This window comes from Oncorhynchus clarkii, chromosome 30, assembly GCF_045791955.1.
Source record: "Oncorhynchus clarkii lewisi isolate Uvic-CL-2024 chromosome 30, UVic_Ocla_1.0, whole genome shotgun sequence".
In the NCBI taxonomy this organism is placed as follows: domain Eukaryota; kingdom Metazoa; phylum Chordata; class Actinopteri; order Salmoniformes; family Salmonidae; genus Oncorhynchus; species Oncorhynchus clarkii.
Genome location: NC_092176.1, coordinates 17,601,655 through 17,745,833, shown reverse-complemented (window position 1 = coordinate 17,745,833; position 144,179 = coordinate 17,601,655). Strand labels below are relative to the sequence as shown.

The 144,179-nt window shown below is 42.6% G+C and overlaps 3 protein-coding genes across 20 annotated transcripts in view; 2 read left to right on the top strand and 1 right to left on the bottom strand.

Annotated features, from left to right (window-relative positions):
* LOC139389731 (anthrax toxin receptor 1-like) overlaps positions 1 to 46,196 on the bottom strand; it is a 50,765-nt gene extending 4,569 nt beyond the window's left edge. Inside the window, exons 1-18 of one of the 3 annotated variants that reach the window (XM_071136647.1) lie at positions 46,153 to 46,196; positions 45,596 to 45,775; positions 32,692 to 32,763; positions 30,316 to 30,387; positions 29,269 to 29,350; positions 29,059 to 29,092; positions 28,825 to 28,904; positions 27,970 to 28,038; positions 27,755 to 27,835; positions 25,124 to 25,184; positions 24,383 to 24,481; positions 18,404 to 18,473; positions 18,207 to 18,285; positions 17,916 to 18,011; positions 16,543 to 16,584; positions 14,755 to 14,850; positions 13,555 to 13,722; positions 12,231 to 12,311 (exon numbers count right to left, since the gene is read on the bottom strand). In XM_071136647.1, the coding sequence (XP_070992748.1) occupies positions 12,231 to 12,311; positions 13,555 to 13,722; positions 14,755 to 14,850; positions 16,543 to 16,584; positions 17,916 to 18,011; positions 18,207 to 18,285; positions 18,404 to 18,473; positions 24,383 to 24,481; positions 25,124 to 25,184; positions 27,755 to 27,835; positions 27,970 to 28,038; positions 28,825 to 28,904; positions 29,059 to 29,092; positions 29,269 to 29,350; positions 30,316 to 30,387; positions 32,692 to 32,763; positions 45,596 to 45,756 (1,443 nt within the window). In that variant the 5' untranslated portion in view covers positions 45,757 to 45,775; positions 46,153 to 46,196. Of the gene's footprint in view, positions 1 to 12,230; positions 12,312 to 13,554; positions 13,723 to 14,754; positions 14,851 to 16,542; positions 16,585 to 17,915; positions 18,012 to 18,206; positions 18,286 to 18,403; positions 18,474 to 24,382; positions 24,482 to 25,123; positions 25,185 to 27,754; positions 27,836 to 27,969; positions 28,039 to 28,824; positions 28,905 to 29,058; positions 29,093 to 29,268; positions 29,351 to 30,315; positions 30,388 to 32,691; positions 32,764 to 45,595 lie in introns of all 3 variants that reach the window. The other 2 variants (XM_071136648.1, XM_071136646.1) reach the window with 2 other exon arrangements.
* A 16,052-nt stretch (positions 46,197 to 62,248) lies between these two features.
* LOC139390082 (KAT8 regulatory NSL complex subunit 3) lies at positions 62,249 to 81,122 on the top strand. 16 transcript variants are annotated; one of them, XM_071137213.1, is made up of 23 exons: positions 62,250 to 62,497; positions 63,042 to 63,314; positions 63,494 to 63,664; positions 63,852 to 63,942; positions 64,054 to 64,239; positions 66,585 to 66,716; positions 68,047 to 68,163; positions 68,251 to 68,349; positions 68,770 to 68,841; positions 70,335 to 70,409; positions 70,556 to 70,713; positions 71,031 to 71,094; positions 71,277 to 71,465; positions 71,559 to 71,715; positions 72,025 to 72,102; positions 73,592 to 73,768; positions 74,011 to 74,098; positions 74,275 to 74,402; positions 74,833 to 74,939; positions 75,050 to 75,248; positions 76,643 to 76,755; positions 76,847 to 79,985; positions 80,113 to 80,974. In XM_071137213.1, the coding sequence occupies exons 2-22, from the start codon at positions 63,103 to 63,105 to the stop codon at positions 76,847 to 76,849; spliced, it is 2,616 nt and encodes an 871-aa protein (XP_070993314.1). In that variant the 5' UTR covers positions 62,250 to 62,497; positions 63,042 to 63,102; the 3' UTR covers positions 76,850 to 79,985; positions 80,113 to 80,974. The 16 variants fall into 16 exon arrangements, with proteins under 16 accessions (XP_070993318.1, XP_070993314.1, XP_070993312.1 ...); XM_071137211.1 differs by having other exon boundaries at positions 76,640 to 76,755; XM_071137212.1 differs by having other exon boundaries at positions 76,847 to 81,122.
* A 7,429-nt stretch (positions 81,123 to 88,551) lies between these two features.
* LOC139389587 (bone morphogenetic protein 1a) lies at positions 88,552 to 140,470 on the top strand. Its single transcript, XM_071136419.1, has 20 exons — positions 88,552 to 88,926; positions 99,818 to 99,931; positions 100,944 to 101,087; positions 101,398 to 101,515; positions 103,176 to 103,354; positions 103,578 to 103,683; positions 113,745 to 113,869; positions 128,848 to 128,963; positions 130,255 to 130,357; positions 130,505 to 130,621; positions 130,985 to 131,130; positions 131,984 to 132,179; positions 132,458 to 132,583; positions 133,456 to 133,616; positions 133,822 to 134,002; positions 135,731 to 135,856; positions 136,107 to 136,234; positions 136,659 to 136,872; positions 137,015 to 137,265; positions 138,139 to 140,470. The coding sequence occupies exons 1-20, from the start codon at positions 88,782 to 88,784 to the stop codon at positions 138,271 to 138,273; spliced, it is 2,931 nt and encodes a 976-aa protein (XP_070992520.1). The 5' UTR covers positions 88,552 to 88,781; the 3' UTR covers positions 138,274 to 140,470.
* The last annotated feature ends 3,709 nt before the right edge of the window (positions 140,471 to 144,179 follow it).

Here is a 144,179-nt window from a genome sequence, read left to right as displayed (position 1 = left end):
GATTATAAAACAAAGCAGAAGAACATATCTTATCATTGCAATTACATCGTATGGTACATTCTAAATGGGCACAGAAGGCATCAAACAGTTTTTTTACTTTATTTTTAAAGCTGCCCACACTGGACAGTTTTTATGGGCAGAGGCAATTCCTCTCCGAGGCTCCAGTATACAAGAAAATATCTTTCCCAGCATTACTCCTGAACCTGTATAAGCACACATTTGCAACACCTGTGCTGTGAGTGAGTGTGCATCCCTAATATGGAGGAAGTAATCAGTTAGACATCTGGGCGCAGAACCATAAATACTCCTGTAAACCAAACCCAGTCCATGGACTCACTTTCAGTACTACCCTGATCAGCTTGTTCTGGGCAATCTGAAGCTTCCCCTTCAGAAGCTTAGATAAGCCCCCAAACCAGGAAGTACTAGCGTAGTCAAAATGGCATTGAATGAGGGCAGTGGCTAACATTCATGGAGTCCTTGTCAAACCACTTGGACTTTTTAGCCAAAAACGCAGTCCTGGCCACCTTAACCTTCCCTAGCACTTTAGTGCCCATGCTCACACCTCCCAGGCTTACATCAAGGATGCGTCCCAGGTAGCCAACAGAGATTTTAGTAGTCAGCACCTCACCCCCTAACTCCACTCTGATTTCAGAGGACCTACACAATTTAGGACTGGACCCAAAAATAACTGCGTCAGTTTTACGTAAGTGCAGTGTATCATCTCTAAGCCATTTGCTAATGTTAGTAAGCTCTGTGCTAAGTATGCTCTCCAACATATTTTTACTTTTATGAGACAACATAAATGTATAGTCATCCGCATAAAGGAAAAGACGGCAAGAACAAGCATCGTTCATATCGTTTATAACAGTAGAGGCCCAAGCACGCTCCCTTGCGGAATGCCAAAACTCATTGGTTTTGTCAGAGACAGTGAACCACTAACCTCTTCCACTTGCTCCCTACCTGACAAATAGGACTTTACCTAGCCTATAGGGATACTGCTTAACCCTAGTGCCTCTAGTTTGGAGATTAGGAGACAGTGGTTAACTGTATCAAAGGCCTTCTGTTGGTCAAGCAGTACCATTCCACACAGATTTCCCTCATCAATCTCTTTCCTGATGAAGTCAGTCAAGTAAAGTAGATGTGAATAAGTGGAGTATGTTTCTCTGAAGGTGGTGGCAGGGAGCCTCGTCCTGGTGGAGGGGGTAGCTTGTTTCGTTCCAACTCGAGCCCTTCCTCCAACCACTCTGTATATATCCCCTCCTCCTATGTGCCCCTCCCCTCCACCACCTGCATCCCCAACCGGCGCTCTACCCCCTCCTCCTGAAAATCATACATTAGACTTGGTTGACATATTCATAAATTTGCTTATGTACAAATCTCTCCAGGATCTTTGATGGTATACCGAGGATAGATACAGGCCTATAATTCCCAGGGTCAGACCTTATACAGAGGTATAGCTTTAGCTTGTTTCGTCCCTGGGAAAGATGCCTTGTTCAACAGAAAGATTAACAATATAGGTAATAATCTCAGCAGAATCTCTAAGAAACCTCACAGGAATATTATCCAGGCATGTGGTTTTTGAGCATTTAAGCTTCGCTAGTGTACTGGCTATTTTAGCTGTTGCTACCTTTACAAAAGAGAACGTTTGGCTCTGCATAATACTTATTGACTTGATTGTTTCCATACAAACCAGAACTGGTGGGCAGCTTGCTTACCAGCTTACTGGCAACAGAAGTTAAAATAAATAAAATACAATTTTCCCCCTGATGTTCAGTTCAATACTGTTTAGTTTGTTTTTGGTAGAACTACTACACCATAGTTCCTTAAAATGATTTCCAAAGCTTTTTAGGGTAATTTTTGCTCTCAATGATTTTAAAAATCAGCAAAGTAACCCCACTTAGTTTCATCCATCCTTCTCTGTGCTTCATTTGTGACGTTTATATAGGAGAAAAATCAGGCTGCTCTTGAGTCTAGAATGTCATGATTAAACCAAGGGCTCGCTCTGCTTTACCCTGACCCGTCTTAGGGGAGCCATCACATTCACCACATCAAGGAATCTTCATTTCGCTTCCCAGGCACTGTCTACCCCTACACTATCCAACACAGGTGACCAGTCAAGTTTACCCACTTGCTCCCTAAACATTTCAACACTGTTGTCTAACAGTTTAGTGACACCTAAATATATATTTAAAAACTCTCCTTGTGCAAAATGTAATAAAAATATATATTACTATTACTCTGAAAAATGTTGCACTGTTTCACATACCGTGGTGGAATCTTTTATCATTTGGGTCAGAGCAAATGATATACGGAAGTGCATAAATATAGTCATCCGGTTGGGCTATCCAGGTTGGGCTATCCATTTTGCAGACATCAGTATTGAAATCACCTAACAAAATGATTTCCTTCACCAGGGAATCACTACAGTTTGACAATTTAGAGACCTTAATAGAATGCATTCTGATTGGCAGGCCGTAACACACCCAACAAAAATCGGCTTGTTATTGGGAAACCAGACATCCAGCCAGACAATGTCCACATCATCGATTAAATCCAAACTGACTTTATAAGCAATATTCGAGCTTACAAAGGCAAATAAACCCCCACCGTTCTGATTCCGATCCTTCCTGACAGAGTAATTGCCCATCTCAATTTCTGAGTCACGAACAGATGAATCCCACCGTCTCTGTAAAACATAAGTCACACCACCTCTGATTTGCGAACCAACAGGCATATCTCATCAATCTTCGGTAGTAGGCTTCTGACGTTTAAATGTAAACCTCGCTGAATTCCCGATCCACTTGTAACCGCCTCCCGCTGCACTGCCTCTGCTGCTATGGAGCACCCCTCCCCAGGTGCACGCATTGCCAGCTCACCTACCGCTGCTCTGTCGTCCTCACCACCACGTCCCCCGCCTCTGGTGGCCTGTGCGCTGCTGTGGAGCCCCCCTCCTCTGGTGCGCTCTCCATCCTAGGTGAGTCCTCTGGTCCCACTCCACCTTCGATGCTCACACACCCCGCGGTACAGCACACCGACAGCGAAGGTAAGTTTCATTGACCCCATGCCCAAAACTAGGACAGCTGCATTTTAGATTAATCAACTGCACGCATTCCAAACATACCAAAGCTTTGCAGTTAGTCTTAACCCAACGTTTGCAGGAGGTGCATAGGCCGTTTGATGGTGTTTGTGATAAACTGAGGTGGAGGGCATTGATGGATATCACTCAATAGGAGAAGGCATAGTTATTATAAGATCTCCACAATTAATTTGTGATTTCTTACTGGCCTTGGATGATCGTTTTGGTTTGCGCCATGGTCTAATGAAAGTTTGGTATATAACATTCCTTCCAAATCCGAAGTGTTGGATGCAATCAAAAGTTGTGGCAGTTCTGAGAAGTTGCTGAGAATTTACCATTCTTTCATCTAGATGCAGATGCAATTATTTCCAGTGATGTTTAAAACAAACAAATTAAAAGTGCTGCCACCATGCTAAATTTGCCGATTGCCATCTTGCACACACTTTTAGTGGCCCTTGAGTACAGCAGATTGTCACAGGTGTCTATAATTATCTCTGGCCGTCTGTGCGGCCTTATCACATGGAAGATTAAATAAGATGATTTTAAAATAATAGGTAAGACAAAGACGTAAAACATTATCCTAAATATAAACCAGCAACTTAGTGAATACCATTGGTGTTTGATATGAGGGTTTAAGCATGAAATATACTTTAAAAATGCACATGCACCATGTCAATATGCGTCACACTGGTGGCATTTGTGGAAAAAGTCAATGGTTGAAAGAGTTCATTGAAAATATTGCCATTGATTATTTAATTAGGCAATTTTCTCTTGAACATATGGTCTATCTGCTAGAAACTCATGAACAACATTGACACAGATATAAAAATGAATACTATATATGGATACATTTTTTTATTTTTTTTTAAGATTGGTAATTAACAAGAAATCAATGGCAAAATTACTGAAGATTCTGGTAAGTTTGATAAATGACCAGTAGCTTTGCAACCCTAATGTCAACACATCAATGTTTTCCTTGTCTCTAATTGGGCTCAGCTCTCTCCCGACTAGCCCTGTCAGGGCACTGGAAAATTGGATAAAGGGCATTGGACTGAGTAGGTCATGTCCCGAGGCAGTATTGCTTGTGTCCTGACCAGATTCTGTCCCTCGCAGATGCATTGATTTGAGGGGAACTAAAAACAAATGCCTTGACTTGAGATCTTAATTGCAACCAGAGCAGCCTTGTTCACTGAGAGTCAACAAAAAAACTAGAGCTCTCCGCCTAGCTTCCTGTGTACTAATTAACAGCTTTCTGAAGGTTGAACTCCTACTGTTAATTATGAAAGGCTTAGTGGTGATTAAAGCCAGCAGTCATCTATAGTGTGATAGGCAATAGAGTGTCATTTTTATTTTGTAGCTTTTTTCTCTTGTGTGCTATCCTTTGCTGAAGGCAATGTCATGAGTCATGACAACATTCCACATTTTCTGATGTCTCTGTGTCATTTCCACTGTCTCTCGTCACCATCTTACGGTGGAGAGTTCAGGCCAATGGAGCTGCAGTAATCAGTTCTACCTAAGAAGACTACATTGGTCTTTGTTTGCAGTCAGTGTCCAAAATCTTTCATGTGCCCCCTGCATGCCCCAGTGCTTACCCTCACCCTGCTGGGTACCTTACACTCTTAGAAAAAAGGGTTCCAAAAGGGTTCTGCGGCTGTCCCCATAGGATAACTATTTTTGGTTCCATGTAGAAACCTCTGTGGAAAGGGAACCCAAAAGGGTTCTACATGGAACAAAAAAGGGGTTATTTTTGGTTCTAGATTGCACCTTTTTTTCTAAGAGTGTACTGTAATATCCTCACACTCATGAACAAGTCACACAAAAACCCACATGGCGTTATATACACAGAAGAAAACTAATAAATCAGCCACATTGCACAATATTGCCAAAACCTTTGGAAAATGCAAATATCTTTGCAGAAATCATTGTTTGTGCCCATCTCTCAGATGACATGATTGAAGAACTTTGCTGACAATGCACTTCAGTTCCATCCACCCTGAATAGCTAAACATTAATTCAGGTTTAAGTGAAGGAGGAAGTAGAGTCTACAGAATCAATATTCCTCTCTGTTCTCCCTCCCAGCCCCCAGCCCAGTCACACCGGACCACAGCTCTTATCACAAGCCTGTAACTCTCCAAGGACAGGCTCTGAACAGTAGAGGTCAGCCAGTCTGGGAGGAGGAGTTGTCAAGAGGGGTTATATTTAATTTACCTTCTGTTAAAAACATCTGAGGTCGATGTCCGTGGCCGCGCTAAAAATTGTTGACATCAACACCTTTTATTAAATAAAACCCTGTGTGTTTACACTGGAGACTTCCTGTTTTTGCATGAGCTGCATCGCATCAAGGCCCAGGATTCCGGTCTGGAAGCACGCTTTCGAATTACCAGAGGATAGTTAACTAACCTACGGCCCAGCAAGACAATTCCCATAGACGGCCCCATAGAGAAGCCAAATTAGAAAATTCCTAATAAGAGACTTTGGTCATCACATGCATTGAATTATTCAAATGATTGTCGCTGATGCCGCCCTCCCCCATCACTCATAGCCGAAGATATGAACATTTTATATTCATACTCTGACGTTATGAGCCCAGCTGGCGAGGGGGAAGTGGCGGTTGGTTTGTTTAGCTGTCCACATGCTTGGCACACTCCCTGAGCTGGCTGAGTTCCCGGAGAATGTTTGCGTGATCCAGCTGTCTGTCCACATGCGTAGTAATCCCAGTAAAACCGGATCTAGAAAGATGGCAGCAAATTCGAAATGGCGTATGTGAGTGTGAGTAGTGTACGTTGAAAACAACGGTTGGTCATCTTGGATGCTGTGTCCATTTCCTTAATAGCTCAATGGTCGCAATCCACTGAATCAGAATTGTTAGAGCTAGTAACTATTTGGATCTCACTATCGAAACCTGAGACTCAGAGGCTCCACAAGAGTCGTCTGAAGGTAACCCGGTACTGGGTGGTAGAAATGAATACAAGTGAATATGGGGTAGAATGTGCCAAAACATGTAATATATATACACATATATAACCTTAGCTTTCTCATATCGCTCAGATACAGGACAAACACTTAAAAACAAACATTCTTCCTTTTGATTTGTTTTTTTGACTGTTTTCCAATGTATGAATGTGTTATTCAATGCATTTCTATGGGTTAACAGCAGTAAGGCCAAATTCAATGTTTCATCAAATAATGTTTTTATACTTTGTTTATGCATACAGGGGTTCTAAAATAAAATAGCAAAATGATCAATGGTATAACCATCTGAAAACAATTCCATATGTTAGCTTAGTAGATATCACCCTCTAAAGTGAGTTGAGCGGACGGGGGTGAATTCATTAAATTGGGATACATTATGTCTAGTTTCTGAAGTCAGTTTTCCCTTCAGTTCTCTCTTTCTATGTCTGCTTTATTGCTAACAGCTGTGACCATTTCGGGTTGATACATTTTCTGTTGTTTCAAAATGTACTCCTGCCAACCCCTATGCAAAGCCTGATTCATGAGTCCCCAAATAAAAACAGACTGGCTTTATGGAGGTGGTGGGAGTGATGGGGTTAATTATACTGCCTCCCGAGTCTATTGCCTCCCGAGTGGCGCAGTGGTCTAAGGCATTGCAGTGCTAGCTGTGCAACTAGAGATTCTGGGTTCGAGTCCAGGCTCTGTCGCAGCTGGCCGTGACCGGGAGGCCCATGGGGCGGCGCACAACTGGCCCAGCGTCGTCCGGGTTAGGGAGGGTTTGGCCGGCAGGGATATCCTTGTCTCACCGCGCACTAGCGACTCCTGTGGCGGGCCGGGTGCAGTGCACGCTGACACGGTCACGGTGTTTCCTCCGACATATTGGTGCGGCTGGCTTCCGGATTGGATGGGCATTGTGTCAAGAAGCAGTGCGGTTTCGGAGGACGCATGGCTCTCGACCTTCGCCTCTCCCGAGTCCGTACGGGAGTTGCAGCGATGAGACAAGACTGTAACTACTACCAATTGGATACCACGAAAAAAGGGGTGAAAATAAAATAATAAAATGGTCAATTTTCTAACCAATATACCTAAATTACAAGTTAAAATGCAAGAAAGGCATGTGACATTAAAAACCTAATTCCCTTTTTGCTTGGATTTCATAGTTCCCTATTAAAATATAACATACATAAGTCAAAAGTCAAAAGTTTTAGAACACCCGCCCTCTACCAAATTATGGCTCAGTGAATTGGCAAACACTGTACACTTAGAAAGAATTAGATATATTCTGAACAATAAATTATCAACATTTGATCAAATCTGGCAGCCTTTCCTCTCCTACTTGGACGAGTTGGCGCTGTGAATTTGTACTTATTAACGCACTCTCAATTGTAATATTTTAATCTACCTTTGGGCAGCATGTGCTGGTCCTGCCACCCGAGCAGTTGAGAGGGGGGTGGGGGGGGAGGGAATAGGGGGGAATAAGGGGGGGGGGGGGGGAGACATCTACCCTCTTTCTTTCTACGTGTCCTTGTTTTGTATGTCGTGTTCTGTATTATTTGTTTTGCACCCAGAACTCTGGGTCTTGTTGTTCCTGTATGCTCTTTTATGTTTAGATAAGAATTGTATACCTGTCTTTTATACCTATACACCATTCTTGTGTGTGTTCAATAAAAAATATTTGAAACAGAAAAGTTTTAGAACACCTACTCATTCAAGGGTTTTTCTTTATTTTTACTATTTTCTACATTGTAGAATAATAGAAGACATCAAAACTATGAAATAACTCATGAACGTTTTAAACAAATATTTTGTATTTGAGATTCTTCAAAGCTTTGCACACTCTTGGCATTCTCTCAAACAGCTTCATGAGGTAGTCACCTGGAATGCATTTCAATTAACAGGTTTGAGCCAATCAGTTGTGTTGTGAGAAGGCAGAGGTGGTATTCAGAAGATAGCCCTATTTGGTAAAAGACCAAGTCCATATTATGGTAAGAACAGCTCAAATAAGCAAAGAGAAACGACAGTCCATCATTACTTTAAGACATGAAGGTCAGTCAATCTGGAACATTTCAAGAAATTCGAAAGTTTCTTCAAGAGCAGTTGCAAAAATCATCAAGCTCTATGATGAAACTGTCTCTCATGAGGACCGCCACAGGAAAGGAAGACCCAGAGTTACCTCTGCTGCAGAGGATAAGTTAGAGCTATCAGCCTCAGAAATTGCAGACCAAATAAAGGCTTCACAGAGTTCAAGTAACAGACAGATCTCAACATCAACTGTTCAGAAGAGACTGCGCTAATCTGGCCTTCATGGTCAAATTGCTGCAAAGAAATCACTACTAAAAGGACACCAATAACAAGAAGAGACTTGATTGGGCCAAGAAACACGAGCAAGGGACATTAGACCTGTGGAAATCTGTCCTTTGGTCTGATGAGTCCAAATTTTTGATTTTTTTGTTCCAACCGCTGTGTCTTTGTGAGATGCAGAGTAGGTGAACGGATGATCTCCACATGTGTGGTTCCCACCATGGAGCATGGAGGTGGTGGTGTGATGTTGCTTTGCAGGTTACACGGTCTGTGATTTATTTAGAATTCAAGGCACACTTTACCAGCATGTCTACCACAGCATTCTACAGCGATATATCATCCCATCTGATTTGCGCTTAGTGGGACTATCATTTGTTATTCAACAGGACAATGACCCAACACACCTCTAGGCTGTGTAAGGGCTATTTGACCAAGAAGGAGAGTGATGGAGTGCTGCATCAGATGACCTGGCCGCACAATCACCTGACCTCAACCCAATTGAGATGGTTGGACCGCAGAGAAGGAAAAGCAGCCAACAAGTGCTCAGCATATGTTCCTCATGAAGCTGGTTGAGAGAATGCAAAGAGTGTGCAAAGCTGTCATCCAGGCAAAGGGTGGCTACTTTGAATAATCTAAAATGGCTACTTTCCATATGTGTTATTTCCTAGTTTTGATGTCTTCACGATTATTCCACAATCTAGAAAATAGTAAAAAAAGAAAGAAAGAAAAACCCTTGAATGAGTAGGTGTCCAAATCTTTGACTGGTACTGTCTGTATACAGCTCCAGAATAAATTGAGACCACTGCAAAATTATCAGTTTCTCTGGTTTTACTATTTATAGGTATGTGTTTGGGTCAAATTAACATTGTTTTATTCTATAAACTACTGACAACATTTCTCCCAAATTCCTAATAAATGTAGTCAATTAGAGCATTTATTTGCAGAAAATGACAACTGGTCAAAATAAATTATATGCAGTATTGTCAGACCTTGAATAATGCAAAGACATTTTTAAACAGCACAATACTAATGTTTTAATTTAAGAAGAGTTCAGAAATAAATATTTGGTGGAATAACCCTGATTTTCAATCACAGCTTTCATATGTCTTGGCATGCTCTCCACCAGTCTTTCACATCGATGTTGGGTGACTTTATGCTTCTCCTGGCGCAAAATAAATTCAAGCAGCTCGGCTTTGTTTGATGGCTTGTGACCATCCATCTTCCTCTTGATCACATTCCAGAGGTTTTCAAAGGGGTTCAGGTCTGGAGATTGGGCTGGTTCAGGGTCTTGATCTGGTGGTCCTCCATCCACACCTTGATTGACCTGGCTGTGTGGTATGGAGCATTGTCCTGCTGGAAAAAACAATCCTCAGAGTTTGGGAACATTGTCAGAGCAGAAGGAAGCAAGTTTCCTTCCAGGACAACATTGCACGTGGCATGAGTCATGCTGTTCAGGAAACAGCAGAGGGAACACCCCCCTATCCACATCGATGGAACAGTAGTGGAGAGGGTAGCAAGGTTTAAGTTCCTCGGCATACACATCACAGACAAACTGAATTGGTCCACTCACACAGACAGCATCGTGAAGAAGGCGCAGCAGCGCCTCTTCAACCTCAGGAGGCTGAAGAAATGCGGCTTGTCACCAAAAGCACTCACAAACTTCTACAGATGCACAATCGAGAGCATCCTGGCGGGCTGTATCACCGCCTGGTATGGCAACTGCACCGCCCTCAACCGTAAGGCTCTCCAGAGGGTAGTGAGGTCTGCACAACGCATCACCGGGGGCAAACTACCTGCCCTCCAGGACACCTACACCACCCGATGTCACAGGAAGGCCATAAAGATCATCAAGGACATCAACCACCCGAGCCACTGCCTGTTCACCCCGCTATCATCCAGAAGGCGAGGTCAGTACAGGTGCATCAAAGCTGGGACCGAGAGACTGAAAAACAGCTTCTATCTCAAGGCCATCAGACTGTTAAACAGCCACCACTAACACTGAGTGGCTGCTGCCAACACACTGACACTGACTCAACTCCAGCCACTTTAATAATGGGAATTGATGGGAAATGATGTAAATATATCACTAGCCACTTTAAACAATGCTACCTTATATAAATGTTACTTACCCTACATTATTCATCTCATACGCATACGTATATACTGTACTCTATATCATCGACGGTATCCTTATGTAATACATGTATCACTAGCCACTTTATACTATACTATGCCACTTTGTTTACATACTCATCTCATTTGTACATACTGTACCCGATACCATCTACTGTATCTTGCCTATGCTGCTCTGTACCATCACTCATTCATATATCCTTATGTACATATTCTTTATCCCCTTACACTGTGTACAAGACAGTAGTTTTGGAATTGTTAGTTAGATTACTTGTTATTACTGCATTGTCGGAACTAGAAGCACAAGCATTTCGCTACACTCGCATTAACATCTGCTAACCATGTGTATGTGACAAATAAAATTTGATTTGATTTGATTTGATCCTTCACAAAGACAAATCTGCCCGATTCCAGCCTTGCTGAAGCACCCCAGATCATCACCGATCCACCAAATTTCAGTGGGTGTGAGACCTGGAGAGGCCTACAAGCCACAGTGTCTTGCACCCACTGTGATGATCTGGGGGAGTCGCCTCTTCACTGTTGACATTGAGACTGGTGCTTTGCGGGTACTATTTATTGAAGCTGACAGTTGAGGACTCGGTGAGGATTCTATTTCTCAAACTAGACACTAATGTACTTGTCCTCTTGCTCAGTTGTGCACCGGGGCCTCCCACTCCTCTTTCTATTCTGGTTAGCGCCAGTTTGCACTGTTCTGTGAAGGGAGTAGTACACAGCATTGTACAAGATCTTCAGTTTCTTGGCAATTTCTCACATGGAATAGCCTTAATTTCTCAGAACAAGAATAGACTGATGAGTTTCAGAAGAAAGGTCTTTGTTTCTGGCCATTTTGAGCCTGTAATCGAATCTGCACCAGATACTCAACTAGTCTAAAGAAGTACAGTTTTAATTCTTCTTTAATCAGCACAAGTTTCCAGCTGTGCTAACATAAGTGCAAAAGGGTTTTCTAATGATCAATTACCCTTTTAAAATGATCAACTTGGATAACACAACGTGCCATTGGAACACAGGAGTGATGGTTGTTGATAATGGGCCTCTGTACGCCTACGTAAATATTCCATTAAACAAATCTGACGTTTCCAGCCATAGTCATTTACAACTTTGAACTTTGATTTGATGTTATTTTAAATGGACAAAAAAATCTAGTTTTTATTTTAAAAAGAAGGACATTTCTAAGTGACCCCAAACTTTTGAATGGTAGTGTATATAATTACTTATTTCATTTCATTGTCATTTAGCAGAAACTCTTATCAAGAGCGACTTACATTAGTGCATTCATCTGTAGATAGCTAGGTGAGACAACAAAATATCACAATCGTAGCAAGTACCTTTCCCCCAACAAAGTTGTTCAGCAAAGTCAGTGCAAGTAGGAAAAGACAAGCACTCAATGCACTTGGGGTAGGTAAAACCTTCTTGTTAAATAGTTGAACTTCAGAACCTTTCGGTCTGAGAGATGTAAACAGGTCAATAAACATCATGTGGTGATATAATAGTATAGCTAAAGTACTGTATGTTTTAGAGACTGCTGTACATAACAATTGTGTTACTGCACTGTTACTGTTGGTTACAGGTTTCTGGATCAGGAAAAGTGCAAAGAGAAGTCATTTTCCTGCCATGGAAACCATGATGTATTTCAGAGAGCATCGGGTTCAATCTGAAGCAGTCAGAGTTGGCTTGTATAAGTGGGCCTGATTATTGTCCTCACATGAGCCTTGCTCGGTCTACATGTATCCAGCTTGTTGGCTCTTACCTTGTCTCCTGGGTGTGGTCTCAACACAGACACGCGGTCATAGCCTTTCGACAGCAACACCCACAGAGCGTCCAATTTGCCCTGCAATCACAGAGCAGTACACAATACCAATAAGAACCTTTAAGATGCTTTTTGTTTTTTTTTGTGGGTTTGTGTGTATTGTGACTAAGTCACTATACAGCATGTATATTTACACTCCATAGTCATACTTTCGAACTCAAACCACAACTCCACAATTTTGTCATTGAATGCCTATCTGTCACCAACAAGAGGATTCACTTTGTAGATCGTAATCCGATTTAATGATAAAACATCTGACTCAGATTATTTCAATTTTCCTCCTCAAAGCCAGAGCCTGAACAAATGATATTTGATCATTGTGAATTCTGCATAGACCCAGCCACTGCTAAGAGGTTGGAAAATGATCTGTTTTTCTTCACAAAACTGCTAGCTCTGCAGCCCTTGTCTCTTGGAGGTCAGTCAAGTGTGTATCTGGTTTATATTAGCTATCCCCTGCTGACTGTCAGGATGTATAGAACAATGCCTTTAACTACCTCCTGGATCTGTGTGTAGGGGCACCATGCCAGTGGTCACCTAAGGACTGGGACACCAACACTCAAATATTCCACATGAAATTCCTACATAGTCAACTCCAGCTTCAACCCATCCCATCAGTCTATACACAAGATATACAAAACATTAAGAACACCTTCCTAATATTGACTTACACACCCCCCCCCCCCCCCCCCCCCCCCCCCCCCCCCTCCCCTCTGGACAACTTCAAATCTTTGGGGCATGGACTCTACAAGGTGTCAAAAGCGTTCCACAGGGATGCTGGCCCATGTTGACTCCAATGCTTCCCACAGTTGTGTCAAGTTGGCTGGATGTTCTTTGGGTGGTGGACCATTCTTGATACACATGGGAAACTGTTGAGCGTGAAAAACCCAGCAGCATTGCTGTTCTTGACACAAGCCTGTGTGCCTGGCACATACTACCATACTCTGTTCAAAGGCACTTACATATTTTGTTTTGCACATTCACCCTCTGAATGGCACACATACACAATCCATGTCTCAATTGTCTCAAGGCTTAAGAATCCTTTTTAACCTGTCTCCTCCCCTTCACTAAATTTATGTAAGTGGATTTAACAAGTAACAACAATAAGGGATCATAGCTTTCACCTGTATTCACCTGGTCAGTCTATGCCAAGTTCATAATGTTTTGTACACTCAGTGTATATAATATAGGAAGCCATGTTGTGTATGTGATTGAACTTGACAGCTTTGTGTGCAATGAGTTTCTTTTATATTGGCCATGTCAATACCTTGATTGGTGAGTACCACTTGTGAGGGCCTGGAGGCTTGCGCATGCCATTATTGAGAATGCGGGTGGGGGACTGTATGAACTCCTGCTCAGGCATTTTCACCCTGGCATTCTTTGCCTTCTCCAGTTTGGCTCCCTCCTCAGTAGAGCCTTTCTCACCCCAACGCACCTGACAAATAATAACAAGCAGATATTTTTTAAACATGTCTAGCTTCATTTCAACCTGGCACATTCAATTTGTCACAGTCTACACCTGTTGTTTATGAAGCATAACGGTGAAATGCTTACCTAAGGGCCCTTCCCAACAACGCAGAGAGAACAATTTAGAAAAAATAACACAAGGAACAAATACACAATGAGTAACGATAACTTGGCTATATACAGGGAGTACCAGTACCGAGTCGAGGTGCAGGAGTACGAGGTAATTGAGGTAAATATTTATAGATAATGAACAGTAGCAGCAGCGTATGTGAGGAGTCTAAAAAGTTAGTGCAAAAAGGGTCAATGCAGATAGTCTGACCAGCTCTTTGGTTAACTATTTAGCAGTCTTATGGCTTTGGGGTAGAAGCTGTTCAGGGTTTGTTGGTTCCAGACTTGGTGCATTGGTACTGCTTGCCATGCCATAGCAGAGCGAACAGTCTATGACTTGGGTGGCTGGAGTCTGACAATTTTTAGGTGCTTCCCCTGACAGCGTCTGGTATAGAGGTCCTGCGTACTGGTGCGTACTGGGCCGTACGCACCACCCTCTGTAGCGCCTTGCGTTCAGATGCAGAGCAGTTGCCATACCAGGCGGTGATCCAGCCAGTCAAACTCTCTATGGTGCAGCTGTCGAACTTTATGAGGAGCTAAGGGCCCATGCCAAATCTTTTCAGCCTTCTGAGGGGGAAGAGGCATTATCGTGCCCTCTTCACAACTGTGTTGGTGTGTTTGGACCATGATAAGTCCTTGGTGATGTGGACACCGAGGAACTTTAAGCTCTCAACCCGCACCACTACAGCCCCGTCGATGTGAATGGGGGCGCGCTCGGCCAACCACTTAGTGTGTGCTTGGTTGTTTGCCATTGCTGATCTGTCAAGCATAGTTCCTAGATCAAATAGCATGGAGAGAACAGCTGTAGATTGACAGGCGATTGAGGGCAAGTACAGTATTATGAAATCAGCTTGTCAGAGCTTAAATACAGCAGGGTTCCAGCGAAGCTCACCTCCATCCTTTTGATTCCACCCACACCTCTGCCCCCATAGTAGGAGGCATCGACCGTGGGCCACTTCTTCTTAGGCATCCCATCTTCTTCCTCATCCTGGGGGGGGGGGGGAGATAGTGTAAAGATCCCACTCTTTGCACAATGTCCCAGACAGGGTTAATAAAAATTCAGGGTGTGAGATAATTAATCATTTCATACAACACTGGTACTGTCGGTTCTGAGGTACAGCCTATACACCAAGCACTCTGCCTCTCCATCTCTCATATACCCTACTCACAATCTAATATTTCAAGCCCTGGGTATGATTTCCTTTTTATGTCTAAATTAGTCTCCTTCTCCTCGCTCTCCCCCTCGCCTCCTCCCGTCCAGTCCATGGCATGCGTCAGATCAGAGGAAATGACCGAGCCCACAGCTCTTTAATAGACCCAGATTCACACTAATCGAATCCATCAGGCCGGTGATCAGGGCCTGCCAGAGAGGAGGCGGAAATAACAACAGGCTGACGCCATCGCCCTCACAGAGACACGGACAATGGGCAAAAAGCTTCACAGAAAACTGGAGGAGATACCTCCTGTATGATTTCATTGAATTAGAGGAGTGGGGGAGATGATTACTTCACACTTTTTGTGTACATTCCATGTGCTTGTTAATGAGGGGATTTTATGACAATATCTTACAAAAACGTCTAAAAAGACGGGTAAATCTATGATATACAAGTTGAGAAGAAAAGTACATTGGACTGTCACTATACACCTTTTTGGCTGTCTCTCTATTCTTTCCTGACTTTACAACCAAAGTTGCATCCAAAAAATGGAACAAAGGATTTATACTAAAAGGAAAATAATTTCAACATTATTAAATGAGTATGGGCTGTAAAAACTGTGTCATTAAAATGAGTCACATATGACCTGGATAGAATTCCGTTGCTAGTTGAGAATGTTTTGTAACTAGAGTCATTTGCGATGCTGTATTATTGTGAAGAAAATATTATATAAGAATTATTTGATTAATCAGATTAGTCAGTGAATTCCCAGTGGGATCTCAAGAAAGGGACTCCAAAACAGATGGCTCTTAAATAAGGCCTTAATTGAAAGCTTAAACTAAAACAGGAATCCCATATAGTGATCTAAACAGACAATTATTCTCAGCTTTATTATCATCATACAGGGGAGGTATAGAAATGGATTATCAGTTTGTACAGTGACCAGAGAAGGGTCTGTTCAAAGAAGCTCTCATGCCTTTTTATCAGAATGTGTTTGCTGAGAGTAAGGGGTGGTTTAGGACAAGAGGAGCTGAGGGGAAAGACAGGGCTTCATAGTGGGAGGGTGTTGTCCTCATGACATGGGTGGAGAAACATCTTGGTCATATGTCAGTCTATAAAATCCAGGGGGATATTAAAAAGGTCAGTGAGTTGAGGTTATTGAAGAAAATGGACCATAAGCAATGGGTTCCTACACCTATTAACACTCCAAATGGATGTGCTACATGTCAGCCAGTCCACTATCCTTGTAGCCTAGTTTTTTCTCTCTCGTGGATAGGAAATATACATCAAGGATAACTGTTGTTCAGTAAAAAATTGTTTAAAAAAGAATGTGACTACTTTAACTATAAAACAAATGGCTGCAAGTGTATTTATGTTCTGCTTAATGGCCATTACATAATTTAACAGCCATATCATTTTGTAACAGTGAGTGAATGGAAACTTTTCTTCTGGAGACTAATAGAAGATATAAAATATATTAACCCCCCCCCCCCCAAAAAAGTAATCAACATCAAGGGTTTACCTACCGAACTGTCTTCCACTACCGCTGGTGGGGGCTCATGGATAATCTATGAAGAGAAAGAGAGGGGAGGGGGGGGGGGGGGGGGTTACACTCGTGACATGAATGTAAAAAACAAATGTACTTCAAAAACACATTAAAATATATGTCACAGTAATGTGTGCCAAAAACAGGGTTGCATGAAAACACATGGCTTAGGAATTGTTTTTCTCTCTCCTTTTTCCTACTATTTACAGGGGGGGTGGGGGAATAGTAAAAGGCATGCGAGTCTATGCTCCACGCTCACTTGTTTTTCTGTTTTTAGCTATGAGGAAATTCAAGAAACCCTGTGTAAAATGTGTTCCAGAAAAAAAGGACATCTTCACAGACATGTAGGCTTTTAACTTCCAGCTCCTCCTGTTGGATTTTGGCAGAGCTCTATGATGATGTAGAAGAATATTAAAATCATTGAGATGTTTAGTAAATATTGATAATCTGTATTTTCCTCATTCACTTTGCTCAATCTATAGGAAAATACATGCTTGGTGTGTCCATGGCTAACAAAACGTTGAGCAACTATAACTAAGAAATGAACCCGGTCAAGGCAATGAATATTCATTACTTGAAATTAGACTTATTTTTCCCTGTGCTTCCCAATCCCAAAGGCTGGGATGCTCTCTGATTTCCCATGGTAACATAGCATCACTCTCCTAAACAGTGCTAGGTAAGGGTGTCCACTGAAAATAACTTACAAGAACTGGAGAGAGAGAGAGAGAGTAACAAATAAAAAAATACAATTTTCTGCGTCTTTCCAACTTTTCTGTTTCCAGGCTTGATGGGAAATTGGTTAAAAAAAGTGGTTAAATTGTGATCCATTTTGTCAGGCCTGGCTGGGACGGTTTATGTCTAAATACAAGAACAGCATAAAGAAGCTATATCGTCCTCGACCTTGGAGTTGAGAACCACTGTCCTGTGACCTCCAGTGGAACAAACTACTTCAACAGAGGGACTAAGTACTTCAGCACACCTTTACCACTGACCTCTGGTGGCCTCTGGGCATAATGGACTAATAAAATCAATTGGAGGCCAAAAAGGCCAAAGAGTCTCATCCTTCACTGACTCATAGAACCCCTCTCACCATGGAAATACTGTTTAAATTAGCAAGATGACTTGAGTGTGATTTATTCAGATAAAATAACTCCGTAAAATACATCCGTGATCATCTGTGAGCATTATGCCAGTGTATAAAGGACATAGAGTTCTCTCAGAAAATGCTTCAAACTACACATAGGTCTACCATATAGGGCCATTTGTATTTAATAAAATAAAAGTTTAAAAAGGTTCACGCTTGTAAGACACTGTCCATGAGTGTGAATGTGACATGTAGTTTATGTGACTCACCACAGTGCAGCAAAGAGGCCAGAACCACCAGAGAATCATGAGGATTAAAAGCAGCATGAGGATGAGCAGGGCAATGGCCAGGATGGTTCCATCAGACTGGGACAAAGAGAGAGAGAGAGAGAGAGAGAGAGAGAGACACAGGTTAAACTCAGTCTCCACTGACCTGCATGTTCCACCAGTGCAAAGGCTGAGACCCATCAGAAAGTTAAAGTGCCTGTAATCATGTAACTACAGGGGACTAACTGTCATAGTTTGGGGGTGCAACAACATGCACCACCCCACTATACTTACACAGCCCACTGTTGTAATGGTGACTGAACTGGAGATAAAACTGAGACCTTCATTCATGCTGACATAGAGGTTGGCTGCCCTGGAACACAACAGGGGTGTAAAGAGATAGCGTGTGGTTAGGATGTGACAGAAACATCAGCAGATAAACAGCAGATAAAGAGAAAAACTGATATTCTTTCAGTGATTATAGTACTTACATTCCCTCTTCCTGGAGAATGGGTGCAGGACAGAGGAGATACGTATCTTCCACTATTAATGGCTTCACACCTAGGAGTACAGGAGAACAAAGGGTCACAACATTGACTCATACACAAACATATTGGTTCTGCTCTAGTCATAGTGTAATTCAGACTGCACAGATCAGAACCCATTGACCTTTTGAGAAGTGGAGCAACTGTATACCTACCGTACCAGTCAAAGGTTTGGACACACCTACACATTCAAGGGGTTTTCTTTATTTTTACTATTTTCTACATTGTAGAATAATAGTGAAGACATCAAAACTATGAAATAACACATAATGAATCGTGTAGTAACCCCCCCCCCCCAAAAAAGTGTTAAAATATTTTATATTTGACATTCTTCAAAGTAGCTACCCTTTGCCTTGATGACAACTTTGCACAACATTGGCACTCTCAACCAGCTTCATGAGGGAGCCACCTGGAATGCATTTCAATTAACAGGTGTGCCTTGTAAAAGTTGAGGAACTTCTTTCCTCTTAATGTGTTTGAGCCAATCAGTTGTGTTGTGAAAAGGTAGAGGAGGCATACAGCGGATAGCCCTACTTGGTAAAAGACCAAGTCCATATTATGGCAAGAACAGCTCAAATAATCAAAGAGAAGTGACAGTCCATCATTAATTTAAGACATGAAGGTTAGTCAATGTGGAAAATTTCAAGAACTTTGAAAGTTTCTTCAAGTGCAGTCGCAAAAAAACATCAAGTGCTATGATGAAACTGGCTCGCATGAGGACTGCCACAGGAAAGGAAGACCCAGAGTTACCTCTGCTGCAGAGGATAAGTTCATTAAATGTTAACCACCTCAGATTGCAGACCAAATAAATGCTTCACAGAGTTCAAGTAAGACACATCTCAACTGTTCAGAGGAGACTGTGTGAATCCGGCCTTCATGGTTGAATTGCTGCAAAGAAACCACTACTAAAGGACACCAATAAGAAGAAAATACGTGCTTGGGCCAAGAAACACGAGCTATGGACATTAGACCGGTGGAAATCTGTGTCCTTTGGTGTTAACCTCTGTCTGTGAGACGCAGAGTAGGTGAACGGATGATGTCCACATGTGTGGTTCCCACAGTGAAGCATAGAAGAGGAAGTGTGATGGTCCTTTTCTGGTGACACGGTCAGTGATTTAACCAGCACGGCTACCACAGCATTCTGCAGCGATATGCCATCCCATCTGGTTTGTGCTTAGCGGGACTATCATTTGTTTTTCAACAGGACAATGACCCAACACACACCTCTAGGGTGTGTAAGGGCTTTTTGACCAAGAAGGAGAGTGATGTAGTGCTGCATCAGATGACCTGGCCTCCACAATCACCTGACCTCAATCCAATTGAGGTGGTTTGGGATGAGTTGGACCGCAGAGTGAAATAAAAATAAGTGCTCAGCATATGCGGGAACTCCTTCAAGACTGTTGGAAAAGCATTCCTCATGATGCTGGTTGAGAAAATGCCAGGATTGTGCAAAGCTGTCATCAAGGCTGTCATTAAGGCAAAGGGTGGCTACTTTGAAGAATCTCAAATACAAAAATATATTTAGATTTGTTTAACACTTTTTTGGTTACTACATGATTCCATGTGTTATTTCATAGTTTTGATGTCCTCACAATTATTCTACAATGTAGAAAATAGTACAAATAAAGAAAAACCCTGGAATGAGTAGGTGTGTCTAAACTTTTGACTGGTATTGTGTATCATGTCCCAAATCTTTCTTCAACTGATGTCTGGAGTTCATTGACTAATGATCATGAAATGTCATCATCTAAATTGGATTATTGGTATTGGACTGTGACAGGACAATCTGATTAATGAGGACAACAGAACGGATGTCATACAGTATCTGACGGTAACTCAAGACCAATCTAACATAATACAGAGATGTTGGAGGACTGATTTCAATACCTCTAGTTTAGACATGTACACCCATTTGACCAGTGGTGGAAAAAGTACACAATTGTTATACTTGAGTAAAAGTATAGATACCTTAATAGAAAGTTACTCAAGTAAAAGTGAAAGTCACCCAGTAAAATACTTGAATAAAAGTCAAAGTATTTGGTTCTAAATATAATTAAGTATCAAAAGCAAATGTAATTTCTAAAATATATTTAGGTATCATTTAAAATTCCTAATAATAAAGTAATCCAGACACTGCCTTTTTCTTGTTTTTAAAATGTATAGATAGCCAGGGGTACACACTAACACTCATAATTTACAAACTATGCATGTGTGTTTAGTGAGTCTGCCAGATCAGAGGCAGTAGGGATGACCATGTCTCATCTTGATAAGTGTGTGAATTGGACCATTTTCCTGTCCTGCTAAGCACTCAACATGTAATGAGTACTTTTGGGTGTCAGGGAAAATGTATGGAGTAAAAAAGTACATTATTTTCTTTAGGAATGTAGTGAAGTAAAAGTTGTCAAACTATAAATAAAGTACAGATACACCAAAAAACTACTTAAGTAGTACTTTAAAATATTTTTACACCACTGCATTTGACAGAGCAAAGAAAAAAGATTATTAAAAGCTTAATCTTCGTTTTTAAAGAGAACCTTGATTTTTCCTGTGTCCAACTTATGAAACTTTTGAAAACAGATCCAGTGAGCATCGTCGTTGCCCAAGCAGCCTGTTTACCCTGGCTCAGGTTGAACATACCCCGGCACTGAGGAAATGAACATGAGCACTCCACAGCAAACGGATGACAGCTCCTCTCCTCTAACACCCCGCAGGATGGAGGGGAGGAGTGGGGAGCAGGAGATCAATACTGCTGCCTGCCAAGCTAAGCTCAGAGCCAACACAAACTCAGCCAGATATCCCACTCAGAGTTCAACTGAGCAGTCACCCACCTTACACTCTGCATGGACTTAAACTATCAAATGGGACCGAGAGAGCTGAGAGCCTTTTTTCAGGCAGATTGACTGGCTGGTTGCCTGACTGGCTAGCTGACTACAAAGGACTCTGGTCATTCTCTCAGGTGAAGGGTTATTGGGGCCCAAATCTCTGCAGTAGTCATGTTTCTACCATGCACTCTTACAAAATATCTAGAACCTAAAAGGGTTCTTCAGCTGTTCCCATATGAGAACCCTTTGAAAAATGTTTTTTGATTCCAGGTAGAACCCTAGGCATTCAGGCCAAAGAGTTCAATCTTGTTTCTCATTGTCTGAGAGTCCTTTAGGTGCCTTTTTGTAAACTTCAAGTGAACTGTCATGTGCCTTTTATTGAGGAGTGACTTCCGTCTGGCCACCCTACCATAAAGGCCTGATTGCAGCACTCCACCAGAGATGGTTGTCCTTCTGGAAGGTTCTCCCATCTCCACAGAGGAACTATGGAGCTCTGTCAGACTGACCATCGGGATCTTGGTCACCTCCCTGACCAAGGCCCTTCTTCCCCGATTACACAGTTTGGCCTGGCGGCCAGCTCTAAGAAGAGTCTTGGTGGTTCCAAACTTCTTCTGTAAAAGAATGATTGAGGCCACTGTGTTCTTAGGGACCTTCAATGCTGCAGAAATGTTTTGGTACCCTTCCCCAGATCAGTGCCTCGACATAATCCTGTCTCTGAGCTCTACGGACAATTCCTTCGATCTCATGGCTTGGTTTTTGCTCTGACATGCACTGTCAACTGTGGGACCTTATATAGACAGGTGTGTGCCTTTCCAAATAATGTCCAATCAATTGAATTTACCACAGGTGGACTCCAATCAAGTTGAAGAAACATCAAGGATGATCAATGGAAACAGGATGCACCTGAGCTCAATTTCAAGTACTTATGTAAATAAGATATTTCTGTTTCTTATTTGTGCTAAATAAAATAAAATTAACAAATGTTTTCACTGTCATTATGGGGTATTGTGTGTAGAAAATAAATAATTTAATCAATTTTAGAATGAGGCTGTGACGTAACAAAATGAGGAAAAAGTCAAGGTGTCAATACTTTCCGAATGCACTGTAGAACCCTTTCCACAGAGGGTTCTATATGGAACCCAAAAGGGTTCTACCTGGAATCAAAAAGGGTTCTCCAATGGGGACAGCTGAAGAATGTTTTTGGAACTCTTTTTTTCTAAGAGTGTAGGGATCTAGATGCTGGCCAACAGCTTTGCTTCATCTTACACTTTATTAAACTGTTTACTCTGTGCACATGAGAAAAGGTCATGCTTTACTGCTGAGTGTAGACATGCTCACAGTTGAATCTTACTCAATAAATTACAGTCTGTGCTGATCAGTAACTAGCCTCTCAGTGAGATGACTGTGTTCGGTAGGATCTCTCCGATCAGGCACATGAGGTCAAATCCATTTGATTTGCAGTAATCTATTTGTATAATCTGAATTAATTGCACTAGTTCATACCATCTCAAAATGTTATTCAACTAATACTGGGACAATACAACAACTGGACATAGCTAATACCATAATGTGGCTGCGAAATAAATCTTGCTGTCATTCAACACAGATTTCTGGAGGACTATGCAATCTCAATAAAATGACTTTTTCCTAATCCACCTCTTTTTATCACGTCACTAGGTGTGGACTCTTATTCTTCACATATCTCAATGCTGCTGCTCACTAGCCATCAGGGCAACATTGTCACCGAGAGGAAAGAATACCCATGACGTGTCTTCACTGCCAAAGCTCAGAGGGCCTATATTTGCTCCTGCTGGTTTCTGGAGACATCCATTCAGCTGCTGAACACATGTAGCTATTGCTCCTTTCCTACGAGGTCCCAAAACTTTTGTAGGTTATGGAGAGGCTATGATGGTGTTTGTGGTGGTTAGGGGTTCTGCAGATTACAGGAGAGCCCATCATGGGGCAAGGTGAATCAGTCATATGACACCAATGACACTCAACCACAGGAAACAATAATCCAATAGCGATTTATAGGTGGCCCCTGTTGTGTCTGAAATGACTAAACAGTTTAGGGCTAAACATGCTCTACTGGACAGTTGGTACACAGCTGTCTATCCTTTTTTCCTAAATCATTTCCATGTCTTCCGCTTGTTTGTGGGGAGTTGTGCGTTTAACTACATACGAACAATTAACATTCTGGGTCACCGTAAACCAGTATCTTCATTACTCTACTTCAGACTAGGAGAAATGTGTTAGCAGTCCCTAGGTCATTCATGCTAAGCAGCACCATACTGTAAAGGTTATTCAACCGTAATATTGAACGGCGCTGAAGACTGCGCTTTGATCTGCTATCAAATTCCAAGGATGAAATCCTTCATTGCAATTCAGACCTTCTGAATGAAGGCCAATAACTTACTTTAGAACGGACATCAACTTGGTGCCTGTGTCTTTTCTCCAGACCCTGTTCTGACATTGAGGGTAAAACCTCTTCCAGCCTAGGCATCCTATTCTTCTCTTCCCTTCAGGCCCAGACTCCAGACTTGCTTATGCATCAGCGCTGGCTATTTTCTATTAGAGCATGGCCTCCGACAGCTACATGTTGGCATGCATCAGAGGGGGCTGGTCTCACACATCCATTAGGCCACATCTAAAGATCACAGGGAAACTTGGATGTGCCTCTAGGACTATCCCCCTCACTAACTTCTGTGTGGCACTGTTTTCCCTTGATCTTCTGGCTCTGGCACAGTCCCAGGCCATTAAAGCACAATGTACCTTTCAAAAGACACAAACCAGTAATACCAGGAACAAATGGCATGAGCACTTGTTTGGGCATAGAGAACCTCTGCTGACTCTGCACTCCTGAAGAGCACTTTTGGGAAGCACTGTGAGACATCAATTGGTAAACATTGACTTTTTACCGTGTCCAACTCATACAGTAACTCACCACGTTGGTCACACATTTCCTGAGCAGTTTGCAGCTGCAGGAATGGCGTCTTTGTGTTTGTTATTACATGATTAGCAAATTACGTACGCATTATGAACAAGCCATTGAAACCGAAAAGAGCACCATTGTCTATTTACTTTCAGTTCGTATTCCACTTACTCTTGGTGAGTGTGTCGTTGATTCGGAAACTGCACAGGACCTTATGGACATTCCGAGCATGGAGGAAGCCGTTTCCTCTCACCACCACCTGGAACGTTTCTGGAGGGAGAAGAGAGGAGCACAGTGACTGAATTTGTCCCACCACATGTAATACTGCAGCTGTTCAGGCTAACATCTGAGTCTATCATCTCAGCATCTCACACTCTGGTTACATTCTGCCAACAAACTGCCCTGACCATAGTAGTTGTTGAAAATAAAGTATTTCTCTGGATGCCTGGATAATTGAGATCTTGCGGTCAATGAAACTTCAACTGCAGTTGTTCAGACATGTGGATATATAGTGGCTCTCTGGAGCCAATACCACAGAACCCAGAAAACATGAAGCGTAAATACTTATCTTTACAGTGGGGAAAGTGGTGGGTTGTAAGACTGTAGAATGGACAATGACTGATCAGCATTACACAGCGGAAAAAGACAGCTATGATTTGTGTCCTTAGTGCAGTAGTTAAATGGAGTGGAGACCAGGCCTGGGTTGAATCGTTCATGACAAATTAAGTTGCTGCTACTGTGTGTAGGAGATACTGTATATACTGCACACCAGGCTCCTGCCCCTGCCAAGGTACATTTTTCTTCTCTTCCTGTTGTGAGCTCCAATGTGGGGGGCCTTTAAATGTATGATTTAGTGAAGACCTGAGAGACTAGAGAGGATAAATGGGTTGGGCCAAAGGTCTATAAACTTACCTCCTGCACAGATACTGGAGGGCTCAGCCGCCAGGATCTCAATACAGGACTTCTTTAATATCTGAGGGAGGGAGGTGAGAGGTGAGAAGGAGGGAGACAGGGGGGGGGGTATGGGACCAAGGTCTAGACATTCTCACAGTATCTCACACTTGTTACAGAAGGTTGTGTGTTTATTTGTTGAGAGTATTGGTTTACAATATAATCCCTATACTCCTTTTCCTGTCAATTACAGTAACAGTGTGTACCAGTGCACCTCTTCCCTACTCTGAGCCAAGAGCTTTCAGCATGCTGTTAATGGAATCCAGATGACAGTCAACTGGTCTGACCCCTATCTCTGCTAGAGAAACTCAGTGCCCGGAAGACAGTGGCCTCTCCACCACAACTCTCCTTTTCTTTCATCCGTTCGCTTTTTCAATCGGCCGAGTGGATACAACAATATAAGTACATTCCTTTGAGGTGGAAGCTAGAAGATATAATGAATTCATTCACTGATCCTATTTGGTAAGAGCTTGGATCAAAAGCTGGGAAGTCACAGCATGTTTTCCTGGAATGTTGTTCCTGGTGAGTTTTGATGGCCAGAATATCTGTTTAGTGTTTTCATTTGTCCTATTTTCCCTCGTTTCCTATTTGAGTAATGTGTTAATGGATTGAGAGAGATGTACTGCAGTGAGGATATGAGTTCCATGTGGAACCATTTTCTCTGACCTCCTAGAACAGGTATAATTATCAAACACCAGTGTGCATATTAAAAATGCTGTTATAAACTGGGTGGTTTGAGCCCTGAATGCTGATTGGCTGAAAGCTGTGGTATAATCAGACCGTATACCACGGGTATGACAAAACATTTATTTTTACTGCTCCAATTACGTTGGTAGCCAGTTTAGATACAGTGGGGCAAAAAATTATTTAGTCAGCCACCAATTGTGCAAGTTCTCCCACTTAAAAAGATGAGAGAGGCCTGTAATTTTCATCATAGGTACACTTCAACTATGACAGACAAAATGAGAAGAAAAAAAATCCAGAAAATCACATTGTAGGATTTTTCATGAATTTATTTGCAAATTATGGCGGAAATTAAGTATTTGGTCAATAACAAAAGTTTCTCAATACTTTGTTATATACCCTTTGTTGGCAAGTCTTCACAAGGTTTTCACACACTGTTGCTGGTATTTTGGCCCATTCCTCCATGCAAATCTCCTCTAGAGCAGTGATGTTTTGGGGCTGTTGCTGGGCAACACAGACTTTCAACTCCCTCCAAAGATTTTCTATAGGGTTGAGATCTGGAGACTGGCTAGGCCACTCCAGGACCTTGAAATGCTTCTTACGAAGCCACTCCTTCGTTGCTCGGGCGGTGTGTTTGGGATCATTGTCATGCTGAAAGACCCAGCCACGTTTCATCTTCAATGCCCTTGCTGGTGGAAGGAGGTTTTCACTCAAAATCTCACGATACATGGCCCCATTCATTCTTTCCTTTACCCGGATCAGTCGTCCTGGTCCCTTTGCAGAAAAACAGCCCCAAAGCATGATGTTTCCACCCCCATGCTTCACAGTAGGTATGGTGCTCTTTGGATGCAACTCAGCATTCTTTGTCCTCCAAACACGACGAGTTGAGTTTTTACCAAAAAGTTATATTTTGGTTTCATCTGACCATATGACATTCTCCCAATCTTCTTCTGGATCATCCAAATGCTCTCTGGCAAACTTCAGACGGGCCTGGACATGTACTGGCTTAAGCAGGGGGACACGTCTGGCAATGCAGGATTTGAGTCCCTGGCGGCGTAGTGTGTTTCTGATGGTAGGCTTTGTTACTTTGGTCCCAGCTCTCTGCAGGTCATTCACTAGGTCCCCCTGTGTGGTTCTGGGATTTTTGCTCACCGTTCTTGTGATCATTTTGACCCCACAGGGTGAGATCTTACGTGGAGCCCCAGATCAAGGGAGATTATCAGTGGTTTTGTATGTCTTCCATTTCCTAATAGTTGCTCCCACAGTTGATTTCTTCAAACCAAGCTCCTTACCTATTGCAGATTCAGTCTTCCCAGCCTGGTGCAGTTCTACAATTTTGTTTCTGGTGTCCTTTGACAGCTCTTTGGTCTTGGCCATAGTGGAGTTTAGAGTGTGACTGTTTGAGGTTGTGGACAGGTGTCTTTTATACTGATAACAAGTTCAAACAGGTGCCATTAATACAGGTAACGAGTGGAGGACAGAGGAGCCTCTTAAAGAAGAAGTTACAGGTCTGTGAGAGCCAGAAATCTTGCTTGTTTGTAGGTGACCAAATACTTATTTTCCACCATAATTTGCAAATAAATTCATTAAAAATCCTACAATGAGATTTTCTGGATTTTTTCTCTCTCATTTTGTCTGTCATAGTTGATGTGTACCTATGATGAAAATTACAGGCCTCTCTCATCTTTTTAAGTGGGAGAACTTGCACAATTGGTGGCTGACTAAATACTTTTTTGCCCCACTGTATAGCAAATATACCACGGCTAAGGGCTGTGTACTAGCAATCTGCGTTGCGTCGTGCGTAAGCACAGCCCTCAGCCGTGGTATTTTGGCCATATACCACACCCCCCCCGGGCCTTATTGCTTAATTATTCTAGCTTTCCTTGTGTTGGTAGTCAGATCTCTTACCGAATCAATGACCCCCTGCAGTGCTTCAAAGCCATTGTTCACTGGGAATACATGGTCCTTGCTATCAGCAATCTTTGCCAGCTAAGGAAGAAAAAAAGTTTCATTCAGTTCATGCTGAACTTTCACAAACCCACCAACCTCCTTTTCATCTTATGTTTGGGACACAGTGTGAGATGTCAAATCAGAGCACACAGAAGCAAGACGTGTCAACAAACCTGTGTCTCATTGAAGTCCTTCACCCCCACACAGTATACGGAGGCACCCAGACTCCGCGAGCGGTTGGCCTGTCAGGTATTCACAGAGGAGAGCAAAAACAAGAAAAACTGCCAAGACCTGGAATCTATTAAAGCAATGCATTGCACAACATGAACCAACACACAACCACAGAAAACCCTCCAGATCGCTCCTCTGGACCTGTGGTGACTCTGAGCCATAGATTTGAGTAATAGTTAAGAGATCACACAGCACTGAGTTCTTGTTGACTGACATTCAATATTGTTTCTAAAAATAATTACAAATCTGATGGAAACACTTGAGTGGCTAGAGCCAATAGAGCTCACGATTCAAATGTTACATTTCATGGGCATCTGAAAGAAGGCCCTTCAGAGCTGAGCTGACAATTTTGTTCAATATGAGTGACAGCATAAAGCTTCAAGTTATTGCTCCGAGGCTCCCTGTTCAGGGTAAATGGCATTTCCCCACAACATTTTGAAAGCTACTGAGAAAGATACCGTATCTGCATCACTTCCTCAAGTGTGTCCAAGGGTGCTCAGAACTGATTAAAACAGCCCTAGCTTGGAACGCCTGCTGCACCTGCACTCCCAACTAAACCATTGGTTCCTTGTGCAGATGTGCGGTGAATGACTCTGCCTTCTTTATTCATGGGCAGATGGGAGACATAAATCTGACAGAAACGTTGGCCCCCCTTTTCCTTCACTGAAAATAATGGATCAAAGTGCTACTGAGGTGATGTATATGGTGCTGCCGTTTGATCTGTGCCAACAGGAGTGCCGCTTCTGTTTACAATTTGTGGGCTCGTCTTTCTCCCTCTGGCTATATTTACTGTTTACCTCTCTCTCAGCATAGTAGAAGAGGTCCTCATGCAACTCTCCATCTGTGAGAGCTATGATGACACTGGCAGTACGGTATCCTATCAACAGACAGAAAACCTTTGATTAGGATGTAATTGCTGCCGCAGCGCTATCCAAATAATAATGTCAGACTAACAGATAGACAGGATAAATTAATATATAATGCACAACTTCCAGCAGGAAACAATTGAAAAATTAAATGTAACTACACACCTTCTGAGTTTCCATAATATATCTGCTCACTGGCCTGTAAAAAAATATGAATTGGATTGAAACAGTACAATGGCTAAAGTGGTCCTGTGAATACAGTAACTCTTCCATACTGATACAGGTGCCATTTTGGCTCCAAACCATGTTCTTTGTTCTTAAGCCAGAATGGAGATAGATTCCAGCTCAGAGTTCAGCTAAAAGCAGACAGCTCACCCTCTGGATGCCCTCGTGCATAAAGGTGTCTCCACCTGGAAGTACCTTCTGGAGCTCCTCCAGACCTTTGCGAATCTGCTCCCTGAGCAAGCAAACAGATAAAAGGGCAGTTCATATTCATCATGTTTCACCCCTCACCCTGCAAAAGTCCTCCACTGGGCACAGATGTCAATTCAACATCTATTCCAAGTCGGTTCAACGTCATTTCATTGAAATGTGGAAACAACGTTGATTCAGCCAGAGTTTGCCCAGTCTTATAGATCTAAGTGCAGCTAAAAAGCTATTACAACTAAATTACCTAGATCTTCAAATGAGAGATAGCTTTAGGTTCTGCTAAAATTATAAATGTGTGACGTCCTACTACCAAATCATAATGTCAAACTCAAACATTGAGTACAGCATTGAACTGCATGCATGCATACCCATAATCATCAACAAGTGAGTTGTTTTGAGCCCTCAAATCTAACAGATTTTCCTTTTGACTGATTTCTTGTACAACGCATAGTCTTCCCCCTAAACTAAAAGCTGACAGACAGATATGATGTGACAAAGACCATAGGCACAGAAACAAAGACCTATCATGATCTCTCTGTTGAAGTGGTATTCCATTTCAGAGAGTAGTGAGGGGCTTTATGTGTGCTTCGGGTTTTAAGAGTGTCCTATTGGCACAGGACATTGTCTAGCAGATGGTGGGGGAAATGAGTCCTGTGTGAAATGAGACAGCAGGAAGACCATAAACATTGAAAATGTTTCAGTGCCTGCGTGGACAATGCACCTAAGGAAAGATTAGACCCATATGCGACATGTAATATATTGTGAGCCACATGCTGAAGCTTACAGTTTGCCAAAGAAATGACAGCATTGTCAGTCAAACTCAATGTGAGGGTATTGTTCTCTGTGATTCTTATGTCTCTAATTCAATTAACCTTAAATCCTGCATGTTTCTCTGGATTCTTGATAATCAACTCAGTTCAGAATCAGAAAATACCTGACATCTTGTGGAGAGGTAATACCCCAAATCCTAAGAAAGAAAGATTGTTCCCTCACCTGTCTTCTGTGAGCCGCATCAAAATCCTTCCCTCAGTGGAGAACACAATGAAGGACATGCGCAGCTGTGGACTGGAGAGAAATTGACAACATTCATACAGTATATTAACTTTCTTTACATTTTAGTCATATAGCAGACACTCTTATCCAGAGCAACTACAGTTAGTGCATTCATCTGTAGATAGCTAGGTGGGACAACCACATATAACAGGCATAGAAAGTACATTTTTAGTAGTCAGCGATAGAAGGGGGTGGGGGGGGGGGGGTAATCTGGTATCTTTGTCTGGTAGACATGCATACCCACACACATTTTTTTTTTGTTCACCTTTATTTAACCAGGTAGGCTAGTTGAGAACAAGTTCTCATTTACAACTGCGACCTGGCCAAGATAAAGCATAGCAGTGTGAACAGACAACACAGAGTTACACATGGAGTAAACAATTAACAAGTCAATAACACAGTAGAAAAAGAGAGTCTATATACATTGTGTACAAAAGGCATGAGGTGGTAGGCGAATAATTACAATTTTGCAGATTAACACTGGAGTGATAAATGATCAGATGGTCATGTACAGGTAGAGATACTGGTGTGCAAAAGAGCAGAAAAGTAAATAAATATAAACAGTATGGGGATGAAGCAGGTCAATTGGGTGGGCTATTTACCGATAGACTATGTACAGCTGCAACGATCAGTTAGCTGCTCAGATAGCAGATGTTTGAAGTTGGTGAGGGAGATAAAAGTCTCCAACTTCAGCGATTTTTGCAATTAGTTCCAGTCACAGGCATAAGAGAACTGGAACGAAAGGCGGCCAAATGAGGTGTTGGCTTTAGGGATGATCAGTGAGATACACCTGCTGGAGCACGTGCTACGGGTGGGTGTTGCCATCGTGACCAGTGAACTGAGATAAGGCGGAGCTTTACCTAGCATGGACTTGTAGATGACCTGGAGCCAGTGGGTCTGGCGACGAATATGTAGCGAGGGCCAGCCGACTAGAGCATACAGGTCGCAGTGGTGGGTGGTATAAGGTGCTTTAGTAACAAAATGGATGGCACTGTGATAAACTGCATCCAGTTTGCTGAGTAGAGTATTGGAAGCTATTTTGTAGATGACATCGCCGAAGTCGAGGATTGGTAGGATAGTCAGTTTTACTAGGGTAAGTTTGGCGACGTGAGTGAAGGAGGCTTTCTTGCGGAATAGAAAGCCGACTCTAGATTTGATTTTAGATTGGAGATGTTTGATATGAGTCTGTAAGGAGAGTTTACAGTCTAGCCAGACACCTAGGTACTTATAGATGTCCACATATTCTAGGTCGGAACCATCCAGGGTGGTGATGGTAGTCGGGCGTGCGGGTGCAGGCAGCGAACGGTTGAAAAGCATGCATTTGGTTTTACTAGCATTTAAGAGCAGTTGGAGGCCACGGAAAGAGTGTTGTATGGCGTTGAAGCTCGTTTGGAGGTTAGATAGCACAGTGTCCAAGGAAGGGCCGGAAGTATACAGAATGGTGTCGTCTGCGTAGAGGTGAATCAGGGAATCGCCCGCAGCAAGAGCAACATTATTGATATATACAGAGAAAAGAGTCGGCCCGAGAATTGAACCCTGTGGCACCCCCATAGAGACTGCCAGAGGACCGGACAACATGCCCTCCGATTTGACACACTGAACTCTGTCTGCAAAGTAGTTGGTGAACCAGGCAAGTCAGTCATTAGAAAAACCGAGGCTACTAAGTCTGCCGATAAGAATATGGTGATTGACAGAGTCGAAAGCCTTGGCCAGGTCGATGAAGACGGCTGCACAGTACTGTCTTTTATCGATGGCAGTTATGATATCGTTTAGTACCTTGAGTGTGGCTGAGGTGCACCCGTGACCGGCTCGGAAACCAGATTGCACAGCGGAGAAGGTACGGTGGGATTCGAGATGGTCAGTGACCTGTTTGTTGACTTGGCTTTCGAAGACCTTAGATAGGCAGGGCAGGATGGATATAGGTCTGTAACAGTTTGGGTCCAGGGTGTCTCCCCCTTTGAAGAGGGGGATGACTGCGGCAGCTTTCCAATCCTAGGGGATCTCAGATGATATGAAAGAGAGGTTGAACAGGATGGTAATAGGGGTTGCGACAATGGCGGCGGATAGTTTCAGAAATAGAGGGTCCAGATTGTTGCAGCTCTTTCAGAACATCTGCTATCTGGATTTGGGTAAAGGAGAACCTGGAGAGGCTTGGACGAGTAGCTGCAGGGGGGGGGGGGGGGGGGGGGGCGGAGCTGTTGGCCGAGGTTGGAGTAGCCAGGAAGAAGGCATGGCCAGCCGGTTAACAGTTGAAAGTTTAGTTAATATTGAATTTATATAACTTTACATTACAGGGTCTTTGCAAATTATTCTCACCTTATGAACTTATGAGCCAGATGTTCCACAAAGTGATAGATTTCAATCCAGTGGTGCTGCACACTCCCAGATCTGTAAAGAGAGATAACATATTGATGAGTGTTTTGTATAAACAGTCTGGAGGAAGTGGAGAGGTTAAGGACTATCTGACTACTGCATCTATCTGTATTGTAGAAGGGTAGCATCTGCTTTAAACATTTTCACTATTATGTGAATCCTATAGCACAGTAAAAGACTGTTTGACACAAAGGGGAAAGGGGATACCTAGTAAGTTGCACTACTGAATGCATTAAACTGAAAGGTGTCTGCCTTAAATTGAAGTCTGCATCGTCGGCGCCAAGGGAGCAGTTGTTGTTGGGGGTTAACTGCCATGCTCAAGGGCAGAACGACAGATTTTGTCCACCTTGCCGGCTCTGGGATTCAAACCAGTAACCTTTTGTTTACAGGCCCAACGGTATTAACCTCTAGGCTAGATGCCGCCAGGTAATAGATGCACACCTTTCTACAATCTTTTTTTTTGCACTCAAGACTTTTTACTTTACTTTGTGCTACTTCTTCTGTACATCACGCTGTATCCTACAATCTGAGCTAGATGCCCTAAAATCTCACACAAATGATCAATGAACCCACCAGGTACAACCCCAAATCTGTAAACACGAGCACCCTCATAGATATCATCCTGACCAACCTGCCCTCTAAATACACCTCTGATGTCTTCAAACAGGATCCCAGCAATCACTGCCTGCGTCCGTAATGGGTCTGCGGTCAAACGACCAGCCCTCATTAATGTCAAACGCTCCCTAAAAACACTTCTGCGAGCAGGCCTTTTTAATCGACCTGGTATCCTGGAAGGATATTGACCTCATTCCGTCAGTAAAGGATGCCTGGTTATTCTTTAAAAGTGCTTTCCTCACCATCTTAAATAAGCATGCCCCATTCAAAAAATGTGGATCCAGGAACAGATTTAGCCTTTGGTTCACTCCAGACCTGAATGCCCTTGACCAGCACAAAAACATCCTGTGGTGTACTGCATTAGCATCGAATAGCCCCCGCGATATGCAACTTCTCAGGGAAGTTAGGAACTAATATACACAGGCAGTTAGGAAAGCAAAGGACAGCTTTTTCAAATTTGCATCCTGTAGCACAAACTCCAAGAGGTTCTGGGACAATGTAAAGTCCATGGAGAATAACAGCACCTACTCCCAGCTGCCCACTGCACTGGGGATAGGAAACACTGTCACCACCGATGAATACGCGATAATTGAGAATTTCAATAAGCATTTCTCTACGGCTGGCCATTCTTTCCACCTGGCTATCCCCACACCCCAGTCAACAGCCCTGCACCCCCACAGCAACTTGCACAAACTTCCCCAATTTCTCCTTCACCCAAATCCAGATAGCTGATGTTCTGAAAGAGTTGCAAAATCTGGACCCCTACAAATTAGCTGGGCAAGACAATCTGGACCCTCTCTTTCTAAAATTATCCGCCGCAATGATTGCAACCCCTATTACTAGCCTGTTCAACCTCTTCCGTATCGTCTGAGATCCCCAAAGATGGGGATGCAGCTTACCACTCTTCAAAGGGGGGCGACACTCTAAACCCAGACCTATATCTATTCTACCCTGCCTTTCTAAAGTCTTCGAAAGCCAAGTTAACAAACAGATCACCGACCATTTCGAATCCCACCGTACCTTCTCCGCTATGCAATCTGGTTTCCGAGCTGGTCATGGGTGCACCTCAGCCACGCTCAAGGTCCTAAACGATATCATAACCGCCATTGATAAAAGACAATACTGTGCAGCCGTATTCAATCAACCTGGCCAAGGCTGTCAATCACCACATTGTTATCGGCAGACTCGACAGCCTTGGTTTCTCAAATGATTGCCTCGCCTTGTTCACCAACTACTTCTCAGACAGAGTTCAGTGTGTCAAATCGGAGGGCCTGTTGTACGGACCTCTGGCAGTCTCTATGGGGGTGCCACAGGGTTCAATCCTCGGGCCGACTCTTTTCTCTGTATACAGTACATCAATGATGTCGCTCTTGCTGCTGGTGATTCTCTGATCTACCTCTACGCAGACGACACCATTCTGTATAATTCTGGCCCGTCTTTGGACACTGTTAACTAACCTCCAGACAAGCTTCAATGCCATTACAACTCTCCTTCCGTGTCCTCCAAATGCTCTTAAATGCAAGTAAAACTAAATGCATGCTCTTCAACCAATCACTGCCCGCACCTGCCCGCCCGTCCAGCATCACTGCTCTGGATGGTTCTGACTTAGAATATGTGGACAACTACAAATACCTGGGTGTCTGGTTAGACTGTAAACTCTCCTTCCAGACTCACATTAAGCATCTCCAATCCAAAATGAAATCTAGAATTGGCTTTCCATTTTGCAAAAAGGCATCCTTCACTCATGCTGCCAAACTTACCCTGGTAAAACTGACTATCCTACCAATCCTTCACTTCAGCGATGTAATTTACAAAATAGCCTCCAACGCTCTACTCAGCCAATTGGATGCAGTCTATCACAGTGCCATACGTTTTGTCACCAAAGCCCCATTTACTACCCACCACTGCGACCTGTATGCTCTCGTTGGCTGGCCCTCACTTCATTTTCGTCGCCAAACCCACTGGCTCCACCTCATCTATAAGTCTTTGCCAGGTAAAGACCTGCCTTATCTCAGCTCACTGGTCACCATAGCAAATCAAATAAAATCTTATTTGTCACATACACATGGTTAGCAGATGTTAATGCGAGTGTAGCGAAATGCTTGTGCTTCTAGTTCCGATAATGCATTAATAACCAACAAGTAATCTAGCTAACAATTCCAAAACTACTACCTTATATAGACACAAGTGTATAAAGAATATGTACATAAAGATATATGAATGAGTGATGGTACAGAGCGTCATAGGCAAGATACAGTAGATGGTATTGAGTACAGTATATACATATGAGATGAGTATGTAAACAAAGTGGCATAGTTAAAGTGGCTAGTGATACATGTATTACATAAAGATGCAGTAGATGATATAGAGTACAGTATATACGTATACATATGAGATGAATAATGTAGGGTATGTAAACATTAGATTAGGTAGCATTGTTTAAAGTGGCTAGTGATATATTTTACATCATTTCCCATCAATTCCCATTATTAAAGTGGCTGGAGTTGAGTCAGTGTGTTGGCAGCAGCCACTCAATGTTAGTGGTAGCTGTTTAACAGTCTGATGGCCTTGAGATAGAAGCTGTTTTTCAGTCTCTCGGTCCCAGCTTTGATGCACCTGTACTGACCTCGCCTTCTGGATGATAGCGGGGTAAACAGACAGTGGCTCGGTGGTTGTTGTCCTTGATGATCTTTATGGCCTTCCTGTGACATCGGGTGGTGTAGGTGTCCTGGAGGGAAGGTAGTTTGCCCCCGGTGATGCGTTGTGCAGACTCACTACCCTCTGGAGAGCCTTACGGTTGTGGGCGGAGCAGTTGCCGTACCAGGCGGTGATACAGCCCGACAGGATGCTCTCGATTGTGCATCTGTAGAAGTTTGTGAGTGCTTTTGGTGACAAGCCGAATTTCTTCAGCCTCCTGAGGTTGAAGAGGCGCTGCTGCGCCTTCTTCACGATGCTGTCTGTGTGGGTGGACCAATTCAGTTTGTCTGTGATGTGTACGCCGAGGAACTTAAAACTTAATACCCTTTCCACTACTGTTCCATCGATGTGGATAGGGGGGTGTTCCCTCTGCTTTTTCCTGAAGTCCACAATCATCTCGACAGCAGCACGCGCAGCACGCGCTCCAGCAGGTATATTTAACTGGTCACCCCCAAAGCCAATTCCTCCTTTGACCGCCTTTCCTTCCAGTTCTCTGCTGCCAATGACTGGAACTATATATATTTTTTTTAATTATCACTGAAGCTGGAGACTCCCTCACTAACTTTAATAAGCATCAGCTGTCAGAGCAGCTCACAGATCACTGCACCTGTATATAACCTATCTGTAATTAGCCCATCCAACAACCTCATCCCCATATTGTTATTTATTTTTGCTCCTTTGCACCCCAGTATCTCTACTTGCACATTCATCTTCTGCACATTTATCACTCCTGTGTTTAATTGCTAAATTGTAATTACTTCGCCACTACGGCCTATTTATTGCCTTACCTCCCTAATCTCACCTCATTTGCACACACTGTATATAGATTCCTATTGTGTTATTGACTGTAGGTTTGTTTATTCCATATGTAACTCTGTGTCGTTGTTTGTGTCGCATTGCTTTGCTTTATCTTGGCCAGGTCGCAGTTGTAAATGAGAACTTGTTCTCAACTGGCCTACCTGGTTAAATAAAGGTGAAATACATTTTTTATTTATTTTATCCCATCCAACCATTACAGTTCGACGATATATTAATCTTGGCTGAATGTAGTCTTTCCCTGCCGGTGTGTACTGTGGCAACACTCCTGTATGCCTCTTCTTTCCTGAAAATGAGGGTATTGCTTCGGAAGCACCCATTCTATTAGAACACGCAAACACCTTGGTTGGAAAGCAACAACGTAGCCTATAACTCTGATTGATTAGATAGTGGCCATCTTTGATCTCATGCTGATGCAGATCAGTGAAATCCTTCTTCTCAGATTACTGTCAATGTGTTTATAATGCAGCCCCAGTAATGATCTCCGTCTTATTGGAGTCAAGTAAATGATCAGCCATTATGTGTTACTAGAGTCAGGTAAATTATCAGTCATTATGCCTAAGTTATGTATTTGAATTAGGCCAGTCTAACGGGGCTGTAGTACCGTATTCAACATCACTACGTATGCATAGCTGACCGATTCATTACAGATTTTTGTGGTTTAAATCTCCTTGTCCTTATTTGATGATTATGTTTTCTTAACTCACTCCAGTCTCCTTCTCGCCTCATTTAACACCTGATTTAGTTAACAAAAGGCACATCTCAATAGGTGGTCCAGGTAAGTCATGACATCACAAGTAGGGGGGTGGGTCTGTCCTCTTTTGCTCCTCAATGGAGGGGGAGGCCGATGACACCACAACTACCCATCAGACCAACTCATTGAATGCCCTACTCCTTGAAGTTTTCAGTTGTGTCTAAAAATATATATTTTTTAAACACTATTTTGCTCAAAACATTTTTTTTTTTACTCATGAGTGTATGTACTTTACGGTATTTATACTTGGGCTGTCACTTTTCAACAGTTCAAAAATCACTGAACTCTAACCTTGATAATGGTTTCTTACAATTAAATGTTGTTGACAGTAGGTTGACCGGCCATATGACTTCGTCTTTCTTTCTGTGTGTCATTCTTTTAATTCCTGTCTTTACTCCCATCCTCTTATTTCACTGTCCTCTTCTTTCTCCCACTCGGAGCATTTCTCAAAACACCTCTTTATCCACTGTTACCAGGATACGAGTCCCAGCACAGACAGCGCAGCCAAAAGGCTGAAACATTGGAACATCTGGACCTAATGGAGAAAGGGTTCTGCAGACACACAGAGGAGTTGATACAGAGAGGAGTGATGATCAGACAGAGAATACAGAAGGACAGTTATGGTAAAAAGGGATATCAGTTCAATCAAAGAGAGGTAGAGGAAAGCAGCCAGAGAATGACTACATTGACCACATGGAACACTTCCACATCAGCGAATGGAGATCCTAATAAAAAATAAAATACTACATATAATGCAGAATCAGAGGAGACAGTTCCAAATAATGGCTGGAACGGAGTAAATGGAATGTGTTTGATGTATTTGATAGCATTCCACCTATTCCACTCCAGCCATTACCACGAGCCCGCCCTCCCCAATTAAGGGGCCACCAACCTCCTGGTGTCTAACATTCTCCTTTTTTATGCATTTTCTGTTAGCAAAACATTGTGCGCACACACAGCAGTATGTTCATCATACTCCCTACATCCGTCTTTTGAATCTTACAATTCGAGATGTCTGCCTGAATTTCCACTTAGCTAAAATGTTATGCCACCACAGAAATGTCTGCCTGGAGTTGGCATTCTGATGTAGGGCAAAAGGAGAAAAAAAACAATCTTCATCCACGAGTAAGAGACTAAACAATGGAGGAGAGGAAAAGGCAGACCCAAATGATAGAGGCTGAAGCCTGCTCACCCACATTAGACAAATAATCATGCAGGCAATAATGAGTGTTGTCATTTGAAAGTATTGGAGTTCAGAGGGTAGCAATATATATTGAAACCAGAAGAGGCTCTATTTTACCTTATTAGGTATGCCCCAAAATATCCACTGCCCTCACCCACCTGGAAAAAAGGGAATGCACAAGTGAAGATGCTTGAAATCGACTACAGCTTGATCTTCAATACCATAGTACTCTCTAAGCTCACCACATAGCTCTCGGCCCTGGGACTTAACTCCTCCATATAGAACTGGGTCCTGAACTTCCTGACGGCCACCCCCAGGTGGTGAAGGTAGGTAACATCACCTCCCCCACACTGACCCTCAACACGGGGGTACAGTTCCAATTCCATCAAAATCGCTGATGACACGACAGTAGTAGGCATGATTAGCAACAACGACGAGAGGGCCTACAGAGATGAGGTAGGCACTCTGATGGCGTGGCTCAAGGTAAACAACTTCTCCCTCAAAGTAAGCAAATCAAAGGAGCCGATTGTGGACTTCAGGAGGAACCAAGCTAGGCACACCCCCATCAACGGGGCTGCCGTGGAGACGGTCAGAAACTTTTAAAGTTTCTCTGTGTCCACATATCAGAGGAGCTGAAATGGTCAAACCACAAAGACGCTGTGGTGAAGAAAGCAGGAGGTTTATGAAATTTGGCCTGTTCCCGAGGGCCCTCACAGTGTTGGACAGGTGCACCATCGAGATCGCACTGTTGGGCTGCATCAGCCTGGTATGACTCCTGACCACAAGGTTCTACAGATGTCGCACACCATCTGCCCTCCTGGACACCTACAACACCAGGTGTCGCAGGAAGATCAAGAAAATCATCAGGGACCTCAGCCACCCGAGCCACAGCCTGTTCTCACCGCTTTCATCACACAGACAATATAGGAGCATTATGGTAGAAATAAACTGCCCAATAGCTTCTACCCCCTGCCCCCCCCCCTACCCCCTAATGGACATTTATCCTTGTAAATCTCACACTATGGACAAATAGCCTTATTTACACAAGTTGCCACTTAACTGCAACAACTGTATATAATTTAAAACGAGTTATAAATTATATACAGTCACTGAACAAAAATATAAAATGCAACAATTTCAAGATTTGACTGCGTTACAGTTCATATAAGCAAATCAGTCAATCTAAATGACTTCATTAGGCCCTAACCTACGGATTTCACATGACTGGGCAGGAGCGCAGCCATGGGTAGGCCTGGGAGAGCCCACTGGGGTTTCATCAGCTGTCCGGGTGGCTGGTGAAGGAGCCAGATGTGGAGGTCCTGGGCTGGCGTGGTTACACGTGGTTGCTGTTGTGAGGCCGGTTGGACGCACTGCCAAATTCTCTAAAATGTCTTTGGAGGTGGCTTATGGTAGAGAAAGGAACATTCAATTATCTGGCAACAGCTCTGGTGGACATTCCTGCAGTTAGCATGCCAATTGCACGCTCCCTCAAAACTGTGGCATTGTGCTGTGTGACAAAACTGCACATTTGAGTGGCCTTTTATTGTCCCCGGCACAAGGTGCACCTGTGTAATGATCATGCTGTTTAATCGGCCCTTGATATGCCACACCTGTCAGGTGGATGGATTATCTTGGAAAAGGACAAATGCTCACTAACAGGGATGCAAACACATTTTTGCACAACATTGGAGAAAAATAAGCTTTTGTGCATCTGGAAAACATCTGGAATCTTTTACTTCAGCTTATGAAACATGGCACCAACACTTTACTTTTTACCTTTATTTAACTAGGCAAGTCAGTTAAGAACAAATTCGTATTTACAACGACTGCCTATCCCGACCAAACCTGGACAACGCTGGGCCAATTGTGCGCCGCCCTATGGGACTCCCAATCACAACCGGATGTGATATAGCCTGGATAGAGATACATACACACATGCCTTTTTCTATTATTTTACTTAGTATTATTGTTTCACTCACTTCTCTGACCTGCATTGTTGGAGCATAAGAATTTCGCTGTACCCTGCAATTACATCTGCGACCCTGTGCATATGACTCAAACTGATTTGATTTGCCTTTGCTCACAATAATTAGGCCCTTTTGATGGAGGATAAGGACGGAATTTGGGTGAACTAACAATAAGGAGAACTAGTGCAGAAGTGACAGAGAAAGGCTACCTACAGTATAAATACATCTGAGAATATCATAGGGTGGCATAAATGAGATATTATTGGTTGTGGTTGAAATGCTAAAAACTGGGGCAGCTCCATGAAACATACGGTACCAGTCTGAAACAGTCCAATGCCAACAACATGGCTGAGTGAAAATGAAAACATGCAAGAATCAGCAAGCTAGTTAGTTGCACGCAGGATTGATTTGTCCACATGTTAGTCACACAGAGATAAACACGGGTTTGGAAATCTACAGTTCATTTGTAAAGTATTCAGACCCCTTGACTTGTTCCACATTTTGTGCCAGCCTAATTCTGAACTGGATTAAATAGTTTCCCCCCATCAATCTACACACAATACCTCATGATAAAAAAACAAAAACAGTTTACAATTTTTGGCAAATTTATTTAAAAAAATGAAATATCACATTTCCATAAGTATTCAGACCCTTTACTCAGTACTTTGTTGAAGCACCGTTGGCACCGATTACAGCCTACAAGCTTGGCACACCTGCTTTTGGGGAGTTTCTCCCATTCTTCTCTGCAGATCCTCTCAAGCTCTGTCAGGTTGGATGGGGATCATCACTGCACAGCTATTTCCAGGTCTCTCCAGAGATGTTCGATCGGGTTCAAGTCCGGGCTCAGGCTGGGCCACTCAAAGACAATCAGTGACTTATCCTGAAGCCACTCCTGCGTTGTCTTGGCTGTGTGCTTAGGGTTGTTGTCCTATTGGAAGGTGAACCTTCAACCCAGTCTGAAGTCCTGAGCGATCTGGAGTAGGTTTTCATGAAGGATCTCTCTGTACTTTGCGCCATTCATCTTTCCCAACTAGTCTCCGAGTCCCTGCCGCTGAAAAACATCCCCACAGCCTGATGCTGCCACCACCCTCTCTCACCATAGGGATGGTGCCAGGTGTCCACCAGACGTGACGCTTGGCATTCAGGCCAAAGAGTTCAATCAGAACAGAGAATCTTGTTTCTCATGGTCTGAGTCCTTTAGGTGCCTTTTGGCAAACTCAAAGCAGGCTGTCATACGCCATTTACTGAGGAGTGGCTTCCGTCTGGCAACTCTACCATAAAGGCCTGATTGCAGCACTCCACCAGAGATGGTTGTCCTTCTGGAAGGTTCTCCCATCTCCACAGAGGAATTGTGGCGCTCTGTCAGAGTGACCATCGGGTTATTGGTCACCACCTGAATCAAGGCCCTTCTGCCCTGATTGCTCAGTTTTGCTAGGCGGCCAGCTCTAGCATGAGTCTTGGTGGTTCCAAACTACTTCCATTTAACAATGGAAGTAGAACACTGTGTTCTTGGGGAGCTGCAATGCTGCAGACATGTTTTGGTACCCTTCTGTGCATCGACACAATCCTGTCTCGGAGCTCTACTGACAATTCCTTCAACCTCATGGCTTGGTTTTTGCTCTGATACGCACGGTCAACTGTGGGACCTTATATAGACAGGTGTGTGCCTTTCCAAATCATGTCCAGTCAATTGAATTTACCACAGGTGGACGCCAATCAAGTTATAGTAACATCTCAAGGATGATCAATGGAAACAGGATGCACCTGAGCTCAATTTCGAGTTCCATAGCAAAGGGTCTGAATACTTACGGAAATAAGGTATTTCTGTTTATTTCACTTCGTTGTTATGGGATATTGTGAGTAGATGGATTAAATAAAACATTTCCTCATCAATTTTAGAATAAGGCTGTAACGTAACAAAATGTGGTCTGAATACTTTTAGAATTCACTGTATGTAACTCAAGAAAGCAGCGGACATGTAAGCACTGCTTTTGTGAAGAGTTTTAAAGAGGCTCATGTCACCGCCTTCTAAAGTGTGTTGCATTATGGGGATAACATCTTCAGAATTGTCCCAATGCTTGATCAATGCCCCTCAGGGGAAGTAAATACCACATATGTTTTGTAAGATGCAGGTTTTCAAAGATGTTGGAAATAAAAATATATATTTTCCACATTAGGTTATATATATATATCTAATTTGCAACTGCAACCTGGCCAAGATAAAGCGTAGCAATTTGACACATACAACAACACAGAGTTACACATGGAATAAACAAAACACAGTCAATAATACAGTAGAACAAAAGAAAACAAAAAGTATATATACAGTGAGTGCAAATGAGGTAAGTTATGGAAATAAATAGGCCATGGTGGCAGAGTAATTTGGGGGTGACCAGTGAGATATACCTGCTGGAGTGCGTGCTACGAGTGGGTGCTGCTATGGTGACCAGTGAGCTGAGATAAGGCGGGCTTTACCTAGCAGAGACTTGTAGATAACCTGTAGCCAGTGGGTTTGGCGACGAGTATGAAGCGAGGGCCAGCCAACGAGAGCATACAAGTCGCAATGGTGGGTAGTGTATGGGGCTTTGGTGACAAAACGGATGGCACTGTGATAGACTGCATCCAGTTTGTTGAGTAGAGTGTTGGAGGCTATTTTATAGATGACATCACCGAAGTCGAGGATCGGTAGGATGGTCAGTTTTACGAGGGTGTTTGGCAGCATGAGTGAAGGATGCTTTGTTGCGATATAGGAATTTTGGATTGGAGTCTTAATGTGAGTCTGGAAGGAGAGTTTACAGTCTAACCAGACACCCAGGTATTTGTAGTTGTCCACGTATTCTAAGCCAAAATAGAAATGGTTTCACCAGAGGTCTTGATAATAACAATAACATTCCTGAACATCAACCTATCAAGGCCTGATTACCAAACGGGCATGCAGGGCACATGCCCTGGGATCCCAAACCCCCACACAATATGTTGGGGGGGCCCCCATATATCAAAATGTGTAGAATTTGAGCAAATGTTCTTTAAAACTGCAACATTTTCTCTCAGCCACATGGTAAAATGTGTTGAATAGCAATAAATTAGTTTTAAAACTGCAAAGATGTCTCTCAGCCTCATGGCAAAATGTCAATAAAAGCATGAGATGAGCTATAAAACAGCAACAACAACAAAATCTCTGCCCCATGACAAAAGGTGTAGAATTGCAGCAAATTAGCTTAAAACTGCAACATGTTATCTTAGCCTCATGACAAATGCTGTAAGTTAGCTGCCCCCCCTCGGTGTCCCGGGGCCCCAATGCGGTATCCTGGTCCTGCCAAGTATGACAACATTTGGATCACTTCTCTCAAGCCTTCCAAAGTGTGCTACATTATGGGGATAAAATTGTCAGTTTTGCACCTACATGACTACTGCATAAACTTAACAAAAACCACGTGATCAAATGTCATTTTGACTGCAGTCGACTGAAAGTTTCTGCAGTTGTTCTTTACCAACTTCATCCTGCAGACATAGATTGCATTGTGGGAGGCTCTATTGTCAATCTATAATTAGGGTGTTTTTGTTTGACACACAGAAACGTGACCAAACAGCAACGAACTTTGCCAAGATTCATGTACACCAGTGGTCACCAACCTTTGACTCAAGATCACTTTCTCAGTCAAAATGCAAGTCAATATGTACCACTCAGATTATGATTTTTATTTTATATTTTAAACATTTAACATTAACCTAATAAAAACAGTTCTATAAAGATTTTGATTTGTGCAGTAGGCCTAATACATTATCACAGCATATTGGCTATATACCTGGCCTGCCAATATTGTTCTTCTCAGACCATATTATATTTCAAAACTCGAGCTTTGATAAATTAGATCAGGTGTAGCACTTGCAAGGCACAGCTGAGCATAAATGTAAATAATTTGCTGTTTTATTTTACTGGATTAATGGTACCTGCATCTGTCATAGCGCTTTCAAGGCAACTGGGAACAAGGACAAATCATGACGTCAGTGATCTTCAGGTAGTGAAGTCGGAGTTCTAGAAAGATGCCCGAGTTTCCGAGTTGGATGACCGTTCAAAATGATTTTCCCCAGTCAGATGTCGGAAGTACGAGGTTTCCAGTTGAACACGGAAGTACGAGGTTTCCAGTTGAACACAGCATTAGACTCAGCCTCTCACGGTGACATTGTTCTAGAGAGACTTACATTGTTCTAGAGAGGCTTATCAAAACGTCATGCCAGGGTAAGCCTACATGAAACACAGGCCTTATTTTAAGTGTTTCTAAAAGCCCCTGTGGGAAAAATTATTGGAACCATTTCCCTGTTTGACCGCTAGGTTTTATGGATATTATGACTCATACTGTGGTACTCTATGCCTACCTGGTGTGCAGGGCTTCTGAATCAAGTACACCTTCCACCAACAGCACAACACGAAAAAAAATAGCAAACCTGTATCGTTGGCTTTTCTACAGAAATTTTTGGTGGTCAACTAGGAACGTTTTAATTTATTTTTATTTCACCTTTATTTAACCAGGTAGGCCAGTTGAGAACAAGTTCTCATTGACAACTGCGACCTGGCCAAGATAAAGCAAAGCAGTGCGACAAAAACAACACAGAGTTACACATGGGTGTATTGTCTTGAAGATCAACCGGTTGGTGACCACTGATGTTATACAGTGAATATGTACAAATGAATGTGATATTTGAGTCTCTCTCTCACCAACTGATAGTACACACAGTTATGAACTCTGCCCCCAATAGTGTATGACACGCAGTGGAGAGATAAGGTGGAAAGAGAATGATGAATGACAAACTCACTTGTCCAGGACAAAGTAGAGGTCAAAGCTCCCGAAGCAGGATGGTCCAGTCTCCCCCCTGTCCTGGTTGTGCCCAGCATTACCAGCTGCCAGCACCACCAGCACACTCACAACACCAAGCAGCACTGGTAACCAGGAGCCTCTGCACCCATATAAAGACATTATTCCAGTTTGGAGGAGCCTATTTCACATAAAAGGAAGAATAAAACCACTTTGGAAAACAGATGGATGAAAAACCTTTTCTTTGTACAAAAAAAAAACGATTCCTTATTTCTGTATATTGATCCAGTATTCTTCAGCATTGAAAATAAGTTATCTGAAAGGGTGCAGTGGAAGGCAGAGAATGCACTGATGCTATGAATCTAGTCCGTCTCAACTGAGTCAGGAAACTCTAATAACTGGGTAAGAGACAAGCAAGCACAGGCTACATGCACTGAGCCACATAACAGCAAACTCCTGGTCTTCCTTTGTCCTACTTCCCAACAGTAATAAAATAGCTACAAAGTAAGTGCATTCCAGGCAGCGCCACAGAAAACGATGTAATTGTGTCTAACTTACAGTCAGTCAGTCCCTTTCCAAAACTCTGACTTTCTTTTTCATTTTTTTCACGTGGTTGAAGAGGGAATTAAAACAAGTGAGAAAGACAAACTCCACTTCTACTGCCATCTACTGGTTACAATCGGTGGTGACAATGTTCTTATTCAGGAGCTTATCTGGGGCCTCCTTTATCAACCATGCGTACATACAATTCGTGTTTTTTAAAATGTCATTTCACCTTTATTTAACCAGGTAGGCAAGTTGAGAACAAGTTCTCATTTACAATTGCGACCTGGCCAAGATAAAAACAAAGCTGTTCGACACATACAACGACACAGAGTTACACATAGAGTAAAACAAACATACAGTCAATAATACAGTAAAACAAGTCTATATACGATGTGAGCAAATGAGGTGAGATAAGGGAGGTAATAGCAAAAAAATAAAAAAGGCCATGGTGGCAAAGTAAATACAATACAGCAAGTAAAACACTGGAATGGTAGATTTGCAGTGGAAGAATGTGCAAAGTAGAAATAAAAATAATGGGGTGCAAAGGAGCAAAATAAATAAATCAATAAAATAAATACAGTAGGGAAAGAGGTAGTTGTTTGGGCTAAATTATAGGTGGGCTATGTACAGGTGCAGTAATCTGTGAGCTGCTCTGACAGTTGGTGCTTAAAGCTAGTGAGGGAGATAAGGGTTTCCAGTTTCAGAGATTTTTGTAGTTTGTTCCAGTCATTGGCAGCAGAGAACTGGAAGGAGAGGCGGCCAAAGAAAGAATTGGTTTTGGGGGTGACCAAAGAGATATACCTGCTGGAGCGCGTGCTACAGATGGGTGATGCTATGGTGACCAGCGAGCTGAGATAAGGGGGGACTTTACCTAGCAGGGTCTTGTAGATGACATGGAGCCAGTGGGTTTGGCGACGAGTATGAAGCGAGGGCCAGCCAACGAGAGCGTACAGGTCGCAATGGTGGGTAGTATATGGGGCTTTGGTGACAAAACGGATTGCACTGTGATAGACTGCATCCAATTTGTTGAGTAGGGTATTGGAGGCTATTTTGTAAATGACATCGCCGAAGTTGAGGATTGGTAGGATGGTCAGTTTTACAAGGGTATGTTTGGCAGCATGAGTGAAGGATGCTTTGTTGCGAAATAGGAAGCCAATTCTAGATTTAACTTTGGATTGGAGATGTTTGATGTGGGTCTGGAAGGAGAGTTTACAGTCTAACCAGACACCTAGGTATTTGTAGTTGTCCACATATTCTAAGTCAGAGCCATCCAGAGTAGTGATGTTGGACAGGCGGGCAGGTGCAGGCAGCAATCGGTTGAAGAGCATGCATTTAGTTTTACTTGTATTTAAGAGCAATTGGAGGCCACAGAAGGAGAGTTGTATGACATTGAAGCTAGCCTGGAGGGTTGTTAACACAGTGTCCAAAGAAGGGCCAGAAGTATACAGAATGGTGTCATCTGCGTAGAGGTGGATCAGAGACTCACCAGCAGCAAGAGCGACATCATTGATGTATACAGAGAAGAGAGTCGGTCCAAGAATTGAACCCTGTGGTATCCCATAGAGACTGCCAGAGGTCCGGACAACAGACCCTCCGATTTGACACACTGAACTCTATCAGAGAAGTAGTTGGTGAACCAGGCGAGGCAATCATTTGAGAAACCAAGGCTGTCGAGTCTGCTGATGAGGATGTGGTGACTGACAGAGTCGGAAGCCTTGGCCAGTTCAATGAGTACGGCTGCACAGTAATGTTTCTTATCGATGGCGGTTAAGATATCGTTTAGGACCTTGAGCGTGGCTGAGGTGCACCCATGACCAGCTCTGAAACCAGATTGCATAGCAGAGAAGGTATGGTGAGATTAGAAATGGTCGGTAATCTGTTTGTTGACTTGGCTTTCGAATACCTTAGAAAGGCAGGGTAGGATAGATATAGGTCTGTAGCAGTTTGGGTCAAGAGTGTCCCCCCCTTTGAAGAGGGGGATGACCGCAGCTGCTTTCCAATCTTTGGGAATCTCAGACGACACAAAAGAGAGGTTGAACAGGCTAGTAATAGGGGTGGCAACAATTTCGGCAGATAATTTTAGAAAGAGAGGGTCCAGATTATCTAGCCCGGCTGATTTGTAGGGGTCCAGATTTTGCAGCTCTTTCAGAACATCAGCTGACTGGATTTGGGAGAAGGAGAAATGGGAAAGGCTTGGGCGAGTTGCTGTGGGGGGTGCAGTGCTGTTGACCGGGGTAGGAGTAGCCAGGTGGAAAGCATGGCCAGCCGTAGAAAGATGCTTATTGAAATTCTCAATTATAGTGGATTTATCAGTGGTGACAGTGTTTCCTATCTTCAGTGCAGTGGGCAGCTGGGAGGAGGTGTTCTTATTCTCCATGGACTTTACAGTGTCCCAGAACTTTTTTGAGTTAGTGTTGCAGGAAGCAAATTTCTGCTTGAAAAAGCTAGCCTTGGCTTTTCTAACTGCCTGTGTATAATGGTTTCTAGCTTCCCTGAACATCTGCATATCACGGGGGCTGTTCGATGCTACTGCAGAACGCCATAGGATGTTTGTGTTGGTTAAGGGCAGTCAGGTCTGGGGAGAACCAAGGGCTATATCTGTTCCTGGTTCTAAATTTCTTGAATGGGGCATGCTTATTTAAGATGGTTAGGAAGGCATTTAAAAAAAAATAACCAGGCATCCTCTACTGACGGGATGAGATCAATATCCTTCCAGGATACCCCGGCCAGGTCGATTAGAAAGGCCTGCTCGCTGAAGTGTTTCAGGGAGCGTTTGACAGTGATGAGTGGAGGTCGTTTGACCGCTGACCCATTACGGATGCAGGCAATGAGGCAGTGATCGCTGAGATCTTGTTCGAAGACAGCAGTGGTGTATTTAGAGGGAAAGTTGGTTAGAATGATATCTATGAGGGTGCCCGTGTTTATTAAGGCTTTGGAGAGGTACCTGGTACCGGCTGGGGTGTTAAGCATGTTCCAGTTTAGGTCGCCTAGCAGCACGAGCTCTGAAGATAGATGGGGGGCAATCAGTTCACATATGGTGTCCAGAGCACAGCTGGGGGCAGAGGGTGGTCTATAGCAGGCGGCAACGGTGAGAGACTTGTTTTTAGAGAGGTGGATTTTTTAAAGTATAAGTTCAAATTGTTTGGGTACAGACCTGGATAGTAGGACAGAACTCTGCAGGCTATCTTTGCAGTAGATTGCAACACCGCCCCCTTTGGCAGTTCTATCTTGTCTGAAAATGTTTTAGTTTGGAATGAAAATTTCAGAATCTTTGGTGGTCTTCCTAAGCCAGGATTCAGACACAGCTAGAACATCCGGGTTGGCAGAGTGTGTTAAAGCAGTGAATAAAACAAACTTAGGGAGGAGGCTTCTAATGTTAACATGCATGAAACCAAGGCTATTACGGTTACAGAAGTCATCAAAAGAGAGCGACTGGGGAATAGGAGTGGAGCTAGGCACTGCAGGGCCTGGATTCACCTCTACATCGCCAGAGGAACAGAGGAGGAGTAGGATAAGGGTACGGCTAAAAGCAATAAAAATTGGTCGTCTAGAACGTCTGGAACAGAGAGTAAAAGGAGGTTTCTGGGGGCGATAACATAGCTTCAAGGTATAATGTACAGACAAAGGTATGGTAGGATGTGAATACAGTGGAGGTAAACCTAGGTATTGAGTGATGATGAGAGAGATATTGTCTCTGGAAACATCATTGAAACCAGGAGATGTCATCGCATGTGTGGGTGGTGGAACTAATAGGTTGGATAAGGTATAGTGAGCAGGACTAGAGGCTCTACAGTGAAATAAGCCAATAAACACTAACCATAACAGCAATGGACAAGGCATATTGACATTAAGGAGAGGCATGCTTAGTCGAGTGATCAAAAGGGTCCAGTGAATAGTGAGGTTGGTTGGGGTCAAGGCGATTTAGACAGCTAGCCGGGCCATCGGTAGCAAGCTAGCATAGGATGGAGGTCTGTTATTAGCCACCTCGTGCATTTCTGTCGGTAGGATTAGTGGGGTTCCGTGTGGTAGAGGGGATGAATCCAATTCGCAATTTATTTTACAAAAATAAATAAATAAATAGATATAGTTGTAGAGGCCCAAGAAAAAAATATATATATATGTGGAGATTCTAAGATTTGCGTGCGCAACAAATTATTGTGATTTATCAAACTGTTGCAACATATACGCATATTTTCATTCATAAATCAGAGCCATTCTATATTTGTGCGTTACAATTACAACCCCGCCTGTAAAACGCCCTCCATTATTCCTTTACGGTAAACAAAAAAAAAAAACGTAATTTGCTGTATGATTTGGAGATGTTGGAACTGGACTATGACAGTTTCTAAAGCCAGTAGCAAATTTGATCACATGTATTTAACCTCATTTTAATATTTTGAAGTAACTTTTTCTAAATAAAATGCATGCTAAATGGCCTCGCATTCTGCTAGTTTGATTGTCTATTTGAACAATTTAAACGGAAATGCTACAGCACATTTCTATGGAAAATACAAATGGTTTGTGAATATATTATTGTGTTTCTATATCTTACCTTGGTAGAGGCTCTGAATTTAAATAGGTTACTATCGCAGAGCAATACTGTAGCCAACCCATCCTTTCAAATATTTTAAATAGGCTACCGGATCTCTACTTTTGAGCAGGTGGTTAGGCTATTAAATGAGTGATGGATAAATGGTAGCCAAATAGCTTTTGTCTAACGAGAATAAACCAGTTTTGTCCGAAAATGAGCGACGTGTCTGAAAAGACTGCGCACATACAAAAAATATTGAGATATGTGTTTGTGTGTGTATATATAAAACAAATCACGACAACTGTGATGGAAACACGAAGTTTCGGTACCATTTTATAAACGCAGACAGATAATTTGTTCATTGGACACATGGGATCTTTTTCTGTCGGTAAAATGTATTATGCGAGAAATGGCGGTGTGTGGAAATATTGATATAATAACCATCATAAACTTGGAGTCTGCCTCCCACTACAACTCGGGAAACCATGCAGTTTATGAGGCTACAGATTAAATAAATAATGATGAACTTCACAGGGTGGTGAAAGTGCAAGGTGATGAGTTTGATGCTCCTTTACAATAAATGTCTAGGGTTTGATTTTGGTGAAATGATGATGATGCTTGACTGTCATTTGACAAATATTATTGTAGACAAGCCTACCCCCACAATATCATGTAGACTAGCCTACCCCTACAGCCTACTGTATCTGCAAGCAGTTGGAGTGCACATGCCTATACCAGAGAGGCACGTTTCTATTTAATGCAACAGTTATTGTGACAAAACTACACTATATATACAAAAGTATGTGGACACCCCTTCAAGTGAGTGGATTCACCTATTTCAGCCACACCCGTTGCTGACAGGTGTACAAAATCGAGCACACAGCCATGCAATCTCCATAGACAAACATTGGCAGTAGAACGACCTTACTGAAGACACAGTGACTTTCAATGTGGCACTGTCATAGGATGCCACCTTTCCAACAAGTCAGTTCTTAAAATGTCTGCCCTGCTAGAGCTGCCCCGGTTAACTATAAGTGCTGTTATTGTGAAGTGGAAATATGGTCTGGGGCTGTTTTTCATGGTTTGGGATAGACCCCTTAGTACCAGTGAAGGGAATTCTTAACCCTAAAGCATAGAATGACATTCTAGATGACTCTGTGCTTCCAACTTTGTGGCAACAGTTTGGAGAAGGCCTTTTCCTGTTTCAGTATTACAATGCCCCCGTGAATAAAGCGAGGTTCATACAGAAATTATTTGTCGAGATCGGTGTGGAAGAACTTGACTGGCCTGCACAGAGCCCTGACCTGAACGCCATTGAACACCTTTGGGATTAATTGGAACGCTGACTGTGAGCCAGGCCAAATCGCCAACATCAGTGCCCGATCTCACTGAAGCTCTTGTGGCTGAATGGAAGCAAGTCCCCGCAGCAATGTTCCAACATCTAGGGGAAAGCCTTCCCAGAAGAGTGGAGGCTGTTATAGCAGCAACGGGGTAACCAACTCCATATTAATGCCCATGATTTTGGAATGAGATGTTTGACGAGCAGGTATCCACATACTTTTGGTCATGTTGTGTATCGGTAGAGTTGAAAATGCGATGGAAACACTATGAACTACTGGTAGGAAGATATGCGTATTTTCTTTATGTGTATTTTTAGATTATTAGCACGAAAAACTGTCACCCATTTGATGGAAACCTAGCTATTGTCTAGTTAGTCTGTCTACTGAAAAATGTTTTTAGCTACAGTGGAAGCCCACAAACTTCAAAGCAAAATATCAACTATCTGTTCATCAATTAAATTCTACAGTATATTATAAACCATGCTCCCTTTGGGATGTAAAGATCAAAAGAGGTTACTTGAAAAAATAGCCTGTCTAATAGGTCTGATTTAAATCATTTATATTGTTTACTTGAGACACATTACCGTTCAAAAGTCACTTAGAAATGTCCTTGTTTTTGAAAGAAAAGCAAAAAAAAGTGTCCATTAAAATAACATCAAATTGATCAGAAATACAGTGTAGACATTGTTAATGTTGTAAAGGACTACTGTAGCTGGAAATGGCAGATTTTTAATGGAATATCTACATAGGCGTACAGAGGCCTTTCTTCTGAAACTCATAAGTCTATTCTTGTTCTGAGAAATTAAGGTTATTCCATGCGAGAAATTGTCAAGAAACTGAAGATCTTGTACAATGCTGTGAACTATTCCCTTCACAGAACAGCGCAAATTGGCTCTAACCAGAATAGCCCCGGTGCACAACTGAGCAAGAGGACAAGTACATTAGTGTCTAGTTTGAGAAACAAACGCCTCACAAGTCCTCAACTGGCAGCTTCATTAAATAGTACCAACAAAACACCAGTAACAACATCAACAGTGAAGAGGCAACTCAGGGATGCTGGTCTTTGAACCCCTGAGACAGCAGGGGTTTGTTGTTGTGCACCCTGTTCATATAGCATGGTATTTTTTCACTGTAATAGCTACTGTAAATTGGACAGTGCAGTTTAAAAAAATCACCTTTATTTACCAAGTAGGCTAGTTGAGAACAAGTTGTCATTTACAACTGTGACCTGGCCAAGATAAAGCAAAGCAGTGCGACACAAACAACAACAAAGAGTTACGCATGGAATAAACAAACATACAGTTAATAACACAATAGAGAAAAGGTCTATATACAGTGTGTGCAAATGAGGTAAGATAAGGGAGGTAAGGCAATAAATAGGCCACAGGGGTGAAATAATTTCAATTTAGCGATTAAACACTGGAGTGATATACAGTGGGGAGAAAAAGTATTTGATACACTGCCGATTTTTCAGGTTTTCCTACTTACAAAGTATGTAAAGTATGTACACTTCAACTGTAAGAGATGGACATCACATTGTATGATTTTTAAGTAATTAATTAGCATTAACATTGAGCCCCCCCCCACAGTTTTGTCAAGTTGGCTGGATGTCCTTTGTGTAGTAGGCCATTCTTCACACACACAGGAAACTGTTGAGCTTGAAAAACCCCTGGAAACGCCTGGAACCTACTACCCCACCACCGATAAATCCATGATAATTGAGAATTTCAATAAGCATTTCTCTAGGCTGGCCATGCTTTCCACCTGGCTACCTCTACTCCGGTCAACTGCCCGGCACCCTCCCCTGCAACCCGCCAAAGCCCCCACCATTTCTCCTTTACCCAAATCCAGATAGCTGATGTTCTGAAAGAGCTGCAAAATCTGGACCCCTACAAATCAGCTGGGCTAGACAATCTGGACCCTCTCTTTCTAAAAATTATCTGCCGAAATTGTTGCAACTCCTATTACTAGACTGTTCAACCTCTCTTTCGTATCGTCTAAGAGGGGGTGACACTCTAGACCCAAACTGCTACAGATGTCTATCCTACCCTGTCTTTCTAATGTCTTCGAAAGCCAAGTTAACAAACAGATTACCGACCATTTCGAATCCCACCGTACCTTCTCTGCTATGCAATCTGGTTTCAGAGCTGGTCATGGGTGCACCTCAGCCACGCTCAAGGTCCTAAACAACATCATAACCGCCATCTATAAGAGACATTACTGTGCAGCCGTATTCATCGACCTGGCCAATTTTTTTTTTTATTTATTTTACCTTTATTTAGCCAGGCAAGTCAGTTAAGAACAAATTCTTATTTTCAATGACGGCCTGGGAACAGTGGGTTAACTGCCTGTTCAGGGGCAGAACGACAGATTTGTACCTTGTCAGCTCGGGGGTTTGAACTCGCAACCTTCCGGTTACTAGTCCAACGCTCTAACCACTAGGCTACCCTGCCGCCAAGGCTTTCGACTCTGTCAATCACCACATTCTTATTGGCAGACTCAACAGCCTTGGTTTCTCAAATGATTGCCTCGCCTGGTTCACCAACTACTTCTCTGATAGAGTTCAGTGTGTCAAATCGGAGGGCCTGTTGTCCGGACCTCTGGCTGTCTCTATGGGGGTGCCACAGGGTTCAATCCTCGGGTCGACTCTCTTCTCTGTATACATCAATGATGTTGCTCTTGCTGCTGGTGATTCTCTGGTACACCTCTTCACAGACGACACCATTCTGTATACTTCTGGCCCCTCTTTGGAAACTGTGTTAACTAACCTCCAGATGAGCTTCAATGCCATTTCAACTCTCCTTCCGTGGCCTCCAACTGCATTTAAACGCAGGGGAAACTAAATGCAGGCTATTCAACCAATCACTGCCCGCACCTGCTCGCCTGTCCATCATCACTACTCTGGACGGCTCTGACTTAGAATACGTGGACAACTACAAATACCTAGGTGTCTGGTTAGACTGTAAACTCTCCTTCCAGACTCACATTAAGCATCTCCAATCCAAAATGAAATCTAGAATTGGCTTCCTATATCGCAACAAAGTATCCTTCACTCATGCTGCCAAACATACCCTCGTAAAACTGACCATCCTACCGATCCTCGACTTTGGTGATGTCATCTATAAAATAGCCTCCAACACTCTACTCAACAAACTGGATGCAGTCTATCACAGTGCCATCGGTTTTGTCACCAAAGCCCCATACACTACCCACCATTGCGACCTGTACACTCTCGTTGGTTGGCCCTCACTTCATACGCGTCGCCAAACCCACTGGCTACAGGTTATCTACAAGTCTCTACTAGGTAAAGCCCTGCCTTATCTCAGCTCACTGGTCACCATAGCAGCACCCACTCATAGCACGTGCTCCAGCAGGTATATCTCACTGGTCACCCCCAAAGCCAATTCCTCCTTTGGTCGTCTTTCCTTCCAGTTCTCTGCTGCCAATGACCGGAATGAACTGCAAAAATCTCTGAAGCTGGAGACTCATATCTTCCTCACTAGCTTTAAGCACCTGCTGTCAGAGCAGCTCACAGATCACTGCACCTGTACATAGCCCATATATCTACCTACCTCATCCCCATACAGTATTTATTTATTTATCTTGCTCCTTTGCACCCCAGTATCTCTACTTGCACATTCATCTTCTGCACATCTACCATTCCAGTGTTTAATTGCTATATTGTAATTACTTCGCCACCTGCTCCTTTGCACCCCAGTATCTCTACTTGCACATTCATCTTCTGCACATCTACCATTCCAGTGTTTAATTGCTATATTGTAATTACTTCGCCACCATGGCCTATTGATTGCCTTAACTCCCTAATCTTACCTCATTTGCACTCATTGAATAGACTTTTTGTTTTCTTTTGTTCTACTGTATTATTGACTATGTTTTGTTTATTCCATGTGCAACTCTGTGTTGTTGTATGTGTCGAATTTATCTTGGCCAGGTCGCAGTTGCAAATGAGGACTTGTTCTCAACTAGCCTACCTGGTTAAATAAAGGTGAAATAAAAATAATAAAAAAATTGACTTAGGAGTTTAGGCGCAATTTAGATTTCTGCCACTAGATGGCAGCAGTGTACGTGCAAAGTTTTAGACTGATCCATTGCATTTCTGTGCAGAATGTTGTATTAAGACTGCCCAAATGTACCTAATTGGTTTATTAATAACTTTTCAAGTTCATAACTGATCACTCTCCTCAAACAATAGCATGGTATTCTTTCACTGTAATAGCTACTGTAAATTGGACAGTGCAGTTAGATAAACAATCGTTTGAGCTTTCTGCCAATATCAGAAATGTCTATGTCCTGGGAAATGTTCTTGTTACTAACAGCCTCATGCTAATCCCATTAGTCTACGTTAGCTCAACCATCTCACGGGGGACCCATCGATTCTGTTAACCTGTTTCCTCTCCTTCATCTACACTGATTGAAGTGGATTTAACAAGTGACATCAATAAGGGATTGTAGCTTTCACCTGGATTCACCTGGTCAGTCTATGTCAGGGAAAGAGCAGGTGTTCTGAATGTTTTGTACACTCAGTATATATATGATATAGTGGTAGGACAGGGCAGTTTGAAGCTATGAAGTTGCTTGTTTACTTGCTCAACCCAGACCTTACAAAACATGTAATGTGTCTTTCGATATAAAAAAAACCCTGCATGGTTGGGAAGGGCACATAAGCAAACATTTCATGGTCAAGTTTACACCCGTTGTAGGCTATTTAGCACATGTGACAAATACAATCTCTCAACCAGCTTCACCTGGAATGCTTTTCCAACAGTCTTGAAGGAGTTCCCACATGTGCTGAGCACTTGTTGGCTGCTTTTCCTTCACTCTGCGGTCCAACTTATCCTAACCATCTCCATTGGGTTGAGGTCAGGTGATTGTGGAGGTTAGGTCACTCTCCTTCTTGGTCAAATAGCTCTTACACAGCCTGGAGGTGTGTTTTGGGTCATTGTCCTGTTGAAAGACAAATGATAGTCCCGCTAAGTGCAAACCAGATGGGATGGCGTATCGCTGCATAATGCTGTGGTAGCCATGCTGGTTAAGTGGGCCTTCAATTATAAATAAATCACTGACAGCGTCACCAGCAAAGCACCATCACACCTCCTCCTCCATGTATCACTGTGGGGACCACACATACGGACATCATCCGTTCACCTACTCTGCATCTTACGAAGACACAGCGGTTGGAACCAACATTCTTACATTTGGACTCATCAGACCAAAGGACAGATTTCCACCGGTCTAATGTCCATTGCTCGTGTTTCTTGGCCCACGAAAGTCTCTTCTTCTTATTAGTGTCCTTTAGCAGTGGTTTCTTTGCAGCAATTCGACCATGAAGGCCTGATTTACACCATCTCCTCTGAACAGCTGATGTTGAGATGTGTCTGTTAATTGAACTCTGTGAAGCATTCATTTGGGCTACAATTTCTGAGGCTAGTAACTCTAGTGAACTTATCCTATACAGCAGAGGTAACTCTGTCTTCCTTTCCTGTGACGGTGCTCATGAGAGCCATGATGGGTTTTGCGACTGCACTTGAAGAAACTTTCAAAGTTTCAAATGCATAACACCAGTCTCAACGTCATCAGTGAAGAGACGACCAGGATGCTGGCCTTCTAGGCAGAGTTCCTCTGTCCAGTGTCTGTGTTCTTTTGCCCATATTAATATTTGATTTCTAATTAGCCAGTCATAGATATGGCTTTTTCTTTGCAACTCTGCCTTGAAGGCCAGCATCCCAGAGTCACCTCTTCACTGTTGACGTTGAGACGGGTGTTTTGCAGGTACTATTTAATGAAGCTGCCAGTTGACGACTTGTGAGGCGTCTGTTTCTCAACCTAGACACTCTAATGTACTTGTCCTCTAGCTCAGTTGTGCACCAGGGCCTCCCACTCCTCTTTCTATTCTGGTTAGAGCCAATTTGCACTGTTCTGTGAAGGGAGTAGTACACAGCGTTGTACGAGATCTTCAGTTTCTTGGCAATTTCTCGCATGGAATAGCCTTCATTTCTTAGAACAAGAAAAGACTGATGAGTTTCAGAAGAAAGCTCTTTGTTTCTGGCCATTTTGAGCCTGTAATTGAATCTGCACCAGATACTCAACTAGTCTAAAGAAGGATAGTTTTAATTCTTCTTTAATCAGCACAAGTTTCCAGCAATGCTAACATAATTGCAAAAGGGTTTTCTAATGATCAATTACCCTTTTAAAATGATAAACTTGGATTAGCTAACAACGTGCCATTGGAACACAGGAGTGATGGTTGCTGATAATGGGCCTCTGTACGCCTATGTAGATATTCCATTTAAAAAATCAGCTGTTTTCAGCTACAATAGTCGTTTACAACATTAACTATGTCTACACTGTATTTCTGATCAATTTGATGTTATCTTAATGGACAGAAATGTGCTTTTCTTTAAAAAACAAAGAAATGTCTAAGTGACCCCAAACTTTTGAACGATAGTATATATGTCTCCAATGTATTTTCTCTATCATGTAGTTTCAATCCACCATAAATTCTAACTCAAAACAAATGTGGTGAGTTAAAAAATATTCATTTTGTAGTATTTATAATGTCCACATTATGACAACAAAATTAAACCCAATTAGGATACCTATGTGCCATGAAGAGCTACAGTAAATTACAGTAAATTAGCAACAACACAGCTTTTGGTATTGGAAAATCAACCAAATTAAAGGACTGTTCTATCACCTCCAAAATCGTGAAAACATAGCATGCAAAATGACTTGATTCAAATGAATGTAGACTGGATTCTGATGTAATGCTACTAGCTAGGGGTCTTGTAGGGAAGTAGAGAACTTCACATGCTTTTAAGTAGTGGGTCTTTGTGAGTAGCCTACCCTCTCCTCCTCCCCACCCGTAAACAAAAGTGAGAAAAGTGCTTACCATACTGTTTACATAAGAGCCACTGCTTTTTCAGGATTAAGGACAGGTGCAGGCCAGGGCCTCAATTATCAATGGTGCGTGAGCACAAAAAAAACCTACAGGCTGTACGCACCAGTTTTACCGCAAAGATGGGTATTTAGCCATTTGGAACTTGAGGGGAAAATGTATGTATCTCCATGTAAATCTCAGACCATGTGTACACACAAGATCTAGTGGATGGTCAATTGTATTGCAAGCAAATATTGTTGTTTTGGTGAAAATGGAGGTGTTTGATGCACAGGAATTATAATGGTAGTAAAATAAAAACATTAAAATGTAAGCCTAATGCTCAAACGGATGCATTTGTCATTGGTGGGAGATCACATAGCAGCATGTGGCTAATATATTTATTTTACTTTTATTATATAGGCCTAAATCTTGATTATATTGCAGGGCATGCCTCTCCTTTTCTGATATGACTGGTTTATTCCTGCTACACAACAAATATTGTGCTACCATTTATCCATTGCTCATTCAATAGACAACCATGCTTGAAAGTAAATAGACCGGTAGCCTATTTAAAATATTTGAGAATATGGGTGACATTTTAGCCCCACAACCACAGGGCTCTCCAGAGGGTGGTGCAGTCTGCACAAGGCATCACCGGGAAGCTTCTATCTCAAGGCCATCAGACTGTTAAATAGCCATCACTAGCACAGAGAGGCTGCTCCCTACATACACAAACTTCAAATCATTGGCCACTTTAATTAATGGAACACTAGTCACTTTAATAATGTTTACATATCTTGCATTACTCATCTCATATCTATATACTGTATTCTATACTATCTATATCTATACTATTCTATACTGTCTATGCCACTCTGACATTGCTCGTCCATAAATGTATACATTCTTAATTCCATTCCTTTACTTAGATTTGTGTATATTAGGCATTTGTTGTGAAATTGTTAGATATTACTGGTTAGATTTTGCTGCACTGTCGGAACTAGAAGCACAAGCATTTCGCTACACCCGCAATAATATCTGCTAAACACGTGTATGTGACCAAATAAAATTTGATTTGATTTATTTAATCTCAGAGCCTATACCAAGGCAGGAGATAGAAACACAACCATGTATTGATGAACAAAATATTGAACATCAATTCCTCTTTTGAATAGAAGTGTGGGCTCTAGGCAGCACTTTAAAATGGTTTGAATAGACAATCAATCTTGCAGAATGTGTGGCCAGTGTTTGGCACTCGCTATCGAGCCCCACAGTGGAGGTGTCATAATACTCATAAAACCTAGCGGTCAAACAGGGAAATGGTTCCAATTGTTTTTCCACCATTATTTTTTACCATAGGGAATTATAGAAACACTTAAAATCCGGAGCATCTGGCGACAGTCCGGAGTCCCCGGCGACGGTCCGTGGTCCGGTTCCACTGCCGATGACCCACGGTCCGATTCTTCCGGCGACGAGCCACGGTCCGGTTCCTCCGATGACGTGTCCACGAGCGGAGTGGGTACTTCGCCCCACACCGGAGCCTCTCCCGACGGTAGATGCCCACCCTGACCCTCCCCTATTGAGTCCGGTTTTGCGGCCGTAGTCCACACCTTTGGGGTGGGGTACTGTCACGCCCTGACCATAGAGAGCTTTAATTCTCTATGTTGGTTAGGTTGGGGTGTGATTTAAGGGTGGGTTATCTAGGTGAATTATATTTCTATGTTGGCCTAGTATGGTTCCCAATCAGAGGCAGCTGTTTATCATTGTCTCTGACTGGGGATCATATTTAGGTAGCCATTTTTCCATTGTGCTTTGTGGGATCTTGTCTATGTATAGTTGCCTGTGGGCATATTATTAGCATCACCGTTTGTTTGTTTTGCTCTTGTTTTGTTCTTGTTCTTTTGTTTTCTATTCCAAAAATAAAGGATGGAAACATACCACGCTGCATCTTGGTCCACTCCTTATAATGATCGTGACAGCTCTATTTACTCTCAGATTAGAAAATGCTAATTAGCAACAAAGTAGACATCATGCAAGACTGCAAATCCTCGATTTGTCAATCTTGTCCAGATCATCATGGTATTTGTAGTTCTTTTTGACAGCCACATTTGTAGCTAACTAGCATTTCTTTTTTGCTGAGCAAATACAGGCGAATATATTGATAAGTCACTTTGTCCTAGAGAGATTTACACAGTTATCAAAACGTAATGGGAAAAATGAATGGTGGAAAAACGATTGGAACTATTTCCTTGTTTGACCCCTAGGTTTTATGGGTATTATAACTCATACGGTGGTACTATGTAGGCGGCATGCATTTTCAGTGTGAATAATAGTATTTTTAAGACTTGACTTCTCAGTAACTGGGAAACATTGTAACAGTCCTGAACTACTTTGTGGTTATTTATCTGCTGCAGGCCTTGCTGCTGCTGGCATGGGCACACTCCTCAACCACATTTAGCGTCTCTGTCGTTCTTCCTCTGCCCTGTTTTGTTGGGTATTAACCCAAGAATGAGGGTGTGACAAGCTGGTTTGCATACCTGGAAGTCCATGTGTTTCCCTCTGACTGGACTTGTGTTGGGTGTGGATCTAATGTTTTCCCCATGCCAGCTGCTCGTTCTCTGGTTTGTGGGGTGTCTGTTTGGCCCACTGCTGCAACTGTTGTAGCGCCATAGACCTTCTAATATGTAGATGGCGTGGGAAGAAGCTCCAAAAATCACCTTCTCTCTTCAGGATGTTTATTGTAGATAAACAGTAACTAAAGTGTTAGAACTTAACTCCAGTTCAGTTCACACATAGGTGTACATATCAGGGCCATACAACAACTGAGGAACCAACAGAAAAACACTTAACCTAATTTACAATATCATGACAATTGGAACATGTAGAGATCAAAGTAGTGCTTCTGTGGCACAACAATATTTTCCATAACCAAAAATATTGTGTTTTCAGCTGTTTCAAGCTGGTGTACAAAACCTAAAGTAAAAGACGCAAAAACGAAATGTAAGAACGGGAAACATAGAAATATATAGAACACATCTACAGCTTCTTAGACTTGCTGTCAACGAGAATGGCAGATCTATAACTTATATTTCTATGTGCATTTAGTGTGTTTGTCCAAAAAGTTACATATTGCAGCTTTAAAACAGCAACATTTTCTCTCAGCCTCATTACAATATGTATAGAATAGTATGAGCTTGGCTATAAAACTGCACATGACAAAATTTATAGAATTGTAGGAAGTTAGCTGTTTCCCCAACAAAAAAGACCTTGCGAAGGACGGGCGTAACTGCGGTGCGCCTCTAAACTAGGCACCATAACATGCACCGTCCTTAAGAAATAGGAATCCAGTCCGTGTTTTGTATATGTGTGCAGAACTAACTGTGGCGGTGGCTCGCGCCCACGCAAAACAAAAGGATTCGGTCGTAATATATCAACGAGGCGTAGCTAGTAGCTAACGTCCGTCCTTCTCAAATTTGTGACAAAATCTAGACGTAGGTTGTTTGTTGACATTTATATATGACTTAATTTGGTGTAAATTATTGTTCGATTGCAAATACGTAATGCTATCAATGGAAGTAGCATGAAAAGGTGAGTAGCCGATGCTACTAGCGCGTGCTAGGTTTAATGCTACGTTACCATGTTGGCTAGCTAATGTAATGTTCGCCTTGTTAATATTTGCTACAATAATACACGTTGTAATGCCCTGTATAGTTATCAGTTGTTAGTTACCCCTTCTGTTAGCCATGCTCTAACGTTAGTTTAATGAATATATCGTGTTGTTGCTAGCTAGCGTTAGCCGTCTAGCTAAGACATGTAGTTAGCCAACTAGTAACGTCATGTCAACAACTCAGAGCTTGCGTACCGCCGTGTATTTTACTATCAACCTTAGCTTCTTCAGAGACGTTCCCCTGTGTACTGTAGCTCGCTAAAATAATGACTTTACGTGTAACTAGTTAGCGAACTAACGTTAGTCAACGTCACTTGCCTAAGCTGACGTTACAAAATGGATAAGAATGGTGCTTGTACTAACCAGCTGTGGGGTAAAGAGGAGGGGTACAAATTACATGTGATGTCACATGATGATGTTTGATGAATATGATAGTGGTATTGATCACAGTTCCTCCTTGCTCAGGCTTGGATTGAAAGCAGAACTCTGTCTCAGAGCTGTAGGGCCCTTGGGGCCCCAGTAGAGGATGCACCGTGGTGTGGACAAGGACTTCCAGACTTCAGCGCGGAGGATGGGTACATCTTTGCTGTTCCAGTTGTCTGTCCATGAGCGTGAACTGGACTTGGTGTTCCTGGACCACAGCTATGCTAAGCCATGGAATGCCCACCCGGACGCCAGCAGTGCCCGGCCCACGCGCATGCTGTTCATCACACCCCGTCGCCAACCTGATGCCGTTCCGTGAGTTTTAACCCTCATTATCCTCACTGATGACTCATTGCCCAAACAATTTTAACATTGAAAACCTGTGTCTCAGAACAAATGTAATTTTGTAGCAGTAGCTTTATCACGACAATAATAAAGTTGCAGCTTAAATTGGATGACAGCATTTACTGAAGTATGTTTGTGTTCTTTTGCAGGGAATCAGACCTGTCAATAGATGTGGAATCTGTCACGCCTACACCTATTCCACTCTATGACAATCATAAAGCACGCAGTGTTATGAAGGAGTGTGAGCGACATGTTTTATTTGCTCGCACAATTGCTGAGGGTCCCCCACCCCCTGATGACTGGGAGGAACACATCAACAAGTGAGTGGCCTCCACCCGACCTCCCTTTGAATAACCCTATTGAGGTTTAAAAATATATCTGTTCTGTAAGGACTTATGTGTTGCAGATGCCTTGTTTGCTCAGCTCTTGTATACACCGTCTTTGTCTCAATCTCCATTTCAAATGGTGATAATCGTCAGACTTCATTACTGACTGCTTGTATTACAGGGCTGGATGGTCGGTCATTCAAAACAAGTTGTTTAATAAGGTGCTGAAGGCTCTGCAAGCTGAAAGACTGGCCCGGCTTGCCAATGAAAACGTGAGTTCATATGCACCAACTAAGTGCTTTTGTATGTGGTACTAATTCAGTTTCAATGACTATCAAAGTTCCTGTCCCTCTAGTCTTACCATCCCTTCCTCTGACTCATAGGCCTCCAATGAGCCAGTATTGCGCAGGATTGCTGTGGACAAGTGTGCCCGAAAGGTGCGCCATGCACTGGCCAGTGTCAACTGGGACACCAAATTGACCCAGTGGCTACACAGCACCCTGATAGAATCCCTCAGTCTGGCCATGCTGGCTGCTTACCTAGATGTACTGCAGACACTCAAGAGCAAGGTACTCCTCTGTCTCTTTCTCTCTCAAAAAGTGTGTACACATTATTTGATGTTGTGACATGCATTCTTATATAGAGGGATACGTTCTATCACTGTGACAATCGTCAAATAAAGATTTTTTTTATACCGCACATTTCAGACATGGAATTCAACATAATGTGCTTAACAGGAATATACAATGAAAATGAATACTGAAATATTTACTACACAACAAACATAAGAGGATTAAAAACTAAGAATAACAATCAAAACTGAACGACTTTAAGATCTCTTTTAAAAATGTCCACAGTTTCGGCCCCCCTCAGGTCCTCTGGCAGGCTATTCCAGAGGCTGGGGTCATAATAACTAAAGGCTGCCTCTCCATGCCTCTTGGTCCTAGGCTTTGGGATAGTTAAAAGGCCTGTGCTAGAGGACTTGAGGGACCTACTGGCTAAATGACTTAAAAGCCTGTCTGACATGTATTGGAGTGCACAGTTGTGGATTGATTTTAAAAACGAATAGAAGAAGCTTAATTTATTCTGAAACTCAAAGGCAGCCTGTGCAGAGACCTTAAAACCGGTGTATTTTGTGCTCTCTGTCTGGTCTTGGTCATTACCCGTGCTGCAGCATTCTGCATGTTTTGTAGTTGACCAATGGCTTTCTTGGGTAGACCAGAAAGGAGATGAGTACACTAGTCAAGCCTGCTTGTAATCAAAGCATGGATGAGTCTCTCAGTATCAGCCTGAGTGAGGAATGTTCCTCAGGTGGAAAAAAGCTATTTGTTCACATTCCTGTGATTTGAAATTGAATTCGGAATCTAAAATAACACCTTTTTTACCTGGTGTTTTATCTTTATTGCCTGTGAACTAAAATGTGCAGCCAGATTCTCTGTGCTTTGGCTCCAACAATAAGTACCTCAGTCTTGTCTTGATTTAGCTGGAGGAAGTTGTTAGCCATCCAAGTTTCTAAATCATTAATACAGTCTAATTTATCTGTGGAGCTAAAATCCTGTGGTGACACAGATGGAAAGTTGTGTATCGTCTGCGTAGCAGTGAAAATCAATGCTGTGCTTTCTGATAATGCTGCCAACGGGTAACATGTATAAACTGAACAGCACCGAACCCAAAATCTAGCCTTGTGGAACGCCACATGTGATATGTATTTTCTCTGAGTTATGTTTACCATGGGTGAAAAACTCTCAACCTGTTAAGTAGGTCCTAAACCAATTAGAACTAGACGGTTAGGCCAATCCACCTCTCCAGAAGGACATCATGGTCAACCGTGTCGAATGCAACACATAAATCCATGAGTACAAGGACAGAGAGCTGTTGGGCATCTGCGCTGGGTCATTTACCACTTAAACTAAGGCTGTCTCTATGCTGTGGTAGGCCTGAAAACCAGATTGGAATTTTGAAAAACTAATATAGCTGTTTGTAAACCAATTTTTCAAGAATTTTGCTTAAGAATGGAAGGGTGGAGATTGGCTGACAATTGCTAAACGCTGAATAATCTAGATTACTTTTCTTCAGAAGGGGTTTCACCATAGCAGTTTTTACTGCAGTGGGGAAAGTGCCTGTGAACAGGGAGTGATTTTCAATAGCTTACACTTCTTCAGATATGCAATTAAAATCTGTTTTGAAGGTGGGGGGGATAGGATCAAGAAGGCAGGTAGATGGCTTAAGTTGTGATATCACTTTCCTGAGCATGTCTGTGTCAACCAGGGAAAATAAATCCATAGTGCCTTTGCGTGGTAGGCTAGGGCACATATCATCAAAACTCTCATCAGGTCTTGCTTGATTGATACCCAGCCTGATGTTTATCTAATCTCTGAAATATGCTGCAAACACAGAGCGAGCACTCTCAAATTATTCTGATTATTAGTGATCAAGTTAGAAAAATTTGCCCGTCTGGTAAGTGGCTTTCTCAATGTCATAATGGACCTGCAACTTTGACTTCATCCTCTTCTGTTTTGCCGTTCTGTAATTTCTTAAATGTATTAGTTTCCTCACTCATCCAAGGGGTTCTCCATTAGAATGTTGACTTTTTCAGCTTTGTTGGAGCTGTGGCATCAATGGTTGCCCTTTTATTTGCTATTAAAATGATCAACTAAATCATTACGAGGAAGGCAGAATCGGTGGAGTATTGTTCACACTCAGTTAAAATCTGTAGCAACTTCAGAGGTAAGATGGTGTTTCTTAATAATGCGTTCAGTATTACCCTGTGCTATGGGCAAAAAGGTAGTAAAAAATACATAGTGGTGATCCGATAAAGCAGCAACAACAATAGTGGATATGTCAATAGAAAGCCCCTTGGTAATAATCAGGTTCAGAGTATGGCCAGGATGACTCAACATCTCTGTCTGTGCAGTTGCCCTCGCTGATTGACAGGATGCTGCTGACTTCATCAGTGAAGACTGGAGCGGCCGGTGCAGAGGCCCTCTCTCTGCTACTGAAGAGGCCCTGGGACCCAGCCGTGGGCGTTCTGTCTCACAACAAACCGGTAGGTCTCTAATGCTAATCCCAGTCTGTGGTTCTGGGAGCAATCAGAATTCACTGCAGTCAGAATGAAAAAGACAATGGAAACATTCCAAATGGTAGTAGGGATGAAATTGATAGTTGTGGCAGGAAGTGCTTTGTAGTTTCATCTTAATACCGTTTTACAGTGCATTGCAAAAGTATTCATTCCCCTTGACATTTTTCCTATTTTGTTGCATTACAACCTCTAATTTAAATGGATTTTTATGTAATGGACATACAAAATAGTCCAAATTGGTGAAGTGAAATGGGGAAAAAACCCGGAAAAGTGGTATTTGGGGTATGACTTAAAGATTGCAGTTCAACAGCGGAACCCATCCAATTCGCTGGAGCACTTTTGCCTTGAATAATGGGCAGAAATCCCAGTGGCTAGATGTGCCAAGCTTATAGAGACATACCCCAAGAGACTTGCAACTGTACTTGCTGCAAAAGGTGGCTCTACAAAGTATTGACTTTGGGCGGGTGAATAGTTATGCACACTCCTGTTCTGTTTTTTTTTTTGTGTTATTTCATGTTTGTTTCACATTAAAAATATTTGGCATCTTCAAAGTGGTAAGCATGTTATGTATATCAAATGACACAAACCTCTTTTAAAAAAATCTTTTTTAATTCCAGGTTGTAAGGCAACAAAATTGGAAAAATGCCAAGGGGGTGAATACTTCGCAAGCCGCTGTATATGCCTAACTTTGACCATTAAAAAAATTAATGGTCCAGACATTGTTGTGAGTTCACTTGTTTTTCAGAAACTTTCCTCAAACCACTCCCTAATCCTTGTTGTGCAGTAAAAAAAAACTGAAAAAAGACACACACAAAAATACATCCTTTCAGAAACAGCAAATATATCAGTATAGTGATGCAGGTCTTTGTCATTCAGAACCTTATCTGCAACTTTATATTCCATTTTGTTTGACTCAAGCTGTTTCCCCACCGCTGCTGTGCAGGCTGGGTGTGTCCGTATAGTATACGGTACATCTAAAGACCTGCATCACTATAGTGACAGCGTTTCTAAGATGCGTATTTGGGTGTTTTTGGAGCATTTGTTCATGTTTTTTTTCAGGGCCCCCATACTACACAACAAGGATAAGGAACTGATTTGCTATTTGGGGTATGTTTCTCAATAACAAGTGAAATCACAAAGGTGTCTAAAGGTGTCTATATTCCATTTACTTAAAAAAAAAAAGAGAGATTTGGTCATTAAAATAAATTCTACTTTAATGTTTCTGGATTGACTTGGGATCCTTTGATTGCATTTGCTATTAATGTGATAATGACTGGATTTCTATTTTGTATTGCAGAGCAAGCTTCCTGGCTCCCCACTCATCTTAATTGCACCATCAGGGCCCACCAATCCTGCTCTTTCTACCTCGCGCCGAATGAGATTTTGGCAGTCACAGCTTTCCTGCTTGGGAAAGGTTTGTATCTATTCATTCTCAAGTGTGATTGTGCATCACTGCGTTTTATACACACCCAATAGGTATAAACCAACATGTTTGTCTCAGGTAATCCCGGTAAATACCCACGTGAACAGTGGAGCCAATGTGGGCATCACTCAGTGTCTGGAGCACATGTTGGGCACCGTCAGGGCCAAAGTCATGGAGGTAAGGCTGTTGTCTGAACCTGAAGTTGTGTAGCCAAATATCTGTTCCTAATGGACTAGGTCTGCAGTATTCAAACTTTTTCAGCGGGGATCTCCAACTGTACAATTGGTACATTTCAACAAATACATTTAAATTCATTGCACTTTCATCTCTTATGAAAATGAAAAGAAACCAATAAATATATTTACTCAATACAATTATTTCTCAAATCATCTTTCTGGAAAACATTTCTATATTGTCCCAAATAATAATCGGCATTCTTATTTTTTATTTCGATTTTTGGCAAACCCAGTGCATTACCCCCATATTTGAATACCACTGGACTAGATTGTTGCTGCAATTTCAGATAGTTCTTTGAAAGTTATGTGCTAGACTGTCTATTTATCTCTTTATCTGCCCTTCAATGTATTTATGAACCAGGTCCACAGTCACTTCCCTCACAAACCCATTATCCTGGTTGGCTGGAATGTGGGAGCGCTCATCGCCTGTCATGTAAGGCTGCTGTATGACTGCTGTCTCTGTCTACTACATGTCATCAACATTTTCTGAGAGTGTTCTCTGTGATGCTCAGAAAGTTATACAGTGCCTTCAGAAAGTATTCACACCTCTACGTTTTTCATATTTTTGTTACAAAGTGTGTTTTAAGAGGGATTTAATTGTCCTTTTTTGTCAACTTCTTATGAAAAATTAAACACTAATATACTGTATCTTGATTAGATAAATATTCAACCCCCGGAGTCAATACATATTAGAATCACCTTTGGCAGTGATTACAGCTGTGAGTCTTTCTGGGTAAGTCTATTAGAGCTTTCCTCATCTGGATTATGCAACATTTACCTGTGTATTATATTCTAAATTCTTCAGTCTCTGTCAAATTGGTATTCCCATAGATTTTCAAGTGTTTTAGGTTATTTTCCTGCTGAAAGAAACTAATCTCCCAGTGTCTGGTGGAAAGCAGACTGAACCAGGTTTTCCTCTAGGATTTGCTTAGCTCCATTCAGTTTCTTTTTTTTATGATGAAAAACTCCCAAGTCCTTTAATAATGATTACAAGCATACCCATGATGCAGCCACCACTGTGCTTTAAAATATGGAGAGTAGTACTCAGTGTTGTTGCAAACAGGATGCATGTTTTGAAATATTTGTTCTGTACAGGCTTCCTTTTCACGCTTGTCAGTTAGGTTAGTGTTGTAGAGTAACTACAATGTTGTTGATCCATCCTCAGTTTTCTCCTTTCACAGCCATTAAACTCTAACTGTTTAAGTCACCAATGGCCTCATGGTGAAATCCCTGAGGGGTTTCCTTCCTCTCCGGCAACTGAGTTAGGAAGGACGCCTGTATCTTTGTAGTGACTTGGTGTATTGATTCACCATCCAAAGTGTCATTAATAACTTCACCATGCTCAAAGGGATATTCAGTCTGCTTTTTTTAACATATCAATATTTGTTTACCTATCTATCAGTAGGTGCCCTTCTTTGCAAGTTATTGGAAAAACTCCTTTGTCTTTGTGGTTGAATCCGTGTTTGAAATTCACTGCTCGACATAGGGACCTTACAATTATCTGTATGTGTGGGATACAGAGATGAGGTAGTCATTAAAAAAAGCATGTAAACACTATTATTGCACACAGAATGAGTCCATTCAACGTGTGACTTGTTAAGCAAATGTTTACCCCTGAAATTATTTAGGCTTACTATAACAGCGGGGTTGAATACTTATTGAGTCAAGTCATTCCAGCTTTTGATTTTTTATTAATTTATAAAATAATTCAAAAAACATAATTCCACTTTGACATTTGTGTGTTGACCTGTGACAAAAATCAAGCTATAACACAACAAAAATGTGGAAAGTCAAGGTGTGAATACTTTCGGAACGTCTGGTGGTTATTGAAAACAATCCTTGTGGAATCTGAGCTCTGATCTGTGTTGTGATTGGTGGATGTGACGTTGGTGCACTGCACATATTGACGTGGTTGTCCTCTGCCAGGTCTCTCTCATGGAATACCTGACTGCTGTGGTGTGTCTTGGCTTTCCACTGCTAACCATCAATGGACCAAGAGGGGTAAGGAAATGTGCTCAAATGTTTCTTGCATTGTGGAGACATTTAGATATGATGCTTCGACTTGTCTTACACCGATCAACATAATTTTGCCACATGTCTCTGGATCTTAGATGTGTATTGACTGTTTTTGTATTGTTGACTGGCAGGATGTGGACGACCCCTTGCTGGACATGAAGACACCAGTGCTGTTTGTGGTTGGTCAGAATGCTCTGCAGTGTGGCACAGAGGCCATGGAGGAGTTCCGAGAGAAACTCCGAGCCGACAACAGCATGGTGGTGGTGGGGGGAGCCGACGACAACCTCAGGTGGGTTTACTCTAGGACTGGGAATTGCCATACGATATTATCACGATACTTAGGTACCCATACAATATATCATTCAATTGTATATGAATCACGATTCTTTGTTTTGCAATTCCATGTTCCAAACATTTTGCTCACTATATGTATTTTTAAGACGGAAAGGTAGCAGCAGTTGAAAGCATTCTGAATGTTTTCTTGTGAAGACAAAAGGCCTGAAGTTTTCACTGCTCGCTGTAATTTTCTGCAGGGCTATTAAATTGAAGAATTTGAGTGCATCAGAGTTTGTTTCTCATTCTTAACTAAATGTTTTTCTTCCTCAGAATCAACTCCACAAAGATGAAATCAGAGGGACTGACACAGACCATGGTGGATCGCTGCATTCAGGTTGGTCCATGTCGCTCTTGTCCTGTAAAGAAGCCATAGTGTTTTTATTCAAACAAATTTAGGTTAAGATTCTATGAAAACGTCAAAGGATTTTAAGGATTTAACCCTAGCCATCAAACTCCTCACATGGAGTTCCATTGAAATGCTTTTCATGCAGATATACGTCTGTCTCTCCTGTGTAGGATGAGATAGCAGACTTCCTGTCGGGGGTGCTGACGCGGGCGGAGAGCCACGGCCATGGCTCAGGAGAGCTGAGGGACCTTGACACGGAGAAGAAGAAGAAGCCTAGACGCGAGCTACCCTTTGACCTGGAAAGGGGGCGCCCCTCCTCCCCTGCCCTCAGAGTACCAATATCCCCCTCAGGCTCCGAGGTATGTCCTGCATCAGGTCAGGCACGCTCCGGGAGAATAATATATACATTGCTGATCATTTGACTGGCTTTGTTTTTATGGTTGTGTTCTCAGGACCTGTCCAGTGTGTGCAGTAGTCCCACCTCCAGCCCCAAGCCAAAGACGTCGGGACTGTCCCCAGCACAGAAGTCCAGTCTGATCACTGCAACACAACTCCTCAAGACCCATATGCAGCGATCTGGGACTGTGCTCACACACAAGCAGGCACAAGGTTTGTGTGCCAACTAGCATGTACGAAAACAGACGCAGACACACACACCACAGCTCTCACATTTGACACATTTGTTTGTGTGCGCTTGTTTTAATGAGTCATTTAACTCTCTTGCCATTGGGTTTTTCAATAGCTCTATGGGCTTGGGAAGATGTGAATGCGATATTGAATGGTGAAAATGGTTTACTTGGACACATCTTGTTAGGGCAGAAACGACATCAGAAGGGCACAATGGAACGTGACTATCTTTTCATCCCTTCTCTACTCTCTTTCGACTATCCTTCCACCTTTCTTTTCAATTAATTTCAGCCCAGTTTGCTGCTTTTATGAAACAAAACATGCTTGTGAGGAAAAATCTTCCTCCTGGCACTCCCTCCTGTGTCTTTGGTAAGTATGTCTTTCTCCTTTCTTTTCTCTTCCTTTCTGTCTGCCATCTCCCTCTTACTGCCAGATCATTGATGTACATTGTTAACAGGGTCATATAACAATTTTAAGTGAGCATTATACATACACTGAACAAAATATAAACGCAACAATTTCAAAGATTTTACTGAGTTAGTCCATATAAGGAAATCGGTCAATTGAAATAAATTAATTCCCTAATCTATGGATTTCACATGACTGGGAATACAAATATGCTTTTGGTCACAGATTCCTTAAATAAAAAAGTGTAAACCTAATGCAGCGTGACACATCTCTTTCGCATAGAGTTGATAAGGCTTTTGATTGTGGAATGTTGTCCCACTCCTCTTTAATGCCTGTGCGAAGTTGCTGGATATTGGTGGGAACAGGAATACGCTGTCATACACATCGATACAGAGCATCCCAAACATGCTCAGTGGGTGACATGTCTGGTGAGTATGCAGGCCATGGAAGAACTTTGACATTATCAGCTTCCAGGAATTGTGTACAGGTCTTTGTGACATGAGGCAGTGCATTATGCTGAAACATGATGTGATGGCGGTGGGTGAATGGCACGACAATGGACCTCAGGGTCTCATCACGGTATCTCTGTGCATTCAAATTGCCATCGTTAAAATGCAATTGTGTTTATCTGTAGCTTATGCTTGCCCATACCATCACCCCACCACCACTATGGGGCATTCTGTTCACAACTTTGACATCAGCAAACCGCTCGCCCACTGCCTGGTACAGTTAACCAGGATTCATCTGTGAAGAGAGCGCTTTTCCAGCGTGCCAGTGGCCATCGAGGGTGAGCGTTTTTGCCCACTGAAGTTGGTTACGACGCCAAACTGCAGTCAGGTCAAGACTGGTGAGGACGACAAGCACACAGATTAATTTCCCAGAGACGGTTTCTGACAGTTTGTGCAGAAATTCTTTGGTTGTGCAAACCCAGTTTCATCAGCTGTCCAGGTGGCTGGTCTCAGACAAAAGCTGCATGTGGAGGTCCTGGGCTGACGTGGTTACACATGGTCTGTGGTTGTGAGGCCAATTGGACATACTACCAAATTACCTAAAATGATGGAGGTTACATTCTCTGGCAACAGTTCTGGTATACATTCCTTCAGTCAGCATTCCAATCGCGCACACACTCAAACATCTTTGGCATTGTGTGGTGTGACGACTGCACATTTTAGAGTGGCCTTTTATTGTCTCCAGCACAAAGTGCCTCTGTAACGGTCATGCTGTTTAATCAGCTTCTTGATATGCCACATCTGTCAGGTGGATGGGTTATCTCGGGAAAGGGGAAATGCTAACCGGGATGTAAAATTTCAGCTCATGAAACACTTTACATGTTGTGTTTATATTTTTGTTCAGTATATTCCATTATACTTTGAGAAGTGAATTTGTGATCAGGGTTGGAATGGTCTGGTCTGTTTATCCCAGTCAGTGATGTGCTGTGTCTGTGTTTCAGTTCCTGTATCCAGTGAGCAGACCGAGGGCCTGGAGAGAGACGAGCTGCGGGCCCATCTGAAGAGGAGGCAGACTCCCAGCCCCACTCCCACCAAAACCTCCAAGAGAGCCAAGATTAAGGTGACCATTCTGCATGGAGAGACAGCAGGGGGCACTGTCAGTTCTACAGCACAGGAAGGTAACTCGCTCAGATTTAACTATGAGCAGTTTTCTGAACCTCTAAGTGAATGATCCAGTAAAGAGAGATTGGAAGTTGTTGCCAAATTAATTGTAATATGTGTGGGGCTTTTATCTGAATGTTTATCAAATATTTTCTTATTTCCACTATTTCTAAAGTCATTAGAAACCATTTTCAATGTTGTAGTGTGGTGTTGTCTGATCAGATTTGGCTTATTTTCTTAATTGTCTGTTCTAATGCAGGAGGTCCTTCTGGGATGCCCCTAGCTGTGACTGTGGGACAGACTGTGTCTGGAGCCAAGGAACTCTCTGGACTCCTCACATCCCAGCGGTAGGCCTGACACACACATGGACACACAATGATCTCCAACTCCCCAGACAATCTCCTGTTGGGCAGCTCTGTGCAGCAAACGGATTGAGTTTTGGACTCTGGTTGGAAGTTGTTGAATAGGAAAAAAACTATGGGGTGGGTAGCTACCACAGCTCTGGTTATGTGTGTTACTGCAGGTCTGGTAGTCTGACAGAGGTGTCTAGTGCCCTGAGCTCGGGGTCCAGCTCTTTCCACAACCTGCAGAGTTGCATGGTGTCAGGGTCCTCCTCACCAGTCCAGGCGCAAGCTCCTGCTACTGCCCAAGGTATCTCCTACCTGCCTGCATGACTGTCCTAACTTGGCACAGCAGCGAATCTCAAAGATGACAGTCTAGACTCTAGACACTGAACTACAACCAAAACTGTTGTACAGTATATTTTCACTGATTTGTTAGTTGTGCAGAGGAACAGCAAATCCATCACACATTTAAAAAGGGGAGAGTTCTGTTTTATGTCCCGATTTTGAGCACTTCATGAGCCGATCTGAGCAAACAATGTTATTGATTACTTGTAGTGTTACTTCTGCATTATCTATGGAAGCTTAACCGTTGGACTTTTCTAGCAGAGGTTGTTTTGTCGATTGGACGAATAGGGGTGGATCTCAACTGTCGTCAGTAATTGTGTTGTTGAGCCTTCGGTATTGACTGTGTGTAAATGTGAGCAGTGCTGATTCATTCTCGCTGTGTTTGTGTGCAGCACCTTCCGCCAGCAGCCTCCTCCAAGGCCTAAGTTTCAGTCTTCAGGAGATCGTGACCAAATCCCCTAGCCTGCCCACCACCACAGCTAGCATGGGCAGCATTCAGGTACACCCTGGACTTTTCTCATGAACCTGCAAAAAGTATACTCAGTAATGTGAGTTTGTCTGTGTGCTGACTCATTGTCTGACTGACTCCACCTCTCCTATCCCCCTCAGGCCTCTGGTGGGAAGCCCCAGGGTCAGGTCCTTAGCTCCATAGGTACTGGCAGCAGCACTCTGCTCCGGGCAGTGCCTGTGGTCTCCACTGGAGGGCTGTCCAAGACCACTGCCATCCACCAGCTACTCACCAATGGCGGGCTGGCCAAGCTGGCGAGCAGCCTCCCTAGCCTGGCACACATCTCCACCCAGAGTGCCGGTACGTCCCGAACTGCCAAACCACGGCGGCCACGCTGAATGCCCAGGGTTCTCCTTAACCCCCTGATTTTCGGAAAAGCTAGAATAGCAGGACGGGCCCTATCGCCAGGTCACCTTGGCCACACTACAGATAGCTGACTGAGATAGTGGACAGCATGATCAATAATGTGTATGCAGATAGTCATCCATGAGGATCCTAGGTGTGGTCAGTATCAGGAAAACCAGACTTGCAGCCATGTAACATCAAAGTGTACAGATTTGTATCGTAAGGGATGATGTGTTTTTGTACTAACGTTCATGTTTGGAAGAGCCATAAGGAAAACATCAATGAATACATGATCCAGGTGTATGTGACATTGGAATTAGCAGTTTGATGAAGTCATGTTTAATACATATTGTTTATGTATTAGTCTACACATTTCAAATGTAAATGCTTACATGAGAATCTTTGAATATGTTCATGTTTGCCCGTAGTTTCCTTGATACATGGAACTCATTGATACAAAATTGTTGTCACGATAATTGTGAATCAAGAGGGCCAAAAACAAATGGACATTCATGCATTTTGGCGTTTTGAATATCGCCTAAATGTCACATGACAACTGACGATGTCAATGGCCCTGTTCAGACTGCATTTGTTCACCAGATCTGTCCACTCGGTAGATGCCTCTTTATGTTTGTTTCATTTTGATTGCTTGGTCTTCATGTTACATTTTGTAAATCCATTAATTAAATCACCTGCAACAAGCAAGCAGCAGCCATGATTCCAGATGCACGCAAGGACCCACGGACTCACTGGACTTTGTAGAGAGGAAAGAGTATGAGGAGTAGCAATAATATTCACATCCGGCATACCACCTGTTTCTATCATTGCAATAAAGACTGGAAAATAACCCATGTTTTCATTCCTCTTTTTTTGATCGAGAAATGGGTGTTGCTGTTGCGATATCCAAGTTGTCCACTCCTTTCCCAGGATTGCTGTTGTCTTTGATAGCTTCTTTTTTTGTAATTCTGTACAAAGTTCAAACCTGGATTAATAATTATTTACACTAAGAGTAAAACGGTACTCATCTCTCTCTAGTCTACATCTCCAGACATGGACTATTCTTACCATTGAGAAAAGCAAGCCAGACATGACAATACAGGCAAAATGCAAAATAAGCCCTTGGGCACTGAGTTGTATTTTAAGAACTATTTAATTTGATTTAGAGAAAAAAAAAATCCCTCATTGGATTAGCACACACTGCTGGATTTGCTATTCAGGAATTTCAGTTGGAATGTTGTCCACTTTGCTGTGTCTGAGGGAAAATGCTGTCTGAACTAGGCTTGACACCCAGTTCTAGTATACATATCTGAGTAGATGTGTAACCCATACCATCACTTTGTTGGCAGCAGGGCTCAGAGCCCCCACCATTATAACTGTGATGCTGCGAGGACAGCCCAGCAGAATGACTACGCTGGGCCAGGCTGAGAGGCCACTGATGCTGTCCAAACCACCTGATATGAAGGTGGGTCTCCTCACAAGCAGCAATATGTTAACATCTCCATCACATGTTCTAAAATGAAGATTTGTTTTCAAATCAAAATACTCTATTGCAGTGATGAACCCAAAGATCGCACGCATCATGCCAGATGTGATACTCATCCTGGAGGAGTGACTGGACTGGCTATGATCCGACTCCATAGAAAAAGAGTGTAGCCATGTACCCCCTGCCCTTATGTCTATTCTCTCCCCAATGCAACAGATGAACACTTGGCGAAGGGTTCCTTCCCCATGGTGTGAATTGACTTGTGTAGTGGACCAGTCTCCATGCTGCAGGAAATGTCATCAGCCCAACATATATGTATGGCCACACTCATTTCAGTTAAGAGTTGAAGATGGTATAAAATATTGAAGGTATTTTATTTTTGTCACAAGGTCTCAGTTGACACTTTTTTGTAAGGCAATGGATAATGTAACAGCCATATGATAGTTGTATATGTGTAGAGGGGAAAATATTGTAATTGTTAACTTATGTTATTTTCTTGACCATTGGATCTTTAAATTAAGCCTGTCTTTTGAGATCATTACAACAGTTTTTTTTCTATATGCTTTGTTCTGTAACTTTGTTTGGCTCCAGTTAGGTCAATGGATTTCTAATTTGACCATCATGGGAGGAATTATGCTAGGTGGAATTTTACAGCTAATATTGTTTCATGTTTAATTAAAGCCTTTTGGCCTGGCAAGATGTTTCAAAAGTCGAACCATGGAATTGATTTCTCAATTCATGTTCAGAAAAAATATTTTCTATGTAGCGTGACAATGATCATGTTTAAGTAGGTGGACTACTCCTGGGTTGAAAATGTGAATTTACAGATCTACATTTGTAAACCATTTTACTTTTAAATGGAACAAAAGTGTGGTTCTCTCTGGGAGTCCTTACCTTTCAGTAATATAATCAAGAGAAAGAAATCCACTGTCTTCACTGAACTTTAATTGTTAAAATGTGTTGGTCTAAATTATATTTATAATGTTATATCCAAAGTTCTGCGGCTGGCGGATTGTAATGATAATGCTTGGCACCATCGTTTGGGGATTTTCATGTTAGTTTAAATAGCTCAATTGGATATTAGTGAAGAATTGAACAAGCATATCTCCAAACCGTATTCCAATTCAGAATACAATGATTGAACCGTCTCCTGCGCACTGAATGAATTGAATTTGCATTAAATGATGTGAGTGCATAATCATTCTCACAGGCAGCTGCATTAACATAGACCTACTCATTTAGCAGACATCCTCTGCATCTGCGTTACACACATGGGTAACGGTCCGACAAGATAGAGGACAGTGTGTTTTAGGTTTTAGCTCTTATATAAGCCAGGCTTTGTCTATTATAAGCAGACGATACATATACCCGTCAGGAAGCTAGCGAGAGACCTCTGTCAACTAACTTCCCCACAGTTCATGTCCATTCCTTCAGCGATCCATGATGAGAAATATCATATTCACACTCTCTAGTATGGGACTTCTACTGTAACACAACATGAGTGATCTACAGAGCATTCGGAAAGTATTCCGACCCCTTGACTTTTTCCACATTTTGTTACATTACAGCCTTATTCTAAAATGGATTCTGTAGTCGTCCCCCCCCCCCCCCCATCAATCTACACACAATACCCCATAATGATAAAGCAAAAACAGGTTTTAAGAAATTTCTGCAAATGTATCCAAAAAAAGCACAACAAAAACTGAAATAACACATTTACATAAGTATTCAGACCCTTTACTCTGTACTTTCTTGAAGCACCTTTGGCAGCAATTACAGCCTCAAGTCGTCTTAGGTATGATACTACAAGCTTGGCACACCTGCATTTGGGGAGTTTCTCCCATTCTTCTCTGCAGATCCTCTCAAGATCTGACAGGTTGGATGGGGAGCGTTGCTGCACAGCTATTTTCAGGTCTCTCCAGAGCTGTTCGATCGGGTTCAAGTCCGGGCTCTGAATGGGCCACTCAAGGACATTCAGAGACTTGTTCCGAAGCCACTCCTGTGTTGTCTTGGCTGTTTGCTTTGGGTCGTTGTCCTGTTGGAAGGTGAACTTTCATCCCAATCAGAGGTCCTGAGCGTTCTGGAGTAGGTTTTCATCAAGGATCTCTCTGTACTTTGTTCCATTCATCTTGCCCTCGATTCTGAATAGTCTCCAAGTCCCTGCCGCTGAAAAACATCCCCACAGCTTGATGCTGCCACCACCATGCTTCATCGTAAGGATGGTGCCAGGTTTTCTCCAGACGTGACACTTGGCATTCAGGCCAAAGACTTCAATGTTAGTTTCATCAGACCACAGAATCTTGTTTCTCATGGTCTGAGTCCTTTAGGTGCCTTTTGGCAAACTCCAAGTGGGCTGTCATGTGCCTTTTACTGAGGAGTGGCTTCCATCTGGCCACTCTACCATAAAGGCCTGATTGGTGGAGTGCTGCAGAGATGGTTGTCCTTCTGGAAGGTACTCCCATATCCACAGAGGAACTCTGGAGCTCTGTCACACCTCCCTGACCAAGGCCCTTTTCACCCGATTGCTCAGTTCGGCCGGACGGCCAGCTCTAGGAAGAGTCTTGGTGGTTCCAAACTTCTTCCATTTAAGAACGATGGAGGCCAGTGTCCTCTTGGGGACCTTCAATGCTGCAGGCATTTTTTGGTGCCCTTCCCCAGATCTGTGCCTTGACACAATCCTGTCTTAGATCTCCACAGACAATTCCTTTGACCTCATGGCTTGGTTTTTGCTCTGACATGCACTGTAAACTGTGGGACCATATATAGACAGGTGTGTGCCTTTCCAAATCATGTTCAATCAATTAAATTTACCACAGGTGGACTCCAATCAAGTTGTAGAAACATCTCAATTTTTTTTCAACTCGAAATCTCAATTTCGAGTCTCATAGCAAAGGGTCTGAATACTTACATAAATATGGTATTTCTGTTTTATTTTTTTATACATTTGCAAAAAAATCTGAAAACCTGTTTTCATTTGTCATTATGTGGTATTGTGTGTAGATTGATGTAGAGTCATCCATTTTAGAATAAGGCTGTAATGTAACAAAATGTTGAAAAAGTCAAGGGGTCTGAATACTTTCCGAATGCACTGTATATTGCCTCAAACACACTGAAATGGCAGATTTTTTTTCACACAACTCAGAAGTCACCTTTCAGTGTAAATGAAAGCTTTTCCTGTCTGTTCTAAATTTTTTGAAATGTCAAAAACAGCCAAATTTGCTCTCCTTGGTTGCTTTGCAGTTTAAAAAATAAAAAATAAATCAGACTGCAATTTCATCATGATCTTTGTGTCAAAAGGACACTTTTATTTAGTCAACACAGCTCCATCCTGTTCAGTCCCCAAGCAATGGGCTGAACATGACAAATCACATGCTTACTCAGCTAATCTCAACTCATCTCTACTTTCAGTGTAAAAATCAGTACACTAAAAGCTACCTAACCTATGTGTTTTTGCAAAGTTGAGTAATGTAGTAGGCCTATGATTACACAAAGAATGAGGGTTGGGAAGGCTTTCCCTGGAACTTGACATTGAAGCTGACCTTTTAGCAGTGATGCCACTTAATCAACAAGATACAGTGGGCAGCTGAGCCAGCATTGGCCCAATAATGCTGGGGAGTTGGGTGGGCAGTTAGTTAGGAAATGATCCGTCTGCAGCATTGTGTTTCATTATTCCTCTATTGAATATTTGGTGAAAGGTTTTTATAATATATGTGATAGAAATGAAAATAATCTAATAATCGGATTAAGTTACTATTTTTGAGTAATCCATTGCTGTACCTTATTTGTCATGCCCTCCTTTTGGGTTTCTTCACAATCACATACACATTAAAATAGTTTCATCATTCTTCATGTTTATTTTTAGATAACAAAATGAGTGATCAGGTTTTTCTCTGCAGGTAAAATATTTCCATAACTGTAGTGTAAAATATGATAATTTTATGTGTTGGCAACAGGTGGAGCTTGACTCAATAAAAACCATTGCCTATATTTAAAATGATACAGTACGAATTATAACTCCCATTTTTATTTAACATTGTATTTATTTTTCTCCAATTGTAGTTGGATATCTAATGAAGTGATGATAATGTTCAATAGGCTGTGATAATGGTCACTGTCGCTTACAGAAGATTTCTACCTTGTGTCTGTTGTAAGGGAACCCTCTCTGACAATGTCACCCAGGAATATAAATGTATGTGTGTGTGCGTGCACGTGTGTGTTGACTATAAGAGCAGAGAGAGGGGCATGATGATACACAAAATGTCACTTTGGTGATTTGTAGCTTTGGAATGATGATAGATTTGAGATTTTACTGACTCTCACATCACATTAAAAAAAACATACACATTGACCAGGAGGTATCATAAGAATTATGCTCTTTCTTTTCCAGGATATTGTCCATGCACGCACATTTCGAGATCTTTTGCTGTGTTGAAATTAAATGTTTTGGTAAAATGTTATACATTTTTTCAAACATTGTAAAAATTGAAAGGTTTTCCAGAAGGTGTACAAAAAAACATTAAGTTTAAGGGTTATCATTTTATATAGGCAAATATAAAGTATTTTCCTATAGCTGTGGCCCCTCTCCAGACCGAGGTAAAGACAGTTTCAAGTTGGATATTCGACGGATATTGGCGCTTTCTAACCTCAGTAGCTTTCAAGCCACTTGAGCCACAGACTCCAAATAAGTGTCATGATGTTGGAAAAATTGCGCACAACATTGCACAGGTGTTATTTTCACAATTTGGACATTAATTCGCTTTCAAAAGCTTAAAAAACCTGTGTAAATGTGAGAAGCATTTTGTATTCCAAGTTGAATTAGTTAGGGAGCGTAAGTTCAGAATGTCCACTCAGTGGGCCTACACATTGCACACCCTTTAGTTTGTCCATTTTCATCTCACATGGTTTTACATGAATTTTTCAAATGTAAAATTTCAATAGCTCCTTGGTCATGTGACCTCGTGACTTCAAACAAGGTTCAGAATATCCACTCAGTGGGCCTACACATTGCACACCCTTTAGTTTGTCCATTTTTTATCTCACATGGTTTTACATGAATTTTTCAAAATGCAGAATTTCAATAGCTCCTTGGTCATGTGACCTACTGACCTCAAACAAGGTTCAGAATGTCCACTGACTATGCCTTCATATCGCACACTCTGATGCTTGTCTACTTTCATCTCATGCTATTAGACTTAAATCTGTAAGCTTTGCAGGCCTTCATTTCACATTGGTGTTAAATTTGTAAAAATTAAGTTAACAAATGTTCCATCCTCGCAATAACTATCTTTCACATGGACACTGAAAAGATCCGCAAATGGCTGTATGTGGTATGGATCAAGGACAGGAGAGGTGTTCGAACAGAGGTGCTTAAAGTAAGGTGCACAGGTAGGCTTCATGAAAAACAATGTTTCATATGCTCTTTTTAATCACGTAATCATGTATTCTCTCCTGATTGGCTCTGTGGTGCACAGTCTGGCAGTCTGACTAAAGTGCCAGAGGTATGAGGAGAGACATCCTCCTTTGTATTTATGGGAACAAATATTTCCTAACACTTTGGATCCTATTCTTGGATAGTTAGAAGACATAATGCATCATTGCAAAAAAAACATGTATTACTAATTACTGTCCATGAGTAACCTCAACCTTGTGGGTCTATGGGTGTTTGGGCCAATAAAGTGCCAACTCAATTCTGCCACTGACTAGTCTCTCATGCCCCTATGAACGAGGACACAGGGAAATAGTTTTTAATCTAAACCAGACCTTTTTTACTGGACTACACTACCCCCTAATTGGGGCTCTTTTCTTGACACATAGTAGCAGTTTACCAGATAAGAAGTCAAGAAGAACAAAAGTAGATTGTTGTAAGGGTGTATTACATCCTGTGCTGGACCCATTGCCATATCCATTCTGGATTCTGAATGGTAAAATCATAGCTGAAAAATGCCTTTATGTATGTGTATTCATTTTCCGCCAAGACAGAACTGCCAAAGGGGGTGGAGTTGCAATCTACTGCAGAGACAGCCTGCAGAGTTCTGTCATGCTATCCAGGTCTGTTCCCAAACAGTTCGAGCTTCTACTTTTAAAAATCCACCTTTCCAGAAATAAATCTCTCACTATTGCCGCTTGTTATACAGACCCCCCTCAGCCCCCAGCTGCGCCCTGGACACCAAATGTGAATTAATTTCCCCTCATTTATCTTCAGAGTTAGTAATGTTAGGTGACCTAAACTGGAACATGCTTAACACGCCACAGGATGTTTTTATGCTGGTCAAGGGCAGTCAGGTCTGGAGTGAACCAAGGGCTATATCTGTTTCTGGTTCTACATTTTTCGAATGGGGCATGCTTATTTAAGATGGTGAGAAAGCACTTTTAAAGAATAACCAGGCATCCTCTACTGACGGAATGAGGTCAATATCCTACAATGTGATTTTCTAGATTTTTTTTCTCATTTTGTCTGTCATAGTTGAACTGTACTATGATGAAAATTACAGGCCTCTCTCATCTTTTTAAGTGGGAGAACTTGCACAATTGGTGGTTGACTAAATACTTTTTTGCCCCACTGTATGGGACTTTTCAGGGAAGTTAGGAACCAATATACACAGGCAGTTAGGAAAGCAAAGTCTAGCTTTTTCAAACATAAATTTACGTCTTGTAGCACAAACTCCAAAAGGTTCTGGGACACTGTAAAGTCCATGGAGAATAACAGCACCTCCTCCCAGCTGCCCACTGCACTGAGGCTAGGAAACACTGTCACCACCGATAAATCTACGATTATTGAGAATTTCAATAAGCATTTTTCTAAGGCTGGGCTTGCTTTCCACCTGGCTACCCATAACCCGGTCAACAGCTCTGCACCCCCCACAGCAACTGGCCCAAGCCTGCCCATTTCTCCTTCACCCAAATCCAGATAACTGATGTTCTGAAAGAGCTGCAAAATCTGGACCCCTACAAATCAGATGGGTTAGACAATCTGGACGCTCTCTTTCTAAAATTATCCGCCCCAATTGTTGCAACCCCTATTAATAGCCTGTTCAACTTCTCTTTCGTATCGTCTGAGATCCCAAAAGATTGGTAAGCTGCTGCGGTCATCCCCCTCTTCAAAGGGGAGACACGCTAGACCCAAACTGTTACAGACCTATATCTATCCTACCCTGCCTTTCTAAGGTCTGCAAAAGCCAAGTTAACAAACAGATCACCGACCATTTAGAATCCCACCGTACCTTCTCCGCTATGCAATCTGGTTTCCGAGCTGGTCATGGGTGCACCTCAGCCACGCTCAAGGTCCTAAACGATATCATAATCGCCATCAACAAAAGACAATATCCATCGACCTGGCCAAGGCTTTCGACACTGTCAATCACCACATTCTTATCAGCAGACTCAACAGCCTTGGTTTCTCAAATGACTGCCTCGCCTGGTTCACCAACTACTTATCAGACAGAGTTCAGTGTGTCAAATCGGAGGGCCTGTTGTACAGACCTCTGGCAGTCTCTATGGTGGTGCCATAGGGTTCAATTCTCGGGCCGACTCTTTTCTCTGTATACACCAATGATGTTGCTCTTGCGGCTGGTGAATATCTGATCCAACTCTATGCAAACGACACCATTCGGTATACTTCTGGCCCTTCTTTGGACACTGTGTTAACTAACCTCCAGGTGAGCTTCAATGCCATACAACTCTCCTTCCGTGGCCTCCAACTGCTCTTAAATGCAAGTAAAACTAAATGCATGCTCTTCAACCAATCGCTGCCCGCATCTGCCCACCCGCCTAAAATCACTACTCTGAACAGATCTGACTTAGAATATGTGGACAATTACAAATACCTTGGTGTCTGGTTAGACTGTAAACTCTCCTTCCAGACTCATATTAAGCATCTCCAATCCAAAATTAAATCTAGAATCGGCTTCCTATTTTGCAACAAAGCATCCTTCACTCATGCTGCCAAACATACCCTGGTAAAACTGACTATTCTACTGATCCTTGACTTCGGCGATGTCATTTAAAAAATAGCCTCCAACACTCTACTCAGCAAATTGGATGCAGTCTATCACAGTGCCATCCGTTTCGTCACCAAAGCCCCATATACTACCCAACACTGCGACCTGTATGCTCTCGTTGGATGGCCCTCGCTTCATATTCGTCGCCAAACCCACTGGCTCCAGGTCATCTGTAAGTCCTTGCTAGGTAAAGCCCCGCCTTATCTCAGCTCACTGGTTACCATAGCAACACCCACCCGTAGCACGCGCTCCAGCAGGTATATTTCACTGGTCACCCCCAAAGCCAATTCCTCTTTTGGCCGCCTTTCCTTCCAGTTCTCTGCTGCCAATAACTGGAACGAATTGCAAAAATCACTGAAGCTGGAGACTCATATCTCCCTCACTATCTTTAAGCATCAGCCATCAGAGCAGCTTACAGATCATTGCACCTGTACGTAACCCATCTGTAAATAGCTCATCCAACAACCTCATCCCCATATTGTTATTTATTTTATTTATAAATATTTTTTTGCTCCTTTGCACCATAGTATCTCTACTTGCACATTCATCTTCTGCACATCTCACTCCAGTGTTCATTTGCGAAATAGTAATTATTTCGCCACTAAGGCCTATTTATTGCCTTACCTCCCTAATTTTACTTAATTTGCACACACTGTATATAGACTTTTGCATTGTGTTATTGACTGTACGTTTGTTTATTCCATATGTAACTCTGTGTTGTTGTTTGTGTCACACTGCTTTGCTTTTTATTGGCCAGGTCGCAGTTGTAAATGAGAACTTGTTCTCAACTGGCTTATCTGGTTGAATAAAGGTGAAATAAAAAAATACTGTATGTGGGAATGTCTTATGTCCGTTCTACATGTAGTGTTTGTACATGGAATATTCCTCAACTGCATATATCATAAATTGCTATTGTAAGCAGAAGTATTATGTTCAACAACTGACATTTTCAGAAATTATTTTGGCACATACTTTGGTGCTTACAATTCATTCTCTATTGTCATAGATTTGGTGGGCACTGTCATCTGTGATCTTTGTGATATGACTTTCTTAAGCAAGTACTGATGAAACTGTCACTTCATGTTTCTTTTCTTAAAGTCTACAAACACTCTACAGTCGTGGCCAAAAGTTTTGAGAATGACACAAATATTAATTTCCACAAAGTTTGCTGCTTCAGTGTCTTTAGATATTTTTGTCAGATGTTACTATGGAATACTGTATAATTACAAGCATTTCATACGTGTCAAAGGCTTTTATTGACAATTACATGAAGTGGATGCAAAGAGTCAATATTTGCAGTGTTGACCCTTCTTTTTCAAGACCTCTGCAATCCGCCCTGGCATGCTGTCAAATACCATTCTTGCATAATCAATGCTTGGAGTTTGTCAGAATTTGTGAGGTTTTGTTTGTCCACCCGCCTCTTGAGGATTGACCACAAATTCTTAATGGGATTAAGGTCTGGGGAGTTTCCTGGCCATGGACCCAAAATATTGATGTTTTGTTCCCCGAGCCACTTAGTTATCACGTTTGCCTTATGGCAAGGTGCTCCATCATGCTGGAAAAGGCAGTTCGTCACCAAACTGTTCCTGGATGGTTGGGAGAAGTTGCTCTCGGAGGATGTGTTGGTACCATTCTTTATTCATGGCTGTGTTCTTAGGCAAAATTGTGAGTGAGCCCACTCCCTTGGCTGAGAAGCAACCCCACACATGAATGGTCTCAGGATGCTTTACTGTTGGCATGACACAGGACTGATGGTAGCACTCATCTTGTCTTCTCCGGACAAGCTTTTTTCCGGATGCCCCAAACAATCGGAAAGGGGATTCATCAGAGAAAATGACAGTACCCCGGTCCTCAGCAGTCCAATCCCTGTACCTTTTGCAGAATATCAGTCTGTCCCTGATGTTTTTCCTGGAGAGAAGTGGCTTCTTTGCTGCCCTTCTTGACACCAGGACATCCTCCAAAAGTATTTGCCTCACTGTGTGTGCAGATGCACGCACACCTACCTGCTGCCATTTCTGAGCAAGCTCTGTATTGGTGGTGCCCCGATCCCATAGCTGAATTAACTTTAGGAGACGGTCCTGGCGCTTGCTGGACTTTCTTGGGCACTCTGAAGCCTTCTTCACAACAATTGAACCACTCTCCTTGAAGTTCTTGATGATCCGATAAATGGTTGATTTAGGTTCAATCTTACTGGCAGCAATATCCTTGCCTGTGAAGCCCTTTATTTAACATGTTTATAATCTTTTGACAACAGTGACGGCATGTAAGACAATTTATGATATAACACAATGGATGGCTAATTCGTCATTCGTCATACTGCATTGATATTTGATATTATTTATAACGTGTTACGCTTTGTTTTGTTTTAGATTGAATGTTTTGCATGCCAACGGTGGTTCCATGTGCTGTGCCAAGGAATGAAGACAAATGAGTTCAACAGAGTGAAGAACACAAACTGGAAGTGTAGTCTTTGTTGTTGAAAATGTATGCTATACCCCATCCACACTGAAGAGGCTCTGAAATGTACATCAACCAGGGATAAAGAGAAAGTTAACACTGTGAAATGTTTCATACTTAATTTGATTTAAGTGTCTGTTGACATGTTGGAAAAGATTAAAGGTCTACAATTGGTTTAATTTGTCAATATTACATTTTTATTAATTGATTTACTGGCCACCGTTACTGTGGTTACATGTTCAGTATATGTATTGACCAGCAAACCCCCTGCAGCCTACCTCACTAGCTCCCTCTCCATCCCTGCTTTGGACAATTAATAGCATGACTCTCGTACTCTGCCCTTTTCCTTTATGGTTGATATTAATGACGAAAGGAGATATTATCTGTCTCTCTCCTATTGTGTACCACTGTTAAATACTGTGGAAAAATAAAAAATATGGAAAATAAGTACTTAGAACTACCAATTATTGTCGATAAATATTTAAAAAAAGGGTAAACACAACACTGGACTGAACCCCCTAATGGTCAAACTAATAATAATGTACCACAATATAGAAGATACATGACTAGGTTATGCAATATGGGTGTATATCCACTGCATGCTTCTTAGGTGTGTAATTGACATGCCCAAGGAGCTATTGCAAATTTAAAATGATGTACAATGTACTTTACACTGCGTGATTTTACAGTACACAAACAAGAGTGTGCAATATAGAAGGGTAATCAGCGGACATTAGGTCACATGACCAAGGAGCAATTGAAATTCAAAATGTTGAAAAATTCATGTAAAACCATGCGAGATGAAAATAGACCAACGTGTGCAATGTGTAGGCCCACTGAGTGGATATTCTGAACCTTGATTGAAGTCACTAGGTCACATGACCAAGGAGCTATTGAAATTCTACATTTTGAAAAATAATTTTAAAATTTTGTGAGATGAAAATGGACAAACTTAAGGGTGTGCAATGTGTAGGTGAACTGAGTGGACATTCTGAAACTTGTTTGAAGTCACTAGGTCACATGACCAAGGAGCTATTGAAATTTTACATTTGGAAAAATGCATTTAAAATCATGTGAGATGAAAATGGACAAACTAAAGGGTGTGCAATGTGTGTCTATGCCATCGGGTACAACCAGTTTTGAAAGTGTTAGGAGTAATAGTTAAAGAGTAACATTTTGATTTGTCACTATGTTGACAGTCCCTAACTGCTGTTGGTGGACGTAAGGGAACTTCAGGCGAATATCCGTCGAATATCCAACCTGAAACTGTCTTTACCTCGGTCCTCTCCAGACATACCAACGCGATGATGTGCCACGATCACCGAAGTTTGCTGGCAAATGCACTAGCCCGGAGCACGACTAGGGGAGCGAATCACTGCCCCAGAATCAAGACATTGTGGAGAGGCTGAGCTCTGATTTTAAACCCGCCCTCCGGAGAGATCTCATTTCCCCCAAAACCTCCCATTTTCTCTCTCTCTTTCTGTCCCTCTCGTTCCTCTTGTTCTTTACCTCTTATTTCTCGTCTTTTGCTGTACCCCTCACTCACGAATAATGGATCTCACAACGAGATGTTTGTTTCTTCTATCCTGCTTTTGCATGATATCGGCGATCGATTTAGAAGCAATAGAAACAAGCTACTATGTGGAGCCCACTGCCACCTCAGATGTGATCGACTATAAGGATCCCTGTAAAGCTGGTAAGCTTTTGGAATGCTTTTTATCTAACATTTATGTGGACCTAAAACATGCCACGAAATGCTTTTATGTGTTTGGAAGTGAGTGATATTCATTTTGGAGATGACAGCGGGGAATCGAGTTTTAAAATATATATTTTTAAATGATTCTTTATTTTTTAAATATTGTCATAGTTTTGCTGATTTACACATAACATACTGTTGGCATAACTCATGGTGGAAAGATGGCACTCGTGGAAATAAACCGAGGACATCAATGTAATTTCTCAGGGTACATTTTTCAAAGCATGGAAAAAAAAGTTTGGAATTTTTACTGGAAGAACATAATGGAAAATGCTATTTGTTTTAAAGTTTCGCCATATCTTTATCTATAGTTAAGAGTATATTTAATGTATAATCTGTCTGTGTAGTTGTCAAAAATGTTGCATTTTTAGAATAGCCTATTTAATCAAATGTATAGCCAAACTTGGAAGATTCATTTTGATAGCACTAAATCTTCACCCATTGAACTGTCGGTTGAAATTATTCAAATCCTTGCCGATGTTACATTTACTTAAGCTATGCAGGCCTTGGTCGTGAAGAAAAACACTGCATTCTACTATGTTATTATGAGGCTCTTGTGTTCCCCAACTGGTTTTGTCATTGCGCAAAATGACGTGCATTTACTTCACCGGCTGTTCACGCGACCACTGAAAACAAGCGGCTGGAGATTGGGGTGTTGTATGCTACATATGGGGTGTATTCATTACGCCGTTTCTGTTGGAAAACATTTCACCGTTTACTCCACGCGAGAAACGTTTTGCAACGAATCCGATAATTTCTATTGGACAAATTCAGGTAGGTCCCTCCCGTTTTCGTTCCGTTTGGTTCTGTTTGGCTCATAGTGAATACACCCCTGATCTATTTCATCCTTATGTATGAATGATCTCCACTTCTGACCCCATCTAAAAACCATTAGACCCATATTGTATGTGTTCTTCTAATTATATGTTGGCTGTTATCTGCAAGTTTCCTTGGACATTGCTCTCATCATCATGGGTCTTCTTCTCCCATAGCCAAGGTTGAAGGGGTCTTTATTCATAATCCAGACAATAAGTGCAGCCTAATTAAACTAAATCAATACATTTGGATTCTGTTGAAGTATCGGATTGCACCATCCCCTTTCTAGCTGATGTCTCCAAATATAAAGTCAACATTCATAACAGAATAGGCCTATATTTTGTATAGAAGAAGATATCCCAGTTGTCATCGCAATAAACACTGTGCTGTGAGTTCACTGTATCTCCTAGTGTCTTTGGGGAATTCTGAGAGATATTGTCCTCATCTGGGGAATACATTTGTTACAGATAGAGACATGGCTCCTCTTAGAAATGACCCCTCTGGAAGTTCTCCCTGGTACTTAAATGTGTTGGTGCTTGTATGTGTCTCATTCTCGCTCGACAGCATCATGCAGGGGATGTGGGCTATTCCATGGTAAACAGAGTGATGCCACAAACAGCACAAACCGTCATTATTTTACCAAACTTTGCCTCTGCCCTGTTCTTCAGGTAAATGTGTTTTTGTAAAATGTTCCGCGGAAATTGTTAAAAGTAGTCCTCGTGCATAGAGTTGTATGGTTTGTTTAACTTTTCAATCAGTGGTTTTTGTTTTACATACATTTTAAAGAGTCGCAGCATCATTCTGTTACAGTGGAATTGACCATGTGTAAAGTCGTACTCTTCGTCACCTCCTCTTCCTCTCTCATCAGTCCAGTGGCCTGGATTATTTGTCCTATTTTTGTAATGAGAAGAAGCTGGGTTGAGCATGACATAGAAGACCATATACCAGCCACTCTAAATTGCTGCAGAGGCAGATTATAATTCAAGTGGCATGTTGCAGTACAGAATGCATCACACACACACTGCTCATATTTCATGTGGCTTGTTTATACTCCTCTTTTACATATTAAGGAGTGATATGTTTTTTTTTTGGGGGGGGGGGGGGGGGGGGTTCAAGAGGTTGCTTCCTCTCCTCTACTCTCAACTCCCTACATAGATCTGTTTAGAGGAGCAGCCCTTATGTAAATCATCAGTATCCGTCATCTCAGTGGTCAGGACAAATTGTTATATGTCACTTGTAAATAGTAGGATAACTGACGCATGACTAGGGTTGCAAAATTCAGGCGACTTTCAATAAATGGAGATAACCCGGAATCAGGAGGGAATAAGCAGGAAAGCAGGAAATCCAGAATCTTCCAACCAGGATTTTTGGAAAGCCAGGGAATTTATTGAAAGCCCTACACATGACTCCAGGTAAGGAGCCCCCCAAAAGCAGGGTCAATCGATCAGTACAAGTGCTCCAAAGTGGTATTCCTAAATGTAAAAAATGATGTCTTCAAATAAGGATTATATGTTTTGGCTGGAATTGAGGATGCAACATGAACAAAGATGTAATTTGCAGTGTTTGCTATGGATCAAGGTCCATGGTGTCCATTTGTAGCTTGCCGCTTATCCCGTTGGCCTAACATGATGTCTTTCATTTGTCTAGAGAGCAAATGACCAAAACAAGCCAGCTCTGTTGTGTATTTAGGCAGGGACTCTAAATCACGAGCTGTAGCAATCAAATGTCAAGAAATTATTACTTATTTTAGTAATGATGATATACCATTCCCATCATCATTATGAACAGTGTTATTATGTTCAGTGTTACCCCTGGGCATTGTTTAGGACAGGTGGTGGAGAGACAGTTGCAAGAATAATTCCCACCCATGTCAAGCCTCTGAGCCCCTCTCCCCTCCTCAATCCCAGCTCTCCAAGCTCTTTCCACGTGCTCCTTCAGCATGCTCTACATTTGTTAAATAATCCAAGGGATGGCTGATGTTGACCCGGATCCAACTTTTGTACTCTTTTTTACGAAAGATATGCTGCACCTATGATCCAGCCCTATTTCAACTCACTCAAACGTCTTCACTCAATGACTCGCTCACTGACTCACTCACTCTCTCACTCACTAGTTTACTTGTTCATAATGCTAGAGCGCAAAAGGTGACAACCACTGTCAGCAATCAAAACTGCTGTTGTGTTCCTTCACTCACTTGGCCTCGTGCCTGTATGGATTTCTACTCTTATTTCCCCTTAAGGACACCATTGCATTGAGTCAATTTGATAGCTGTCTGCTGCTCAAGGTTAGCTTTAGATCAATACAATGGACAGTGTGTGCTTTCCAGCTGACAAGATTAAACAATAAATTAAACCAATCATTTAACTTTAGGTTCACTTGAGCAAAATATAATTGCTAACATTCATTAAAAATGTATATGGGGAAAAGCCATTTAAAGCTGATAGTTAAATGATGGAAAATGCCTTAGTTCACAGAGCTCCAACCTTGGTAGCATCCCTGAAACTAATTTAAGACTGTAAGAACCCATTGAGATTAGATCCACTCACTTTCTATATGAAAAATGGATGAGAGCAAGTCACGCTCAATGTCTTCTCTATTTAAATAATGATACATCTTCAAGAGAGCAGAAACTGAGTTGACATTTGATTATGGATTATAATGGGGTAGATGACTTAATCTACCAAGGAGCGTCTTGCAAGGGTTGAGTCTCCTGAATTTTAAATCGTATCCTAATTTGTATTCTGACATCAGTCTGCGGGCTTGCCCTGTGTTTGAGCTCCTCTACTCTAAGCATTACCAAGAGACATCTGCTGTGTAGCCTATATGGAGGGAGAGGAGGAGACCAATCTCAAGCAACCCCCTGCCCTCACTTATGCAAGTGGTTTTCCGTCTCGCCCAGCCCCTCTCCTCTCCCCTCTGACTAGCTCTGGCAGTTCCCACAGACTGTAGGTCATTCACACCATGCCAGGGCAGAGCTGCTGGAAGGTGGAGGGCAGGCTGGGCAGACTGGCCACACCAGCGTAAGGTGAGTGCAGCCCATTCAGAGGGGCTTGGCAGCTTATCCCGGGGCTGTTTACTGGCCCTGAGAATTGCATGTGTGCATATAACCCAAGCCTTTAATCATTCCCGCCTTTACTTGTGCATTTGGCTATGAGCTAGTCTCTGACTTGATAATAAACACAGGATTATGGGGTGATGAGGGATGGTTCGAAGGCAGGCTGATGCCTTTTATCATCTGACAAGTTTAGTTTGATAATTCCCTGATTTTATTTCAGGTGTCCTCAGTTGTTGAGAGTATGACCCAGAGGGAGCTTGTTGCTTGAGGCCCTGTTCTCTTGCCAGACATGGAGAGCTCACATGTCTGGGTTCAAATCCTGGATCTTTATATAACTCACAATGCAAAATGTGATCCTAGCGTGTATAGGCATTCAAGAAACAGAGAGTGAAGTGTGAATGGTTATCCTCAAACAGATGTAGTTACTAGTGCGATTGACAGTAAGAACCAGATGTTTGTCATTGGAGGCCCCTCTTTGAGGGGGGATTCTATTAGTCAGCAAAAAAACAGTAGGAATGTCAGTATTGTTGTAGAAATGTTTTACTCATAGTATGGCTTGATAATGGTTGTTAAATGGTTTGTTGATTTACTTCTAAACTTTACATCTCTATTTCATTATTTAGTTCATATTGCCGCTAGAAAGCCCATTATCATTACAAGGCAAATAGTTATCTAAAGGGTAAGCAGCCATGTATGGAAGATGAAATGTATACAAACCAGCCCACCCCGCACACAATGTAGTTTACATCAACAGGTTTGCTCCTGTAGTTTTCAGGTGATTAGGGTGCGATAATGTGTGTGCATTTGTGGGGAGTGGGACAATTGATTTGTTGTCAGCGCTAAGAAATAACAAATGCCGTGGGAGTGCTCATTTAAATGACTCAAAGCACGCCCAATTAAGCAACAATAATGATGCTAAACAAGCAAAATGGGGACTTCTTTACAATCCAGTCCCATTTGCCATTCAGTTTGACTATTCATTTGATCTTCATTACTGTTCATCTGGATATAGTATTGTTTTCCCAACCTGTAGTTTCTTAGAAGTCTCTCTTGATTTTGAACATTATTTTTTATTCATGGAATATTTTAAGAGGGTTTGAAGTCTATTTGTGACTCCAATGCATATTTTAAGCATATCTCAGCTTGACTAATGAATTCAAGTCATATCTTAAGCAATTCTTCTCTAATCTCAGATCTGTACCTTATGTAGCTAGCTATGTAGCTAGCGCTCTTGACGAGCAATGCATTGCCAAGATGTGCATTGCCAAGATAACAGATGTAATGTGTTGCAATGGTTACATGATCATGGAACTCTATATAATTATGATTATTTAAAAATGTTATGGACATACAGTTTGGAAGTTATTGGAGAACACTGTCAGTCAACATTAAGCTTACATTTTAGACATGGATAAATATTGGGAAATTAGATCTAGCTAATGGGCCTGATGGAGTGTGAAATGTGTAAATTGAGACAGGCGTTTAAACGTGTGGCTCTCCAGCTGAAGCTGTCTTCATGGTGTCAATAATAGGACTCAGTGGGGTGGCAGTAACTCTGGCCTGATCTCTGCTGTGGTGCCTGATGAGACTTCTAGGCTTTTATTGGAGTGTTATCCCCCCTTGAATCTGGGGCTTTAGCTTGAGGCTTCTCCGGAACCTCTCTCCTAATTACACCTTAGTTATCTTTGAAATGAGTATACAAGTTGAGTTTGTACTCCTGCCTTGGGCTGAAATTGCAGTGTGAGGAAATGTCAAGATAAGCATTTGTTTAAGATTAACAGCTGGAGTTGTTTTTACAGGAAAGGGGCATAATATTTACAATACTCCCACTCCCACCAGCTCTTACTGGAGTTATAAGCTTTTCATAGATCGTAAGATGCTGTTGCCTCACTATTCATGATGCTTTCTTCGTTTTTTTCTCTCAGACATTTTAAAGATACAGTATACTCGTTGTGCCTCCTGTTGCTGTATCTCCCTGTTGTCTCACTTTAGCCAGTATGTGTGGCGTCAGATAGGGTTTGCAGGCACAGAATGAAACCTGAAAAGTGATACCTGTACTGACATCAGATGGTAATCATCTTAACTCAATACAGTATTGGCTTCCATTGGAATTCAAATGCAAAGTTTGTTAAAGAACACATTCACTGTGAAAGGCGTCGCCATGTCATTGTAATGTATTTCAAGCACACGTCAGCTGTTTTTTTCCCCTCCTCCCCCTCATCTCAGGGTCTTCGATTGGGAAAATGCCATTTTTTTTCAGGGAAACTGAGTCCTACAGATGTCTTAGCCTCACGTTGCCTGCACTGTGGCCCTACTGATCCAACTTTCCTTTGTGTGACAGTGGTGTTAATTTTTAGATGATGTAGCAGATGTGGTGCCCTGGAAGTCACACAGGGACAATTGCCGGTAAAGAGTGTCAGTCAGTCATAGTGTGTGTCTGACACTAAGGAGGCCATGTCCTGGGAATTCCCTGAATCAAGTGGTGTTTAATTTGATAGAGATCTTGTGCGTAATCTTACAGGACACAGATTGATGGGGGTGGTCTGAGATTAAAGGGATTATGATGGTTAAGATTATCTAAAGAGACATTCCTTCCAGCTATGGGGGAGGGGGCAGCCTAGTTACATAGACTAGCCATAACATAGTAAACTTAAATCCGAGACACTGAAATTAGTGTGACATGTTAAATTTAGTATGGTTACATAAGTATGGTTACATGGTTACATAAGACAGAAGGTTACTTAATGGTGCACTATGCAGACATCGCTCTGCCATTTCCTGTTTGCTAAGATTCTAATACTTTGCCGAATTTCAGTTTGTGACAAAACAGAGAATCATTGTACGATCTTAACCACTGTGAAATATATTTCCAATTACCAAAAATATTGTATTTTCAGCTTTTTGATGCTGGTGTTAAAAATTGAAAGTAAAGGAAGCAAAAATGAAACTTAAGAACGGGAAGCATAGAATTGGCTCACAGAACAGATCTATTGCTTCTTAGACTTGCTTTCAATGAGAGTGACAGATCAAATCTCATACTTCTTTGTGAGTTACATATTGCAGCTTTAAATAAAAAAATAAAGGAGGGTGGTTGGTCGGGGTGGATGGGTCAACATATAACGTGAACGTCTAGCAACCCAAACGTTGTGTGTTCGAATATCATAACGGACAACTTTTGCATTTTAGCTAGTTAGCAACTTTGCAATTACATACTCCTTGGAATGTTAGCTAACCCTTCCTCTAACCCTAACCTTAACCTGACTCTTAACCCTAACCCTAACTGTTAGCCTAGCTAACGTTAGCCACAACAAATTGGAATTCGTAACATATCATACATATTGCAAATTCGTAACATATCATGTGAATTGTAATACGTAACATATCATACAAAATGGATAATCGACATCCACAAATTAATACATACCATACTAATTGTAACATGTATATCATACTAAATGGAGGGAGACAGATTAGCATTTACTATGTTAAGTCTACCCCTGAGTCCGGGCTGCAGCGGAGGGTCTAAGTGTAACACACACACAAAGTGCAATTAATCAAATGTTTCATCACAGGCTGTTTTTATCTTCACATTATGTCCACATGAAAACCATATTTTTCCCAGCCACCGAGCGTGTCGCGCTGATGAAAAATGCCTGTTGTGTGTTTTCCTATCATAGATGTTAGGACACTGAAAACCATATAATCTATCAACTGGAATGAAACTATTTATCAGAGCGGAAATGATCAAATTGTTCATCTTTTAAATTCCTGTTGATATTAATACCATGCCCGCAGCTGTTGTCATTTAGTTAATGAATGTTGCTGGAAAGAGAGAGAGAGTGGCAGCAGTGCTATGCTCAATAATGATCTGCTCCCATCTGCCACTCTCTCTCTCTCGTGCTCTCTCTCTGGGTTTGAATCTACACTACTAGTCTTTCTCTGCTTAGTCTGTTTTGACAGGGGTGCACATACAGTGGGGTTTCTCAGTTTAAAAAACAACTGGCCAGTGCAATGGCTGCCATCCTGTCCTCTGCCCGGTGCCCCATATTGAAGATTCCAGAGAATTCAGTCTGTGTCCGTGGATAATTCAAGCCAGGAGACAATGGGATTAATTCTCAATCCCTGCGAGATTTTCCTTAACCTGCAGCTTCTCCACGACGGCTGGGAAGCCTGGGGAAATGAGGCCTAATGACGCAGGGGCTGTGCATTTGCTCATTTCAATCTTCGCTGTTGTCAGGGAACAATTATAGGCTGGATTAAGAGCTTGTCCCCAGAATGTTTTGTGGATGAGTGGGTGTCCACCATGGATGAAGAATACATTAGCCCTCTGTGTAGGGGTGGGGGTAGGGGGACAATCCTGCACCTTGTTGTGTGGTTAGTTCTAGCATTAGGCCAGTAAATCACTGCTAATAACTAACTGAGTGCAGTATTACTGTAGCATTAAGAATTAGGTAAAGCACGGTAACTCTTCAAATTGCATCTGCATTTTCATCTTCCACTGTGTTAAAGGGAAGAGTACTTTGCAAATGATTTTGGACACACCCATCTTAGTGCTCACTGTCCTCTCTGTGACATCAGCCCCAAATTTATGTTGGTTTTGTCCAAGTGCTTGTCTGTTCTCTCATCCTTTAATGCTGTCAGTCAGTTTTAGGAATCAAAAGTAAGAAGTAAGACAGTTTGTATCCATTGCATACTGTATGGACAGCCGGTAGCTAGCAATGATCAGATATACTCTTGGCACAGAGTTTCTGTATTAGTGCTGATTAGGAATAGTCTGTTTAGTGTTTCTGGGTTTTGGTCACACACAGCAATTTAGCATTTTTCTGAGTGCAAATTCAAGGATCCCTTTGACTTCTGGTATTTCAAACCTGCCCGCAGAGCTCTGAGCGTGCCCTATCTTGCAGGCAGAGATCTACATATTTTCTTATTGCTGTCATTAGCCTGTAATCCTGCCTAGCCCCACCGCTCTACAACATGACCTCTCTGACCCTCTCCGTTGCTTGTGGGAGACTGGCTGCATCTCAGCCAGCTACATACTGTTTCAATAATTCTCCTCTGGTAGATAAGGGACACAAGCCAAAACCCTTTTTTTCTCTTGTTTTCTTTCTCTTCTCTTTGAGATAATCACACACCACTATCTGACTGTTATCAAGGGCCGGGCCAATGATAGCTCAGTTATAAAAGAGCTTTGTCTTAGATGCTTTTGTAGTGTTCTAAAAACAACTATACACGCTGAACATATGCTTTCACTTTGATTCCTAGACCACAGTTTGTCAGTTCCTAGTTGTCCATCTTTCTCTATTGCACTTGATTTTCAACAACTCTGGGTAATTCTTGGGGTAACCTACTTTCACGCTCAAATTGTGAACACACAGTAGTCGGTACCATATTCACTCCAGCCACAGCAGATAACTCCATTAGGTCTGACCTGATCTATCTCTTGCTACTCTGCCTCCTATCCCCAAGGAGTAGAACCCTCACACACAGTGAAAACATGTTTGCAAAGGATAATCTTTCTCCCTCCTCCTCACATTCTCCTCCCCACAGGGTTATGAGGTGGGCAGTGAGGCTTTATGCCCTCCTCACATTCTCCTCCCCACAGGGTTATGAGGTGGGCAGTGAGGCTTTATGCCCTCCTCACATTCTCCTCCCCACAGGGTTATGAGGTGGGCAGTGAGGCTTTATGCCCTCCTCACATTCTCCTCCCCACAGGGTTATGAGGTGGGCAGTGAGGCTTTATGCCCTCCTCACATTCTCCCCCCCACAGGGTTATGAGGTGAGCAGTGAGGCTTTATGCCCTCCTCACATTCTCCTCCCCACAGGGTTATGAGGTGGGCAGTGAGGCTTTATGCCCTCCTCACATTCTCCTCCCCACAGGGTTATGAGGTGGGCAGTGAGGCTTTATGCCCTCCTCACATTCTCCCCCCCCCCCCCCCCCCCCCCCCCCCAGGGTTATGAGGTGAGCAGTGAGGCTTTATGCCCTCCTCACATTCTCCTCCCCACAGGATTATGAGGTGGGCAGTGAGGCTTTATGCCCTCCTCCTCCCCTTCCTCCCCTCTTCCTCCTGCTCTCATCTTCCTGTTCAGACATGGATTACCCTGCCACCCCTTCTCTCTTCCGCCTTCCTTCCCTCCCTTCCTCCACCCCTTCACTCCACTCCTTCACAAAGAACAGGCTGTAAATCCAGCAAACGTGCTGGTGTTGAAAGCTTGTAAAACAGAGTGGCGTGTCTCTGTGGAGAGGACTCCTACCCTAACTGCTACAGAAATAGGGCATTTTAGAAAGGAGTCCCATAAAGCATATTCCTCATAAAGGGTGACTGTTTGGTTATTTGTCCTTCTCCTTGGCCTCAATTTAAAAACCTATTACTTGTTCAAGGTGCCCCATATACCGTATCGAGGCAGCAACTCACAGTATTAGGTCTGCTTGAGGACTAATTAACGGTACAAGAATATCAGGACATGACATTTTCCCTCAGTTCTTTTAGCGGCAACTGGATTGACCCAGCACATCTGGGGTATGCTGTTCTAAAAGCTTTTGAATGTAGCTCTTATTAATTGATTTAATATGTCCTCCATTGAATGTCATACAGATATGTTCCCTCCCCTGATAATATGATTTATTTAGCTTGGAGCTTATAGAGCTCTGAGATTCAGACCACACTCCTCTCCTGTTATTCAAACATTCACATAACTGCTGTTTCACAACTCTGTGTTCTGTTTGAGAGCGAGGGAGAGAGGGCTAAAGAAAAGGGAGGGATTGTGTGTGGTTGTGCGCATGTGTATCAATGTCTAGCTTTTTCACCCTTGGTTTGAATGGCTGTCTATGTGATCCACGTGGTTTGTCTGACTGCAGAGCAGGAAAACCTTGAGGCTAATGGACGGTGCAAAACGATGTCCAATATTGTGAAAACACCTTAAATATGTCTGACATACTTTCTCTCTCGGTGTCTGTTTCAGCTGCCTTTTGGGGAGACATTGCTCTGGATGAGGAGGACATGCGCATGTTTAAGGTGGACCGGGTTATAAACATGGTCCAGCGGACCGTCCAGACCTTCAATCAGACAACCACAGGTGAGCAAGAGCTGTGAGGCTGACCCAGTCATGGTCATTGTGACTATAGACTTCGGCCTAGTGCCATAGGCTTAAAGCTAGCATTTTCTAATAAATGTGCCTGCCATCAGTTCTAAATGTCTGACTCCATTTGTGCATGTGCTGTTATATAGTGCTGACTAAAATGTGTGTCATAGGAAAACTCCACCAGTATTTGTTTCATTAGTCCATTGTCGATATAGTCTCAAAATGTTTTGCTTGTCAGCAATCAAGTTGTCAAGATATGTACCAGAACTTTCAAAATATGATGCATTTTGTATCACATGATGCTGCGTTTTGCATTATTCTGTATTTAGAAAGTTACATATCTTGACAACTTGATTGCTGACATGAAAAACATTTAGGTACTAAATCAACAATGGACTAATGAAACAAATAAGAAATGATAGTTTTGGGGTGGAATTTTCATTTAATGACACAATACAAACAATTCCAAGAAAAAAGCTTTAATACAGTGAAATAGTTTCCACATTTTCCCACCTCAAGGCCAATTATAAAAGGAGGCTTTGCAACTCTCTCCCAGTGCATCTGCCAGGAAGATGTGTACTATGCATGAACCACTCAGCACCACGTGATGGCTCGGCTCCAACACTTGGTTGGCCATGACACGTGTTATAAACTAACAGCATGTTTATCACCAGCACTCTCAAAGTGTTTATGAAGGCGCCATAGAAAATGCTCAACAGGAGTTATAAAGCACGCTTCATTGTCGTTGTTATCTCTTTACCATTTAGGAACAGCTGAAAAGTGGTAGTCTCAAATGTTTAAGTTTCTCATGGTTTGTATTTGATGGTCTGTGAACTGTCAATTCACATAACAGGTCACTTTCTGACTCAACAGATATTATTACGGCCCATTCTAGATTCCATAAAAAGGTGGTTGTTTTTTTTACCATGTTCTCACCGGAGTTGAACTTTTTGATTATGATTATATTGTACAAACTTCATCTTTGGCTGGGTTTTGTGAATGACAGGGTCTTCTGCAAATGAGACCAGTCGAAACATAGTGGTGCCAAACCGGCAAGGATCACACCGCAGGAAAAGGGCGGCAACCTCCAGGCCTGAGAGGGTGTGGCCAGAAGGTGTCATTCCCTATGTCATCAGTGGGAACTTCAGTGGTAAGTCCCACATCATCACTGATGTTTACTTGCCCTATGGTTCTCATATGAGCCCAAAATATAGTTCCCTACTAAAAGGTGGCAGCTGGTGTCTGTTCAGCATACTTGCATTCACAATACCTACATTAAAATGAATATCTTGGCAGCTATTCTACATAAAACATTTTATTAACTTGACATGGGACGAATTTGGCAGTGGATCTAGAACTACGAGCAAGCTGTCAGCATTGGTACAGTATTTTATCCTCTTTTTTACATGCGTCTTATGTTCGTCAGCCTCACTGATCTCCCTTCTTCCCATCACATTCAGGCAGCCAGCGGGCGATATTCCGCCAGGCCATGCGTCACTGGGAGAAGCACACCTGTGTGACCTTTATGGAGAGGACAACAGAGGAGAGCTACATTGTGTTCACTTACCGGCCATGTGGGTGAGTCCACAGAGGTCTAGGCTCGCATCCCTCAGGAAGGAAATCTAACTGGTCAGCCTGCTCACACATGACACTCCTTTATCCACACAGCCATAATGATTTATCGCTTAAGTACTTTTCCTTACCTCTCCTCCATCGGCCTTTAGTGCTTGCTCATCCCCTCTGTCCGCAGTCTGTCTGCATGAATTGTGGTAATTGCAGCCCCCTGCAAGTACTGGGAAAGACGGCCATTCAGGCCCGAGGAATGCTTGCTGTGCCTCAGTCCTGATTCATCTTTCACTGAGCACATGTTTTTTTTTTAATGGCATCCAAGGGAGACCTCCTCAGCTTTATCATAACACGCCAGCTTTTATTCTGCGTGATATAGTTGGTCCTTTTCCCAGCTATGCATGTTTTTAAGTTCAAATGAGTTTACACAAAAACTGTAGCAGCGTTGATGGTTACATTCTGACTCGGTGCACACACAGTACATCAGTTACCAAGAAGAGCATATTAATGTGCGGATATGGAACATAAACTGCCCTTTTTCCACCCAGCTGTTGTTAGCCATTTTTTTCCTGCTAACTGGCCTCCAGAGTAACAGGGATGACATTATCCACGCAGGCGGCTGCGGTTAGCAGTGAGAATGCCTGAGCTCTGGGCTGGCCTGCTGCATATTCAGCAGGCTCCATCTGTCCTGTGCAAAGTTCAAGACCCATCTCAGGAGAGCCTGGCTGGGTTCATAGTAATTAGAGAGAGGCTGGTTGGCCCACAGGGGCGCGGTGTGTGCCCATGGACCTGGCTCCCACACTGAGCCTTTCATGTCAGGGAGGGAGAGAAAGAGCCCTGCAGTCTGCAGCCAGCCTTTATGGTCACACACTGTAACCCTCCATCTACAGTGAAGCACGCATCAATGAATGTCACCACTGTATTCGACCGGGGCACTACCGGGAGACCCATGAGGCGGTGCGCAATTGATCCAGCTTCGTCCGGGTGGAGGAGGGTTTGGCCGGCTGGGATGTCTTTGTCCCATCGCACTCTAGCGACTCCTTGTGACCGGCCAGGTGCATGCACGCTGACTTCGGTTGCCGGCTGAATGGTGTTTCCTCCGACACGTTGGTGTGGCTGGCTTCTGTGTTAAGCGAGCAGTGTGTCAAGAAGCAGTGTGGCTTGGTTGGGTCGTGTTTCGGAGGATGCATGGCTCTCAACCTTCGACTCTCCAGAGTCCACACGGGAGTTGCATCGATGGGACAAGACTGTAACTACCAATTCGATATCACGGAATTGGGGAGAAAAAGTGGTAAAAAGTACAAAAAATTAGAGATGCCAGTTGAACCACAAACAGTTGCCGTCAGCCCCTGTGTCTCTCTACAAACAGGGATTCCTTCCCTTGGCCTATTCGTTATTTGTTCACTGCCTCTGGTTTACACTTGCATGTTTGTGGAAGTAAAGCTCTATATCCGGTGTAACACGAAGTTCACAAAGTTCTTGTTACATGATTGATCTGTAGACATAAATGTAGCACTTAGATAGTACCATGGTAAGCAAGATGGCCCCTCTTGCGCTAACACTGTCATCTTTGTGTCTTTTATGTAGCCAGTTACCACAGTCTTGGGCACTAGCTTGCTACCCTGCCTGTTGACCTGTCCCTGATCTGTGTTCTGTGTGTTGGAACCTGCAGGTGCTGTTCCTATGTGGGCCGCAGGGGTGGCGGTCCACAGGCCATCTCCATTGGAAAGAACTGTGACAAGTTTGGAATAGTGGTTCATGAGCTTGGCCATGTGATTGGTTTCTGGCACGAGCACACCCGGCCCGACAGAGACGAACATGTCAGCATCATCAGGGACAACATCCAGCCAGGTAAGACAACTGTGTATGGAACAGCCCACTCATCTAACAGGGAGAGATGTCATATGAGATCAGCTTATTTTATGGCTCGATGATGAGACCATCACATGATTCTGTGATGAACATAGTTTTCCCTTTCTAGGTGATAGCCACTCACGTTTGCCATTCAGTTTGTTGGTACAGTATTTGAGGTAGGGGTAGGTTTCAGCTTCTGTTTTCTTGCTTCTATTCACAGGACAGGAGTATAACTTCTTGAAGATGGAGCCAGGGGAGGTGGACTCTATGGGAGAAGTGTATGACTTTGACAGCATCATGCACTATGCCAGGAATACATTCTCAAGGTAGGAACTGGGCTAAGTTCCACTTCATACACAGCAGAACAGACATAGAAACCAGTTGCAATCTAGGTCAGAGAGCAGATTCCCAGACTATGTAACTTTTTCTCTCTTAATGTTTCTCTCCATATCTGTTCTATGCTACTGCTGGAAGTTTGATCTCTTCATAGTGGGGGCTGTGGCGGTCAGGACATTTTGTAAGCCGGTTATTGTCATGCAAATGCACGCCTTTGGAACATCCACATTTTTAAAAGTCTAAATAAATCCATTTATTATACACCATCTTTATTTATTTTAAGCAGGTCTAAAGAAACTATTTCAGAAGAACCGAATATTAGTCTGCCTATTGTATGTTATCTGGCTATGCTCCATGCCATTGGCTGTAGGCTTGTTCATTTAGCAGACAAGATATGCTTAAGTCCTGTGCCATTTTTTTTATTTTATATTATACGATTTTAGAAAGGATATTTCTACCATTCTGGAGCGTGTGCGCATAGGAAGTGGCTATGTTGAGCTTAAAAGTTAGAATTTGAAATAGGTCCTATACGCTAGATTTAGAGTTGCACTAAAAGTATGTGGGCACCCCTTCAATTAATGGATTTGGCTATTACATCCGTTGCTGACAAGTGTATAAAATCGAGCACACAGTCATGCAATCTTGGTAAACAAACATTGGCAGTAGAATGGCCTGTACTGAAGAGCTCAGTGACTTTCAACGTGGTACCGCCATAGGATGCCACCTTTCCAACAAGTCAGTTCGTCAAAGTTCTGCCTTGCTAGAGCTGCCCCGGTCAACCGTAAGTGCTGTTATTGTGAAGTGGAAACGTCTAGGAGCAACAATGGCTCAGCCGCGAAGTGGTAGGCCACACAATATCACAGAACGGGAATGCCGAGTGCTGAAGCGCGTAGCTGTCCTCGGTTGGAACACTCACTACCGAGTTCCAATCTGCCTCTGGAAGCAATGACATCACAAGAACTGTCCGTTTCCATGGCCGAGCAGCCACACTCAAACCTAAGTTCACCATGCGCAATGCCAAGCAGTCCAACGGATGAATCTGGGTTTGGCGAGTGCCAGTAGAACACTACCTGTCCAAATGCATAGTGCCAACTGTAAAGTTTGGTGGAGGAGGAATAATCGTCTGGGGCTGTTTTTCGTGGTTAGGTCTTGGCCCGTTAGTTCCATTGAAGGGAAATCTTAACGCTGCAGCATACAGTGACATTCTAGATGATTCTGTGCTTCCAACTTTGTTGCAACAGTTTGGGGAAGGCCCTTTCAGCATGACAATGCCCCCGTGCACAAAGCGAGGTCCATACAGAATGTCACGGTTCCTTCCGTAACTGTCATTAAGCACACCTGGTCCCCATTCCCATTGATAAGTAATTGTATAAGTGTGCCCTTTGTTCACCATTGTCCTGTCGATTTATTGTTACAATGACCGTAGGTCATGTGAGTATCTGTGTTGTTTTGGCTTTCCTGCCACTTGTATTGCGCAGATGATTACGGGTCTCGCCCCGTGTGGCATCACATGTTGGGTAATAAGGCTTGGCTCACACTTGGCGTTCCAATTCATCCCAAAGGGGTTCGATGGGGTTGAGGTCAGGGCTCTACAGGCCAGTGAAGTTCTTCCATACGGATCTCAACAAACCATTTCTGTGTCACATTGGTATAAAGGGATCGGGAGACAGGCGCAGGAATGTGTAATAGAGGTTTTTATTGAGGTATTGAACAGTACCATGTGAGATCATTTGTGTACCTCTGAAGGTACAGGTAACTGCCACAATAAAGGAAACACTAACATAAAGTGTCTTAATAGGGTGTTGGGCCACCACGAGCCAGAACAGCTTCAATGCTCCTTGTCATAGATTCTACAAGTGTCTGGAACTTTATTGGAGGGATGTGACAACATTCTTCCATGAGAAATTCCATAATTTGGTGTTATGTTTATGGTGGTGGAAAACGCTGTCTCAGGTGCCACTCCAGAATCTCCCGTAAGTGTTCAATTGGGTTAAACCTGGTGACTGAGACGGCCATGGCGTATGGTTTACATGTTTTCATACTCATCAAACCGTTCAGTGACCACTCCTTCCCTGTGGATGGGGGTATTGTCATCCTTTGCGGGCATAGCCATGGTAGACAAAATATTTGGCCAAAATAACGGCTTGCCCAGCATTTCTATACATGACCCTAAGCATGATGTGATGTTATTTGCTTAATTAACTCAGGAAGCACACCTGTGTGGAAGCACCTGCTTTCAATATACTTTGTACCCCTCATTTACTGAAGTGTTTCCATTATTTTGATAGTTACCTGTACCCCAAGAAAGAATACTGTACCCTAACCATACCCTTTTTTTGAAAGTGTACTATTAAATTATTGATCTGCTGAAATTCTTAGCTTGGGAGACAGAATCTGAAGAGTTTTAAGTACAGGGAAGCAGGACAAATTTCAATAAAAAACACTTGATGGACTTCATGAATGTGTCAGTGCCTTGGCTTTAAGGAAGAACAGCTGCAGAATATATGACTTCTTGAGTGTCTTGACTTTCTCTCTTTCTTCCACAGGTTTATTTTGCCTTGGATCTTTTAACTCCCAACGGTCACCGCTTACATTTTAGCATGCAGTGAGATTCAGATAGGACTTTATTGCTTGTCCTTGTAATGGGATTTCAGAGGATAAAATAGTGTAATCTGGAGTAACATGTCAATAGAGTTGAAAGAGCGGAGTTACAGAGCTTTCCATTTCAATCATGGTACTGTTTCTGATTTACTATGTTTTCCTAGACAGCGCCAACTTTTCGATATTGTATAGCCTCATGTCCACCTTACCCAGTCACTCTGTACTCTGAGTAGAGCCTGCCTACCAACCCCCATGTAATACAATGCCTATCTGTTCTTCATAATGGGGTTGAGCATATATCATATTCATTTCTTCCAGGTAGCTTTTCAGATAGCTAAGTCTCTCAGTGAGGATGCTGTCCAGTGGCAGCTATGTATTAGAGGGGGGGGGGGGGGGGGGCATTCATGGATAAGGTTTGATTATGTCTACCTTTTGATGAGCTAGCTTTTACCCACAGCCACAGGTTGTTCCAATTATCCCTCCCCTGGTTGGCTCCTGCTGCTGGAGTGTAGCAACAGCCCAGTAAACCTCCACGTCCATCCCCAGTTTCAGGTTTAGGTAGAGCAGCTAGCACCAGTGGTCCTGCTGCATCAGGCTGCGTGTCACTTTCATACATCCTGTGAAGTTCCTTGTAAAAGCTCTCCTCTCGTAGCGTGAACTGCCTCATTATGCCACATATGGCCGCTTTTGAAGAGGCTTTGATCGTCGTTAGCAACATGATCCCACATACCGGGCAGTTATAGGGTTTTATTCCTGAGGTGTCTGCTGGCTAGCTTCATGGCTCCCAGGTGTTAGTGGGATTTAGGTCAAACACTAATGATCAGATGAACATGTTTAGGTATGGGGAAATGGAGACATATGCACCGTAATTTCCCCGACATTGACCTGACAAGCCAAATCTCAGAGTACAGAATCAAACTGATCCTGTTTCCAGGTGCGTTCTGACTGCAGGCTGTAGATTTTGCAATAAAATAGTTTATTTAATTGATCTATTGTGGCATTTGTAATCAAGGCGTCAAAGAGGATTTGTGCAGTCTTTAATAGAAGAGTAAGGACGTAAGGAGTGTAATAAATCACATCAGAAAGATGCATTCTTTCCCAGATTTTTTTCATGGCCACATAGATGGAATATGTTAAGAAAGCTTTTGTCTCATATCTTACTTTTTCCTCTTATGATTTTTTTTCTGTAGAGTGTATGTAAGGATTAAGAAAAAAATACAGCAAGAAAACTGCTGTCCACTCCATCCAAACTCTCCTAGTGCTGTTGTAGTACATGCTGCTGCCATTTGACAAAACAATTTTTTCTTCTTGGCCTTGAAGTAGGCTTGAAAAGGAGAGCAGTGAATGTGTCATAATCTTAATGATACTCCACCGTGCCAGTTTGTCCGTGGGTGCTAGCTGACCTCTTTCTTCCAGATTCCCTGTCTGACGTATCTGGAAATCTCTCCAGATGCTGTCCTGTCAGCCCCAGACCGAGACGGTGGTGTTATAGTGGCTGTTTGAGGTTTGGACCAGCCCACCCTCTGACTACTGCATGCTAATTTGGGTGGTGTCCACCCATTCTCTTTTTTAGGCTGTAGTTCAGCACTGTTTCCATTGGATCAAAGCATGGCCAAACAAGTCCACTTGGGACTGGGTTGGAGACTGAGGTGTCATTGTAATTATATACTGAACAATAAATATAAACGCAACATGTAAAGTGTTGGTCCCATGTTTTCATGAGCTGAAATAAAATATCACGCACAAGAAGATCATTTCTCTCAAATTCTGTGTACACATTTGTACATCCCTGTTAGTGAGCATTTCTCCTTTGCCAAGATAATCCCTCCACCTGACATGTGGCATATCATGAAGATGTTTAAACAGCATAATCACTACACAGGTGCACCTTGTGCTGGGGACAATAAAAGTCCACTCTAAAATGTGCAGTTTTGTCACACAACACAATTCCACAGATGTCTCAAGTTTTGAGGGAGTGTGCAAATGACATGTTGACTGCAGGAATGTCCACCAGAGCTGTTTCCAGAGAATTTAATGTTTATTTCTTTACCATAAGGCGCATCCATCATTGTTTTAGAGAATATGGAGGTACGTCCAACTGGCCTCACAACTGCAGACCACATGTAACCACGCCAGCCCAGGACCTCCACATCCGGCTTCTTCACCTGCGGGACAGCTGATGAAACCAAAGAATTTCTGCACACACTGTCAGAAATCATCTCAGGGAAGCTCATCTGTGTGCTCGCTGTCCTCACCAGGGACTTAAACATGACTGCAGTTTGGCGTCGTAACCGACTTCAGTGAGCAAATGCTCACATTCGATGGCCACTGGCAAGATGGAGAAGTGTGCTCTTCACTGATGACTCCCGGTTTCAATTGTACCAGGCAGATAACGGCGTCGTGTGGGCGAGAGGTTTGCTAACTCCAATGTTGTGAACAAAGTGCCCCGAGGTGGTGGGGTTATGGTATGAGCAGGCATTGTAATAGGTGCGTGTTGGTGGCAGGGAAGTCAGGCGCAGGAAAACAGACTTGGTATAAACAGAGTCGTTTAATAAGTGCTCATAAAAGTCCAAAAACCAAAATATACAGAAAATAATGTAAGTGTGTTTTATTGTATTTAACCATCTCCAACAAGGACATGAGGGGAAACAGAGGGTTAAATACACAACATGTAATTGATGGGATTGGAACCAGGTGTGAAGGAAGACAGACAAAACCAATGGAAAATGAAAAATGGATCAGTGATGGCTAGAAGGTCGGTGACGTCGACCGCCGAACACCGCCCAAACAAGGAGAGGGACCGACTTCGGCGGAAGTCGTGACAGGCATAAGCTACAGGCATAAGCTACAGGCAACGAACACAATTGCATTTGCTCAAGTTTCCGCTTGATAATGCACAGCCCCATGTTGCAAGGATCTGTACACAATTCCTAGAAGCTGAAAATGTCCTAGTTCTTCCATGGCCTGCATACTCACCAGACATGTCACCCATTTGAGCATGTTTGGGATGCTCTGGATCGACGTGTACGAGAGCGTGTTCCAGTTCCCGCCAATATCCAGCAACTTCACACAGCCATTGAAGGGTGGAACAACATTCCAAAGGCCACAATCAACAGCCTGATCAACTCTATGCAAAGGAGATGTGTCACACTGCATCACGTGGTCACACCAGACACTGACTGGTTTTCTGATCCACGCCCTTACCTGTTTTTTAAGGTATCTGTGACCAACCGATGAATATCTGTATTCCCAGTCATGTGAAATCCATAGATTAGGGCCTACTGAATTTCTTTCAATTGACACATTTTCTTATATGAACTGTAATTCAGAAAAATCTTTGAAATTGTTGCATGTTGCGTTTTTATATTTTTGTTCAGTGTAGGTTTTATAGTTTGAGATTGATGAAGAAGTGATTGATAGAAAGGATATGGGAGTGTATGTTATTCAAAGTTTGGGGTCACTTGGAAATGTCCTTGTTTTTGAATGAAAAGCATTTTTTTTTTCATTTTTAAAATAACATCAAATTGATCAGAAATACAGTGTAGACATTGTTAATGTTGTAAATGACTATTGTAGCTGAAAACGGCATAATTTTTATAATGGAATATCTACATAGTTGTACAGAGGCCCATTATCAGCAACCATCACTCCTGTGTTCCAAGGTATCTGTGACCAACAGATGCATATCTGTATTCCAGTCATGTGATATCCATAGATTAGGGCCTGATGAATTTATTTAAATTGACTGATTTTCTTGTATGATCTGTAACTCAGTAAAATCTTTGAATTTGTTGCATTTTATATTTTTGTTCAGTGTATAATGCATACAAACCCAGCATAAAGGTTTCATATAATCTTGTCAGGCAGTGGGCAGTCTATAGGGGATTACGTGACAATGGGGGAGTATCCTGGCACTGAGTTTAACATACCAGTTACATGAGGCTCCCTCCCACAGCCGAGTGTGTGTGTGTGTGTGTGTGCGTGTGTGATTTGAATTTTGGTACCGTCTGTGCAATTCGACCCAAATTTTCCCAAACAATATGTGAAACTGTTTAGCGGTACAGACAGCGGTACCAGTGATTGTTATTCAAATTTAATGCCCCTTTCCCAATTGCAGGAAGAGATTTGATAGGCCCCAGCTCCCCAATGTGACTGTAACGTGAGTCTGGGCACACACAAGCGAGTGAAAGCTGGAGGAGAGGGAGGCCAGACCAGACCAGACCGTAATCATTACTACACAGCTCTCTGATATGAGAACCAGCTGTTGGCTGTCCTTTTGTTCTTATTTTTCTGCCCTCTTTTTCACTGAGCCTGGACCTATCCTCCATGCCTCCTATTGCAGCCTCGCTGTCTGGACCTCGTCCCAAATAAACTGCCATGCGCTCGTGGCAACCAAATTTTGGGAAGCCGGGAGGCTGAGATTGGATACAAACACTGCCAAGCCACTGCACCGAATGGGCTGTCTGGCCCTTTATTTTCTATCTGTACAGACAGAATGAAGTAGGTTTATGATTGTTGATGCTCCCTGCTTTGTTGTCATTTCACCACTCTGAGCATTCCTATTTTCCCTGAATATAGCCGTATACCATTATTTTACTGTTTAGAGATACATTTTTTCATTGTGGATTGTATCGAGAGTGTAGTCAGTGTGTTTTCAGAGATCCTTATTAGGAGACAAGGTGCTCCTGTTAGCTTTTCTCAAGTCACTGAGGTTTGTGATCCAGTTTACACTTCCCCTGTATGCTGATTGGCTGATGTACCTGTCCCAATGGTCTCCCTTTGTTTCCCCATTATTAGCCTGTGTGTTTGCACAGCGTTTTTACTGTAAATCACCGTGGGAAACCAGGGCCTTTGCTGAGATTGTTGTTAGGAAGATTTCATGGGCAGCCCTCATGTTTTGAAGTGTCCTCCTGGGGACAAGTAAGGCAGCTCCCCATGCTTTTTGTCTGGGGCATGTTACCAGACCCTGGGCTTTATCCGCCCCCCCCTACGCTGGGGACATTTTTAAGGCCTGGTGCATGGAGCAGAGCCAACTCAAATAAAGACCTTCCAGTGTGCCCTTTGTCTACTCTGACACCGGCTGCAGTGGCGTTGTTCACCGGCAGGCAGACAGACAGACAGGCAGGCAGTGCTTCAACTGTTAGCTCAGGCTGTTCTGTTTGCACATGCCTGGCATTGATGGGCACGTCACCATGGGAACGGCCAGGGAGAAGGCCTTTGCTCGCCATTGCAGAGAGAGAAAAGGAGATGATAAACTAGCAAAGTGTCAAGTGAGAAAGTGGTGTGAAAACGTCTGTTTTTTCGGCATCAACTGTTCCTTTTCAAGCCAAACGCAAGCCACCATGGTGTGAGTTTTGTACTTCTTTGTAATCGTTCTTGTTCCTTTTGACTTTTAATCCTTATGCTAAATGTTGTTGTCCATACAACAAACCAATCCATTTTGTGACTTTTCCATAGAGATGTCAGAGGAGGGATTTTGTTTGCAGTGTTGGACTTTTTGTTCTGTACAGCCTGTACAGATGGAAGTAGTACAGCACACATGATGAGGTCAGTGTGAGTTCAGTTCTGACACTCAGACCTATCTGAACTACCTACGTCCTCTGAGGAGGACATTCCTACAGCCTTAGAGGGGACCACTGACCAGGAACAGTCCATTAGTTAGTTATTATATAATAAATTAGAAGTTAAGCACTTAGTTATTTTAACTTTTCTTGTATTTTACCCCCTTTTCCTCCCAATTTCAATTATGATCGTGTCTCATCGCTGCAACTCCCCAATGGGCTCGGGAGAGGTGAAGGTCGAGTCATGCGCCCTCTGAAACATGACCCGCCAAACCACGCTCATTAACACCCAGCTGCTTAACCCAGAAGCCAGCTGCACCAATGTGTCAGAGGAAACAATGTTCAACTGAAGACTGAAGTCAGCCTGCAGCCGCCCGGCCAGCCACAGGTAGTCGCTAGAGTGCGATAAACCAAGAAACCAAACCATAGTGAGGACACTGAGAACCAATCAGTGGGCAGCACGACTTGGCATCACACTCTGTCCACTCTCTTAACTGGCAGAATGTTCCAGTGTGTATTTGGTGGTGTCTCGGCACCATATTCCAAACACAATAACTGTGTTTAAGATGGGGGTGGGGGGACATTTTGTACATATTTTCTCATATGTTCGTTCGTACTTGTATGAATTCAAAGGCTTATACATATCTTTATTATTATTTGAGTTATTTCCACATCTTCACCTTTTTAAATGCATCCCTTTCTGATCCAGAGAGAGTGAAACAGGGATTATATGGCCTCCAAGCCCCTTGTCTGCTCCCATACAGTAGATCTCACTCCTTGGCTCAGGCCCTACTGTCAGGCCGCCAGACTCACACAGGCAAAGCTGTGGCCTGATGCTTCCATAAGTTTCAGCGTCCTCAGTAGATCCCTGAATAATGCCTACTGTCAGTGTTAATGGCAGCAGTTTAGCTGCTGGTTGATGGATCTTTAGGCTTCACCAGAGTCCTCTGAGTGAACATATTTTCTGAGTGTGTGCAGTGGTGGAAAAAGTACCCAATTGTCATTCTTGACTAAATGTAAAGATACCTTTTTAATAGAAAATGACCCAAGTGAAAGTCACCCAGTAAAATGCTACTTGAGTAAAAGTCTAAAAGTAGGGCCTCCCGAGTGGCGCAGTGGTCTAAGGCACTGCATCTCAGTGCTAGCTGTGCCACTAGAGATTCTGGGTTCGAGTCCAGGCTCTGTCGCAGCTGGCTGAGACCGGGAGACCCATGGGGCGGCGCACAATTGGCCCAGCGTCGTCCGGGTTGGGGGAGGGTTTGGCCGGCAGGGATATCCTTGTCCCATCGCGCACTAAAGACTCTTGTGGCGGGCCGGGCGCAGTGCACGCTGACAGTCGCCAGGTGTATGGTGTTTCCTCTGACACATTGGTGTGGCTGGCTTCCGGGTTAAATGGGCATTGGGTCAAGAAGCAGTGTGGCTTGGTTGGGTTGTGTTTCGGAGGACGCATGGCTCTCGACCTTCGCCTCTCCCGAGTCCGTACGGTATTTGCAGCAATGAGACAAGACCCCATGACACCATGAAATTTGGGTGAAAATACAAAAAAATACTAATAAAAAGCTCAAAAGTATAAATAATTTCACATTCCTTATATTAAGCAAACCAGAAAGCACAATTTTCTTGTTTTTTCATTTAAGTACTTTTGGGTGTCAGGGAAAATGTATGGAGTAAAAAGTACATTCTTTTTTATTTAGGAATGTAGAAATATAGTAAGTAAAATTTGTCATAAAGTAAATTACAGATACCCCAAAAAACTGCTTAAGTAGTACTTCAAAGTATTTTTACTTAAGTACTTTACACCAATGTGTGTGTGCGCCAGTGTGTGTGTGACTGCCTTCTTGGTTTTGTTGTGTTTTGATCTAACCGCAGTCTCTTCTCCTGAAATGCAGAGGAATCTTCTTGGACACAATCCTGCCACGCTATGATGTCAATGGAGTGAGACCGCCGATTGGCCAGAGGACAAGGCTAAGCAAAGGGGATATCACACAGGCACGCAAACTCTACAAGTGTTCCAGTAAGAACAGCACAATATTTGTAAACAATATTTTGAATGAGTTCAACATACATGTTGGTGTAGAGTTGATACATACCATATTGTAGATATTAAACAATAGGCCTATGAAGTTGAGATAATATTGCATAATGGACATAATATAGTGCTTGCTGTTGCTTTAGCTTACTGCTGGGAGTGAGAGTGTATTTTTTTCGTGTCTCATCACAGAGTGAATACTGAAAACACTTTGTTTTCTGAGGTCTTTTACTGTACATTGGATGGAAAAAGTTGAGCATTTACCATTGATGTGGCATGGTTCCCTGGCAGTGGAGGCTGCTGAGGGGAGGACGGATCATAATAATGGCTGGAATGGAGTTAATGGAATGGCATGAAAACATGGTTTTCATGGGTTTGATACCATTCCATTATACTCCATTCCAGCCATTATTATGAGCCGTTCTTCCCTCAGCAGCCTCCACTGTTCCCTGGCTATGGTTGCTGTTACTTCCCCGGGCCAGGAGAAGGAGTGTAAACAGTACCCTGGGACAGGAAGTTTGTCATCACTCTTTCCCAGATAGACCCAAAAGAACAGCTGGTTTCAAGAGGACAATGACTAGAATGATGGCTAGGAATCAACACTCTGTTCTTAGGATCCAGAGATCACGACATTTACAATGTAAACTGAATACATACAGTTGAAGTTGGAAGTTTACATACACCTTACATACGCCAAATATATTTAAACTCAGTTTTTCACAATTCCTGACATTTAATCCTAGCAAAAATTCCCTGTCTTAGGTCAGTTAGGATCACCGCTTTATTTTAAGAATGTGAAATAATAGTGGAGAATGATTTATTTCAGCTTTTATTTATTTATTTCATCACATTGCCAGTGGGTCAGAAGTTTACATACACTCAATTAGTATTTGTTAGCATTGCCTTTAAATTGTTTAACTTGGGTCAAATGTTTTGGGTAGCCTTCCACAAGCTTCCCACAATAAGTTGGGTACAGAGATGGTGTAACTGAATCAGATTTGTAGGCGTCCTTGCTCACACAAGCTTTTTCAGTTCTGCCCACAAATTTTCTATAGGATTGTGGTCAGGGCTTTGTGATGGCCACTCCAATACCTTGACTTTGTTGTCCTTAAGCCATTTTGCCACCACTTTGGAAGTATGCTTGGGGTCATTATCTATTTGGAAGACCCATTTGCGACCAAGCTTTAACTTCCTGGCTGTCTTGAGATGTTGCTTCAATATATCCATATAATTGTCCTCCTCATGACGCCATCTATTTTGTGAAGTGCACCAGTCCCTCCTGCAGCAAAGCACCCCCACAACATGATGCTGCCACCCCCGTGCTTCACAGTTGGGATGGTGTTCTTCGGCTTGCAAGCATCCCCCTTTTTCCTCGAAACATAACGATGGTCATTATGGCCAAACAGTTCTATTTTTGTTTCATCAGACCAGAGGATATTTCTCCAAAAAGTACGATCTTTGTCCTCATGTGCAGTTGCAAACCGTAGTCTGGCTTTTTTTATGGCGGTTTTGGAGCAGTGGCTTCTTCCTGGCTGAACGGCCTTTCAGGTTATGTCGATATAGGACTCGTTTTACTGTGGATATAGATACTTTTGCACCTTTTTCCTCCAGCATCTTCACAAGGTCCTTTGCTGCTGTTCTGGGATTGATTTGCACTTTTCGCACCAAAGTACGTTCAACTCTCCTTCCTGAGCGGTATGACGGCTGCATGGTCCCATGGTGTTTATACTTGCACACTATTGTTTTTACAAATGAACGTGATACCTTCAGGCATTTGGAAATTGCTCCCAGGGATGAACCAGACTTGTGGAGGTCTACACATTTTGTGCTGATTTCTTTTGATTTTCCCATGATGTCAAGCAAAGAGGCACTGAAAGTTGAAAGTAGGCCTTGAAATACATCCACAGGTACACCTCCAATTGACTCAAATTATGTCAATTCGCCTATCAGAAGCTTCTAAAGCCATGACATAATTTTCTGGCATTTTCCAAGCTGTTTAAAGGAATTGTGATCCAGTGAATTATAAGTGAAATAATCTGTCTGTAAACAATTGTTGGAAAAATGACTTGTCATGCACAAAGTAGATGTCTTAACCGACTTGCCAAAACTATAGTTTGTTAACAAGAAATTTGTGGAGTGGTTGAAAAACAAGTGTTAATGACTCCAACCTAAGTTTATGTAAACTTCCGACTTCAACTGTACATGTAGGTGTTGGAAACTAAAACAAACCCTCCTGGCGCTTTACTAGTAGTTCCGTTGGTCTTTAGAAATCCTTTTTTGAAGGCTGAACGGACAAAAACATTCACAAGTTTGAAATAGTCATTAAAAAAATAAAGGTGATGTCAGTGTGTTAATTGTGGCTCAGAGAGGGACAACGGGGTTTGTCAGAACCACATTAAAGCTCAGTGAATAAACAGCATACCAGAACTGGACCGCTGAATGTGGTTTTATTTGGGGCAATCATCCGTCTTGACCATAGATGGTTCAGAGGGGTGGGGCTGGTTGAATGGGTGTGTTATGTGTCTTTCCCAGTGATTAACTCCGTTTCAGTGGAACAGGAGAGAGTAGATGATGTGGCGCACGGCGCAGCACAGGGGATGCAGCTAGGAGGGAGTCTCTGTCTGTTTTCCTGGTGCGGTGGATCCTCATTCATACAGCATTCCTGGGAGCATTTGTCATATCCCAGTGTGCTTGTTAATGGTTTAGTATCAGCATACCTCATTAGACAGAGCTCTCCACTCCTCTTTATATGCTCACACAGGTTTGGAGGGAGTCAATGAACGGTAACTGTTGGGGGAGTTATTTTTCTTTCTCCCACTGAAAGAAAAATAATCTAGGTTAGATTACTCGTTGGTTATTACTGCATTGTCGGAACTAGAAGCACAAGCATTTCACTACACTCGCATTAACATCTGCTAACCATGTGTATGTGACAAATAAAATGTGATTTAATTTGAAGCAGAGGAAGGTGAAGTGAGTAGGGAAGTAATATCTGAGGTTTGTGTCCTAGAGAGACAGTAATTATATGCTTTCATGCTTTTTCCTCTCCTCTGTTGATCAGTGAGTAGAAAGCTTCCAAGGTCTGTTCAGTTCCCCTAGAGCCAGTTTTTCACAAACATTTTATAGTCCTGTACCCCTTCAAACATTCAACCTCCAGCTGCGTACCCCCTCTCGCACCACGTTCAGCACTCTCTCAAATGTGGTTTTTAGCCATCATTGTAAGCCTTCCACACACACACTATACGATACATTTGTTAAACATAAGAATGAGTGTGAGTTTTTGTCACAACCTGGCTTGTGGGAAATGACAAAGAGCTCTTATAGGACCAGGGCACAAATAATAATAATAATCAATAATTTTGCTCTTTATTTAACCATCTTACATATAAAACCTTATTTGTTAATCGAAAATTGTGAGTAACTCACCACAGGTTAATGAGAAGGGTGTGCTTGAAAGGATGCTCATAACTCTGCAATGTTGGGTTGTATTGGGAGAGAGTCTGTCTTAAATCATTTCCCACACACAGTCTGTGCCTGTATTTAGTTTTCATGCTAGTGAGGGCCGAGAATCCACTCTCACATAGACACGTAGTTGCAAAGGGCATCAGTGTCTTAACAGCGCAATTTGCCAAGGCAGGATACTCTGAGCGCAGCCCAATCCAGAAATCTGACAGTGGCTTCTGATTAAATTACATTTTCACAGAAGCACTGTTGCAATTTCGATGAAGCTCTTTTGTTCAGATCTCGGTAAGTGGACTGGAGGCAGGGCATGAAAAGGATAACAAATCCAGTTGTTTGTGTCGTCCGTTTCGGGAAAGTACCTGCGTAATTGCGCACCCAACTCATTCAGGTGCTTCGCTACAGTTGAAGTCGGAGGTTGACATACACTTAGGTTGGAGTCGCTAAAACTCGTTTTTCAACCACTCCACAAATTTCTTGTTAACAAACTATAGTTTTGGCAAGTCGGTTAGGACATCTACTTTGTGCATGAAACAAAGGACATCTACTTTGTGCATGAAACAAGTCATTTTTCCAACAATTGTTTTCAGACAGATTATTTCACTTTTAATTCACTGTATCACAATTCCAGTGGGTCAGAAGTTTACATACACTAAGTTGACTGTGCCTTCTAAACATCTTGGAAAATTCCAGACAATGATGTCATGGCTTTAGAAGCTTCTGATAGGCTAATTGGCATAATTTGAGTCAATTGGAGGTGTACCTGTGGATGTATTTCAAGGCCTACCTTCAGATTCAGTGCCTCTTTGCTTGACATCATGGGAAAATCAAAATAAATCAGCCAAGACCTTAGAAAAAACATTGTAGACCTCCACAAGTTTGGTTTATCCTTGGGAGCAAGTTCCAAACGCCTGAAGGTACCACGTTCATCTGTACAAACAATAGTACGCAAGTATTAACACCATGGGACCACGCAGCCGTCATAACGCTCTGGAAGATGACACGTTCTGTCTCCTAGAGTTGAACGTACTTTCTTGTAAAAAGTGCAAATCAATCCCAGAACAACAGCAAAGGACCTTGTGAAGCTGCTGGAGGAAACGGGTATAAAAGTATATATCCACAGTAAAACAAGTCCTATATCGACATAACCTGAAAGGCCGCTCAGCCAGGAAGAAGCCACTTCTACAAAACTGCCAATAAAAAAGGCCAGACTACGGTTTGCAACTGCACATGCGGACAAAGATGGTACTTTTTGGAGAAATGTCCTCTGGTCTGATGAAACAAAAATAGAACTGTTTGGCCATAATGACCATCGTTATGTTTGGACGAAAAAGGGGGAGGCTTGCAACCCGAAGAACACCATCCCAACCGTGAAGCACGAGGGTGGCAGCATCATGTTGTGGGGGTGCTTTTCTGCAGGAGGGACTGGTGCACTTCACAAAATAAATGGCATCATGAGGAGGAAAATGTATGTGGATATATTGAAGCAACATCTCAAGACATCAGTCAGGAAGTTAAAGCTTGATCGCAAATGGGTCTTCCAAATAGATAATGACCCCAAGCATACTTCCAAAGCTGTGGCAAAATGGCTTAAGGACAACAAAGTCCAGGTATTGGTGTGTCCATCACAAAGCCCCGCACCCCACCATAACCCTGTCTGTACATTATGTACTGATTCTATTCTTCTGCGCACAAAAATCTGCTGCTTTTAATCTCTGTCCCCAACGCACTAGACAACCAGTTTTAATAGCCTTTAGCCGTACCATCATCCTACTCCTTCTCTGTTCCTCAGGTGATGTGGAGGTTAACCCAGGCCCTGCGTGTCCCCAGGCATTCTCATTTGTTGACTTCTGTAACCGAAAAAGCCTTGGTTTCATGCATGTTAACATCAGAAGCCTCCTCCCTAAGTTTGTTTTACTCACTGCTTTAGCACACTCCTCCAACCCTGATGTCCTTGCCGTGTCTGAATCCTGGCTTTGGAATGCCACCAAAAATTCAGAGATTTCCATACCTAACTACAACATTGTCCGTCAAGATTGAACTGCCAACGGGGGAGGAGTTGCAATCTACTCCAGAGATGGCCCGCAAAGTTCTGTCATACTTTCCAGGTCTATGCCCAAACAGTTTGAGCTTCTAATTTTCAAAATGAATCTCTCCAGAAATAAGTCTCTCACTGATATAGACCCCTCTCACCTCCCAGCTGTGCTCTGGACACCATATGTGAATTGATTGCCCCCCATCTATCTTCAGAGTTCGTTCTGTTGGGTGACCTAAACTGGAATACGCTTAACACCCTGGCAGTCCTACAATCTAAACTAGATGCCCTCAATCTCACACAAATTATCAAGGAACCCACCAGGTACAACCCTTAATCCATAAACATGGGCACCCTCATAGATATTACCCTGAACAACTTTCCCTCCAAATAAACCTCTGCTGTTTTAATCAGGATCTCAGCGATCACTGCCTTATTGCCTGCATCCGCTATGGGTCCGCGGTCAAACGACGACCCATAATCACTGTCAAACGCTCCTTAAAACACTTCTGCGAGCAGGCCTTTCTAATCAACCTGGCCCGGGTTTCCTGGAAGGATATTGACCTCATCTCGTCAGTCGAGGATGCCTGGTCGTTCTTTTAAAGTAATTTCCTCACCATATGCCCCTTTCAAAAAATGTAGAACTAAGAACAGATATAGATAGCCCTTGGCTCACTCCAGACCTGACTGCCCTTGACTAGCACAAAAATATCCTGTGGCGGACTGCACTAGCATCGAATAGTCCCCGCGATATGCAACTTTTCAGGGAAGTCGGGAACCAATACACGCAGTCAGCCAGGAAAGAAAAGTAAAGGCAAGCTTTTTCAAACAGAAATTTTCATCCTGTAACTCTAACTCCAAAAAGTTTTGGGACACTGTAAAGTCCATGGAGAATAAGAGCACCTCCTCCCAGCTGCCCACTGCACTGCACTGAGGCTAGGTAACACTGTCACCACCGACAAATCCACCATAATCGCAAATTTCAATAAGCATTTCTCTACGGCTGGCCATGCTTTCCTCCTGGCTATCCCAACCCCGGCCAACAGCTCCGCACCGCCCGCAGCTACCTGCCCAAGCCTCCCCAGCTTCTCCTTCACCCAAATCCAGATAGCTGATGTTCTGAAAGATCTGCAAAACCTAGACCCGTACAAATCAGCTAGGCTAGACAATCTGGACCCTCTCTTTCTAAAATGATCCGCTGCCATTGTTGCAACCCGTATTACCAGTCTGTTCAACCTCTCTTTTGTATCGTCCGAGATCCCTAAAGATTGAAAAGCTGCGGCGGTCATCCCCCTCTTCAAAGGGGGTGACACTCTAGACCCAAACTGTTATAGACCTATATCCATCCTGCCCTGCCTTTTCTAAAGTCTTCAACTTTAAACAGATCACTGACCATTTTGAATCCCACCGTACCTTCTTCGCTGTGCAATCTGGTTTTCGAGCCCGTCACGGGTGTACCTCAGCCACCCTCAAGGTACTAAACAATATCATAACCGCCATCGTTAAAAGACAGTACTGTGCAGCCGTCTTCATCGACCTGGCCAAGGCTTTCGACTCTGTCAATCACCGTATTATTATCGGCAGACTCAACAGCCTTAGCTTCTCAAATGACTGCCTCGCCTGGTTTACCAACTACTTCTCAGACAGAGTTCAGTGTGTCAAATCAGAGGGCCTGTTGTCCGGACCTCTGGCAGTCTCTGTGAGGGTTGCATAGGGTTCAATTCTCGGGCCGACTCTTTTCTCTGTATATATCAACAATGTCGCTCTTGCTGTGGGTGATTCCCTGATCCACCTCTACTCAGACGACACCATTCTGTATACATCTGGCCCTTCTTTGGACACTGTGTTAACTAACCTCCAAACGAGCTTCAATGCCATACAACACTGCTCTTAAACGCTAGTAAAACCAAATGCATGCTTTTCAACCATTCGCTGCCCGCACCCGCCCGCCCGACTAGCATCACTACTCTGGACGGTTCTGACTTTGAATATGTGGACAACTACAAATAACTAGGTGTCTGCCTAGACTGTAAACTCTCCTTCCAGACTCATATTAAACATCTCCAATCCAAAATAACATCTAGAATCGGCTTCCTATTTCGCAACAAAACCTCCTTCACTCACTCAGCCAAACATACCCTCGTAAAACTGACTATCCTACCGATTATCGACTTCGACGATGTCATTTACAAAATAGCTTCCAATACTCTACTCATTAAACTGGAAGGCAGTATATCACAGTGCCACCCGTTTTGTCACCAAAGCCCCTTGTACCACCCACCACTGCGACCTGTATGCTCTAGTCGGCTGGCCCTCGCTACATATTCGTCGCCAGACCCACTGGCTCCAGGTCATCTATAAGTTTATGCTAGGTAAATCTCTGCCTTATTTCAGCTCACTGGTCATGATAACAACACCTACCCGTAGCACGCGCTCCAGCATGTATATCTCACTGATCATCTCCAAAGCCAACACCTCGTTTCGCCGCCTTTCCTTCCAGTTCTCTGCTGCCAATGACTGGAACGAATTGCAAAAATCGCTGAAGCTGGAGACTTATATTCCCCTCACTAACTTTATAGATCAGCTATCTGAGCGGCTAACCGATCGCTGCAGCTGTACATAGCCCATCTGTAAATAGCCCACCCAATCTACCTACCTCATCCCCGTATTGTTTTTATTTACTTTTCTGCTCTTTTGCACACCAGTATTTCTACTTGCACATCATCATCTGCTCATCTATCACTCCAGTGTTCATTTGCTAAATTGTAATTACTTCGCTACTATGGCCTATTTATTGTCTTACCTCCTCACGCCATTTGCACACACTGTATATAGACTTTCTTTTTAAAATTGTGTTATTGACTGTACGCTTGTTTATTCCATGTGTAACTCTGTGTTGTTGTATGTGTCACACTGCTTTGCTTTATCTTGGCCAGGTCGCAGTTGTAAATGAGAACTTGTTCTCAACTAGCATACCTGGTTAAATAAAGGTGAAAAAATAACTCAATCCTATCCAAAATTTGTATGTATATGTAGCAAGGAAGGAGGCCTACAATGCTGACTCAGTTTAACCAGCTCTGTCAGAAGGAATGGGCCGAAATTCACCCAACATATTGTGGGAAGCTTGTGGAAGGCTACCCAAAACGTTTGACCCAAGTTTTTAACAATTTTAAGGCAATGCTACCAAATACTGAGTGTATGTAAACTTCTGACCCACTGGAAATGTGATGGAAAAAAATGAAAGCTGAAATAAATGATTCTTTCTGCTATTATTCTGACATTTCACCTTCTTAAAATAAAGTGGTGATCCTAATTTTTACTAGGATTACATGTCAGGGATTGTGAAAAACTGAGTTTAAATGTATTTGGCTAAAGTGTATGTAAACTTCCGACTTCAACTGTATATCACATTTGACATTGTCTGTAAGCTTGAGTTCATTTGCACACAAAACAATCATACACTGATGGCAAGACCTGTGTGTTGTCCTTGTTAATGCAGATAGAGAAGAGCTCCAATTTCTTAATCCTAGCATAGATTTTGTCCCGCACATTGAATATAGTTGCGGAGAGTCCCTGTAATCCTAGATTCAGTTCATTCAGGTGAGAAAAAACATCACCCAGATAGGCCAGTTGTGTGAGAAACTCATCATGCAAGCGGTCAAACAACTGAAAATTATGGTCAGTAAAGAAAACTTTAAGCTCGTCTCACAATTCATAAAAAGTGTCGATTACGTTGCCCCTTGATGACCAGCGCACTTCTGTATGTTGTAAAAGCATTACATGGTCGCTGCCCATATCATTGCATGGTGCAGAAAATATACGAGAGTTCAGGGGCCTTGCTTTAACAAAGTTAACCATTTTCACTGTCGTATCCAAAAAGTATTTCAAGCTGTCAGGCATTCCCTTGGCATCAAGAGCCTCTCGGTGGATGCTGCAGTGTACCCAAGTGGTGTCGGGAGCAACTGCTTGCACACGCGTTACCACTTGTGTCTCCCTGTCATGGATTTTGCAGATACCAACACATCTTGACCACCAAAGTCCATTTGATGTCACAAATCTGTTCAGTACTTTAAAAATATCCTCTCCTGATGTCATGGTTTCCAGTGGTTTGCAGGAGAGGATGTCTTCCTTAATTGACCCCCCCATAAACATAATGGACATATACCAGGAGCTGTGCCAGGCCCGCCACGTCTGTTGACCCATCCTGCTGTAAGGCATATAATTCACTGGCTTGTATGTGAAGCAGTAATTGTTTCAAAACATCTCCTGTCATGTCACTGATGCGTCATGAAACAGTGTTGTTTGATGAAGGCATTGTCTGTATAGTTTTTTTTACCTTTTCCCCCAGCATTTTCCCAGTCATATCTGCAACAGCAGGAAGAATCAAGTCTTCCACAATAGTATGGGGCTTGCCTGTCCTAGCCACTCGGTAGCACACCATATAAGACGCTTCTAGCCCCTTCTTATTAATGTTATCTGTTGCTTTTATACATGTCTTACTACTCAAAAGTCATCTTATTTTTCAAATGGGCATGTTTTCTTTCTAAATGTCTGCACAAGAGTGAAGGTTTCATCAAGTTGTTAGATATTACTTTTGCACATATAACACATTGTGGCTGAGGAAAGGCACTACTCCCAATATAAGTGAACCCCAAATCAATGTTGTTCTCGTCATTTTTGCGCCTCTTCGATGGTCCAACGTCCCTGTCTGTTGTTCGGTGCTTTCCCGGGTAAAGGGGCAGTAGCTCTTCGGCTGCATCAGATCCACAACTGTCAGTGTCCATGCTAGCTGGGCTAACAACAAATGTAGAATTACTGATGCTAGCATTAGATGTACTCGTGGAAGCAGAACAACTTGTGTCATTGACAGCTGCAGATGTAGTATGTATATGTATATCTCTATGGACACAGGCCGTACTAAATAGACTGTTTGAAAATGTGAAGAAATTACATTTTTAATATTTTATTGTATTTTTAAATGTGAATCACATTTTTATTTGGCATGACCCCAATGGCATGGCGCGTACCCCAGTATGGGAATACTTGCCCTAGAGCACTGTCCCCCTAAGCCACGCGTGCTGGTTGGAATGAACCCCTGTAGCACAGTTGGTTTAGCCAGTTGTCCATGGGGAGGCTTGACTACCAGAATGTACATTATGTATTACGCCTCCCAGAGGGTTGGGTTATTTATAGTAAGCCAGGTTTATTTTGAGACGATGTACAGAGGATGTGTCTCATACTGTTTTCTGCTATCGCTTCTCATCATCTGGAAGAGGTTGAATATCATCACGATCAGCAGATGTGCCTCTGAACATGAAAGAGTTGCCCTCCTCTTAAGATTCAGGATTATACAGTGCCTAAACAAAGTATTCATACCCCTTGACTTATTCCACATTTTGTTTTGTTACAGCCTGAATTCAAAATGGAGTAAAAATAATAATAATTCTCACCATTCTACAAACATTACCCATAATGATGAAGTTAAAACATGTTTTTAGGAAGTTTTAGCAAATGTATTGAAAATGAAATACAGAAATATATATAATTTATATAAGTATTCACACAAAGGTGAATCTGCCTCCCAGTGTCTGCTGGAAAGCAGACTGAACCAGGTTTTCATCTAGGATTTTGCCTGTGCTTGTAGCTGTATTCCATTTCCTTTATTATGAAACCCTCCCTAGTCCTTGTCGATGACAAACATACCCATAACATGATGTAGCCACCACCATGCTTGAAAATATGAAGTGTGGTAGTCCGTTATGTGTTGTGTTGGATTTGCCCCAAACACAACGTTTTGTATTTGGGACATAAAGTTAATTTCTTTGCCACATGTTTTGCAGTTTTACTTTAGTGTCTTATTGTAAACAGGATGCATGTTTTGGAATATTTTTATTCTGTACAGGCTTCTTTCTTTTCAATATCTCATTTCGGTTAATATTATGGTAGCTACAATGTTGATCCATCCTCACTTTCCTCCTTTCACAGCGATTAAACTAAGTAACTGTTTTAAAGTCACCAAACAAGAAACCACTCACCCAGAGGCGGCGCTCCTAGTGGCTGGAGACTTTAATGCAGGGAAACTTAAATCAGTTCTACCAAATTTCCATCAACATGTTAAATGTGCAACCAGAGGGAAAAAAATTCTAGATCACCTGTACTCCACACACAGAGATGCGTACAAAGCTCTCCCTCGCCCTCCATTTGGTAAATCCGACCACAACTCCATCCTTCTGATCCCTGCTTACAAGCAAAAATTAAAGCAGGAAGCACCGGTGACTCGGTCTATAAAAAAGTGGTCAGATGAAGCAGATGCTAAACTACAGGACTGTTTTGCTATCACACACTGGAGCATGTTCCAGGATTCTTCTGATAGCATTGAGGAGTACACCACAGTCACTGGCTTTATCAATAAGTGCATTAAGGATGTCGTCCCCACAGTGACTTACCCCTCACCAGAAGCCATGGATTACAGGCAACATTCGCACTGAGCTAAAGGGTAGAGCTGCCACTTTCAAGGTGCGGGACTCTAACCCGGAAGCTTACAAGAAATCCTGCTATGCCCTGTGATGAACCATCAAACAGACAAAGCATCAATACAGGACTAAGACTGAATCATACTACACCGGCTCCGACGCTCGTCTTATGTGACAGGGCTTGCAAACTATTACAGACTACAAAGGGAAGCACAGCTGCGAGCCGCCCAGTGACACGAGCCTACCAGACGAGCTAAATCACTTCTATACTCGCTTCGAGGCAAGAAACACCGAGGCATGCATGAGAGCATCAGCTGTTCCCGGACGACTGTGTGATCACGCTCTCTATAGCCGACGTGAGTAAGACCTTTAAACAGGTCAACATACACAAGGCTGCGTGGCCAGATGGATTACCAGGACGTGTGCTCCGGGCATAATGCTGACCAACCGGCAGGTGTCTTCACTGACATTTTCAACATGGCCCTGATTGAGTCTGTAATACCAACATGTTTCAAGCAGACCACCATAGTCCCTGTGCCCAAGAACACAAAGGCAACCTGCCTAAATGACACAGACCCAGAGCACTCACGTCCGTAGCCATAAAGTGCTTTGAAAGGTTGGTAATGGCTCACATCAACACCATTATCCCAGAAACCCTAGACCCACTCCAATTTGCATAACACCCAAACAGATCCACAGATGATGCAATCTCTATTGCACTCCACACTGCCATTTCCCACCTGGACAAAAGGAACACCTATGCGAGAATGTTGTTAATTGACTACAGCTCAGCGTTCAACACCATAGTACCCTCAAAGCTCATCACTAAGCTAAGGATCCTGGGACTAAACACCTCCCCTCTGCAACTGGATCCTGAACTTCCTGACGGGCCGCCCCCAGGTGGTGAAGGTAGGTAGCAACACATCTGCCACGCTGATCCTCAACACTGGAGCTCCCCAGGGGTGCGAGCTCAGTCCCCTCCTGTACTCCCTGTTCACCCATGACAGCATGGCCAGGCATAACTCCAACACCATTAAGTTTGCAGACGACACAACAGTGGGACAGTGGGAGGGGATCAGAGATCTGTCCGGGTGGTGCCAGAATACCAACCTATCCCTCAACGTAAGGAGACTAAGGATATGATTGTGGACTACAGGAAAAGGAGCACCGAGCACACCCCCAAAAGCCTATTCCCCCTCAGGAAACTAAAAATATTTGGCATGGGTCCTGAGATCATCAAAAGGTTCTACAGCTGCAACATCAAGTGCAACTGGCTGCATCACTGCCTGGTACAGCAATTGCACGGCCTCTGACCGCAAGGCACTACAGAGGGTAGTGCGCACGGCCCAGTACATCACTGGGGCTAAGCTGCCTGCCATCCAGGACCTCTACACTAGGCGGTGTCAGAGGAAGGCCCTAAAAATTGTCAAAGACCCCAGCCACCCCAGTCATAGACTGTTTTCTCTACTACCGCATAGTAGCGATACTGGAGTGCCAAGTCTAGGACAAAACGGTTTCCTTACTCTCGGGCAATTGAGTTTGGAAGGACGGCTGTATCTTTGTAGTGACTGGTGTGTGTTGATACACCATCCAAAGTGTAGTTAATAACTTCACTTTGCTCAAAGGGATATTCAATATTTACCCATCTACAAATAAGTGTTCTTCTTTGCGAGGCATTGGAAAACCTCCCTGTTGTTTTTGGTTGAGCCTGTTTTAAATTCACTGCTCGACTGAGGAACATTACAATTATCTGTATATCTGGGGTACAGAGATGAGGTAGTCATTAAAAAAGCATGTTAAACACTATAATTGCACTCAGGGTGAGTTCATGCAACTTAATATGTGACTTGTCATGCACATATTTACCCCCAAACTTATTTAAGCTTGCCATAACAGCAGGGTGGAATACTTATTGAGTCAAGACATTTCAGCTTTTCATTTTTAATGAATTTGTAAGACATGAGTGACCCCAAGAACATAATTCCACTTTGACATGATGTGGTATTGTGTCTATGCCAGTGACACAACATCTCAATAGGCTGTAACACAACAACATGTGGAAAAAGTCCAGGGTTGTGAATACTTTCTGAAGACACTTTAATTGTTGCATCAAGCTGCTGTCTTCCTGAGCATCCTTTTAGTGGGACTATATGTGCTACTTCGTTGCTGTTTCTCTATGCTACTGCTGGAGTCCATATGTCTTAGCCCATATCATTACAGAAACTAATTGCTATGTCCTCCACTGGTTGACGTGGTCCTCATGTTAATGTCTGTCTCTCTCTCTCTTGCACACTCTCTTTCTCTCTCTCTTGTGCTCTCTCTTTCTCTTTTGCGCACTCTCTCTCTTTCTCTCTTGTGCACTCTTTCTCTCTCTCTTGTGCACTCTCACTTTCTCTCTCTGTCCGTCTGTCTCTGTCTCTCTCTCTCTCTCTGTCCTTCTGTCTCTCTCTGTCCTTCTGTCTCTCTCTGTCCATCTCTCTCTCTCTGTCCATCTCTCTCTCTCTCTCTATCTCTCTCTCTCTCTCTCTCTCTCTCTCTCTCTCTCTCTCTCTCTCTCTCTCTCTCTCTCTCTGTCCATCTCTCTCTCTCTCTCTGTCCTTCTGTCTCTCTCTGTCCGTCTGTCTCTCTCTCTCTCGTTCTCTCTCTGTCCTTCTGTCTATCTCTCTCTCTCTCTCTCTCTCTCTGTCCGTCTGTCTGTCTCTGTCCATCTCTCTCTCTCTGTCCATCTCTCTCTCTCTGTCCATCTCTCTCTCTCTCTCTCTCTCTCTCTCTCTCTCTCTGTCCGTCTGTCTGTCTCTGTCCATCTCTCTCTCTCTGTCCATCTCTCTCTCTCTGTCCATCTCTCTCTCTCTCTCTCTCTCTCTCTCTCTCTCTCTCTCTCTCTCTGTGTCCATCTCTCTCTCTCTCTCTCTCTCTCTCTGTCCGTCTGTCTCTCTCTGTCCGTCTGTCTCTCTCTGTCCTTCTGTCTCTCTCTGTCCGTCTGTCTGTGTGGATAGGATGTGGAGACAGTCTGCAGGAAAGCAGTGGGAACTTCTCTTCTCCTGGCTTCCCCAACGGATACTCAGCCTACATGCACTGCATCTGGAGAATATCGGTCACGCCAGGGGAAAAGGTGGGAGGCATGATGAGGCCTTGGAAAACTGACTGACATAGAAACTTGGATCAGTCTTAGGAGAAGTGCTTTGTTTATCACGGCTTAGTAGTGATACCTCTGTTTTCCTTAGGATAATGTAATCTTAGATGATGATCTATATGATCCCTTTGAGTCAGCACTGGAGTTTTGTTCTTCTCATGTTGAAACTGTTTGGACTCTGGAAAAAAATATATATAAATGCTGACGCTCAACTAGTCTAAAGGCCAGTTTTTTTTATTGCTTTTTTAATCAGAACAACAGTTTTCAGCTGTGCTAACATAATTGCAAAAGGGTTTTCTAATGATCAATTAGCCTTTTTAAAATGATGATAAACTTGGATTAGCTAACACAACGTGTCGTTGAAACACAGGAGTGATGGTTGCTGATAATGGGCCTCTGTACGCCTATGTAGACGTTCCATTAAAATCAGCCGTATCCAGCTACAATAGTCATTTTCAATATTAATTCAATATTATTTTCAATGTCTAGACTGTATTTCTGATCAATTTGATGTTATTTTAATGGACAAAAAAGTAGCTTTTCTTTCAAAAACAAGGACTTAAGTGACCCCAAACTTTTTAACGGTAGTGTGTGTATATGTATGTGTGTGTATTATATGTACATATATATATATATATATCTCAACAATCACCCGACCTCAACCCAATTGAGATGGTTTGGGATGAGTTGGACCGCAGAGTGAAGGAAAAGCAGCCAACAAGTGCTCAGCATATGTGGGAACTCCTTCAAGACTGTTGGAAAAGCATTCCAGGTGATGCTAGTTGAGAGAATGTCAAGAGTGTTCAAAGCTGTCTTCAAGGCAAAAGGTGGCTGCTTTGAAGAATCTAAAATCAAAAGTATACTTTGATTTGTTTAATACTTTTTTTTGGTTACTACATTATTCCATGTGTTATTTCATAGTTTTGATGTCTTCACTATTATTCTACAATGTAGAAAATAGTAAAAATAAAGACAAACCCTTGAATGAGTAGGTGTGTCCAAACTTTTGAATGGTACTGTATTTATGTTTTATTGTCACATACGCTGGATAGATGCAGGAAAAGAAGTTGTTTTACAGGTTCAGCCGTAGTAGTACCACGCCCCTGGAGCAAATTAGGGTTAAGTGTCTTGCTCAAGGGCACGTAGGAAGATTATTTTCACCTTGTCGGCTCAGTTATTTGAACCAGCAACCTTTCGATTACGAACACTAACTGCTAGGCTACCTGCCGCACTGTACCAGGTCTGTAACCATGCTCTCTTGGTTTTTAAGATCATCCTGAACTTCACCTCCATGGATCTGTACAGGAGTCACCTGTGCTGGTACGACCATGTCGAGATCAGAGATGGATACTCCAGGAAAGCCCCTCTGAAAGGTCAGGATTTATTGGAAGAAAGATAGTTCCATACGTGCACTACAGTACAGTGATGCTGAAAATAAACTTAATATAATAAGTTTGTCTGGACAAAAAAGTAGTTCTGGAGTCTGATAAGGTGGTCTGGTGTGTGTGTGTGTGTTCCAGGTCGTTTCTGTGGGGATAAGCTGCCTGAACCAATCATCTCCACTGACAGCCGGTTGTGGATCGAGTTCCGCAGTAGCAGTAACTGGGTGGGGAAGGGCTTCTCTGCTGTGTATGAAGGTAAGGCCAGAGCCGGAGCCCAATCCCCAGCAGACCCATAACAACACAGCTCAGCTGACTGACTGGGCACCTGGGTCACAGACTGAACAACGTGCCTGAAAACAGCTCAGTGATTCTGTCAAATCCCCACATCTGGCTGCCTCCATGCTAATGGGTAGAGCACGTTATTCTGCATTAATCAGATTTTGGTCCGAGGTGATTTTCAGCTCAACATTATATCCTGTAGAGCATGATGTATTTAATATAGAAATCGTTTTTAATAATCAACATTGTGATGAAACAAAACACAATACCCCTTGAGAGAAATGTGGTAATGATGATGATAGATAACGATGACATCACTGCATGTTCTCTGACATTCAGCCATCTGTGGAGGGGAGGTGAAGAAGGATAATGGGCAGATCCAGTCTCCTAACTACCCAGACGACTATCGTCCCAACAAGGTGTGCATATGGAAGATCAGTGTTTCTCAGGGCTACCACGTCGGCCTGACCTTCCAGTCCTTTGAGGTAAGAGATACGAGCCTCTTTGTTATTTTCATACCCTCCACATCCAGTAGCACATTTTTACACAGTGCTACACAGACTGCGAATCATACCATGACATTGGGGGTCTCCATTTTTTTCATGGGACTGATTGTTAAAATTGTATTTATGTGGCATGATGTTATTTTCATCTGATCGTCAAACAAATAACTTCCAAAAGTAGGCCACCTGCACACTTTCATCAACTGCACAATAATTACAGCACTGTGCACCCGTGATTGATGAAGGGAATCTGTTGGAAAATACCCCAATTGTTATTAGGCCCACTCTTGTGGCCTGAATTAATTGATGCGTCTTGCTGACAAATTGACATTATTTGTAAAAAGAAAAGTTGGGACACCTGAAAAGGGGCTGAACTATGGCTGTGTCTGTCCCAAGCTCATCGGCAAGGCAAACTTTTGAGGGCCCAGTTAGAACAATGTTGCAAGTTTGCTAGCGATAGCTCAAGACAGAGGCAGAGTGAAGAAATGAATGTGATTGAAAGAACTTGAACCAGTTTAAACCATGACAGAGAGATGGGGGTGTTCGTTTCATTTGGAATAAGCTTTTATTTGTATATTTTCCACTGTAGCAGTACACAATTGCGTTGTAAACAAATACAAGATTGGTTAAATTAGCCCCCCCAAAGTTAGACTTTTGTTACATTTAGCAGCACTCATCTCTCATTCAGGGGGGCCCCCTAACTCCCCCAACCCGCTTTCTAATTTGCATACTGCCGCTACATCCATATCCTCTGCAACCTTTGATTATGAAAATGACTTGAAGTTCTACTAATCCGGTCCCTTTGTCTCCCTTTGTCCCTTTGTCTTTTCCTTAGATTGAGAGGCATGACAGCTGTGCCTATGACTACCTGGAGGTGAGGGATGGGAACTCAGACAACAGCCCACTGCTGGGACGCTTCTGTGGCTACGACAAGCCAGATGACATCAAGACCAGTTCCAACCAGCTGTGGATGAAGTTTGTGTCTGATGGCTCTGTCAACAAGGCTGGTTTCGCAGCCAACTTTTTCAAAGGTCAGATCTCAAGGGTTTGGACTATAGAAAAGAACACCTAAAACGCTATTGTTGATGGCATATACCCTCGTTGTAGAAATTACCAGCGTGATTTCCATAGTAATAAATCTCTCAGCAGCATGTCAAATTGAGTAATTTGAGAGTAATTCCGTCATGATTGATTTAGTTAAATTATGTTTATTTCAGGATAGTTAAATTGCAGCATTCATCATTTGTGAGTTGTAGACTGTTGAGATGCGAGGCCATGTAAAGGTAACATGTTGTTGTTGTGGTTGTAGAGATGGACGAGTGCTCCAAGCCCGACAATGGTCGCTGTGAGCAACGCTGTGTCAACACACTGGGCAGCTACAAGTGTGCCTGTGACCCGGGCTACGAGCTGGCTGCCGACAAGCGCAGCTGTGAGGGTGAGTACAGCAGAATGCTGCCCAGAGCCTGCTCAATAATGTCTCCTCTACTGCAGGTCACATAGTAATGCAGTTCACTGCTGTTATTTAATCACTACCACCCAAATACACCAAGTCCAGTTGCCCCACATAGTAGCTAGAAAACATACCGCCAGAGATTTGTCATTGGATTGTCATTTGGATTTCTGCCACCAAATGGGGTTGTAATTTGATGCACTCACCCGACCAAAATTCAATCCAACATCACAGGTAATCAGAGCCCAACGCAAGTGTTAAAAACATCCTAATTCGAACCAGACAGAAGTGCTGATGCAGTGGTTTATGGCTTCACCTTTTCATTGCTCTTTTCTTTTCACCAAACCTGACCACTGTCTGCCTCTAGAGGAGGAGGCCTGCTATTACATGTTCCTCAAACATTGAATAATTATCGAGCTTAACCCTTTTGGATTACATACATTTCTGCATGTTTAAGTTTTTGGTGAAAATAAAGTAGGGTGTCTGTTATAACATTATCCTCAATGATTTATTAATACCCAGTTTAACCTTTTTGGATGACATGCATTGTGTTTTTAAGCTTTTTGGGGATAAAACCCTACCACACTTTTCATTAATACGACAGAACATGATATTGCGTAACTGTCAAGAGACTATCAGCAGTAGGTTGCTTGTGAAAACAGCAGGTCAGCCAATTGTGTTGACCTTTATTGACCGATATGGGTAATACAAATTATTCTGCTACTACAGATAGATGTTTTGCACAAATTGTCAGTGATACACATTTGTATATACACCATTATATCATTATAACCATATGAAGTTTAAGCACATCTTAACCATTGTCCTGGTCTTCTCTCCTCTGTCTGTCTGTGTAGCTGCCTGTGGAGGTTTCATCACCAAGCTGAACGGCTCCATCACCAGTCCAGGCTGGCCTAGAGAGTACCCCCCCAATAAGAACTGTATCTGGCAGCTGGTGGCGCCCACACAGTACCGAATCACCCTGCTTTTTGACGTCTTTGAGACTGAGGGCAATGACGTGAGTACCGGGGTTGTTATGACTGAGCACGGGTTGGGTTTGTTCTATCCCCATGGGCCTTAGTGGTGTCATCATGAAGCTGTCCTCCTGTCTGTCATAGAGTACAAACCGTTTGTAATATATTCCTGTGCATCATATTTGTACAAGTTTGAATTACATTCCCTTAACGTTTCCTGTTGTAATGACCTGCTGTTTCTCTGTCCAGGTGTGTAAATATGACTATGTGGAGGTGCGCAGTGGGCTTTCTGCAGACTCAAGGCTACATGGGAAGTTCTGTGGAGCAGAGAAACCTGAGGCCATCACCTCTCAGTACAACAACATGCGTATTGAATTTAAGTCAGACAACACAGTCTCCAAGAAGGGATTCAAAGCTCAGTTCTTCTCAGGTGAGCCTTTGACACTGTGTGTGTGTCTTTCCCTCCAAGAGTCTGTTTCTTTGTGTACAGTGGCTTGCGAAAGTATTCACCCCCCTTGGCATTTTTCCTATTTTGTTGCCTTACAACCTGGAATTAAAATTGATTTTTGGGGGTTTGTATCATTTGATTTACACAACATGCCTACCACTTTGAAGATACAAAATATATTTTTTTGTAAAACACAAGAAATAACACACAAAAACAGAACAGGAGTGTGCATAACTATTCACCCGCCCAAAGTCAATACTTTGTAGAGCCACCTTTTGCAGCAATTACAGCTGCAAGTCTCTTGGGGTATGTATCTATAAGCTTGGCACATCTAGCTACTGGATTTTTTTCCCATTCTTCAAGGCAAATCTGCTCCAGCTCCTTCAAGTTGGATGGGTTCCGCTGGTGTACAGCAATCTTTAAGTCATACCACAGATTCTCAATTTGATTGAGGTCTGGGCTTTGACTAGGCCATTCCAAGACATTTAAATGTTTCCCCTTAAACCACTCAAGTGTTGCTTAAGCAGTATGCTTAGGGTCATTGTCCTGCTAGAAGGTGAACCTCCATCCCAATCTCAAATCTCTGGAAGACTGAAACGGGTTTCCCTCAAGAATTTCCCTGTATTTAGCGCCATCCATCATTCCTTCAATTCTAACCAGTTTCCCAGTCCCTGCCGATGAAAAACATCCTCGGGGTGATGAGAGGTGTTGGGTTTGCACCATACATAGCATTTTCCTTCATGACCAAAAAGTTCAATTTTAGTCTCATCTGACCAGAGTATCTTCTTCCATATATTTGTGGAGTCTCCCACATGCCTTTTGGCGAACACCAAACGTGTTTTTCTTATTTTCTTCTTTAAGCAATGGCTTTGTTTGGCCACTCCTCCATAAAGCCCAGCTCTGGAGTGTATGGCTTAAAGTGGTCCTATGGACAGATACTCCAATCTCCGCTGTGGAGATTTGCAGCTCATTCAAGGTTACCTTTGGTCCCTTTGTTGCCTCTCTGATTAATGCCCTCCTTGCCTGGTCTGTGAGTTTTGGTGGGCGTCCCTCTCTTAGCAGGTTTGTTGTGGTGCCATATTCTTTTCATTTTTTAATAATGAATTTAATGGTGCTCTGTGGGATGTTCAAAGTTTCTGATGTTTTTTATAACCCAACCCTGATCTGTACTTCTCCACAACTTTGTCCCTGACCTGTTTGGAGAGCTCCTTGGTCTTCATGGTGCTGCTTGATTGGTGGTGCCCCTTGCTTTGTGGTGTTGCAGACTCTGGGGCCTTTCAGAACATTTGTGTGTATATACTGAGATTGTGACACTTAGATTGCACACAGGTGGACTTTATTTAATTAACGTGACTATGTGACTTCTGAAGGTAATTGGTTGCACCAGATCTTATTTCGGGGCTTCATAGCAAAAGGGGGGTGAATTCATACGCACGTACCCCTTTTCTTGTTTTTGTATTTTTTGAAACAATATGTATATGTATAACAACATTGTATATGCCCATTACATGAAATCCAAATAAAAATCTATTTAAATTACAAGTTGTAATGCAACAAATAGGAAAAACGCCAAGGGGGATGAATACTTTTGCAAGGCACTGTATGAGTGAAGGTTCATCAATTTGACACCACAAGTGTGCTTGAGTGCTTATGGCAGTGTGGTAGTGTGGGAGAAACGTTCATCAAGGTAGTGTCCCTTTATGTCCCCAGACAAAGACGAGTGCTCGAAGGAGAATGGAGGCTGCCAGCATGAGTGTGTCAACACCTTCGGGAGCTACAGCTGTCAGTGCCGCAGTGGCTTTATGCTGCACGAGAACAAACACGACTGCAAAGAAGGTACAAATCGGCCACCCGCACACTGAAACTGAGACCCACTGGCACATTGATTCTGGGTTCATTTATTTTATGCGGGTTGGAGCTCTAGAGGTTAGATTTAGGGGGATGACTTCCTATTGCAATGGGTGGGGGTGAGCGAGGAAACACTACCATGTGCCAAGAACAACAGCCCCTGAGTGGGGTTTGGACATTATCTTGTGTGGAGCAGTGATGATACAGGAGGATGCTAACTTTGGATGTGTTTTTGCAGCCGGCTGTGATCACGTTGTGAACAGTGTGACTGGCACCATCACAAGCCCCAATTGGCCAGATAAATACCCCAGCAAGAAGGCATGCACTTGGGCGCTCTCCACCACTGCAGGCCATCGCATCAAAATCGTATGTGTCCCCTTCCAACTCTCTAACATACAGATTGCATGTGTGTGGCTCTTGGTATGCTTGTGTTTGCGGGAAGGGGGTTTGAATGTACTGTGGAAATCATTGAGGACTTTATACTGTACTGGACTGTACTGAGCATCACAGCCTCTGTTGACAATCCCCTAAGCATGAATGGCTCCCCTTCTGTCACATTCATACCATTTGTCTTCATCCATGGCATGCTGTACATATCTCAGCTTTTTGAATATAGTTAACTGGGCTTAGCCAATGAAAAGTGATTGCATGTGTCTTCGTTCCAATGGGTTTCTAAAGGTTATTCCGCCAATAGGGAACCATTGTATTACATACTCTAGCTCGTGTAAAACATACCTGCAATCCTCTTTCCCTATTTGATCTCATTCTCTCCCCTCATGCTTTGTCTCAGGCCTTCAATGAGATCGACATGGAGGCCCATCTGGAGTGCGCCTACGACCACATCGAGATCTACGACGGGCGTGACGGCAAAGCCCCCAGTCTGGGTCGCTTCTGTGGCACTAAGGAGCCTCCTCCCATCATGTCCAGCGCCAACAAGATGTTCATCCGCTTCTTCTCTGATAACTCTGTCCAGAAGAAGGGCTTCGAGGCCTCCCACACAGCAGGTATATTACCGCCAACACAACTTAGACTGACAACTTAGAGCCCACTGTATGGCTAGATTTATTGCACTGGCTTCTCCTCAAAGGTTATTGGTTAGTTCCTTCTGAGTGATATCTATGGATGTTTTTTTGTTATTATCTCCAGAGTGTGGAGGTCGTCTTAAGGCTGAGGTCAAGACCAAAGACCTGTACTCCCATGCTCAGTTTGGGGACAATAACTACCCCGGTGCGTCTGACTGCCAGTGGGTGATCGCTGCTGAGAAAGGCTACGGAGTGGAGCTCATCTTCCAGACCTTTGAGATTGAGGAGGAGGCTGACTGTGGCTACGACTACATGGAGCTCTTTGATGGTGTCGATACCAAGTCCCCAAGGCTGGGACGCTACTGTGGCTCTGGGGTAAACTCACTGATAGTCTCATCTATTGAAGGACTTTTTCTGCCCAACAGTATTTGTAGCACCAGCGATGTACTGTCTTAATATCGGTATTCTCTCTTTCAGGTCTAGCTTTGTTGAACCAGCTGTTTAAAAACAACACTTTCAGAGATTGTGTAAAATTTAGCTCTGCAGTTGAAAAATAACCTTTCACACTGTGTCTGTGTTTGAGTGTTAAAGTTTTGAAGATTACTACTCCGCTCTCCGGCTTTAATCACTTTGTTAAAGTTGATGTGTTCCACCGGGTTGGAGTATATTGCTTCTTCAGTAGCAGCTGAGCTTGATAAGAGCGGACCCTGGCTGGCTTGTGAAAGGCTATCATGGTCTCCAGCATTGAGCTGTAACCGAACCAATCAGCTGACGCTGAGGCTGAGGCTACAGTAGGTGGGGGGGGGGGGGGGGGGGCTGAAACAATGAGGCCACTGGGGAGTTGAAGCGTTAAATCCGTAGGTCAAGGAACAGCTTGATTTAATTTAACACACATCAGTAATAAGCCTGTGTCTCTACTCTACTGATGCCTGGTCCTGTAAATCAGTGCTAGCAGGAGCTGAAGGACATATAATGCTCACAAATACCAAGTGGGCCACTTCCTCCATCAAGCCCTTTTTTTTAGACTAAACTGGAAACAGACTGTAAAGTAAGGTGGAAAGCTCATTATATGATTTTTATTGGAGAATAAGGGGCAGTTGTTCACTCCAACAGCCCTCCCCTCCCTTACCCTACAGCCCCCTCAGTCTGGATCTATGAGATATCATTTGGTTTTAATTGAAGTGCAGTCGGAGTGCCAGAAGGCGACAGCGGTTAACTTCATCTGCGTTTTCTCCTCTGTTCCCCCAGCCTCCTGAGGAGATCTACTCTGCCGGCGACTCCGTTGTAATCAAGTTCCGCTCTGATGACACCATCAACAAGAAGGGCTTCCACGTGCGCTACACCAGCACCAAGTTTCAGGACACACTGCACTCGCGCAAGTGACCAGCGGGGGCCGGAAAGGGCCGGGTGGGGAAGAGGGGCAAGTGGAGGGGCCCCCAGGGGAGGCGACAGCCTGACACTCGGAAACCTTCGGCCACCAAGATCATTCAGAAACGACAGAACAGCCGCAAGACCACCAACCGCACCTCAACTCCAAGGGGCTCCAGCTTCCTACAGACTGTGAGGAGTAAAGCCATTCTGCAGTAGACCTTGTTTTTACCTTTTTTTTAATGGTTATGATTGGGGCGGGTGGGTGGATATCCGTTTAGGTGGATTCAGGGGGAGAATTTTCTACCCCCAGGTTTTTTTTTGTTCTTTTTTTATTTTCTATGCCTCCTAATGAGAGCGAAATGAACAACAGTGGATTCTCAGGACCTGTAGGAAGGCAGGCATCAGCCAGACAGATCCCTGCTTTTGTCAGGCCACCCCCCCCTCCCGCGCCAGGAGGGAAGGAGGCGAGGAGAGAAAAGGAGGGGGAGGAGATCGGAGGAAGTTCCAGAGGGATTCACCAACCTCAACCTTCCAGCCAAACTCCTCCAGAATACTAGAGCTCCTCTCTTCCTCACATTCCCACCCATATTGTTCAAGGATTCCAGTCAATAAGAGGATTGCAGGGATGCCCTTGACTTGAGGTTTTAATACTGTATGTCTGAGAATTGCATGTAATTACAAGAAGAGAGAAGGAAACTGTAGGGTGACAACACCAGCATTTGTAATTGGCATTGTCCTAGCAACCAGTGCAAGATTCTCGCTATTACCATTAACAAGGAAATTAAAGAAGCAGTTATCTTATTAAAGGACTAATAAATGAAATGTGGCCTATGTCTTCTGGTTGGTAATTGCTTGCCCATTGAGGGGCTATTGCTGTATCTCTCTGTGTAATTGTAATGTGTATGATTATTCAAAGGGACATGACATGCTTTCCTCAACTCAAATCATCAGTAAGCACTTTACAGTGAATTGTTCAAAAATCATGAACTAACGATTTTTTTGTAAAATGCAATGCAAGTTCACTTATTTTTTATGCATTTTATCACTTTTATTCCCTGATTTTATTTTCATTGCACCATTTGGTTTCTCAGGCGTGCTTGAGAGCTGTTTGTACCCTGTACCATGGGGTAATAAAGATATGGGTTCTGTTTCAGTGTTCATGTACAGTTTTAATGTGCAGCATTTTCTCTCCCTAGACTAAAACTCTCCATAAATAGTGCAATCTCCAGGGGCAGGCCAGAGCCCTTTATTGTGACAGAAGGGTCTGGTGCAGGCGAGTCTGAGTAGTCATTGTCATAGCAACACCTTCACAATATATTCATCTGTTTATGGTGGGGCTCTGCTGAATTCCATGTATTATGATGTGTTGGTATTGTGCAGCGAGAATGATGTTGAATACATGACGACAACTGTTATCTCACTCTCTTTTCGGGTTCTTTTTAATTTGCCTGAAAATGCCAGCTGTCACTTAATGTCTTTGCCTCTATAGCCAATCAATGCAGATGTTCTGCATGGTTGGTTTTGTAAGAACCAATGGATGTGCTTGTGCTAGCAAAGTAAATGGTGTGTGTGTGTGTGTGTGTGTGTGTGTGTGTGTGTGTGTGTGTGCTCCTGTGTCGTTTCAGCTGTGTTTTTACCCTATTCTGTTTAGGTGAGAGCCCTGGGCACTGTAGAGGCAGAGAATGCTTCCACAAGACTGATTATTTTCTAATAGCCTGAAGCACATAGGTCTGAGACTGCCAAGCTCCATAAACCAATGAAGGCCAAGAATGTTCAGGTATTCAATCACACAACACCACCCCCCCCCCCACAAAAAAAGCAAAAAAAAATAATCTTCCTAAATGATTTCCTATGTTTAGTTTGAGTTTGACTAATGTTGACCTGTGAACATATCCAATAACCTCTGACAATGGTTCAGCCACCGTTTTGCTCTGTACAATACTGCCTTATTATTCATGTCGCATGAGTGAAGATGGTATCAAGCAGTCATCCTCGGGGTGGCACCAAACAGTGAATTCACACTAGCTGTGCTCACTGGAAACCAAATCTGCACATCTAAGAGTAAAAAATAGCATAGGTGGTCTTTGTGCATTTTAAAATGTGATAATTTGAATAGTATTTCTTTATTTGTTTGTTCTTGCTTGGCAGGTAGGACATGGTTTTGTACAGTATAATTAAAAAATGAAATATTCTGTAGCTAAACTGCAAATGGATTTGGAATAATTTATTTAACTAGATATTATATGCTCTGCCATGGTTGATGCACAGTAATTGCAAATGATGAAATCCCAATAGTGTTGTCCCTGTATACAGTGTTGGCAGAATCTCCAAGCACAGACATCCAATATATATACTAATTCCATATTTGAACATAAGCTGGCAGACTGCTGCTGTGTGATTTTAGTCATCAGACAATAAGGCTTGTGTCAATAACAGTTCTGTGTTCACCTAATGGCTGACATGAAACATTCATTACACTCATTGCAATTCATTATTAATCCTGAGATATTTGTCATGAATTATTAACTGTCACTAGAGGAGACATGTCAAGCTCTCCTCCTAGCTCTCACATTGGCTGAGTGTCACACTAAGCTGATTATGACATCTCTCTTAGTATCCCTGCTCTCCTGAAACATTGTGTTACCAAGCTAAATCAGAGGGGGGGACGGGACAAGGACACACACCACTAAACCCACTCGATTGTTCAGCTGTAGAGAGAAGTACTTGCAATCAAATACTACCAAAATAACATCTCTGTTGGATGTTTGCCCTTCAAGAACATCTATAAATGCTTAGAGTTAGTGGGTAGTGCTGTTGAAATGTGTGATTTAAGACAGATGGCTCATACAAAGGTTATATGCAAACATTAGCCTATATAATTTCAATTATCAGTCTCTTAAAATTAACTTTGAAATGCAGTGAAAGAAAATAACCACTTTCAAGAACATTCTTCTAAAGATATCTGCTTTAATATTAACAGCAATACACACATATAACAAGACTAGTTACAGTTACATCAAGTAACTCCCTTTAAAACCATTATTGTGTCACATAAATGAACCAATGTGTTTGACCTTGTCTGCAGGGCAGGAGAGAGCCTTTGCGTTGGTGTATAAAACAGTGCTCTCTACTAGCCTGAAAGCAGTAGAGGGAGCCGAGTGAGTTATAGTAAGTACCATCAAGTGCTTTGCAAAGAGCATTGAGTGCCTTCACCTGAGAGGCTCACAAGTGATCATGTTATTATTATTATCTTAGGGTTGGGTCATGGTTGAGTCATTCAAACAGCCAATGTGTGAGCAGTTGGTAGAGGTTTGTGTATTGTAGGTAGGCGGACAGAAAAAGGGTAACGGGAAGCATACAAGCCTACTATTGATATAAAAGCACATGGAAAAATACTTCTTTTTTTTTTTACACCCATCGGGGAAAGAACATGTTTTAAGATGTACTGTGCCATAGAAGAGAGAACACCTTCACCACAGAACGTAACTCACATTTTTCTATGTTACAATTTTCCCATTTTACAATCTGCAGTGCAGGAAGATAGGGTACCACTTACCTCAGAGAGAAATGTACAGTACATACCTCAGAGCGAAATGTACAGTACATTTGAACCATAATGACAGGTTAGCATTTCTTGTTGTTGCATTTTGTTCAGGTAGGTGTGGCTTCTCCTTAATGTCCTTGTCTGCTGTTGAAGTTGAATTACTCCTGGCTGTGGCATTGTTCGTGGAATTGCAATTTAATTTCCTCCAAGGTGCTCCTCAAATCACTGCTCTATTTGCACAGTATGTTGCAGCACTTAAAGAGTGTGTTAGTAGTCTCAAGATACAAGGAATCACTTTCCAAATGTGTGTTAGCAGCATAGATACTTACACATTAAGCTACATCTCACACTACATCTAAGATGCACATATATAAAACGGACAAGAGTCAGAGTACAGTAGGGATTCATATTTTCCCGACAATCTACCAAGTTTAAATACCGGGAATAATTCATATATCCCGATAGTCCCATACAGCAAAAATCGGAAATGCATTTAAAGCGTTAAAACCAAGATATGGTCACTATTCCAGGGTTCTCCCCAAATAAGAAGGTCGCTGTGCCACCTCATCACTTGGCTGCATGCGCCAATATGTACATATTTCAGAGAAAATGAAACATATATTCAGCAATAATATGATCTTTGATCGCCAGTGCATTTCAGCAGTAGGATATCTCGAGACAGAGCGAACCGAGTATAGGGTTGTCGAATCATTCTAACTTTGTAATGGCAGTCAAAAGCCAAAATTGCTAAAATGCTAGATAACCTCCAACGAATGACAGATCAACTAGATTTGTTCAAATATAGGAGATGATTATGGGATACAGATAGCAGATCAGCTCATAAATAATGGGGAGATGAAGAGTGGAAATAGTTTAAATATCAAGGTAGGCGATCTTAACAGGGACCAACTCTTTCAAAAACATGAGTATCTAGTCGCATACCGTTTGTTGATCACACAATCTCTACCAAAGCTCTCATTATGGGCAAATACCAGACTGCGCAGAGAAGATGGGGAAATGTTATAGAGGTATTTTGCCATGCATATGTGAGACGTGCCTTGATCATTATTTAATTTTTTATTTAACTTTTTATTTAACTAGGCAAGTCAGTTTAAGAACAAATTCTTATTTACAATTACGGCCAAACCCAGACGACGCGGGGTCAATTGTACGCCGCCCAATGGGACTACCAATCATGGCAGGTTGTAATACAGCCTGGATTCGAATCAAGGACTGTAGTGACGCATCTGGCACCGAGATGCAGCGCCTTAGACAGCTGCGTCATTCGGGAGCCCAAATAATGCAACATATGGATTACAGAATAAAGTTAGGAATGTTCATGCGATACAGGAGTCAGGATTTGGCGTTTCGGTGGTATTGGGACTGGATATGAAAATAGCCAAGGCTCTAGAATAGCCTCTGAATTGTGTCTGTGACAGAGCTGCCTAGTGAATTGTGCATAGCCCTGTCAAATTCGTGCCTGTCTGAAGATTCACAATGACAGGTTTAAGAGCAGCCCAGCGAGGCTCATGTTCATTTCTAGGCTATAGCCTACTGTAAGGGTTTCCTGATGGTTATTACCTGCATTCGGCTCACTTGTGCAGTCCGGCAGTGTTAATTATGCGTTCGCTTTGCATTTATGGCGACTTTTTTTGAAGTAAATATGCTAGGCTAAAAGGCTTCCATGCGACAACCTGTTTGTATTTTGTGGAATTGCATATTGTACCAACTTTGGGGGAATTTAAAAAATAATTTCCCCATTACCCATGTTAATTCCTGGAGTAGGCCTACAGCTGCAGTACCTTTCATCCATGTTTTTACATCCCTCTAAATGTACATTTATCTGCCTTGTGGTGAATAACCTTATGACTCCTAACATTCTCTTTTGAACAATCATATAAGTGAAGAGAAATTGTATGTCATTTCAACCAAAAGGTCTGTGTTGACATTGAATCAATGTGGATAATTGATTGGATTTGCAAAAAGTCATCAATGTCAGGGAATGTTGTCATTTTTTCACCCAACATTTAACCTAAACCCAATGAGAAAGTGATTTTTTTTGTTGTTGATTTCACATTGAATTCCAGCCTGGTCTGATAGACTAGACATAAATCAAATCAAATCAAATCAAATCCAGTAGTTATTTTTGGCATGGGTTCGTATGGTTGCGAATGTCCAGCAACCCAAAGCTTGTGTGTTCGAATTTCATAAAGAACAACTTTAGTATTTTAGCTAATTAGCAACTTTGCAACTACTTAATATGTAACCTAACCTTAACCATTTAACCTAACTCTTAACCCTAACCTTAACCCCTAGCCAGCATAGCTAATTTTAGCCACCTAGCTAACGCTAGCCACAACAAAATTCGTAACAC

Excerpts from the sequence above, each read along its gene's own strand:
- LOC139390082 (XM_071137211.1), top strand. The coding sequence starts at position 63,103 with ATGCACCGTGGTGTGGACAAGGACTTCCAGACTTCAGCGCGGAGGATG. Across the intron at positions 63,665-63,851 it reads TGGGAGGAACACATCAACAA|GGCTGGATGGTCGGTCATTC; the intron begins GTGAGTGGCCTC and ends CTTGTATTACAG. Across the intron at positions 70,714-71,030 it reads GGAGCCGACGACAACCTCAG|AATCAACTCCACAAAGATGA; the intron begins GTGGGTTTACTC and ends TTTCTTCCTCAG.
- LOC139389587 (XM_071136419.1), top strand. The coding sequence starts at position 88,782 with ATGGATCTCACAACGAGATGTTTGTTTCTTCTATCCTGCTTTTGCATG. Across the intron at positions 134,003-135,730 it reads CAAAGCTCAGTTCTTCTCAG|ACAAAGACGAGTGCTCGAAG; the intron begins GTGAGCCTTTGA and ends TTATGTCCCCAG. Across the intron at positions 137,266-138,138 it reads GACGCTACTGTGGCTCTGGG|CCTCCTGAGGAGATCTACTC; the intron begins GTAAACTCACTG and ends CTGTTCCCCCAG.